The sequence below is a fragment of the Ptychodera flava genome, chromosome 9 (genome assembly GCF_041260155.1).
Source record: "Ptychodera flava strain L36383 chromosome 9, AS_Pfla_20210202, whole genome shotgun sequence".
NCBI classification, from domain to species: Eukaryota; Metazoa; Hemichordata; class Enteropneusta; family Ptychoderidae; genus Ptychodera; species Ptychodera flava.
The window spans coordinates 36406599-36528494 of NC_091936.1; the positions used below are offsets into that span (position 1 = coordinate 36406599).

Sequence of the window (121896 nt, forward strand, 5' to 3'; positions counted from 1 at the left end):
TCCAGGTGTTTCAGTCGAGATTCAAGGGGACAGGTGAATTTGAGCGCGAACGGACAGAACAAAATCCGACGGGTCAGTTCGAATTGCTGAAGGTATTGACGCCATGATAATCTCTGATTTTTGATTCGCATTGTCGCATCGAATCCCTGACCTTATGCTAATTTACAATTTTTTTTCTACAACGTTTTATTAGTTTGATATGTGAAGCAGGAGCAAAGGATTTTTCTCCCAACTTTTGTCATGATAGACAGTCGCCTACGTAACAAAACAAAACCCTATTATTGGTCCGGATGCGGGATCCTTCATGCGCATGTGCAGGCCCACTCATAGATACCGGAGACACCGCGAAATTCGACTCTTTTTCGACGATTGATCGGGATAAGACGTGTGCGACTCTGGGTCATTCTGAGCACGAAGACATATGGCCGTACCTGCGGTTTTCTCAAATCCGTGACGAGCAGAACGTGCGAAAGCTCTGCATATCTCGATTAAGGGAAAGAGATCTACGTGGATATATACTGGAGCCTGCCCTGGTCTCTACGACTCACAGCGAGTATAAATTGCCGATCGAGTCGCTGCAATTTTGACGTGAAAGCCATCACAGAGTGACTTACACCGACAAATCAATGGTAAGTATACCAGCTCTCTAAAACTTCAAATATGTGAATATCTGGACATGCGAGAGTTCTTGCAGACGCAACTGATATATATGTCACAAGGGGAAAATGGTAATTTATCATCTTGACACATGACATTTCAGTTACCTTTTAGGAGGAGTAAGGTATATGGAGCTTGTTGTCCCTGTGTGCCGGACAATTTATATATTATCGATTTTGTTCGTGACGTACGGTGCTACATGACAGAATTGACGCTGTGCTCGTTCTATGCGTCCATGATGTGCTAGGTAAACACTTCTTGGCGCACAGGTGACATCAACCGTGATGGAAAAAACAAGGCAACATTCAGCGAAGTTACCGGAAAATTATAGCAAAAAAGATGAAAGGAACACGCCTTACGATACGATACTGTAGATCGATGGGTATGAATTTGATCGTAAAAGACAAACATACTGGTCGAGCGAAAGAGGTATCTTTCGTAACCAGTATTTGCGTATTCGTGATTTAAATTTATTAGTGGATTTTTCCCCTGATCTAATCCAATTAAATATTATGATTGAACTACAGCGTGGTATTGCAAAACCCACACGCACGGAGGCACTCAAACAGCGAAATGCACTCGAGGCTCTTCCAGTTGTGCGTGGGCGTAAGTTACCGTTAAAGCGGTATTATTGTCCCCGGGTCCTCCTCTCGCCACCAGTCACAACTTTCGAAACGGTTGTGTTCTCGTCGTAATGGCAAAACGATCGATGTTTAATGTCATCGCCTTGTGACCTTTGAAAAGTGTTATCTTTTCTGGCTGTTTCGTGATGTCTGCAAAACCGGGGCCACGACTTGCGAAGGAGTCGTGAATTTGCATGTTCACGGAGAGGGGCGTCCATGCTACTACTTCGGTTTCAAGGGAACATACGGAGAGCTCAGCTAAAGTGTCGCTACAAAACAAGTGCTGTAACAGTCTAATGATACTGAAACCTATTCCGCAGAAACGAACTACTTTGTGTATTGCAACCAGAGAGAGAGAGAGAGAGAGAGAGAGAGAGAGAGAGAGAGAGAGAGAGAGAGAGAGAGAGAGAGAGAGAGAGAGAGAAATCACTTCACGATTTGACTTTGACCACCGTCGTGAACGAGTGATCTATTTTGAATAATACAAACAAATAAAACATTAACAAGTAAAACAATAGGTCAATTAACGTGCCAAAGTAGACGGAAGTCCCGAGACTGCGAAAGTATATCAGAGCTCTTTACTGTGATGTAATCAAAAGTGTTGGGAAATTAATATCTGTTTGAAATTACAAAACATGACGTAAACTTCTTGCAGGAGTCGTCTACCAACGTTCGGCATTCGAAAACTGATCAACTGCAGCAACACTGGTTTTTTCGTATTTCTGAAAAAGATTATCCCTTTAAAAATGTGAAACACGCTGCAAGTGCGTTGGCGTTGACTTTTAAAACGAGTTTTTTTTTTCTTTAACTTTTAAAACGAGTTTACCTGTTTTTTCGATGCGTGCGCATTCACGGGAAATATGTAAATAATCTTTGACCACTATAGCACGCAGCGAAAGAGGCGAATGAGTTTGTGGTGTGTGCATGAACGGTCGCCACGGCTGCTGCTTCTGATTGTTGTTGTTGCTGTTATTGTTGTTGTCGTTGTTGTTGTTGTTGTTACTATTGTTATTATTATCGTCACTTTCACTATCACCACGATCACCATCCTTATCATCATTATCAACAACATCATCATCATCACAGTTGTTGCTTTTTTAGACATCTTCCCTTATACCCCATTCCCTCCACCCATGGGTTTATAGCAACCACGTCATGATGTTTGGACAAACGAAGCGCAATGCGTATGCATACGTTTTGTGTGCTTGTTCGGCCGCTGTCGGTAAATGCTTCTGTACACACGGTCAAAATTCCATCAGCTACAACTTTTGATAATTTTTTCAACTATTTTTATTTTAAATGTCAAATATAATTTATCGTTTTACTCCCCAACGTTGATTTACACAGTATTCAGCTCATCGTGTTCATCTTGTACGCGTGCAGACTGCACTGTTATTGTTGACAAATGAATTCTGGTCCGGACAATAACAGTGTGTTTTACTCGTGAAGACTCTTTGTTGACAAGTGAAAAGTGGTTGTTTCAACATGCTATGGAAGTGGAATATGAATTTACACTTGACAAATAAAAGAACGATAATAAAAGAAAAACATCATCAAAAGTTGCAGCTATAGTATACTGGCCTTTTAAAGGTCCATCAGCCGTTACTTTTCGATGTATTTTCCAGTTTGTTCTGTTTTGTAAGGCACGATATCTTGTCCGTCTCTCAATTCAAATAAGGTCGAAATACCTTACGTTTAACCAGACGACACTGCCTGTACACGTGTAAAGTTAGACGTTATCATTGAAAGACAAATTACAGTTCAGACATTTTCCAACAGTAGTTGCATGCATGACATGCACACCGTGGATTATGTTTGTGAGATCAAATCGTTGTGTTTCAGCATCCTAAGGAAGGAGAAGTTGAGAAATATGAACGTTATTTTCTAGAACAAAAAACCCCAAAGAAAATGCTGTCAAAAGTTGCAGGTAGTGCGCCTTAAATGGTCGTCAAGCATTGTTGAGTCCATCATCGCGTGTCAAATGAGCTTTTCTGTTTTGTTTGACGATCACGCGTGGAATCTTTAATATCGCTGAGTGCTGTCTTTCCAATACATCGTAAAGTTTCTCTAATTTTAAAAGAGGTTTTCATAAAATGACAGCGCGTGATCTTCATAATCGTTGTTATGGATACCATTGCATGTCATTCGGAAAGACACGGAGAAAAACGAAATATTTGGCCTTAGCCCCAATTATTGAAATGACACGTCTCAGAATAGAAAGCTATATATTATAATCGTTGCATACGACACGACACTCTTACCTGAGAACAAAGATGCGTGATCGCTCAACATGTATTTCTTTTGTCTTCAAAAATTGCCAACGCTCGTCAACCTATATATCTCACAAACACGATCGAATATCGTGTTCTTTTTTGCGGCTTAATGTTGATAACTTTTTGCAGTGATTAAGGTACACACCATTTTCACACAGAAAGCCGAGTCATTTTACGCCTTTTCCCATTTAAAAAGTGTGAATGCTTTTCGCATGTATTCACAGTAAACTTATGGTTGACCAATTCTGATCAATGTTAACACCACAAGCTTCATACTTAACAGTATACCTGTTGTTCCTTTAACCGGCTCGCTGCAATTTCCTGTAAACAGGGACAAAATCACCATACATAACAATGGATTTGGAGGCCAAACCATAGCGGTGAAAGGGTTATACGCTCCGTTACCGATATCTTTTGACATACATCCTCTGTTCTGTTCGTGAAATACCGTTTCTGGCGACACTCAAAAATCGTACCGGAATGCATGGAGTTCAGTTTTCAACGTAAACCTGCATGAGTGTAACATTCGACATTATTGCAGTCGTTTGACTCGTAGCCCGAACTTGACTTCATGTATCAACAATAACATCACACACCTTGTCTCGGTTTGGCAAGGCTAAACACTTTGTATGTCAACATATTTTCGTAGAAGAATAGTTACAGCAATTAATTTCCCTCTTACAGAAAGCAACAAGTCCAGCTTAAAGTCCTAATTATTCTGGTTCTCGCATTAGTGTTTGATTTACATTGACTATTGATGTGATCCACGGTCCCTCTATCACTAGGGACCGTGTGTGTGATCTAAACAATTTGTTCTCCTTTGATCATTTTTGTTCAGAGATAACGCTGATACCCCCTCCCTTTAAGTTCCCTATACACTGAAACCGGGACCCGTTACAACATTTCTTCATTATTCATACTCCGGTGATAGATCATACAGATATTCGCTCGGGCGAACACTTACAAGTGCAGTCGTCTAGGTTCAAACTATCGAACGCAGTGGCGCGTTGATCATGTTTTCGGCATCTTCGCACGGGTGTAACATAGTTTCTTGTTTAATCTTCCTGTGTAAGTATGCCAAGTGGCATCGTTTGTTCTGCATTTCTTACAAGTTAAGCACAATTACCACCTAGAGTACGAAATTGCTCTGGAAAATGACAAGTTAGAGACACATTGTTGTAAATGGATTAAAATACCACCAACGATAAATGATAAATGAGAACTGTAGTGTTACACCTTTCCGACAAGCACTATAAACCCCTCTATACTGTCACCGATTAAACATATTAAAACGTGACAAAAGTATTCGAAACATGTAGACAAGACTCTAGACCATTCAGTGCTCTCAATGCACAAATATGCATTTTTCTCCCAACCGTTTTGGCTGATTAATATTAAAGCCCACTTAGGTATATCTTACTTGCGTATTTTTGTTATATTCGATAAGAGATATGGTTTGAAATGAAAAGCAGCTTGTGTGAAGTGTTACCACAGAACGTTTTTCAAACATTAGTGACGAACGTTCAAGTTAGATCTTAATAACTAAATACTTTTCGACTTGGAAGTCTCTCAAAACGGGTACAAAAAAGTGTGGCCGAACCCATCGCTGGGGATTGGAATAATCACATCGACAAAAAGGCCTACTATAAATAGCGGGAATCACAAATGTCACACCGAAGATTTGATTTTTTGTAAGCAAAAAGGCAAAAAAGATACAGCTCAGTAACGGAGCTTTAAACTTATACTACCAGTTCGGTTTGCCGTGTTCAATCACAAAGAAGGATGGTTTAGCTCTTAGTAATAAAAATAATATACAAGAAAAAGAGTTAGAAATGGTGCCCCTTACATTAGTTCCACCAGCGCGTGACAAATAGCACACAAACAGCGTAGCGTCGTGCTAGACGGAGGAGAAAAGAAAATTTTCCTGGAAATCGCCAGCGGTTTACCTGCAGTTGAGATTTGTTTAGTTCGGCGGGGCGTCTACCGTATGTGACTTCTCCCGGCGTCGAATCACGTGTCGCGACGGGCTGTGGAACGCCGGAATCAACATAATCGATGAAACCAGCTTCAAAACTTCATCGATGACGCTTTGATCGACATGCCTCCCGTCTTGGGGGGTTGCTATCGTTCCTTGAAGGCCTCTGCAGCGCCAGGGGGTAGCATGCTGCGCGAAACTGGCATCTTGATTGTCCTGTTCAACCCTTTGAGATTGTCGATGCGCTGCGCTTGGTAATGACGCCGTTTAGTTGTCCATGGTTACCGCAGGTCTACGGTAAAGTTAGTTGATTTGCCTAAATAATGCATCGCATTGCACAAATTGGCATCTGAAACCTATCTAATTCGATATGTCACAGTGATGGAGGCACTGGAGTGTCAAGTGTGATGTTGTGCTTGACTTTTTCATTTGAATTTTATTTAGTTATATGTAACTTCGGACAAGACTGTAATTTGTCCCTCAACATAATATTTCATTTTGCTCATAATGAGTTCAGTGTAATTAAAGGAGACGAATAGGAAATGTATATGCTAAGCAAGAAGAAATATGATAAAATTATTATCAAAATTTGCGATTATTGACCATACAATAGGTCCATCTGTCTTTGTATCATCAAAGGGACTTACTACGAAGAGTCATTGATTCCGAGAAAAAAATACAAGATGTCCATCTATGGGAGAAAATTAATAAAATTACATTTTCTGCCGTATAAGATATAGGAAAGAAAAGCTTGCAAAGTGTTTTATGTCGTTGTCAGTTGAAATATCATATATATACATATATACATATATATATATATATATATAATATATATATATATATATATATATATATATATATATATATATATATATATATATATATGTATGTATGTATGTATGTATGTATGTATTTGCCATTGTCATGTCATAAAATACGAATCAGCACTTCCAGAATGGGCATTGGGTCAATCGTGCAATTGCAGGTGAGAAACTTCCCCAGAGCAAGCCGGGCTTCCTTTGATTTCATCATTTTTTTCAGTTGTAAAGTAGTCTCGAGTATTTTCTGTTGTAACATTAACGTGTAATTTACAATTAGGCCCCTGACCTCCCATGAAAACCTATGGATTACGCGCAGTAGTGATTCCTGTGCATTGTTGCTTACAGTGCGTCACTGTCGTAGAAAGTAAGTCATGAAACATTGCAAAAACGTACGTCATGAAGTCTATATGCTACATCGGAAATGAGCAACGGACTCTTTGTCAAACAGGCAAAAATCATTTCAGGAGGTCTCGGGGAACATAAACAGGGTGTAACAGAAGTGGCAGGGTGTTCCTTGGCTTTTATGGCGGCCAAAGTGTGGGGAGGGGTGCGTGGTGTGCCTTGCCCACACGGTTCACATTCACATGGCAATATCTATTTGCTATTATACACAGCCTCCACTGTTTTGTATTGATAATGTTTTTATTCGAGAAGGAAAAATTACTCTACTGTCAAAAAGGTGGAACTGCATGAAGTGGTGAACCAGTTACTTCTGTCCTAAATAAAAATAATGTTCCTATTGGCCAACTATTTGCAAGTATTTTCCCCATTTCTTTATGTGTATGTCAATTTTTTTCTGTTTGCAAAAAAAACCCAAAAAACAAAAACCTTTTTTGTATATTTTGCACAAAGTCTGTAAAGTTTATGAAGTACCAGCCTCCACTTTTACCTGAAGAATCGATAGAAATTATGACCAAATCGCAGGGGCATAAACGATCAGTCGCCGCTGACTTTGCGAAAAGTTTGCCTGCACAATCTCTCACCCCGAACAAATTTGGGAACGCCTAATGGCTTGATCTTGCCTTGATTGTTGCCTCTCAATAACTTTGAATAACTCATTCAATTGCGAATTGAAGATGAAGGTATCATAATGTTACACATCATTGTATACTGAAGCTATAAGCTTATTCTACGAGCAGTTCCTTCGAATATGATTGTACTGCGCATATATACAACATCACAACACGTTCACAGCCCAAAACATACATTCTTACCGGGAAGACTCGTGTGTTCAGCAACTTGCGCGATGTCGGTCAAATATCTGTATGACACCGTAAAGTTATGTATTGTTCACAAAGGTCGAAGAAAATAAAACCCGTAGTACGAAATGCCGTGCGTCGGGCTGTCAAGGTGATCGTCAGGGCAGGCGAAATGTTAGTTTCGATTGTATAGTTTTCACTTCCGGCAAGTAGCTCGGGGGCAAAACAATCAAACAAACGATCCAGCCATTGCGCTTAGGTTTATTTTGGTGATAAAGTATGCATCCCAAAAGTGTAGGGCAAATCTTCGTCGTCATTTGCTCAAATTATTCTAAACTAAGATGGACAACGGTCGCTATGCACACCTTCTTTGGATATTCAATTATTTTCCGATACTTGAAGCGAACAAAGCGGTTTCAACCCGATTTCAAATAAATGACCAAAAGCATCCATACTAGCAGAACAGAAGATATTTGAAGGATTCTCATTTTTCATAGCATCGACAACTGTCCAGGCGGTGCATTTTACCTTCGATAATTTGAATGCGATCAGATTTATTTTGAGGAAATCGAAAGAACGTGAAAAGCTACAGAAACCTTGAAATTTACCGTTCCTTCTTTACCTAGTCTGTCGTATTTACTCGAAAATGGTAATTAAATGTCAATTATAATCTGCTCTATTCTTTAGGTAGTACAATTATATCAAACTCAACTGATACCATTTATAGTTTTTATTTATTTATTGAGATTTATCCAAAGTAAACAATAGTAAGAGTCTACGTGGGATTGGGCGACTGAAACAAGTGCAAATCACCTGTACATAGTCAACCCCCCCCCCCCACCCACCACCACCACCACCACCAAACACAGTACACAACGAGCAGAAGGAAAAGTTGGCGTAAAATGTACAACAATTTCAAGTAAAAATACAACATTGAAAGACAAATATCATGAAGGTTTACATATACTACAAAAGCAGTGGATTGTCCATGTACAAGTTTTTTATCATATGAACTATAATATTTGTCCCAATACTAATGTTTTAATGCCTGGTTAAATGCGAGTACTGAATTGTTAGACCACAATACCATGGGTAAATTGTTCCATAAATCGGCTACGCGATTAAAAAGGGGGTGGCGGTAAGAAAGAGAGATCGATCGATTTAGTCGCAGTGTATTTGAATCAGCAATGAGACGGGTGTGAATGTTGAATGATGAAAACTCGACAAATTTACTGATGTTTGCAGAATACAGTCCAGTAATACATTTATGACAGAGTTTCAAATCAAGCACCTCTCTGCGTCACGTGACAGGGGTAAAAGTAAGGCACTGCCACGATACTTCTCTATTTACAATTGCCTGCAGTGGGATACTGAAACATGTATGTAGTCGATGACGCCCGGATTCTTTCTAATTTGACTTGATTTCGTATAGAATATGCTGTAAAACCACATTCCCATACTCCACGTGGCAAAGAATTAGTGAATAATAACGAGCTCAGAAAGATTTTTGTGTCACGCCTATAACAGCAAGTACGTGATGCTTAACCATACCGAGCAATCTGTTAGACTGCATGAAAATACGATCGATATGGGTGTTCCAGTTTAGGTCACATGTAAGATCAACACCAGGACAACAGTATCTCTTAAAAGATTGCAAACATTTGCTCCACGTTTCCATTTTCCCCAAAATGTTCCAAACACGTTGTTGGTATCTTCAGAGTTCGGAGACGTACAAGTTTACAATGCAATTAGGAAAAAAAATTAACCATGCAGACTCACAGACAAGTGCGTAACACCTTATGACAGTTTCATGTCTTGTCTAGGGTTTTGTCTCCGGTTTTCATTTACTTTACTTGACGTTTGCAAAGGGTAAAGAGGCAAGTATTTTTGTGAAAATTCCATCCATGCATTATGGAAGTACCTGGAGGTAAAGGAAGTGCTCTTTGGTATTGACGGTTACTCTGACATTCATAATCACTTGCTACTGTTAGCCAAAAGACACATCTATTCCATGAAAATGAAACAGAGTAATTAAATCACACTTTGCAAGTGAAATTCAACTACCATCTTTCTTGAGTACGAAATAGCTCTGGAAAAGGACATATTAGAGAGACAACACTGCAGCAATTGAATTTCAATTTTACACACAATGGTAGATAACTAAGCACTGTACTTCATTTTAACTCAAGTTACTGTTAGTAAAGAAAATGTTACCAATAAAACTACTTAAACACAACAACAACAACAAAATACCTGGAGGTACTATTCGGAATCTCAGGGATCGATGCTGTAAGTCAAAGGATCAATATCGTTTTCGTGTGGTAGTGGACTGCATTCAACTTCATTAACTAGATAAAATTGTAAAACGCCTCATCCATAATCTATGTCGCAATGCGGTCACGTGGTATGTGTCATTTTGGCACTGATGTATGCAAGGAGGTGGTTACCGGTTAACAGTTCAGCCTGGAAGTTTGAAAAGCATCGTCTACGCATTTTCGCTCATTAAATGTGGCAAACATAAATGAAGCATATAGTGCGACCGAAAACGAGTGATGCTCTGGTGAGAGCAGAGGAAGTTCAGTGGAAAAATTGGATGAGGTGTGCTACAAAAACAAATTTACTGGCCTTGAGGGTAACAGTACGTCTATCTTACAGTCTTGAAACAAACTGTTAACGTTTTGGGGCATCTCTGAATGCTCGCGGGCGAACAAATGTATGCTCGTAGGCTGCATTCACAAATACGGGTGGGGGAGGCTGGAGGAAGGGGTATTTGAAAAGTCTGGGGGTAGTAGAGGGGAGGGACTTGAAAGTTTTGCTCAGCGTATGAAGGGGACCTGGAAATATTTTGGTTCGCTATTATTGTTAACATTTTCAGATTCCTTAGTTTGGTACGTAATTCAATGACAAATTAATAACATTTAAATGTCATCCAATGGTTCCAATGTTAGTATTAATTAACCGAATTCTAGAACCCTTTAATCGCATTTCATGACTTTCTCGTATATTTCGAAAATATCTAAAAATGAATGAATGCCATTGAATTTTCAAGAGAAAAACAACAAGCAGAACAAAAATGTCAAAATTATCAACGTTAATACAGCTAATGGCCCGCCACTGCCTACGGGCAGTGTCACTGTCACTGCATATCGGCAGCGACAGAGATAGCTCTGACTCTGATAGTTGAAGGAGAGTTTGGGTCAAATGATGCTCATGACAGTGAAACATACTTGTACACAGGATCAGACCGTGAGCAACACATGGAAGACCAGTTGACTCGACAATCATTAATAAATTTTGTAAAACTTTTGTAAACAGCATCTACATCATATATGTCTTGTCCTTTTACAATTTTTTCGGTGGGTCAGCGTGCTCAGTTATGGCAACGTGTAGACAAGAATTCACAATTTGCATACTCTCTCATAATCGTTATTTTGGATGCTCTTCAGCGGGTTCCATTAACCCGGCCAGATTTGGATTAACTCAGGTCGGCTTAGATTGATAAATCCAAAAAGTCTACTGATACTGATGCACTTAAAATGAGTCAATTTAAGAACTTGCCTTAGGAATATGGCTCTATCTACAAAGTGCTGACAACATTTCTATACCCACAACAGAATATTTATGGCTGCGTCAAAAAGAGGTAGTATTATATAAAATCTGTGAGCAGAACTGCTATAGATGTGAAATTTTTCTGCCCGTACATCCGTAATAAATTTGCAGCTGCATGATGGTTTGGAGGACTTTAAAAATATTATCAAATAGATGGGAAAATTTGAATAGTTTTTTGGGGTATTGAGGAGGGGGATATGAAGAAAATAAGATTTCAATCGCGATTCCTCCTGCCCCCCAATCATTATTTGTAAATCCAGCCTTACCTACATAGCAGGTCAGTATGCATAATGATAACCAGATATGGACTGAAATTACTCCCGTGTTTTAGTATATAAGTTTCGTCAACTTTGACCATTCAGATATATCTCTATTTAGGAAAGTTCATTAAATATACAAATTAGTTATTAGTTGAAGTAAAAATGCTATACCATAGTATAGAAAACAGTATCTTCAAAGTACATGGCAAGTTTCGTGAAATTTGGATCAAGTAAATTCAGATATATATCCATAATTAGGAAAGTTCATTAAATATGCAAATTAGTAATTAGCTAAAGTAAAAACGCTTAACAACATTCATTATGTTATATCACAGTATTTCCAATGTACATAGGAAGTTTCGTCAACTTTAAACAAGTCAATCCAGATATTAATTAAGGATTAATTAGGAAAGTTCGTTAAATAAGCAAATTAGTAATTAGCTTGAGCAAACCTGCTAAATGACTTTCAATAATGTTATATCACAATGTTTCCAATGTACGTAGGAAGTTTCGTCAACTTTAATTGGGTCAATTCAGATATACATGCTTAATTAGGAAAGTTCGTTAAAATTAGTGAGAAGCTGATGTGAAATGCTAAATGGCTTTCAATAATGTTAGATCATAGTATGTTCTATATACATTACAAGTGTCGTAAACTTTAAGCAAGTCAATCCAGATATAGCTTCTTTAACTACGAAACTTCGTTAAATATGCAAATTAGAAATTTGCTAAAGTAAAAATGCTGAACAACTTTCGTAATGCTAGATCATAGTATCTTTGATGTATATAGCAAGCTTTGCCACCTTGGTTAATCAATCCAGATATGTATCCCTAATAAGGAAAATTCATCAAATATGCAAATTAGCAATTATCTCTCATGTCATCGCTGACATATCCTTGTGTGATCAACATTTGTAGCAAATCTCATCGAATTGTGTGCAGTCGTTCTCAATGTATATCCGTTTTTTTTAATCATTAATTATGTAAATGAGCAAAAATATGCAAGCCACGCCCACCAAAAACTAATTAGTTCTTGCCATGTGCAAACTGCATCTCTGTACCAGATTTGATTCCGATCTGATAGGCCGTTTTTGAGATATCGGGCCAAAAGACAAACAGACAGACAGACAGACAGACCGACCGACCGACCGACGACAGACAGACAAACAGACAGACAGACAGACAGACAGACAGACAGACAGACAGACAGACATCGCTGCGACATTAGCTCACGTGTGTGAATACGTGAGCTAATAAGTCGAAACCATCTGAGCGCATTCACAAACAATTCTTAAGTTAAAGAAAGCATGTTGAAAACTGTAAATTGTTGAAAACTATCATACGTTAAGGAACCATATGGGACCACCTGAAGGATGACACAAAAGAAATTTTTCAGAAAGTCTTTGCGATTTTAATTGAAGTATTTATTTCCTGTTTTAAAAGCCTCCAAACAAGATGTCGTGTTCACGGTCTCTTTTTTGTGCAAAATCGACATATGAGTTTTTCCACGAACGGACAAACAGCGGAAACCTTAATTCTATTTTAATGGTGGTAAATGTTGGTTAATTTCTTCTCCAATGAAGTAATTTCACTGTAACAATCAATTATTGCTTTTCATTTTAAATCTGGGCTTGCTCCTTATAAGCTTCTTTTCAAAGAAAAAGATGACCTTCATTTTCGAAGAGCATACAGTATTATAGTCAAGACCGTAATCTTCACGAAACACCTGCTGTTTCAAAAAGGCGCGCCCTTAAGGAGATATGTGATCGGGACTCCTGGGCAATGGTGAATTGGCATCTGTACATCTGCACATCATACATCGGTCGTGAGTATCAAGGAGCTAAATTTAGACTCCTTAATTGTCTGCAATGACTCTGACTCACGAAGGAAATAGAAAATTAGAACAACCCTGCTCCCCCCCCCCCCCGAAATGATCAGGGACCCACGCATACACACACATCAAACGACTGTAATGTCGGCTGCATTGTATGAGATAGAATATAGACTTCACTGTCTACGCTCTGTGTGTAAAGTCAGATTCTGGGGTGTAGCTCCGTGTATTACTTGACCATATATATTACATATTTTTCATTTAAAAGTTTGTTCAGATTTACAAGCGTAACTTTTCGATTACATTTCCTGCTATTATATTCAATTCACATGCCATCAGAACCGCAAGAAATTATCCACAGTCATTTTTTGTGGCCTTATTATTGAACTAATTGATATCCTGCCGGTTTGATTGATTCTGGAGAACAAAACAATCACTGTTGATTGAATTCATTTAACAATAACCATTCTCAAAAACCGCAGGCTTTTCAAGAGAAAGGGTTATAGGATCTGCAGCACAGAATTAATCTGCCAAGCCCTGGGGTATCAGATGGTTCACTTTTCACTACTTATATTCACCATGACGTCAAACCTTTAACGGCCAGGACAGACTTACACATTTAGTTTGGATTTTCAAAGATTCAAATGGCATTCTGGTAACCGTATTTCCGTGTATGCAAATGATGCCATAGCTATATGTAAAGACGAAGGGATACCAGTATCTTTCTTCTTGTTTGCATCGAATTTTGAATGTGTGTGGTGTATTTACTTTCATGATAGTCAGTCTGTCTCCCTGTCTGTCAAAGTGTGAATGAAATTTTCTACCTGCCTTTGGACACACGTGCAAATAAGTGAACACAAGACCGACATATAGAATCCCAAATACCCACATGTGTAAATATAACTGTAAATACATGTAAAACATCACATCCGTGCACACGTATAGGGTACCATTGGAACTAGGTAGTCTGTAGGTTGCTAGTAGTGCATTCATTTATGCATGGACGTATGCAAATCAGATGTGTAGTTATCTCTTCCACAGTTATCAATGAACGTATCCTCTACATTTGTTAGGTGTGTGTAATCATTTATTTATAGATGTTGTCATACGCATGTCTATTATTTGCCCGTCTGTATACGTATATGAGTTTTCGCAACCTGAATCAATTGACTCCGGTTGGTAGGTATGAAAGGTCGGATATAAATACAGGGGAAAAACCATCTTGAACATGAAACTACTGTGGAAAGAGATAAACTAGAAACGCACCGTTGTAAATGGGTTAAAGTTACTGTAGTGCCAAGCGCGTTACTGAAAAATCACAAGTTTACACCTATGAAGCAGACCTTTCTTTGTTATTACCGATCAAAGTATAAACCTCTTTAAATATAACAAAATGCAAAAGTAGACAGGTGTGAAACATCAGTGGCTAAACCCTTCAAGCCTTGTAATTTTCGACTCATGTGTGGGTGTAGGTCAGTTACATACGTCATAGGTCTAGATGATGATAAACCTTGAGCATCACCACGTCTGTTTGTCTGTCTGTCTCTCTGTGTGCGTATTCCTGACTGGATTTTGTTTTCCTTATGTGTCTTGACCATTCAAGTTCATTGTTTATCGTTGCAATCGGGTTGCTGCATCGTTACACTGTTTTTGTTTGTGTTTTTAATATCTTCAACTAGTGTCAGAAAGGAACCCCATAACCTGTGGAATTATCAAGAAAATAAATGGATTGTGAGAGTGACTGAGTGAGTTGGTATATCCAACGAATGTCTGCAATTAGGTTCTTTAACTCAAGAGGTAATGTAGAACAATTTTTCGCACATGATGTTCAAGCTATTGGAATATGACTATAAGTTTGTAGGTTTGACTAACATAATTTGTATGATTATGCATATTTATAGAATTTTCTCGATGTTGGGTACTTTTTAAGACCAAATGATGTAATCCACTGGCTATATATGTTCATCGAACACATATACGCTGGTACTATATAGTATTGGGTATAGCAATCTTCTATTCTAATTTGCATATTTACGACACTCTGAAAGGAAGTAAATATCCGAAATTAATGCAATTCTACAAACAAGGTCAGTAATCTATGAATGCGACATCAAAGACTGTCGAGGGGTATAGCTTGCATATTAATATTAATTTACAGAATCATTGTTCACAAGAAACTATCGTACAGATTACAAATTCTGAAATTCTCATCGTACTGTGTCGAAGCCTGATACACATTTTGATCATCCTATGATGGTGCAGTGTTGGAACACATGTAAAACCCAATCAGCCGTAACTCTTCCTGATATTTTTCTTGTATCTGTAAGAAACCAATCAACCAACCAACAACCAACAAGCTTCATGTCGTTCTCTCAAATCCTGTTAGAGCAACTCGTGTTCAACTCGTCAGCGCAGTCTGTGAGTGGAACGCACAGTGTCACCTTTGGCAGCCGAATTTTAGTCCTGACTCGAATTTATTCGTCATCAAATAACATTGCTTTAAATACACATTGAATTCTAATATGGCAAGACTTATTACAGTTTATATTTAAGCATACCCTGGAGAGAAGGAGAAATCGTTTTCTGAAGAAAAATTGGTCACACAGATAGCTCGTGTTTCTTATTATAGTAATCACTGTCTTTCTGAGGGGACATTTTATTATGAATAAATACAAACATACTCCCTAGCTCACCATGGGCCGTGGTTCTCAAGTCTTGCCAAAACATGGCGAAAGTACTGTCAATGCCACAGCTCTTGTCCCTTTTAGAGTACAATGCTATCGTAAAAAAATGTTTCAATACATGCTGGCACTGTTTTGAGGTAAATAGGCAACTCACACGCGCACTGCTCTCTAATAAAGGCGCGATGGTTCTCATCCTATATGCCCATACCTCAAAGATTTCTCTTCGCCGACAGGACTCCAGTCGAAGCAGAATTTTCATGACTTGTATGGTATTCGACTGCAAAAGTATAACAGGAATTTGGTACACATTATAATGGATACGCTGGGATGTGTATTTTGATGTTTTATAACCATTCATAGTTCATTAAAAAGGTGCTTCTGGTGTAAATATCCTTGTCATGTTGTCGAAAGATGGTTTATTTTTGATGCATATACACGTAACAATTTTACCCTGCATTGATATCAGAAATCTGGCAATACAAATCGAGACACAAACAAATCCTGAAGGTATACTTTTGCTCGATCTGACGATTGATTAACCCTGTCACCACCACGGTTCGGCACACTAACCATTGGTAACCTATTGGTATCAATGATAACCATTGATAACCCATTGTTATCAATGGTCAGTGTGGACACGTTATACAGGCAAATTGCGGTGAACAGGTTCAACAACAGGAAAAGATTTCCGTCCGTTAGAGCACCTACAGGGATCGAAAACATGAACTGCGTCATAAAAATCACTCGGTATCCAACATAGAATATCTGAATATAGCTCACCGATAAAACGAACCTCTAGTCCTCACTATTGAACAAAAATTCATCAATTCGTACCACATCAATGTTCAATTACAGAAAAGTATATTCCAGGTCACACCGTATTGAAACAACCGTATTGAAACAAATGTTGTATATATATATATATATATATATATATATATATATATATATATAATAACACAAATTACTGCAAGTACAAAGTAATGAAATCTGTTACTTAAGTTTCATGCATCCTGCAATCTTCAGACAGAAGTGAAAGGATTCCTAGCTGATTCCTAAAGGATTCTGTCTGAAGATTGCAGGATGCATGACTCTTACGTAACAGATTTCATTACTTTGTACTTGAAGTATATATATATATATATATATATATATATATATATATATATATATATATATATATATATATGAGTGTGTGTGTGTGTGTGTGTGTGTGTGTGTGTATAAGCTTATATTGTATAAGCTTATATACACATAGGCCTAAGCTTATATACACATATCCTGAATTACTACAAAGCATAAAACCATATAACTGAGAGAAAAGTGAAAAAAGAGAAAAGCTACATCTTTCTTAAGATTACAAGGTGCAAGGGATACCATTATTTGTACTTCAAGTAATTTGTTGTTTTTACGTTATTATTAATTTGTTATAGCATGCCGATGAAACGATCGGTACTGGGCCACAGCACAGGTGATACTGGTGTTGCGAACATGAAAATGTCTCAATTTTGTGAGTTCTATCTAAAATCACATGTCCATTTAAAAATAATCATTCACAATCTGTAATCACATGCATAAACCTGATTGAATTCGACAATATGGAATGATGGAGTTATCCGTATGGATGATGAACTAGGCCCCCGATCGGATGATTTGGAAAGGGTTCTCTAGGAAAAGTACAAATTTGGACTCGCAAATGGTGGTATAACAAAGGCGGAAATGGCCTTTCTACAACTTCGTTTCCGTTCCAAATGATTTCACTCGTGAAACATATGTTACAATGTGCGTCATGTTTCGCCACAATATAGTTGAACCTCCTCTGTCGCCACGGGCCGTATGCACACACATCAAATGTCAGGATTTTGTTTACGAGCGAATTTCTTGCCCCAAATTCATAATCTAGTTTGTTTGTTGCTTTCTCGCAAGAGCGGAATCCAATCCGTCTTTTTGGCTGATACAAATCGAATCGAAGGACATTCATCGCCATATTGCATATGCTCTGGACAAAAATACATCGCGTGCCTATGTGTGTCCTTGTGGCAAAAAAAGTGTTGCTAAAAATAGAGCAAATTGCATACGCTTGTCTACATTCCCTATGGCCAAAAATAACGATTCTTCGAAAAATAGCATTTACACAGTTATCTATTACAGTTATATTTTATGAGACACCATAAATGCGCGATGTGTCTTCGATGGGCATGGATTACTAGTATAAGCAATATGGCAGTCGCTCCTTTTTTTCAAAAATAGGTCTACACAGCTCATTATAATTGCAGGATTCCACTATGATGCTATCGCAGTGTTCGCAACATCAATCATGTTATTGTGTGCTTATCTAAAAATAGCAGACAGCTTCTCGACGGTCATTGGCTCATTACTATCACGTGGTACAACGTAATGGCGAAGCTCAGTCGAGCTGGGCTTATTTTTAGCTATCATCATGGCGGTTGGCTCTGAAAATTTCTTGTTTTAACGGCCTCCTACGAGGAATTTAGCCACGACTTCAGCATATCAGGTAGGTATATGGCTAACTTGTGAAGTAATGCAGCCTTGTTGATTTTTTTAGAGGTTATTAGAGTTGAACAGGGGTGAAACACGGCAACCGTGCTTGGGTTCGTCTCTCGAGGTATCTGTGGCTTTACAGTGAAAAATCTACGGGCTTTCCGTCACGTTGCCTGGGGTTGGTAACCGAGATTTTATCGCCTTTTTGGGGGCCATATTTCCAACGGAAACCCCTTGTACTGCCACGCACTTTTGGTCCGCATTTCCAGGTACAGTGAAGTTGCTGTCTTGGCAATTTCGTTGTAGGCGGGTGTAGTAGTTTGTTTAGGCACGTACGGCCCAGCATATATGTGTTAACGTAGCGACTCCGGTTTACGCTATATAAATGCTATATCGGCAGACCCACCGTCATCACAACCACAACCGTCGCCCAATACACTGAAATGTAAACGACAATGCCACATTCTAATGTTCCATGCATAGTTGTAACTGTTCGAAGATTTTGTTGGTCAGTTTTAATGAGATATGGTTACGAGACATCAAATATATCAATATTCAATCTCTTCATATGGAATTTGAAAAATCACTCAAGACTAGGTTGTGACTCTCTGAGTCCTGGAGAGTGTATTTTCTGTCGTTAAAGCGTCGTTTAGTGTGGAGAAGCTAGCATTACTTTGTGTAAAGTCGTCATTTGTTTGTATATCATTTTTTCATCGTCAAATATTTACAACACGAAGTTTTATTCTGTGCCGCCCGTACCGAATGCATTTGGTTGGAGCGGAATGTGTCTGAATTTTCGCGACCGAATATGTCGGCTGTTTGTTTATGGAGGATAAAAATAGCACACAGCTTCTTTTCATAATAAAGGCACAGTGTTCCGTGTGAATAATAAATGCAAAGTGGGCTGGATATAGAACACGTTAGCAGTATATCATCCAATATTTGTTGTGGAGAGTTTTATTTCACTTTTCCCCAGTTTTAGTATTTTGATAATGTTGTATCGTTTGCTGTTTGCGTTGTAGATATCGACGAACACTTTACAGTAAGTTTCACATCCTGCGATATTTCGAGCTGTGACCGAAAATCAGCTAGGATAGACGTAGAGGAGTTTTGATTAAGTTCAAATTTGTAGCAATTTGAAGAGGACAGTGTATTATCGAGTAAGCTTTTCGAGATCTGAGGAGAAGACAAGCGAATCAACTTCTGGAAATCTCGTTAAAATGACCTCCCAACCCCAAGGTAAATTTTTTGTTCAGGATGCATGTGCACATTGTGCAATAGTCAGTCACTGCCCTGACTGCTGTAATATATATATATATATATATATATATATATATATATATATATATATATATATATATTATATATATATTATATATATATATATATATATATATATATTATATGCATGTGTGTGTTGCCAGAATGAATAGCCACTTTCATGTTTAATTGTGCAGGTTTATCTTCTGTCAGTGCTAAGTTTGTGCCGTGTCTTCAGCACATATATATATATATATATATATATATATATATATATATATATCTGTGGTGTGTGTGTGTGTGTGTGTGTGTGTTGTTTGTGTGTAGGTGTAGGTGTTGTCAGGTAGAATGAACGGTCACTTTGTGCAGGTTCATCTACTGTCAATGATAAGTTTGTGCATTGTCTTCAGCAAATTGCAATTATAATATTTTTGCATTGTGCATGGTATTTTTCTGGTAACTTTACGTCAAGTGATATTTACTGATATTCTACCTTCCTCATTGATGTTTTCAACCGTATTCAGTGATGCTGATCCTGGGAGTAGCTAACAAAAGTTTACAGTAACTCAGTAACTGTCCATAATTCAGCTCTCAAAGACTGCCAGTCCATCAGGTTGGGTGATATGTCACAAAACACTGTATTTCTCCCCTCTGCCACACATATGACGGGTATATTGAATGGTTTGCCCCCCAGGGGTCATGACCCAACATTTGCATGGATACCCATCCACACCCGTCGCATTTTGGAGGATATCATGTATGTTATATTTCCATACTGCAACGTGTGCATTACTGTCCTATACATTTTGCCATTGTTAGCTTTACTCAGGTCAGTGTCAATATGCAAGGTGGAATCCATTCATCCAATATGAAAACAAAGAGCTGATTCCTGTGTTCTGAAATGTTAGACTGAGCACACGTCCATGTCAAGAGAAGGCTGACAGAGGGCACTTGTCAATTTATCAGGGACATGAAGTCACCCCAGCCCCATTTTGACTTGTTCTAAATTCACCTCATGGGCTTAAGGATTGTTGAATGCAGCAAAGAGGCTTTCATATCTGTGTACCCATGCAGAATTCATCTTCAACTCATGACATATGAACAAGGTGTGCATCATTCACTGGACTGAAGTTTGAGTTTAACATTTTAGTGCATATGTGAAGAAAACAGTGAGAAAAAGAAGTCTTTTGGTAATTTATAAGCTACCCAGAAACATCAACTCAGCCTATGAGTGTATAACCATTCGTTATGATAGAGTTTGTATTTCTTTAAAAACATTGTTAGCCATAGATCGTTCTGTTACTGTGTTCAAGTTATTCATTACATCCCATAGACCGGTAATTTTGATTTTTACCATAAACACTCAGTGATGATTAACCCTTTGAGCGCCAAAAGTCTCTTTTTGTCATCTTTGTAAAATATATCCTTGTCAAGTTTTTTCAGATTTTTGCCAAAACTTTGATAAAAAAAACTTTAGCCAATAAAATTGTTGTCCATTTGGTCCAAAATTATCCCAAAAATTACAGAAAAATTCATAAAAATTGGTAAAATGTTGCACTAAAATTTTGGTGGGAAAAAATTACAGCACACAAAGGGTTAACTGAGCAAAACAGCAAACTTGTGAGCATGGTGCCAAAGCCAGTGGGTATAAATAATTGTGAAGAAATTTGTAAATTTGTAAGCTTTTACCTGTACCTTGAATTACTACTCCTGTCTTCTCAGACATCTTGCAGAACGATTACCTGCCGTATAACATCAAATCATACCATACTCTTTTGAGAAAGGAATCTGAAGACTCACCAGACTTTATTGGGCCACATTAGTGCTAATCCTGCCTGACAGTTCACTTCCTAGTCACTGCCTAGTTGGCTCAAAGTGGTATTGAGTCAAAATCTATATGTATTTTCACCTACCTGGCATCATGTGCTCCTTATAGCAGGTTTGGTCGCTACAAAATCATATTTACAGTAGCTAGGTGTTGAGAGGGCCTTCCATTCAAGTTTCTGTTCAAATGCAATGTGTATGACATATTTTGTCACCCTAGTTTTAACAAACATGACCAGATGGTGAGATATGAACTTGGCAGGATGAGGTGAAGTTATGAAGGGTTGTTGGTCAACATTTTCATCCACTTTTCCTTGTCGTGTCTATTTATAGACAGAGAAGGTATTAGAGTTGAAAACCAGTATGCTGGTGTCAACTACTTCCGTCTGTCAATACTTCCGTCTGTCAAGATCCGTTGACGTCATGCTATTGTGATGGGTCATATCATAAACTGGTGGGGGTGTTCATGGTTCAGGTTGAGGTGCAGGAGAACGATTTTGAGCTGTGACAAAAATCAAAAGGGACTTAGCGGCATAGCCACAGTGTTAAGCCTTTCTCCAAGGTTCTTAGTTGACTACGATCTATTACAGACTACTGAGCTGACGTTAGGGGTACTCACTTTGTGTTTGCTCACTCTGTGTGCGCTAGTGTTTGGTACTGAGTTGCGTGGATATCTCCTCATGGCCTCACGTGATATGGGCCTGTTGCATAATCTGCAGATGATCATATGCCTCTGAGTCTGAAAACGGTTATTGTGTAAGCCTGTCGGCGTTTTCCTTGCATTTTTTCTCATTAAATTTTGCAAAATATCGGCGAGTACCTCAATATTTCAAGATAACTCTTTCTTCCCAATCGTTTCCTGGAGTTTCAGAGTCATATGAACGAAAATGAGTGAAAGTTTTAGACAGGAAAATAATACGGACGTCGGCCATGTTCAATGTTTACAGTACAATCAGAAGTTTATGTGGAGGAAATAACTAACAAACACTGTTCATGATGCCCGCCCTCTAGAGGCAGACCTTCCTATATGAAGTACCACATTTGATGCTTTTGGAAAGCTTGACCACACAAAGGAGCATTTTAACTTTTAGAAAATGACAAATTGAATAAGAGGGTATTCTGAAAATGTCAAATACTGAGGAAAAATGCGCAAATATTCAAAATAAACAGGTTAACTGACTGGTCAGCTATAAAAAACAATGAAAATGTTTATGATCAAAAGTTTTTGAGATGCGCACATTTTAACAAATACAGAAATTATTAATATTATAAATATAAGACCAAACTATTTTTTCAGGGATGGGACAGGTTGGAAATGAGGGGTGAGAGACAAAGGCACTCCTATTGCTGCATGTGGATGCAGCCACACCATTTCATTTACAGCATACTTAATCACTGTGTTGTGTTCAAGTTCCATATTGTACCGACTGTCATACAAGGATAACATAAGCAAAGCAAATCAAATTAGAAAAGGATCAATGTTGTTGTGTGGATTTTGCTTAACATGGCTGATTTTAATATTTCGCCCTGTATATTTGGTATCCGGCAAAGGCATATTTTGATGTAAAGTCAAAATTAACACTACATTGCGGACAATATATGTTACCGTTTCTGCATGAACTTTTCTTTTTTAAATTATAGTATAGTAGTACTTTGAACAGATTAACAATTATCGTGATGTCAACCCATAATTTTACATCACAAAGACTGTAATTCTGTCAATTTTTTTTATTTTTCAGTCATTTTATAAATTTTGCACTGAACAAGATGATTGAACAAATTGCAATGTTTGAATTTGTAAACTCAAAGAATAAAAATCCTTTGGTCACAGATTAAATTATTTTTTGAAAAGAAATTTACTCTTAAACACTTTTAGCATATATTCTTTACACGGTCATGTATTTCAAGGAAAATATGCCTATTAAAAACAGTAATTTCTTCACTTTCAATTTTTTTTCAATACTATGACAATTATCAGCCATGAGGTTTTACAAACACAAGACCAGATAAGCGTTTTCATCATTTCCACAGGACTCTTTGGAAAATCCATTAAAAACAGTTAAAAGTAACTTAAAATGATCACTTGGTATACATTTAATTTACAGATGCCAGGTTGTGTATTTCACATGCACTCAGGTCAGTAGGGAAGTGCGTCATTACTATTTTGGACTGTTAATTCTTATTTCTGAATTATTTAACTTTTTTTCCACATTGAACTATCTTTAGGCAGTTTATACTGTAGCTTAGAATTTTTTTGATTGATGTATTTAATCATCTTTTGGGTTCTTTGGGTCCATATCCCACCTCATGCCCCTACATCATCAACTATTTACCAACAACTCCATGCCAACAACCAATTACCTGACCTGGCCACACATTAGAGAAGGTACAGCGTCATTGACGGTATTTTTTCCTTGTAAGCTGTCCAAATGATATGGCGATATGAAATTAGGGCTTGAACACAATATTGTTCCTTCCAAGATATTTACTCAGGATCTGCCTGCTGATGTACTATTGGGGGGGGGAGGGGGGGGTCTGTCCGTGGTGGTATACAAGGACATACAGAAACACTTAAACTGTAACAGTGACATCAGACATCAATCATTTTACAAGTATGCTTGATTTATTTTTCTGTGTTCCGTTTTCATTTTGCTAATTGCATTAATGTCAGTAAGAATGGTGGCTTTATTTTGATATCAGGAGACATTTGGCCGAGGTTGTTGTCGGTCTGTGCAGCACAAATGGTGACCTTTTCAGCCAGGCTCATTCACCACCCACTTTTTGCTCAACTTTTTCACAGAGGATTGGCAATGATATTTATTTTCTTTCTTCATGAAATCATTCAGAACAGGATCAAGAGTGTCAAGATGGACATGATAAAAACAAAACTATTTGTACATGTCAAGTAAACATTGAGGGAAGATGATGAGAATCACATTGCTTTCCATAGACCACAAGTGCTGAAGCTATACATGTATGCAATATGTGCATGTCTATAGTCATTCATAAGATTTTGTCTCTGGGCCATGTGATGTGGTGACCTCCTTTCATGGTTTCAACTGTGAGGCTTGTTTGTTGTTCTTGGAAAGAGTATGTATGTTTTTGTGCCCGGATGAATCGAGGTAGTGTGCACATCTGCCAATGGCTGTTCCTGTTTTCCAATGTGGAGATGTCTTCCAAATGTCGATCCACAGAAACCATCTCTGTGTTTTCCAAGAGATAGAACAGCCAGTAAGAAACATAGTTACTGAGGCTGGTCAGTTTGACTTACATAGGTCCGGATTTTTACCTTTCTTTTTCTGCGCCCTGTTTATGGATCCAGGGTTTCAAAGTTTCTCAAACCCTAGAAGGTCATTTTTATAATTAGTTTTTTTTAATGTTTACTACTGTTTAAACGCCCACTCAAAATAACACAAAATATGTTTTATTGATTAACAGTCAGGCGGTCTTTCAATGATGAAGTGTTTTTTAAAGCAATTGAATATTCAATCAGATATGACATTTTTTACTTTCAAATTGTAACTATGTTTTGTTAGAGTGTTCTGTTTTTACTAGTTCATTTTTAATGCAACATGCGTGTATTTGGTTAGCCCAGGCATTGAAGCAGGAGAGAGTAGATTGATCTTGTGCAGGCACGCTTTTTTTTTGTATTTCCAGAAAGGGTAATTTCATTGCGGAGGGTAATTGCCTGTCACGGAAATGTCAGAGTGCATAGAACTTCTGCCGTGATGAAAGGTGCAGCGAGCTATAAATAGCCATATGCCAAGCATTTGTTGGAAATGAAAGAAAAACGAATCAGTGGCTGTTCTGGATCAAGTTCACTAAACATTACAAGCGAAGGTCAATTAATTAATGTGTATGGATGTGCACTTGTGCACAAGTATACATGTACATATACCTGCTGGCTTTGTTATTCTGCATAACTGTTTTTTTAGGTTGCTTCGAAATTCCAAGAAAAAATTTATCAGAGTGCAGGCCACATCTATACTCTATTCTATATATATTCTATAGATGTCCATGTTCATCTGTATTGATATTTGCAGGTAATATTAACATGTATGGTGTTTGTTGTGAACGTAATATATTGCTTTTGTGTGTATCTGCGCATTTCATTCTCTGTGGCTAATGCATGTCAAGCTTACGACCCTTTTGCTGTCATGCTAACGCTCGTGTATGGCCACTAGAATTTAGAAAACAGTCTAATTGATCCATGGAGTGTGTGAGTGCTCTAGGCTATTATTAACATATATTTTTGTTTTTCTACATCTCACAATGTTTATAATGATATATTTATAAATACATGATTATCAAGTAGTAAACTAACTTTAGCTGTTTTTGTGGCCTTTGCAGTTTCACAATTAGCAACAGGTGGCGACAAATATCACGTCCGTGTGCATGTAAATTAGATTGTAGCTGTTCATTTTGATGTGACATTTGGGCTTGTTTGTGGAATTCATTCTGCCAGTGGTACAGAAGCGAAGCTGGTCAACAACTCCACCTTGCCTACTGTTAGCACCTCCCAGGAATTATATATGACACAGAAACTTCATAGAATTCCTGTACGATAACTACCATACTTATTTTGCCATGTGCATATTTAGCAATATCAAGGATCACATACACACCCTGTTTCACATCAATGCCTTGGATTGAAGTTTTACTAGGTACATGTATAAGGTTGGGGACAGAGTGTATGCACACAGCGTGAGAATCCAGGAAAACCCTCTTATCTTAGTGCATACCCCTTTGCTTTGTGGTCCCTGTCTTATGTTTTGCAATTCAGTAACAATATCCACTGTGTCTTTCTATGTTAAGTTATGTGGGCATACTTTAATCTGTAATGCACCAGAAGAAAGCTTGTTGCACAACAAAGTCTATACTTCTGCCAATCAAGTGATGTTATGTAAGGATAGAATCTCATCGATTGCATCTTATTAGATGGAGGGAAGACAGGAGACTGCCTTTAATTAATATCACACAGAGTTCAATATAGATCAAGGGTACAGTAGTTTTACCATGCGATGTGGTGCACAGCGGTTGTTGGTGAAATTTAAACACTCCCCCCTCCCCCCCCCCCCCCCCCCAGTACCGGTTTTCATGATTATATGAAATCAGAAAATGTTAACAGAAAGACAGTCAGTGTTAGCTGGAAAAAGCAAGGCTGATTCAAGGAATGGCTACATGTATCTAAATTATATCTTTAATTTTTTTCAGATTCAAATTCAAAAATGTACTATATTAATGAGTTATGTATAAAATAACAAATTTGAATTTGAGCCTTTTCACTTGATAAGGATTATGGTTACAGTAGCTTTCTGTTTATCACAGAGGGTAACTGTCACTTAACTGCACAGCCTCATGTCCTGATGCAATTTAATGGAAAATTTATTTTGAGTAAGCATTTGCCGAAGGCAGTCACGATGAATGTCTTCTTTCAACCAAGAACCGCAAGTGCTCCGAGAGAGAAAGCCCCGTGTTTTCATCAAAATATTAAAAATGTCCTCAGTTTCAAATATGTGAGCGTCCTCAAGTTTGACATTAAAACACGTCTCAGCAAGCATCTCAATTTTAAGGTAGCGTTCGCCTTGAAAGTGAAAGACATAAAACTTTTGCTCAAAATTTCCTTTGAATGAAACTTTCAACCATTCAAGAATAAAAATCAGGGGTTACCATGCAGAGCGTGGTACTAGAGAAAAAAATTATATGATAATACTGATATTTTAGATTCAAGATGGCGGCCATCCCTGCGTTAACTCCCAAGGAGAAAAATAAAATTTTTGATTTTCAAACAGTGAAGACAGTGAAAATTTGTCTTACTCCCAGAGCTTTAAAATGAGTCCCCAAAATATGGCAGATCAGAAAAGAGTTGTAACAAAATGATTCCGAATATATCTGTCCCCAAGACCCATTCTATCTTAAAATGAGGATATTGACACTATTGTCACCACACCAGTAGAACTCATACCCGGTATACTGTGTATTTGTATATCATATGATGTGTTACGTCATAATCTGGGCTGCAACTTGAAGGACAGTTTACAAGGAAAATGAACATTGATTTATTACCAGTTTGTGTATTTTTGGTACTTCCTGTATAATATTGTTGTCACTGGCTTTGACCAGAAGAGAATCATTTAAACATCATATCATCACTTATCCTTTTGTCAACTTATATCATACTGCGTGTATTGCCAGAGCCATATATATGTTGCATGTGACTTTCTGATGAAGTTTACCAAAGGCAAATTTATTCCATTTCAACTTGTTTCTGTTTGTTAGTGAAATGTGGTGTGAACAAAACTGCAAAATATTTCCAACTGCATTGAGTGAACTATTCTATGATTAGTCCTCATTACATCGAGTGAAATGATATCAGGGATATAAATATTTTTTTGGCCACATACACCATTTCCTGGTAATTTTGAGCAACTAAAGTCTCGTAAAAACAGCCTGTTGCATCGCATGAATCCGTTACAGTACACCATCAGTTTGTGCTTCCTTCAGTGAACAATATCAGTTTTAGGTCATTGGCCACCTTATTTGTTCTCTGAAAAATACATGAAGTTGCATATTGATACAATTTCATGCATTGATCTTTAATGGATTGATATCATCCATCGCGTCGAAATTTTTCTGTACGCAAAATTTCAGAAATCAATCACTCAAGACAGATTGATGGAATATCCAGGTTTTAGAAATACAGGAGAAATTCATATCCATGGCAACCGTTGCTAGGCGATGACAGTATCGTATGTGATAATATGTTATTGGTTTTGTTTCAATCCATTGTGATGTCTTTTGTGATGTTTCCAGGAAAGTAATCTTTCACAGAGAATTAAATAATAATATTGAGGGCTGCAGTGCCCAGGTGTCTGGTACTGACGATCAAAACTTCAAGCAAAGCCTACCTGCTGAGGTAAGCCTGCTGTAGGTATTAGTTGTGAGACTTGTCCACCTTACCCTTTCATTCATATTTTCCCATAAATGTACATAGGTCCACCCATCCCACTGAAAACGACATACTAGTAGTTTGACTGAAGTCATGTGGTCCAAGGGGTTTTGCTCTTCTCAATCCCTAGTTGATGTATCTCAATCCCTGGTTCTCTTGTTAGTTGATGTGTGAAGTGCTTGTTCATGAACAGTTGATCAATCTTTTGTTCTCCATTGAAATTTTTGCCAGCTACAGAAAATGTCCCTTTTGGTTGAGATAGAAAATGGGGCCTTTATAGTAAGAATGGTCAGGATGTAAGTGTGAACTGATCGCAGTGTGTTGTTGTCCACTGCTTTGTGCCAGTTCTTCCTCAGGAACCTTAATTGATTATGTCTGTGATTGAACATGTTTGCAAATATTGGTTTGCCACTGGAGTCTCCTTCAGGAAGGACATAGCTAGGACAAAAACTAACAGAAAAAGTGTATGGCAGAAACAGAGGACATACCAATTTTGCAATCACTGGCTCATCAGATGCTTTCCAGACACACTGATGTATACACCTAGAATGATGGTGTTCTCGTTGTATTGAGAATCTTTGCTCATCTCAAGCCGTCTTTCATAGTGTGTAAATAAATCCGCCACTGTCTTTTGTCCGACTTGTGTGGTTATTTTAGAAGTTTAACTTGGAAAGAGGGTCATACTACAAATAGAGTTCCTGTTTCAGGGAATGGGATTTGTCATACTGTCCATGTTCATCCTGTAATGTACAGGTTGTTCACCCCAGACTTTGTTACTCTATATTTTAACTTTACGCTCAAATGGGAAGTTGAGTTCAGAGGTCGCGTGAGGGTCCCTTTGACGATCATCCTGCAAGCATGGCAGCTTTTCATTGCAGTTTCACTCTCCATAGCAAAAAAAAACGAAACAAAGTCATGATCAATCAACAGACTCACTGAGTTCAAATCATAAAATGGAGAAGAAGAATGTCTGGGTAAAGATGATATTGCTGCTGTGAAAATTTCCAGTGAACCGGGAAACAATCTGACCCACATGTCTGGTCCATGAGCTTTACAATGGTCACTTTACCCCACGCTAATAAACACACCGGAAGAATCTCATCGTACAAGACACTCAATAATGCTGCATGTCCTAAAAAATAGATAAAATAGATAAAAAAGCATCTTGTTTCTGGGCTAGCTGTAAATCTAGTTCATATTAAAGATTCGCTGTTGTTTGGAATGGCAGCCATATTAATAAAATATTAGACTCCATTTTCTGCTGTAATTTTTCACGTCCTGGTGTTGTCAGTAATGACACACACACACACATTTAGCAATGGAAATAGTGATAGTTTGATGTAAACATAGCCAGCACATTGCATTTGCCCCAAGGAAAGAACTGCCCAGCAACATTTCCAGCTCGCAGGTTATGGAAGAGCTCCCTCTATCATTGCTATAGGGCAGGATGTCCAGTAATTGTACCATGTCAGACCGTAGAGAGAATCCTACTGCCTATGGTCTGACTATCGAGGTGTGCTTGCATAGAAGTGTTTCTGCCTCCGCGATCTGACTGAAAGAAGACCCCATGTTATTGTTCTAAACCTTGATGGTACCCTATTATCATGACAATGTCATTAGCCCACTGATTATCAACTATAATACAAATTAGCATAGATAATAACGTGTAATCTAGTGGCAGCTGATTATATGTTGGTGTGAGATCTATTTTAAGAATAATTAACCGCAAATTCATTAACAAGGGACGTTAGATGCTGCTAGTGAGACATAAATAGAAGCATTTATCATTGTTACTTGACATTGTTATTGTAAAGCAGCCCACAATGTGCAGTAGGAATTTCGCTTGGGACGTGTATGATGTAAGAGTACATGTAGATGCAGCCACTACGCTAGCTTTGCGGGCGTATCAGGGATAAGAAGACACCATAGACAAAGTGGACTCAATAAATGTGAAGAGAGTCTCTCTATACTTAATGCCGCTGGAGATTCAAAGGAAAAGGCAAGCAAGATTTTTCCGGTTAGCATTTTGAAAGCTTTCTGGAGTTGATCATGATTCCACCGTGATCTTTCACATGTGATTCATTTCCCTGCATGGACATTTCAGTTGCATAAGACTTGTTCTCTTGCGGAATGCTATACCCCAGTGTCCCGACAGGCGTCCTTGGATGTAGATTGTACAGGCATTGGTGCAATGACAGGTAAACAACAGTTGAAAGCTGCAGAAGAGATTGAGTTAAAGCGAGGCAGTTTTCACTAATCAAGGCGGTAATTCAGAATCTAGCATACATGTCCTTTTCTGTCCTCGTCTGTAAACCACAGAGCTTTCTAGTTTATAAACTGTCAAAGTGGTAGTGAGGCTGACTGTCATATGGACCAGAAATGCAAGTTCTCCTGACCCCAAAATATGTTGTTTTGATTAATTTGATCTCTCACAAATTGACTCTCATTCACCGTGTGACCAGCGGTGAAATGATAGCTTCTCGTACACAGTATGCCAGCTAGGCAAGTATGCTAAACATCAACAGTTATTTGCTCCACATTCTTGCTGTCTTAGTAACTCCATAAAACTATATGATTTAGTAAGACATTTTCTCCCAGTGGCCATTGGATGGCGCATTAACTCTCCTGACAAGTACGGCAAGCTGGTATTCCAGTTCTAGGGTGGAGTTTCTCTGAGTTCTATCCAGGGTGCAGTTCACAAGATGTTGACTTTGGCAGTCTAGAAATAGTGTTTCAACAAGAATAAGGACACCATTTTCAAAATGATTAAAATTCCTCTCCCCAGGGTGGCGCTTTATTTTGGGACAAGGTCAGTGAGGCCTTTTAGGCATACCAGGCCCCCGATTTTTTATAGCCTGCCTTTTTTTTTTCACTCAGCTCAGAATATCTTAGTATCAAATTTCCAATTGGATCATGATGCTGTGTTTACATATGTGGGACACTTGACAGCTTGAGGTGGTCAAAGGTTGTAGTCTGGTGTAATTTTACAATTGTAACTCTGCCCTATTTTTGCCTTGCTTGTACCGTTGAGGTAGTGTGCTATCTCCATGCTGGTACAGTCCAGTGTATAGTGGCTGGGCTCAACTCTGTTACCTATGGTGTGTTCTATAGTTAGGTCTATTGTCAGTGGCCAGTCTGCTTGCAACAAAGGGTGTTTACTGTCTCTTTTCTAAAATCCTGTGCAGTAAATTCTGAATCATTCATTCCAGTGCCTCAGAGGTCAATGACTCCTTGTTCACACCTGGAATTGTAGCTGGTGTGTGCCACATGTGTTAACCATAGGTTGTGGGTTATGGAATCTGTCAAAACAGCTGCGACTCCTATGTCAGTGTATATGAAAGACATCCACATGTTTTACTTGTAATTATCCTCTAAAACCATTTTCTTTCAAGTATCAGTTACCGGTCACCAATCTAGTAATTCTACAACACCCATGGCATACAGATTGATGTATCATACATACATGTAGCATGGAGGGACGCACACTTAGTGCTTGTCTGTCCATGATGTGCCCTCTTCAAAAGCCTTACCTTTTCCAGCATTTGATGATGTTCCATGTGGACAAACTCACAGATCCTAAGCCATGATGCAAGGCTGTGAGGTTGAACTTCAGCTCAACTAACAGAAGGCTAAAATAATATATTCCATAATTTTTTTTAATGTATGTATTGAAGAAGAAACAGCCACAGCATACAAAGGGTGGGAGTGTATGTACAGCCTATTATTGGCCATGGCTGTTCCTGGCTGTGATATCACTTTGATAAGTTCAGTAAAATGATATTCCTAGGCAAGCAGTTTTCCACTCAAAAGGTTCTACATCTTCTCAGTCCCCATCTTAATTGAATGTTAAGTGACAGTTCACGTAATGTGACCACTAAATGAAGCATTTTGACTATTGAGATAAAAGACTGTGAACAGCTGTTGGCCAGTTGTGATGAAATATGGCAACTGCACTTTCTGAGCTATGAAAAATGCATATTATAAGCTAATGGTTACATATATTCTGTCCATTAGGAATGATTCCTCATCACCGTATTTGCATACACAAAGTTTAAACAATACCCAATAATGCGCTGTGTATAAAATGAATGCTTAAATGTCGCTTCTTTAGCAGAGGATGTTTTGTCATGGAAAGTCTGTACATGAAGAAATATTATGTCTGTCTGTCCCCTCTGTTTCAAAAGACAGTTTGTATTTATAATCAATGGCATTTGGTTAAAAGACCATGTAACCATTGGAACAAATCATTATTGATATCAATTTGAAACCTTCAAGATTACGTAAAAAGACATGTCATTGAAAATTTAGTATTTGAAAATATGATTAGCACTGATGTTCTGGATGTCAGAATTGCAACATGGAGTTTTTATACACTGCATGATGGGGGCTTATGAATGAATCCCTGTTGCTCGAGACAAGGTAGGTATGTTTGTCATAAGTGCCCTACTTGTACTGAGGTGTGTCAGCAAAATCCAGTCATTGTGCTTATCGATCATAGCAAAATTGACCTGTACAAGATGTAGATTTGTGTGAAAAGGAGGGCAGTTTAGTGTACTATCAACTGGGTTCAAATCAAGTCACTCCCCATTTACTTGTGGATAAGCTATGCATATTTGTGTGCGACTGTCAACTCTGACCTGTTTGTTTGTTTGTTATCAACTTATCTAGGGTTTCACGAGTAAAGCTTGCTTTGGTCATTTCCTAGTTCACACTGATCCCACAGCAAGAATCCAAATCAAGTGTCAGTCAGGTGTCTCCCTGTTTTAGATTTCAGGGTAAAAAAATAAGCATTTATTTTTGACGCATTTGGATATTACATCATATCTGTGGAACTGTTTCCTAGTCAGGTGCTGTTTCCTAGTTTTCCTATTTGGAGATGATTGAGAGAACTCTCTACCAGTCAGTTCAAAAGTGCCTGCTGTACAGTGCCCTAACCTACACGACTGCAAAACTAAGAGACTTAATAAGATATTGTCGGGTGATGTGTGTGCAGGACAACAGAACAAATGGCGCATCATCTGCTTTGTTTTGGAGTGCGCCAAAATCACCAATTTTGGTTACAACATCTGTGAGGAATGGCAATCTCGTTGCCAGACAAGCTTTTTACTTGTTTTTCAAGACAGGGAGGGGACTGGAATATTTTTTGATACCTGCAAGATCAGGTATATCTTCCAAGACATTACATTTGATGGAAAGCTGTCAAATCTTGTGAAATGACATTCTGTTGTTTCTTCAAATTAAATTCAACAATACCAGGACATTTGATGTACAATGTATTCACAAACATATGATTTTTGAAATCGTGGAGTTTGGTCAGCAGTTATGTACAGTCTTTGTCACATAATCTCAGCGAAATGTTTAAACCCTGGCTCAAAAAGACCCAGGATCGCGATTAACAAAAGTGTTAAAAAGATTATAAGGTGTTTCTTTCTTTTGTAAATTGCAAAAATTATATGAATGTGTTGCTAGACTTTTATATTAAGTCAGAACAGGGGTGGGGATGGGGGTTTAAATATTTGAATATGTGAAGGCATGAATGATATCCGGTGGTAATTTAATTAATACAGTACATGCTGGTATTATGTACAATGCCTCAAGTTTCTATAATGTGAACATTTTACAATAGGCTTTGTTGATATCATTATGCTTTTTAAAGTCAGTGTTTGTTACTGAGCACTGAACATGTCAGTACAGAAGTGGGGAAATTCCTGCACGGCCGCTGTACCTGAAATCATGTTGCAGTATCAGGATAACATCTCTTTGTGGGAAACAAACAAAGATGTAATGGTTAGAAAGTGTCAGGCTGGGTTTTATTAGGGTATGGGTCTTGAAAACTGGCAAGGTTCTCCTCATTTACTGGTTTGGATGGCCCTTGAAATAAATCAGTCCACCAGGTGCATTACCTATAGTCACACAAGTACAGTACATGTGCTCTTGGTGACACAGACTAGTTTAACCCCAATTTTCATGATGTTGTGGAAAGGACGATCACTATAGCAGGAGAAGTAAATGTATGGGTGACAGTGATGGAGCACAGTGAGTTGCTTTCCACACTGAACATAGTCTATACTATTGTGGTAATCCGCTAAATTGAATTAGGTCAAAGTATATGGAATACTCTTTGTCAGAAAGAATAATGCATATTTTCATTATTTCTCCTTGTGTCGACATCATAAAAGATGGCTGAAATTGTGTGTGCTTCTACATGAATTATCGGAGTGCTTTGTTTTTGAACATGTTTTGAAGTGATTGTAGGCGTTGAGTTCTTTCTATGATCAATTGGTACCTGTTGATGCAACTTTGTATGTGACTGATGATATTCTTTGTTCAGATTCTCTGAGGAAATGGCTAGACTCCTGGCTTCACTATGAAACTCCTATAGTATAAACCTTCTGTGATTTCTTACCTAGACTGTTGCTTTCTAAGCAAACACCAGCTCGCTGAGCCTGACTGCACAACGCTCAAAATTAAGGCAGGAACGGCATCACTGAGTAGTCAACTATAGAGGCTGTAGCTAGAGAGTTTCAAGAAATTGCAACCATTACAATTTAGCTTACTGAAACCTATTCAATATCTATTCATTTGGTGTCAGATTTTATATCAGATCGTTATGATTGTTGTAACATGTAATTTAATTTCTTGATAACGGTTCTGTATATGTTGGAAAAACATTACACTTCATAGAGGGATGAATTAATTTCTCATGCTTGATATCAGCGATATATTGTTTTTTCCTGTATCTGTCAAAGAAGGTTATTTTTAGGTCAGTTGTCGTATTTGGAGAAGTGTACAGGTCCATCAGCTGTGTCTGTCTTGCATGGGAGAATTGTAACCTCTATTTAACAGGGACATGTACATTTACATGTACATTTGTAACACTCAGGTGTAGATATTGATAAACACATTTGTTGTTTTCCTACACACGTCACATCCACCTACACAGTCAATATTTACCTCGGCAAGTGACCTGTGTAATATAATTGCTTTTCCGGCTTTTCCTTCAGAGCAGACCGAGTAATACATGGGAAAAATATCCATAAAATTAACGCAGTATTGTGAGACACGTGTTGACATGAGTAAGCCTGAGATTGTACAATTTTCATAGTATAACAAGCTCATATGTCCCAGAGAGCCATAGGAGAGTTTTCAGTAAGTGGAACAGCCTAGTCCGTCATGACGCAAATGCAGGCTGTTGAGAGCACTCTTCACAACCCTGTTTACTTTTGCCTGGCGATGTCTGTTATTAGCACTGAGCAAGTACGTGGGTAGTTGTAGGGGCTTGCATTCATATCGTCTGCTTGCGTGCAGGACTCATTCAGGTGAACAACCGACAGCATCATGCAACTCTGTAGCCGTACTTGAACTCGCAAGGACTTACCTTTCAACAGTTAGAAACACCAGCTCGGCATCCAGTCTGTCCAGAGCCTCTGAGAATGGAAAGTTTTCAGGAGAGGCGACCTTGTCCAGCCAGACAGTATTGGTTTGACCAGTATGCGTACAGGCCCGGTAGGTCCATAGCATAAGATGTTGTCTTCCGTTGCAAAAAAATGATCAGTATTTTGATGGTTTACACATGGGGAACAATGGTTTGACATTGCAAGGAGTTTTTATGCGTGTCACTGCACTGTTCTTTACTCAAATTCTCCAGTGTTGAATGCCTCCTTGAGGGAACGTACACCTATGTAGTCTTTCTTGTTATGATTATTTTTGTTATGGGAACAAGCGATACGTTGTGCCATATCATAGGATTTAGATAGAAATGGAAACCATATCGTAGGACTTAGATAGAAATGGAAACCAGGATTTCAGTTATTGTACTTGGGAGTGTGTTGTAGCACAATCAGAGCACGGTCACCATGGCAAACTGGGTGTACATGCTATGAAGTCAAACAAGTAGGTTTGTAAATGTAATGCCATTCCAAAGCAATGGCTGTAACTTCATGTTGGTATTTGAAAAAAATATATTGGGCTCTATTTTATGTTTGAACTCGTGAAACATACCTTTATGAAATGGATAGAAGGAACAGGAACACCATGTTGAACACAGCAATGGGGTAAAGATAAAGGTATCCAAAACACATGGAAATAAAATCATCTGAAAAGAAGACTGCCCCTCTTCCAGGAAATACATGTTATGACATAGTTTGTGGTAAAGTGCTTATTGAGGAGAGAGTCTAAGTCAAACTGTGTACCATCCTGCCAAGTCAGTAAAATGTTGTCACCAGTCAAAAAGTATTTTCAACAACCTGGTGTGTTTAATATTCAAGAATCTTCTCGTTCTTGGCTTGACTGTTTGCACCACCCCTAACCCCCCCCTCCCCAATCTAGGTATCCCAGGACTTTGCTGGCTATCATACATAGCAATTACTGCATTTTCCTCACATGGCAGGGTAGTGGTCCCTGAATGCCAGCTCCTTGGCAGTCTGAGGGTCAATGCCATTTCCGACAACTTGGCAGGAATCAAGGGTACATGTATACAAAGTCATTATGAAGGTGATCTGGTAGAGGCTGTTCAAAATTGTAGGATGGTATGTGACGTCAAGCTGCAGTGATCTTGGAAAAATATGGGAAAACGAAACTTGGCAATTTTCAATGCAGTATTTTCACCAGACCAATTTACCAGTGACAGTTGTCTAAATAGCCAAGCTTATACACTGTAGACATAGATATCCCTGAGAAGTCTCTTGTGAGTCACCAGATCTCAAATGACACCCACTTAGCAAGATTAACAGAATGAAAAAAAAAAGTAAAAATTAACACACGCTTGTGGAAAATCAATTTAAAAAGAAAACATGTACCGTAATTAATTGATGAATTTGTGTGACTATATAATTAGAACTGTGCCAATAGCACGTACATCTCACTGATCATCAAAGCAGATGGTTAAGTAAAGCGTAAAGAAATGTGTACAGTGACTGTAAATACCAGGTCAGAAAAAGGAAAAACTGAAAAACTACTAAATTTAATGAAATCAAGTACACATGTGACATTACTTGATGCGAAGTGTGGGATACAAGGCAGTGGCAGCATGCTTACCTTTTAATGTCACGTCGGAACTCATAAATGGTAGTTTAGACATTGTGGAAAGTGAGTATTTGGCGTTCTTTCAATTAGATATGACCTGACATCTGTGAACTTTGACCCCAAGTGGAGAGAGAATCAATTCAGCTTAAGTTGTAGTACATGCATATAAGTCATAAAAGGGAGTGGTGAATTCTCAGTCAAAGCATACCGCTGGACATTCTCCAAAATTTTTTTACGGCTAGATTTGGTTGAAACTAAAGGTGTCGAGTGTTTGAATTTGCTCATGAAATATTGCTATCTTGGATGGAATGCCCAGTGAGTTGAAAGTTTCAAACAATGGAAATTACAACTGTGTGGAGGTATTAGATCACGGCATTGCACACTCACCCACTACATGTATCTTTTCTTCCATACTATAACGTTTAGTTTATCTTACAACACTGGTTATAAGAAAGCTGTGGCTAGTTTCTTGATGTCTGCAGGAGGCATGATAATCTGGAAATTAACAACCTGTACAGTAACATTTTCCAACTGCTGACAAAAGGGCATACGTGTAGAGTCATTTAGTACTCATTGCTGGGGATCTTCAGTTTTCATAGTATCCGACATGTACTAAAAATAAAAAGTACATGTCATATTGAATTAAAGGAAAGTTGTAACATTTCTTATCAAGTATTATGATCCAAAGAAGTGATTGAATTATGGAGAATGACAGCTCTTTTATAGAGCTTTTCCCTTCATTATTAAACTCCTTGTGACTGCCATTGCTGATGTTATCCTGTGTACCAAACACATCTTGAAGAAGTACAGAATCTGGCAGGAATTTTTCTAGCACTTTGGGTACATGATAATTGATTATGCCGCCAGAAATTTCTGGCATTCAAAGTAGGCAAGGGGTAAACAAGGCTTGTTGCTTCAGTTTTCTGTATGATCATGAGGGCTGAAGTTGGTGTGGTATTGTTTTGTGATATGGTTTGAACAAAATTGATGTTACTCCTATGAAGACTCATTGAGAATGGACCAATTAGATAGCTTGTGTGGCACCTCTGTTGGCCACCTGACTGACCTGAGGGTTGTCATTGGCTGATCACTTTCCTGTATAGATTTATGGGCAATGTGTTACTCCTCATGGGGAATGCTCTGATGGAATGCCAGTGGTAATATTTGCACTACATATTCACAAAGTGGTCCAACAAAGAAATCTAGAAGAAGTGGCCCAATCACATCATCCGTACCAAATAACTTGTCAATTCTTCATAGGGTGTGCACCAGGTGCACACCTGCTTGCATGACAAATTTTACAAAAAAAAAATACCGACCAATCACACGCAACATTGCCAGACTGCTGTGCATCAGCATCAAGCCTAATCTTCCTGTGTTTTTACACCATGCAAATATGAAAAGCTAACTTCCTGAAATTGATTAACTTTACATCATGTCCTGTTGTTGATGTTATCTCACACTTAATAAAAGAACTTTCAAGACCACCTACAGCTATTCTTCTCCTGGAGTCAATCAACCAATCTTAGTCTGAAAAAATGAACAATTAAAAAAATAACCAATATATTGTAGCCTGGTTAATATCGTGTCTGGGAATAGTAGGTACGTTGTACATGTGGAGTAACCCACTTGATTAAATATTTGGATATACCATTTACTGTAGGTATTTCTCACTCTCACAAATGAATGACCTCTGATCCAATCGACCTTTGACCCTAGGCCCCAGTGAAACATGACATCCTTAAATTTTATAAAAAGAAAAAGCTACATCTAGGGATTTAATGTACTAATGAGAAATCTTCAATTCTTGTGATAATTTATGACTCACATCTGATGGTCTGCTAGTTTGTATTTATGTGTAGTCTGCGTGGAGATTATGCCATTCCACACTGCCCTGCCATGGAATGCTGCATGGTGTTGGTCCAAAACAAAAAAAAATAAGCGGAGGAAAATTGCAATAATTACATCAACAATGATGTTACCTGTTACAATGAGTATGCTAATGACCTCATGAATACTTTGCCCTGGCAACTAGTTTCTCTTTGAAGTACAAGGGGGGGGGGGAAACAGAGATGGTGATTCTCCTCGGGAATGACACTTGCTGTGCCAGCACTCTCAGTTAGGTGTGTATGCAGAGCGATGATGTCTTTTGTCTTGTGTCAATAAAATTACGAGACAAACTCACGAGTTCCAAACAGTGTTAATCTAAATCTCACAAACTTTTCTGCTGACTGAAATTTTACTCTCGTTTTCAAGGGGAACTGAATATCCACAGTTGCAGTGAGTTACATCAGGGAGTATTTTACTGCAGGGCTACCATTGCATGAAGAGACAGTACTGTATATTAATGGCAGCGTGGTCAGAACAACACATATTTGTACTTTGACCCTTGCTTTCAGTTACGTGAGTTGCATATTTCTATGAAACTAACGCAGTGGGGTCCTGTTTCTCTCCTCCTGACTCGGTGCACCTAGATATGCTGAGTATTTTGACCCCCCGCGGCATTTCCATGTTTTGTCACATAAATCAGTCTGAGGGCCAAACACAAACGGTAGGCTGCGGTGCCCTCTTGAGCTTAGCCAGCGGTGTCCCCTTATGCTCGTCAAGCTATTCTCACTTGTAATAATGGGATGAGTGGTGTCAACGTATGTTTTGGGGGAGAGAGAGGGTGGTAACAAGAAACAAGAAAAAAAATGACATTCTTTCAGGAAATTGCTTTGTGGCTAAACCTTCAAATATCAGTGATGGCGTCCCATAGTCGCTTAGATATGATTTGTGGATATGCCGGGTAGTCGTAAAAATTGTTTATTGTTTATTGTTAATGTCTATTTATTTCACATTTCCTAGAATCTAACTTCTGCAGGGTGTACAAGGTGACCGCATAACAATAACGCGACTGGATGATTTTCATATGGTAACTTATTATATTGCATATTTGCTATTTAATATTCCTATCTTTCAAGTTGGCAGGTAAACAGTACGAAAACAGGACTTTGGCTCAGTACCTGTTTTTACCACAGAACCACATTCCATGTGTGAAGAGCATGCGAAGTTATTCTTGCATTCATACTGTTTTGCAGAAGTGATCGGCCACTTGTGGCAAAATGTCACAATCAGCCAAAGTTTCGTATCCAAAGATGGCAAAATATGATACCTTGTGGTGGTAACATTTCATGATAGCAAAATTAAGAAATGATGGATCAATAGCTCACGCAGCGGGCCGCTGAAGGCAGCCACTGCTAGTGGCTAACTGATACACATGCATCACTACAGGACAATATTCAATAAGAATTTTTATCCATTACCACATTTTCGCTACCATTGCAGTCCCAGTATTCTTGTAGGTGTGTGTTCACATGTCACATCAATTTTTGTACCTTGATCAAGATTTAAAGGGAGTAAAAGCTAAAAAGTTGAAACTATTTGTCAAAAATTTAAAATGAAATGGAAAGGTATCAATATTTTTGTTTTGGATGAAATATTATATCATTGTTTGTTAGCCTCCGTGGTTGAAACAAGTTGTGTCATGGGTCTCCATCTTTACGTAAAGTACGCTGGATTGCTTGGCTCGGTTAGCTGCAATACGTGTTGCCAGTTAAGCCATCAACACCTGTTAGGAAGAAGGGTATCTTGAAATATATCTTTATCAAAAAATACCCTATTTGCTATGAATGCCGCTTTCAATTGAAATGACATTTCCAAATCGTACTGTGTGCCAGCTTATGGGCTCAGCCCTATTGTGATATTATTGCATCATGTGCATGCACTGATGCAGTAGTAAAACCTTCATGTATAATGTACGCATATTGATATCGTAGATCCTCTGTCTCACTTGGTTTCTTGTCGGACACAGCGTTGGAATGAACAGATTTTAGCGTAAAATATCTGACTGTGGTGTTAGCCATGATGTTATTCTCTTGCGTATGCATGAAAAGTCCACACTAATGCTTTAAAATTTATTACCACCATCACTTCACATTGCCCTCAGAAAGCATGCCACATATTAAAAGTATTTGACACATGATTTAGTGGGAGGAAATGGTGATTTTCCAGCATATGTCTCTTCTAGGAAGCACTTTATCTTCTGTTGAACTGTTTGTTCTCCATGGGGCTTATTCAACTAGAGTGACAATGACAGTAGACTGACTGTCTGATCTCCAAATCTATGGTAGGCAAGATATTGGACAGTCTTGTCCAAAATTTCAGCTGCTTTCCTTTGGCATTGAGAGTGTGTTCAGAGTATTGTGTGATGTGGACAGCCTTTGTTGCAGTGATGTTTTCACAAGATTAGTGGCCGCATGAGGACACACTAGTGAAAGTACATGTACATTGTGTTAATTATCGTCATTCATGATACTGTTAATCCATTCCCTGTCGGACGCTATCACTTCCCCATCTGTCAAGTCAGTAAAAAGCGGAGTCATTGCAAAAACCATACATATTTTCACCCACTCGGCATGGTATGTTATAGCAGTGTTAGTTCGTAAAATTTCATCTTACAGTATCTCTGTTTTCATGGGCCTTCAAAATGTTCAATTTTTTGTGAAAATTCACCATATTGAGGCATGTTGTGCTTGTCTAGTTTTAACCAACTTGACCTGATGATGAAATATGGACTTGGCAGGATATGGGTTAAAGAACCAACTTAGGTAGAAGCTGATTTTCACTCACTATTTTTGGTTTTAATTTCAACAACAGTTGCATGTACACAAAGCATGTTGAGGTATATAGTATTCAGCTTGTCAGCTCAGCCTATGTGCCTACAGACTGCATTGTTTTTGTTGACAAGGGAATTCTGATCCAGACTAGAATTTAAATGTAAACAATAACACTACATTTTACATGTATAGATGCTATGTTGACAAGCTAAACAGTTGGTGTTACACATATGCTTTGGGGAGCAGAACAAGAACTTGAAAATGACACGCAAAACAAACATGTAAAAATCATCAAAAGGTATAGCTACTAGCCCTTGAGAAGGGATCCTATTACTGGTAGTTTCTTCAAGCAACTGTTAATCCATCCAAGCCATCAAACGTACCAGATGCTGTATCAAGTTATTAACAGCTGAAAGACTTAAAGTGACCCGTCATACATTCCTAAAGCTCCACCTTTCGTCATCAATTCACATGTTTTTGCATTCCCTCATCTGCATAAATTAGCACGCAACATTGAAAGTGATCACTTTTGCTGAAAAAACTCTCAACAATGAGGTATTGGCATAGACTAAACAGAATCGGCCGATATGGAACAATATTTTTCCAAAAATAAATACATGTACTGGTAGTGTTAGGGCTGATACCGATAAAGTTGCTGGGAATATCACTTCTGTGTGTGAATGTCATTTAAATAAATGGAATGCTATTTATCCGCAGAATAGGGAAAAAATGGCCGGGTAGCCCGACTTTCATGTCTTTGGTGTCAGTGCGCACCCAGTTGTACAGTATGACTGTGGGGAGTTCACTTTGTCTTTCAATTTGAACAACTTTGGTTATTTATGGAAGTCAGTCAGTCAACGACAATGCATACTGAGGTTTTTTTAGGAGCATAGCATTCTAGCCAAATGCCATATGTTTGGCTTTCTCCAACATTTCCATATGGTTATGGGAATTTTCAGTTTGGCTGTGAAAGGCCAAGATTGGCTGTAATATCATAGGACAAGGTGATGGTGACACAAAGCTGACCAAGCAACACTTTACAACAGGTATGCATTCCAAACATTGGTGCATAATGGCCTTCAGTATAGTTTTATACCTTGTAAATTTAAAATACTTTCCTCAGCAAGATATCCTAAACTTCTGATACTAACAATAAATGATCAATCAACTTGACTTTGAAAAGTCAAAGTTTCATTATCGTGGAAGAAAATAATTATGCTCAATCATTTAGTTATAGATCGACAAGCTCTGAACAGTTCTGAAAGGTCTTGTGAATATTGTTTAATAAATACCAGCATTTGTAAAGTTGAATATCTATATAAATTTTCACCAAAAGAAACTTTCGGGAAGGATTTGTGAAAATAAAGCCAGTGTGTACTGGTATATATGGCTAGGGAAACCTTATTCTCTACTTGTCATGACCAAAGTTATCAATAATGTGAACAAAATTATTTTTGATGGCACATGAAATGTTGGAACCAGATTCGCAGAAAAAATTAATAAATTAATAAATTTTGTTCAAATATTTCTTTACAATTTACCAGAGATGAGTATGAAAGCAACACACTAAAATCCAACACAGACTTAGTACCCTCGCCAAGATTTCCTACCATATCAAAGTACACTTGAGTACGGTCATCCTTGGGAGCTTTCAGAGCCTGTGCTCTTACACCCCAGAGATGGAAATCTGATGTTTAATGTCTGCATCTGAGAAGTAACTGCATTAATTACACCTAAGATCAGATGAACTTTAAGATTTTCATAGCCCGTCTGCGCTTTTCCTTGTTGATATCAACTTGGCATATGGCTCTTCTGAAAGTGACCAGTTGTAACTTCAGATTGGATTTTCATGATTATTATTCAGGAGTATACCAGGTATGTACATTTTCTAATTCTGCTCCCTAAGTATTTTGAATAACCAAATATCAGCCTTTCTAACACACTTTGTTGTGTGAAATATGCAATGTTATTGTTGACAAATGAAATCTAGTCAGAAATCTAACAGTAACATTGGACATGGCACCTGTCCAGGCTTTGTTGACAAGTTTAAAACAAGGCATTTTGACATGATTTTACAATTGGAACAAGAAATTGTTTTGATCGAAGAGAGCTCAATACTGAATATATGTGAAATCATAAAGCCTAATTGAGCTTGAAATGCTGTGCCTGTTTGGAGTTCCCTTCAGAGGTACAAAAAGTAATGGAGGTCTCTGGTATGCAGAAATAATTATTCTTGCCTGCTGTTGATAAACAATGTAGTGCTACGTGACTGAGCACTCTAGATCTGGTCAATGTATGTACATGTACACATCATCTAAATCCATACTGTTGTAATGGGTTTTTTTTTTGAGCACTTTTAGTTTCTCTTTACTAATATTTATTGGGTTCATCAAATACTTGAACATGTCAGCACAATGGACATTGTCAATTCTCCTGTATTCAGATAACCTGCTGTCTGAAGCCTGAGACCTGCATTAAAACTCACTATAAATAGCGAACGTGGGATGTGGGAATGAAGTGACAGCTTGCATCGGAGGTTACATGTATGTGTACCGTGACCCCCATGAGAAATTGATGCCAGATATTTGTGTATATTTTTGGTTGTTTTCACATTCTCTCATCGCGATTCCATTTGCTTTTAACGCATCAGTCATGCTATTTTGAGGTGTTGTCTGTCAGGCCAGTACCGTTACTTTTACAGTGTCTTCCATATGGTGCGTGTAACAGTGCAAAGTGTTGTGATGTTTGCCAGGGGGGTTGTGTTTTGCGGGTATGCCACTGCCCACACGTACGTCTAAGAGCAACTGTAACCAAGCATTTTTACTCATGCCACTCCCCTCCCCTCCCCTCCTGGACACATGGACTGCTCCAACCACACGATACAAATGTATGGAACAATGGGAGTGTACCAATTTGTGTGTGAGGGGTGGTTCTGTGGCTTTGTATTCACTCTTGTCCTACTTTGCTGCACATGTATCTACCATAGGGACATGGCCTTCAATTTTCTGGGTTTTTTCCCTTTTGCCTTAATATTCCGTTATTTGTGTAATCTGAATGGCTGATCACCAAAGGCATAACAATAAAATTATGATGTAAGTTTTTTAACTAAAATGAAAAAGAAAATTTCGTAGAACACATTTCAACTGTGCTCTGTAGCTCCATACTGATTTTACAGTTTCGTCTTGATGCAAGCAATGATACCATAGCTTTCATTTTGTTCCACGGACGTGTGATAAATTTACAACTTGTACGGTAGCATTTTCCCACTTTGCAAGCCCTTTTCCCAAATTTTACCGTTTGCCAGGTCCAGCTGCTCATTAAAAAGGATGGCGAAATAATTAAATGTTTGTTCTGTACTGAAAACAGATACGTGATGAAAGCTGTGTGAGGAAGTGGATATGACAACGTCCAATCAGATGTAGAATTGTTAGATGCGCAGATTGCATGTATGATATAGAAGTTAGAGATTTACCAATGATTGAGTCTGAAGATAGACCAAAACTGAGGCCTGTCAAGGGGAACATGTAAAACGCATAATTTGAGTTTATTGTCGCTCAAAGAAAAAAAAGTCATCATAAATAACTACAGGTATCCGCTGCAAACCAGATGTAATCAGTGAAAGACGCATTTAATAATTGTAAGATATTTGACATTTAATTGATCTGATTAAAGGGTTTGGTGTATGTGAAACAGGTATCACGTGTTCAACTTTGGCATTTCTAGGTTTTAGCTCCTTCCCCATATATTTTGATTTGCTTCAATTTTATGGCACAATAGTACATGCTCTTACAAGGCACAGTTCTCTCCGTAGCCCTGGACATAAAATAATGTTTTCCCAGCGTCTGTCGACTTTGTTATGAAATAAACATGCGGAAAGAATGCCAAGTATTCAATGGTTGAATGCTCTTCTAGAGCCTGGCAGTCTCCACTACAGCGTACCTTTCCTAACAATGTCACTGTTTTCAGATATTTTGTGAAGGGAGTTTATGTTGTCTGCCACATTCATCACTCTTCTGTCTCCACCAGGGCAGGCATCTTGGAGAGTGTATCATGATGTATAGATATCCACAGTGATGGGGTCAAGTGTTCCTGATCTAATAGCTGGAATGCATTGAATTTCTCACCGGTTCCGTTGCTGGCTGGCTTTCCCGAAATGCCCATTTCAGTTGACTGTGAATAATTGGTGCCCCTACACAGCGTTCTACATTGACTTCTATCGGACATCCATTACAAGTCTGTGTAGGTGTACGTGTACATGAAACTGTCCTATTTTCAATTTTCACTCATCATGCGCTAAAATTAGCATCATGTGCAAACAATGGTCTACTTCCTGTATAATGTTTACCATTAAAATTTACCCGTAGATATTTAAAGAGCTTTTATAATTGATATTACCATGAATGTTTGGCGATGATATCCATTTTCAGAGCATAGATGTGAGGGTAGGGAATTTGGGAACACATACTAGGTAATGTGGCAAGGTCCTTCTATATGTATTTCACTCCACCTAGAATGTCAACATGGTTGTATTAAAAAAAAAAGAGGCTTACAATATGGTGTATGCTCAGTTTTTTTTTAACGACATTAAAAGTGCTCTCAACATGTGTCCATTTTTTTCTTTTCTTGAATACATATTGTGTTGTATGAACAGGATGACCCCAAATATACATTATATTTCTAACTTTAACAGCTGTATTTTGTGTTTAAGTTGTGGTTTTTGTTTCGAGAGGACAAAACTGGCTTGTTGAAAAATGGAGCTGAAGGGTTTTTGTCCGTCATTCTTATGTGTTCAATGAATATAGGTTTGTTCCTTTGTTCTTTTAGCTTTTAAAAATGCATATACATTTTATGTTTGTGTGTGTTTGTTTGTTTCAAGTTGATATTGTTACAGCAAGTTTGAGCACATATTTAACAATGAGATGCATGTAGCAAAATTCTTGCCAAGGTCCAGAGTCACATCTAAGCCTTTTGAAAGTTTGTAAGAAGATACTTTACAGTTGTGTTTACGCGCACTTTGGTTTGAAATTGCCCGCCTGGGCACATGCAATCGATAACACCTTCTGACCTTTGACCTCAGCTCAGTTGAAATAGTTGACATCAACAAGACAACTATGTTGATTCGTTTTTTGCCCTTCTTGCATTTTCTAGGCACTGTACAGAAAAATAATACTTCCCTGGCCCTCCGTGAAAAATGCAAAAAGAGTTGAAGGGCTATTTTGCAGTGTGGAGAGGGGAGAAATTCCTTATCATCAGCCGTATGCCCGTCTTTGGCAATCACAATTGCAAATGTTGTATTACTCAACACAGTATATCTAACAGTATGGTCATGCAATTTTACATGTAAAAAAGTAACTGGTGATAAGTCCCTCTGAAGAATTTTGAAAGACGTGAATGAATACTGTTGCCAACTTTGACCAAAGCCGAATAAAATGTGTGAACGTACACGTTTATAACCTGACTAGAATTTGTTGGTCATACTCAGACCCTCCTCCTCCATCCATTGTCTTAGTGTGACCACGCACAGTATGTGCACAATGATTAATCTATCAGTTAGATAAGACAAGAGTCTGGACACTGTAGCACTGATGGTGATTTTACGTTTGTTACTAAATATAGCAATGTGACATTTTGCTGCTACTGAAAGAAATTTTGACAAATTCTGTAGTGGCAGGCACGTTGTTTATTACTGCAGCATGTGGTTGAAATATTTGATATGAAACAATCAGTTTCATTCAGAACACCAGTATATTTAGGCCCAATTGTCACAATCTCTGTAGGAGTATTTTCAGAATGTCTTATCAAAATTTTTGGACAAATATTTATTTTTGCATATTGATGATGGAATCGGCCCTAGTGGTAGAAGCCCGTCCAATGATTCCACTGTTAATACCTTAGCATTCTGTGTATCACTAATCTGAGTGACTTGCTTCCAACCAGTGTATCTTCAGAGACACAGGAATCGCAAACGCTGTATCAAAATGTTTACATAACAAAATATCATTTTCCTTTCTGTTGTTCTTGTGCAGTTATCTTATCAGCAGCACTCAGAAATTCCATCGATAATAATATATGGGGAATCGTTACAGTAACAAACAGGAACTGGTACAAGGTGCAGGCCATATATGTCTGTAGTAGGCAATACTTAAAATACACTTAGAGTAGTACAGGATACAGATATTATTCTGCTGAACTTTTTGTTGAGTCTGTTGGTAGATATCTCTCAATATGATTTAACTTGACACCTTTGTACATGTACATGGTCTAGATTATTGTGTCCACTTGGTATTTTCAATTTTGGACCATGCAGATTAAATTTCCCAGCAGTAATCTGAAGACTTTCCAATGTTTTGTACAAATTGGAAGATACCAATGGACACAATAATCTAGACCATGTACATGTACAAAGAAATCAAGTTAAAATGATATTGCGAGATATCTACCAACATGTAGCAGTTACACAATGGTGTTCATATTAATGGATGACATCGGGCAATGTAATATTAATATATACTGTTAGAGTTATGATGGAGCTGTTGGTAGTGTGTGTGGTACCTACAAATGGCAAAACAAGTTCCATTTGGTTTGATATCTAGTCTGAATCATAAACAGTAGAGGGGGGAACCCCTCTACTGTTTATGGTCCAATGCTCATCAGCAGTTTGAATATGAAATTTTGTATTTTTTTTAGGTTTTCATGTTACATAAACTAGCCATTTTATACATGGATTTTATGGTACATTAACCCTTTCAGCACCATGGTTACAATAGTGAGTATGGACCTGTTTACATGGAATTAAGGGTGAACAAATAAAGAAATGGCAGGAAAGCAAAGGAGACTTTCCATGAAATGTAACTAGGTCAAAAAAATGACGGATTGGGCTTCTACCGGTTGGTACCAGGCGACTTTCAAAGGAATCCATCCTGTGTAAAGAGAAAACTTTTAAATTAGATCTAATCAGAATTTAGTTATTCAAAAATATAGTGGTAACACGTATTATGAACCGGGGACATATTTCCTCTACACAAAGGGTTTTTATATCAACATTTTTCTTTATGAGATGCACCATATTTGGCATATATCAACATGTATTCGCCAATAAAAATGTATGTAACCGGTACATGCATTGCCACACCTTCATTTGACATTGGCGTAAAAGGACACAGCGATTTAAATATCGATACACAAATTCCATAGTGCGGTGTACTCAGACAGTTGATTGTGTATTTACACATTTCAAACAGTGTACCGATTATACATTTTGTTCAAACACCCTGGGCAACCTTATCATGTCCCAACAGGCACAACAACAGAGGACTGTTACTGTAGGAGAAAAAAATTATATTTGTTCTATATGATCTATGGCAAGTATTAATATCAATAGCAAATGATACTGTTATATGCTGTACTGAATGCATGTCAGTTATTCAAGTAATAAAATTTAAACCTAATATTGCTGGATAGTATCAGCCCCATCTTCCAAGTCCATAAAAAGTGGTATTTAGCTAAGTCTTTACGTATTTTCAACTACTTGGCATACCGTAGTATGTTACAGCAGGTTTAGTCTGTATAAACATATTTACAGTACACTGTATCTAGACATTTAGGGGCCTTCAAATATTCAAGTTTTTGCTAGAATGCGGCATATGGGACCTGTTATGCCTTGTCGTCTTGCAAAAACTAGCGAATTGAAGATTTTGTGAGATTTTATCTTCTCCTTCCTCAAAAGTTTCTTGGAGGTTCACTACAGTATTACAAGATTCAGGCTTTCTTGCAAATGTTATCCCATGTACATTGTGATGTTTTGGAAAGATCAAATGTATCAGGATTATGGTTAGCATGATATTTACCATTGGGGACATTTCTCATCTACCGGTTTGGTTTAAGGTAGTGTGCGCCTCGAAAGTGAACGACTTAAACTTTTGCTCAAACTTTCCTCAATGAAACTTTTAGCCAAACTTTTGCCAAATCAAGAATAAAGTCAGGGGTCACTGTTGAAATTTTGCTACAAGAGAAACAAATTACCTGACATTTACTGATATTTGAAATTCAAAATGGCTGCCATCCCTTTATTAACTCCATGGGAAAAAAGTGAAATTTTGGATTTTTGAAAAACTAAGACTGTGAAAAGTTTTCTTTCTCCAAGAGCTTTAAAATGAGCCCCCACATGTGGTAGATCAGAAAAGAATTGTAGAAATTTGAGAGTCCAAATATCTATCTCATAGGCGCGGGAGGGTTAAAGTAACTTGTAGGTACTGTACCTTGTGGGTAAATATGCAGAAGGTTACTGTACAAGAACTGGATGGAACTTCAAAGAACAGTGCTGACTTGACATGTGTAACGTTATTATAGGGAAGGATGCAAACAGTGATGTTTTGTGAAGAGATAACAAAACCCAGCGGGTATTACAACATATGACTCAATATCACTATTCACTGGTTATCACAGTGTGTGAAAGACCAGCAGACTTACAACAGCAGTTTGTTTGATTCTGAACGATGTCACCAAATGCAAAATGTTTAGAAATAGGGGAAAGTTCTTGGGCGTAACTGGAGATTAGAGCTGTACAGTCAAGCTGCACATCACATTATACAGCCACTTTGTTGTGTGATAAAAATGCTGCACTCAATGGACTCTAAGAAGTGAATTCCTTCGGACAGTGTCTGTTACGTGGTGTTATCTCAGTCAATGTATGTGTTTTATGAGAGTTACATAAGTACTTATGCAATCGCAAATGTTTTCTGGCGTCTTTGTATTGAGTATTGAAGAAGATCAGCAAAACAGAAATTCCCCAGATACCTACTAGTTACATACTGATGGTTGTAGTTGATGGTTTAAAGGAAAAAGTCACAATCATACAAAGTTTATTTAGACATGAAAACTCATCAAGCATACAGAATATCCACTGCTTTATTTTTATGTACTTTGCGATCTCTGGTTAGATATTGATCTGAAAAATCGCAAGGATATGGAACTCTAGTATTATGGACATATGTACTTTCTGTGGTTCTAGTTCTTTTCAGATACTGCTGTGCTGTACTGCATTCAGCATTGCACTCCCATAGAGGACACAGACACTAACGCATGCAGACAGACAGACAGACAGACATACACACACATACATAATTATATATATATATATATATATATATATATATATATATTACTGTTGATTAGTAGATGTGCAAGTGCTCGTGTATATTGTGTACTAGATAATCTCTGAACTGTTGTACTACTACTTTGTAGATTTCTTGACAAAAAATAATGCCTACATCTCATAGATTATGGCGACAGGTAGCAAGATAACATTACCGAATGACGTCAAACTCCTGGTGCTTTTGTGAAGCAACAACAATGACAACAAAGTAAGGAATGTGACAGGGCGGTCAGACGAGGGGACCTAAATAGAAACCACACGTTTGGATCTCTGCACCAGAGGCCGTAGATGGACACTTGAAAGCACGCAAAAGCAGGAATTGTAGTTAGGCATAATGTTCCGTGTACCTTGGTTTTGTGATGGCATTTCAGTTAAATATCTAGAGAGTTTTGTCATCTCACCTGGTTTCATAATAAAAAATGTTGTGTTTATCACAGTTTTTGGTGTGTAAAAGTTGGTTATTTGATCTGGTTTTGTGATGCACATGTGAAACTGCCCCCAAAGACAAGTGACTAACTAGTAGGAGTACAGTATTTTCAAATTTAATGCAGCCCTCAGCAACCAGATAGATTTAAGTCAAAACTGTAAAAAAACTGCCAAACATGAGAGGAAGAAGCTTCCCATTAAATATTTTGTTATCAGGATTTTAAGTTCACTCTGAAAAACGAAGAAAACAGTACCGCCACTCTAGGGTTCAATATTGTTTACATGTTTAAAATTTCTCAAATCGGTGTGAACTAAAGGGATCTTTGTGAATGAAATTGTCAAGTCAGAAGATTTACATACTTGGTAGCATAGTTCTAGGTCCTCTGAACATTGTGAAGATCCAAAATGTTTTCAAATATATTGTTTTTTATTGCTAAGCAGCCAAGGGGTCATTTCACCGAAGAGAAAATCTTCATTGGTAAATAGTAATGTCAGTACGTACAAGTACCTGATCATTTATGCCGATGTCCAATGACATGAAGTGAGCATGCAGATTGCAAAAGTGAAATTGATGTACAATCCTACCTTGTTTTGCAGTATGCAGTTTACATGTGCCTATAGCATACTGTAGGAACAGCACTAACTTTAACTCATAAGTCAGCAGGTTCTATGATTGGACTAAAACTCCCACTCCAACGAGTGTTTGAGTGTGAATATATTTTGCCAGTAATGTAAATAGTATCGGGAAACTTCCATTCTTTGCATCATCTAGTAGCTCTCAAAAAAATGGGGAGAAATATAAGGAAAAATATTAAATGGTAAATTTTGTTGATTTAACGTTTACCAACCTGATACAGGTCAGGCGACCTCTCCTGATCATGCGTCCCTTTCCATTCAATGACAAAGCAATTGTGATAAAACTTTTAAAGAGAAGTATGAAAAATGAATGTCTAGCTATGTCAAAATGTATGACAATGTGCTCATTCAGCATTGAAAATTGGAAGGTATTTGCAAAAATGAACTAGTTAACTGTCATCCAGTAAACTACTACAGGGGGTGTGCGCATCCTTCAGTATGAGTACAAGTCAAGAATAGATAATAATGAATTGATGAGTAAGTAAACATGTTTGATATGATAGTTGTGAGAAGAAAAGAAGAAACGTTCTGTTGTTTGTCTGGAAAATCTTGTGAAAGTGAATAGCATTTTGTTCAGTGAGTGAAGCATTCATGTGTTGCTGATGTACAGCAGAGAATATTTGTATCCTTCATTTGTGTGTTGAACTTGACTGTGGACAGCAAAATGTGAAAACACATTAAGGATTTTATTTTTGACCAACTCTAATTAGTTTGTGTTCAATGTTCTAATCTGTATTTATAAAGCCAATTACATATGCTTGTACAATGTCAATATGGTATACTGGACCAAATTCTGCTCTGTGCTAGGTGGCCTTGATAGAGCAAAACTTTGTGCCATCCTAGGAGGTCCACTGGTACATTTAATAATCATATGGCCGCCCATTCCAGCCTAGCCCTGCCACCACAATCAATATGGTTTATGTGAATTTTCACTCCAGACATTCTGCTGTTCTATGTGATTATTAGACTGTATAAAAAACCCATAGCATATTCAGGACCTGTCCTTCACAGCTGAGAGGCTGAGAGCAGTAAAAGTTCGTAAGATGTCCACTTCTGTGTCATAATATATACAGTGTATTGAGTAGTAGGTAGTCATGGATCAAACATAAACAGATGACTGATACATAAATGTCCAGTTAAAAATTTATTTTCTCTTAGAATTTTAATACAATAGAAAATAAATAATAAGCATCATTTGATAGCTACAGCTGACCCAAAATGACAGCAGAAAATATTGAGACAATAACATACTCATAAAACATTGATACTAAAATTACCGTAGTCATCTCCATCATGTTATGTTTGTAATAGAGTACCCTTCTCCCAGTGTCTGTTCTTATTGATTTGATGAAAATAGTTTTCTAAAGAGAGAACCTCAAGGCTCGCATACCCGCACTTTGTATGGGTCATATGTTTCAAACAGGATGTACGTGTGTTGTCTTGAAGCAAAGAAACTACGTGATGCAACAGTACAATAAAATTCCCTGCAAGTCTCCTTGATTTTTTGTATCTGAGGGTTTTACCATTGTAATAACAACTATTCTTGATAACTTTTTGTTTCCATATTATCATCAGGCAAAGTTTAACAAAAGTGCCCTCATTGGATACAGATGATAGTATGAACTTGATTGAATGTCAGTGTGACTCTAGTATGGTCTGCATTCAGAACTTACAGCACAGCTCTGCAGCCCAAGCGGTTTCACAAGATTTGTTTGATGTACATGCAGATACAAGTTTTTATGGTGATGCAATCAAGTCCAGGCATGGATAAGTTGTCTGCTCCTGCAGTAGGATCAACCAAGGACCATGTCTGAAGCAGGGTAGCCTGCTAGTGGCTCGTCACTTATTTAGAACTTTGCTCGGGTGCACACATGGTTACTGGCATTCATAGCGTTGGTTTTGCAACCACTTCACCATCAGTGAGCCAGTCTGCTGCAGTTTATTCCTCCAATTTCCCGATTACATATATTGTTTGTAGTTTATTCCTTCAAGTTACTCAGTTGTGATAATAATAAGACCGCAGACTTAGGGCCAATCTACACAAGAAGTGAATTCATATAGTTTAGAAGGCTTACAACAGGGCTCAGTTTTTCATGCCATGCACAGAGTGGTGGTACATGCAAGTGTGCGGGCAGTTGTTGCGGGTTTATCAAGGGTGGCGATTAAATATTTTACCCAAACTTCCCTGAACGAACAGAAACTGTGCGTTAGTTACTGATATTTGACCAACATATCCTACAACCTGAAAAAAAAGTCGATGGCTGAATGTGGGACACAGTACAGTTACAGTGAGGTGAGACTGAGGATATGATTTGAATGCTCTGAATTACATTTCAAAGCCAAACCACCGCAGAATGAAAACCCACAAGCGTCAAGATATTTCTGTCTCAGAAAGTAAGCTTTGAAGACATTGTTCCTATAAATATTTGATATTTCCTGAAATAGATGCATTGGGGCTTCTGTTGGCGAGCTCAATCGCTTTACTTGCTTTTGATCCAGTCTTTTAATAGATGAAATCAGATGAAATACAGCCGTCCATGTCATCATATAAAGTATACCTCAAGCTACAACAAAATTGATGCAGCCTGCATTTGTCTCGTTCCTCATAAATGGGGTTTGACCCAGCAGTAGTGTTTGAAAGATGCCGCTGCTGGTGCTGCAGGCATTTATATATCATTTACCGGTAGTTTCTATCTATAGTAGTTAGAAAAAGATTCGTAGTTTATCTGGATGAAACCTTTGCGTTTCTCCTTTTGTAGGGCTTTTTTCTTCTTGCCATAATGGAAATTTATTTTTAGCAAGCTGTACCGATAGCATAAGAGAAAACGTAAAAATAAGTATTGTGTGTTTTGAAGGCATAAACGTAAAGGGATACACCAAGACCTTACTTCACAGTGCATACATGTAAGTTCATTGTCCAACGATGTACTGGAAAGCATTTCCAAGTCAGGATGTAGACTTGAGTTACCAAGCATATTGGGACGCATGATGTTACAAATTGTAGTACTTCCAGGCCACAGACTTCGTCCATGTGTTTAGCAGGTTGTCCAGGCCGCAAGTGTCGGCAGCTATTTTAGCTTTTTCAGCTTCAGCTTAAATACCACGTGCTGGAGCTAATATTTGATCAATGAAAGTCAATCAATGAATGTTGGCCAGGCTGGGTTGATGCTGTAGGACTGTGCCAAGATTGAGAAAGTTTACCACCCATTCAGTTTCCATTCTTTTGAGAAGTTTGTTGAACCTATTCACTACCAATTTCCTGTGAACAGGTCAACACTTGCAAACGGTAACAATGGGTTTTGCTGATGTAAGGGTTTAAAGGGATAAATGGCTATAACTTTTGTTGTACTGTATTTCTATTATTTTTTTGTTCTGTAACACCAACATTATCTTAATGTGCTCCCTAAGGTGTGTCAAAATGCGGAAGTGTTAGCCCTGCGTACAATATATAATGTTGTGGTTTCATAACAAATGAATTCTTGTCTGGATAAGAATTCAGCTGTCAACAGTAACATTGGACATTTCAAACGTACAGGCTTTATTGAATTCAATGCATTTTGGCAGCATTTCGGCGTAGAACAAGAACAATCGCACCTTACCAACAGTACAGAAATATTGGAAAGTACATTGAAAGTCGTAGCTAAAGGAAGCTGTAAAGATGGTTTTCATATTGTGTATCTCCAATGGATGATAACTGAAATGTAGCGCTGTCATTTATAATTCATCAGTGAGACTGACAGTCTTTTAAACACTGCAAGTCAATTCATCATTCATGTGGAATTAACCCTTTGAGTGCTTTAATTTTTCCCACCAAAATTTCAGTGCAACATTTTACCAATTTTTATGAATTTTTCTGTAAGTTTTTTGATAATTTTGAACCAAATGGACATGACATTTCATAGGCTGCAGTTTTTAGCTCCGCTGTCAGCGACGCGGAGCTTATCAAATAGGTTGATTTTCCGTCGTCGTCCGTCGTCGTCCGTCGTCGTCGTCGTCCGTCGTCGTCCGTCGTCGTCCGTCAACAATTGCCTTCTCCTCTGAAACTGCAAGTCCAATTGCTTTGAAATTTTATATGCACTTCACTTGGGGTAACCTCACTTCAGCTTGTTCAAATCATGGTGAAATTTGCATATTTGTATTTTTGGGGCATTTTTTGGTGTTTTTGGTAAAAAAATCTTCTTCTCTGAAACCGCTTGTCCGATTGCTTTGAAATTTGATATGCAGTTTACTTAGGGTGACTTCAGTCAGATTTGTTCAAATCGTGGTGAAATTTGCATATTTGTATTTTTAAGGCAATTTTTGTCTTTTTTGTAAAAAAATCTTTAAAAATCTTCTTCTTCAAAACTACGAGTCAGATAGCTTTGATATTTGGTACATATTTCCCTAGGGATGATCTATTTCAGATTTGTTCAAATTATGCAGAAATATGCAAATTTGCATTTTTAAGGCAATTTTTGCCATTTTTGGTCAAAAAATGTATTTCTCATAACGTACTGATCTGATAGTTTTGAAATCCGGTATACAGGTTTCTATAGATGAACTAAGTAATATATATGGAATTTCTGATGAAATCTGTAATTTTGTATTTTTGGGGCAATTTTTGCCATTTTTGGGCAAAAAATGTGTATTTCCAAAACTACTCATCTGATAGCTTTGCAATTTTGTATACAGGTTCCTACAGATCACCTTAATGATATTTATTGAAATTATGATGAAATCTGCAATTTTGTAATTTTGGGCAATTTTTGCCATTTTTGGTCAAAAAATGTGTTTCTCAAAAAGTACTGGTCTGAAAGCTTTGAAATTTGGTATACAGGTTCCTACAGATGAGCTAAGTAATATATATTGAATTTCTGATGAAATCTGTAATTTTGTATTTTGGGGCAACTTTAGCCATTTTTGGTCAAAAAATGTGTTTCTCAAAAAGTACTCATCTGATAGCTTTGAAATTTGGCATACAGGTTTCTATAGATGAACTAAATGATATTTATTGGAATTATGATGAAATCTGCAATTTTGAATTTTTTGGGCAATTTTAGCCATTTTTGGTCAAAACATATATTTCTCAAAAAGTACTGGTCTAACAGCTTTGAAATTTCGTATACAGGTTTCCATAGATGAACCTAAATTTGATCTTTTGAAATTATGATGAAATCTGCATTTTTTTTTGGGGGGGGGGGGCAATTGTTGCCATTTTTGGTCAGAAAAATTTATTCTCAAAAAACTACTCATCAGATAGCTTTGGTTGACATGTTCTTAGGGATGATCCGATGTGATATATTCAAAGTATGATGAAATCTTCAATTGTGTATTTTTGCAGCTATTTTAGCCACTTTTTTCTGGCCACTGCATTGAGCTATCAAAGATTTCCACCTTCTTCATCAACATGTGTCAAAAATAGTTATTCTCTACATAAACACAGCGGAGCTATATCGGCCGCTAGGTCGCTTGTTTATCAAAATTTTGGCAAAATTCTGAAAACAAATTGACTGGGGTATTTTTGTAAAGATGACAAAAATTGACCTTGGTACTCAAAGGGTTTGTATTGTAGCTGGTTCCGCTCAAACTGACATCTTCCACTGACAGAGTACTGCAGAGTCTGTCTGTCTAAATCTATCTTTGTTTCGGACAGTAGTTCCGCTAGGATCCATTTAAATTTCTATGATGTTTGTCTTTAGTCAAAAAATAGATATTCATGATAATTGTGGCATGGTGCAGGCAGGACTTTGGAGTACTGTGTTTCCCAGGCACCTCGTTTCCAAATGTCTGTTCGTCTGTGTAGTCAACAAAATAACTCGGTGAGTTTAAAGTACACGTATGCATGAATGGACCAGAGCTCTTTAACATGCATGGCTGTTGACTTACGTATGTCACACTGTCGTGCCGGCATAAAACCATTTATAGGTTTTGTAATCAATTTTTGTTGATGTTTGGTGAAGAGCTGGTCATTTTATTGTGATTGTTGCATTTTATCTGTCGTGGTTATGTTTCAAAAGTGTTGTAAATGTTGATGGTTTTTGGTTCATGTGGAAATATTTGCTCATCTTTGATTTCAGAAACTAAGATACCTTCTACAGAGTGAAGTATGATCGGGGAAAACAGCAGTGGTGTTGACTACATTTCCTAAATTTAAAATTTCATAAAATATCCAAAATCTGAAGCAGGCTACAACAAACACGGCTTGACTGTAGAAGAGGTTTTGGTTTCAGTCGTGAATATGTTGATTTATAACAGGATATTGAGAGAAAAAAGTTCGGCGGTAATTATCATATTTCGTGTCAGACTGGCTAAGTCCCGGTAAATTCAAACAAGCGGGACCTGGGGATGTGTTCAAAAGCATAACTATAAATCATACACGGTTGTCCTGGTACTTATTTCCGCTGCTCCATAAAAGTTTTCACAAATTTATAATAGCTCCTTTTGTTGAGCAAGCGGGTATTGTGGTGATTCTGCCCATTTTCAGGTCGACAACATGAAACTTTCATTGATGTGAGAACAAATGGCGTATCGCTTTGGCTGCAAATGGGCTCGTAACTCTTCAGCTGTCATTGAACAGGTTGTCTGGCCCATGCGTGTATTGTGTAACCCGCTGAAAAGAGGGATAAGAAAAAACAATAAATGAAAATAAGTCAAAATTTATGCTCCCAATCAAACTGTGATGAAAACAGTCAGAAATTTGTACTTGATGTCAAGGGTCAAGATCAGCATGAATATGTGAACGTTCAGAGTTAGCCTACAAAAAACTGACTTGCCCTCTTGGTGGGTTGTGGGACATGCTATCAGCCAAATTTGCATTCCAGCAAACATAGACATATAATTTCACTGTATCCTGCCAGATAGGATTTCCAGGCAAAGGGTTGAAAAGTCATTCTGACCGGTTGAGATCAGCAGAATTTGGGCTTGATATCCTAATTTTTTGTGAAGTTTCATTTGTGCATTAATACTTAGTTCAAATCCTAGGTTGACCCCATGTCAAACATAGTTTTAACCTATTCACCCCATTTCCCTGTAAGCATGTCTGCAGTCCCTGGTGATCAGTATTGATAACAGGGTTGGGTGGGGTGGGGGGCAAACCATGGTTGTGCAAGGGTGAAGGCCAATCAATGGATGCACTTCTCCAGAAGTTGTCTTGTCCTGCGAGACAATATCACTTCCCTATGCCAATTCAGTGAAAAGCAGCATTGAGCCAAATCTATATGTACTTTCAATCTCTTGGTAAGGTATGTTGTAGCAGCACTAATGAAAACATACATGTGTACAGTTTACAGTTCAAATGTACATGCACAAGTCTGTGTTGAAATGCAACATATGGGACATGTTATGCCTCACTTGTGTTATTAAATAACTTGACCTGATGGTGCCGGTGACCGATGAACCTGGTAGGATAAGGGTCTTAATGAATATGGCAGATCGTCCATGTAGCCGACACAAACACAAAGTGTCACACTAAGATCGCAAGTTGCATCTCTAGAAGGAACAGCTCTCGAGTGACCAGACACACGGAGAAAGACTGACAAACTTTCACTAATTCTCTACCATAGGCCAAGATGTCAGCTTGTGTTATATTCAAGCAATCCCCCCTCACGCAGTCTACCTGCACAATTCCCCCCCCTGCCAAAAGCCACCGTATGGGAGAGAATTTATGACAAGTGACATTTAGAGTTCCAGGTCATAACATGTGACAATTCAGGCAGATTGTCAAAGTTGTCAGTGTTGCCCTTCTGTTTTGTATCTTAAACATTGCAGCATAGTAAATGGGCAGTGTTTTACTACATACTTCACAAAAATTTGAATGGTCCTACGTTTTACGGAGAAGAAGAAATCCTATGAGATGACATAATAATATCAGATGGACTTCTGTATATATGGTAATGTTTCTCTGTCTGGTTTGTACATGGCAATGTATATTGTGATTTCTTTTATGAGAATACTTATCATGGAAAGTAATCGTTTGGAATGTAGAGACACCAATTAACTAAAACATTTGATATAGTAGGGGCAGAAAAAGTGCAATAAACCCCTTTAGGTCTGTATTTAGGTTATCTCAAAGCACGCATACATATAAGATTATTGCATGTGTGGAATTTACTAAGGCAAAGACTTTCCAGTGTGACACTGCATCAGCTTTACCTCCACTCGTCTTTGTCTTCGTGTGTTTTCTTCTACCTCTTACACCTCCTTTGTTCACCGTAATGTTACCCAAAAATAGCAGAATTAGATCTGTTGAGTAATAAGGTACAGTAAATCTTGTATTCTTAACCACGTTCTCTGTGGGCCAAGCCGTAGCCAGCAGTGATGATTCCATCTTTCCCAGCATGCTCTGCCACATGTTTTGGAAAGTGCTTGAAGGCTTGAAGAGCACAGTAGGAACTATTCATGTTGGCAAGTCCTTAGATACAGAATGATATTTGGAGACATACTGCAGCTATTTTGAAGGCTCAGCTGGCACTGGCAGTAGTCTTGATTAGTGCTGATGATGTGTTTTATTATGAATAACATAAATAATCAACAGACTCATCAAGCTTGAATTGTAATGTTACACCATGGTTCCACATGCGGTATGAATGTTACGTCACGGTTACATCATGGTCACTGGACAATGGGAAAATGTGGTTCATTCTGGTGTCAGTATATGTGTTTCCGGTTCCATTGGATTGTTTTGTGGTAAAGTAGGGGTAATCCAATAGCTTATATAAAACAAAGCTGCTGATGGAAATCATAAGTTGTACACCATTTAATCTTCAGAGGGGTGAACAATGTGATCATTTTGCTCAAACAGAGAGGCTGAAAGATTTTCTGTTGATAATTTTTTTGTCTGATTTGGACCACTTCTCCCAAAACCTGGTAGTTTGTCCCTTATGGTTATTAATAAAATCCTCAGTCAAGTTGTATTATTTTTTGTACCCCCTTCCTGACCAATCACACCTATTGAAACAATGGTTCAGTCCCAGCTCTTGATTGATTATTTGAATATATTTGTATTGGTACCTGAGTGCTAAATTAAGCAACAGACTTCAACCAGCAAGGCTAACACTGGGAACTAGCTTATCACAAGGCATAGATTGGGCATTGACAATCCCCTTGTGGTGTAACTCCAGACACCTGTATGTGTGTGTGTTGAACATAAACCTGGTAGTGCTGGGACTAGGACTGTTGATGGTGTTTGTCTTGGCTAGAAGTGGAAGTTAAACCTATCTGCCGTCTGTGCCTGGCACCCAGACAACGGACACAAAGTATCTGTTGTACACCAATTTCAACAAGGAAGTTTGTATGTAGTGGAGAGCAAGATGATGATGACATGGAATTTTACAGGTACATAGTGGATGAGTTGTTTGCATGCCCAATGCTGATCTCTATCTGGGATCACACTCTTTAAATTCATACACATTGTACGGGAGTTGTGTGCAGCTGTTATAAATTCTCATCTCGTCTGACAGTGCCCATGTGTTCCCCATGCATGGCTGCACTCGTACAGAGAATTCATATTTCATGGCTCATTGAAATTGATAGTGAAATGTTTACGCAGTCATGTTGGCCATATCTCCAGTTTATCACAGACCCCATTAAATGCGGATGTTTTCATGGAGATGGCAAGTGTGACCATCCAAACGGTGGATGCTCAAAGTTTCTTTTTTGTACAACTGTTTCTGTTGTTAAACAGGAGGGAGGAGGGGCAGCATCCATTAGCATTCCTACATTCTGCACTCGTCATATCCGACTACACTTCTGCATAACATGTTTGATACACATGAAGATGTGCCTTGACACTTTCTATTGGTCACATCAGTTCTTCTGTTCCATTCAACATGACGTGGATCAAGTTTCCTCCGGCCAAGCCTTTCATTGTATCATCGCAATGTTTCGATAGTTCATTGCCCGGAGATCTCTTCAAAAATTGGAAAAATTCTGGAGACGTGTGTATTGCCATGTTTGTAGTTGAAGCCCCAGGGTGTATTTACCTGTCCTGGTGGTAGAGCTAGCAAACAGGTGTTGTGTCACCATATGGTAATCTGACACTCTGTGGCCCATTAGTAGCAATTTAGATACCATTCTTCTGACATACTTATGAAGTGAAAGTGAGGCTGTTTGGGACAACCTTCTCATGGCCTTGTCCCCAGAAAGCTAAAAAGTCAGCTCTGCCTACAGATGAAAGAAATGAAAGATAAATGGAAAAAAAATGTGAATGTTTTCTGCCTTTGAAACAACAAGTTCCCCCTTTTATTCCGCAAGTTGGCATTTAACCTGAAGTTTTTTGTCTGTGGTCATTTCATGGAAAAACTATCATCAGTTCACAGGAAGTGGGCACGCAATTGCAGAAAAGTATGTCTGGAATGCATAATTTTCAGTTTTAGCGTGGTCATGTGATATTACGGACATGTTGCCCTTGTAGTTTCAACTGCATCTTGCCCATTGCACCTAGATTATACCATGTGACTAGGTGCAGCTAATACGAACAACAAATGGTTGACGGCAGATCGTCTATGTAGCCGACATGAACATGAACTGTGTGATACCGGCTATCAAATACTATGAAAAATAGTGAAGAATGAGCTACAAAATCGTGATTAGTTTTAAGTTGCAGGTAGAATAAGTCTGTGACTTTGTGTAAGTACTATAAAAATAGTAGAAAGTGAGCAACCAGCTGAAAGTTAGTCAAGGAGACCTTAAACTTGTACACTACGCATATCATTAGCATCTCATTGTCGGCTACATGGACTGTGTGCCTGGTTGACTGTTGTACATTCCTGTGTTATTTCTTGCTTGTGATAGCATTGCCAAAATTGTAGTCTGAAATATGCATAATTTTTCTTAAACAAACACAGGAATACTATTACTAATTAACAGGTGTTTCTGGAAAACACCTTTCTGGAAAACACCTCTACAAAAGCTCCACTAACTGTACTGTTTGATGGTATTTCCAAGTTTTCATCTGTATGTGAAATACGGTTTGTTTTGATTCTCCCAAAAAAGTGTTGATTCAGAAATACTGTGTGTTCAAATTGTAAACACATTCCGTAGGGGAGCTGTGTCCAATATTAGTGTTGGCAAGTGGGTTTTTATCAAGACTAGAATTCATTTGCAATAATGGCAGACTGGACAAATTCAATATGATGGTAGCAAATTTATTCTTTGTATTTCAGTGTAGACTGAGTGAGAAAAACAACAAATCGTACGTATTTTATAGAGCAAATTAATTACATGCTATCAACAGTTACAGCTGTCGTGTATTTACTGTGAATTTTGTCATTTATCTACTGGTATGAAAATTAGGTCAGTCTTCAAATGTGTTGTTATTTAGCTGTCTCTGTATATGTTTTCATTGAGGTAAACAGTCCACTCCATAAACATCATTTAAGGTATCAAAAATTGTTTCTGATCAGCAAATTTTTTTTTTATAGATGCGTGATCATAATTGTCTGGCTGAACCATAGAGCTGATTATGCAAATTTCATGGAAATTACCGCGACAGGTAGTCATATTACATGATGCTATTTATAGAATCAAATTATAAGTCTGACATTTTGTGGCAAGCGATATTCAAAGTATTGGTGTATTTCCATATTTGTTAAGTCCTTTACCGAGATTATGTTTTCAAAAGCTTGCAAGTGTGAATTTTTAAGTGGCCTTCTAGAAAACAGCAAACATATGGCAACACTTGAATGTTAACTGCTTTCACAGTATTTATCATCAACAGTCTGGAATTACATGCAGCTGATGGGGTATTTCACACCAGCCTATTGTACTTTGTTAATTAGGTTCATTGTTGTCTATCATCAGCTGATTATTGATCACTTCATTTAGTCACAGACCTTTTTATTCTCATCAAGGAAATCTCAGTGTTGGCCTGTGGCCCCTTTGCATTGTAATTAGCACATTTTCCCCCTGTAGTGGTACTGTATAAGAGATCCACTTTGATACTGGCAACAATAGGTTTGCAATAAAATTTGTGAGGAGACGATTGACTATACCCTTTTCGGGCAGACGTTGGTTCATTTCATGTTGTTTCCAATCAGAAAAGTGGACCAATATAGGGGAAAACAGAAATGTAGAAGTTTAATACACCAAAAAAGCATCTAGTAGGTTCACGTACATGTAGCTGTTTTAATTATAAGTATGTGAAAAAGCGTGTACCATTGGTTTGCCTTTCCCTTATTCAGTGACATGCCAGTGTCGAGAAACTTGTAGAACGTTACGGAACATGTCATCACTCATTAAATATAAGCGGGTGTTTGTCCCTACCTGTTGTTGGCTCTTTGTCAACTTATATACAAAGAAGGGGGAGGGATGTCTGGATGAATGGCTTAATGCAATACCCCTACCCCACCCCCACTGGAACAAAGATCTTATTCCTCAAGCAAAAGTAGTGAAGAAGTTGATAGCTATTATCTCAGTGGGTAATTTTATTGGTGTGTTACATGAAAGGTACCGCTCTGTCAATATTCTGTCTAGACTGCACCTTTTCCAACAGAAGGTCAATTTGGATTCATAAACCACAGCATAGGGGTGAGTACATAGCTTTCGAACCGCCTTATAACATTATGTGACCAGGCTGATGATGTAATTTATTGTATCACATCAGTCTTTCACTCTTACAGAAGTCTGAATATGCTTTCCTTGCAAATACAAAAAAAGAAGAACATTTATTAGCTATTCAGTGGTAGCGCCACCTCTAACCAGTGTGTTACTTGTGTTTGTATCTGAGTCTAGAAATGACAAAATTTGTCAACATTGAACATCAATTTTAAATCATGGTGATGCCTGTATTACACTGACATGTGCAGGACAACTGAAAAGACCAGTGTTTGTCTGAATGGTGTCTCTGAGTTTCTGGCTTCGTAACTCTACATGTACATGTATAAGGACTAGAAGTCATTGTGTTACACTTTTCCCAGCTTTTCAAATTCCACCAGTTTTCTCTTTATCTTCATTTAAGTAAATTATTTCTGCACCTGAACTCAAAAAAGACTTGATTTGTAATATGATATAGAAGTATATGATTTCCCACAGTCAGTCAGAGTGACTGCTTCAATCACCTCTCCAACTTGTCAATATAATACACCTCCTACAACCTGCCGAAATGTATCATGGGTTTGGGAAAACACTATCTAAAGGTCACTGGATCAAAGTTGTACGTTTAAGAATGTTCCTTTTATTTTGGCAAACAAATGCCAGTGTGTGCGTGTGAATGGTAGACAAGCATCTATTTTTGGAAACAGGCAACTTATTCACACAGAGTAGAGTGGTACCCTAGTCTTCATGCGTGATGCTCTGTGCCTGATGCATTATGGGTCACTCTACCAGATGAATGGTTTGGATTCACAGTGCACCTGAAGAGCACTTGGCCAGATCCTTCAAGTGGTTGAAATCAGTGCTTGTCTAGGGGTGCCTGCGTCAGTGAATAATTACAAGTGTACCCCTAAGATTGTACTAGAGTGTAGGATGTGTCTTTCATTCTTCAGTCTCACTAGATGAATTTTATAATTTTATACTGGGAGAAATGTCAACATCATTTGCATAATATGTTATGCGTAATCAGATTCATCATACGTAAACTTACAAGCGAAAATTAAGTTATGGCATTGTTTATGCATTGGTTTGTCTTGTAAATCCCTTAACAGTTCATGAGAAAACTGCGCAAACAGTTGAGTTCATTAATATTTTGGGGGATATTAGCATATCAGGTACATCTGAAACCAGCCCAATAATACAAACAAGCAAAATTACAGCACTAAATCAAAATATGCAGGTACAAGTGAGATCAGCCTTGAAAAATTTTCTACAGAAACATGTAGCAATAGCGATTAATGCCGTTATTAGAACATGCCATCCACAACATGCAAAGTTTGGGGTTAGAAAAATAAATTATACCAATATTTGAAATTCAAAATGGAGGCTTCACCCTGTGTTAACTCCCTTGGGGGAAATTTAACTTTGAACCTCAACAACAACAAGGTGGAGAAGACTTTCTTCACTTAACTGGCTTCAAGATGAATCTGCATTTGTATCCCTGTAGCAGAGAAGCAATGTGCTGTAAAAATTGAAGAGTGTGAAAATCTGTTCCCGAGGCTCATTCTACCATGAACGTGTGTATGTTGAATGTCTCATATTGAATGGCCTAATCGGAGCAGTGATGAAATAATTGTTTGTTAACTGCTTCTGACCAGCAGAAAAATTCCAGTGTATTTGCCCTGACAGGTCCCGAATGATTTTCAAGACCGTGTGTACTTGTACCTTAATGTTTACAAGGTGGGAACTCCGGACCAAATTTGAGTTCAGGAATGTTGTCGTACGCTGGCTGTCACACATTTTATAAAATTCAAACTGGGTATAATAGACTTTTATTTCAGAATTACTAATAAAGGTGAAGGCAGCAGACTGTTTGTGTGTATCTTTTGTGACATGTTTTGCAAAACTATTTAGATTTGGCCGAGGCCCAGTGTCGCAATTTTGTCAGTGCAAAATTAAACCATTCAGCCATGAACATTCATTTGCTGTGTTATCCCATTCAGAAAAGGACACATCATAAATATCGATTCTCTGCTTTCAAGACTCTGCCAAGATAATTACAGGCAAGTCTTTGAATTGTCTATGTCACTGTTACAATTGACAGCATCTTCTGAATGGAGGTCATTGCGAACCTTCAAGGAGTCTATGACCCCTCTTTGAACCATCACATGATGGCATCAAGGTATCCTTCTCATAACATGCACAAGTGTACAGTGTGTTGATATTATATAAGACAAGGTAAAACAACGCTAGATTAAATTTTGTTTACCCACAATCCCATGAAGAAGAGCTTGGTGAGGCATGATAATCTGTCTTCTTTTCGATATGCTGAGGAAATCAAACATTACTCCAAACAGTGCAACCCTATGTAAATTTAAATTTGCCTTTCTCTCAAATTTTCTTTCACAGAAGCTAGTGTTCATGGAGATTTACTTTGAGAATTCAATGTTTGTCATGGAACACTATCGTAACCCATGTAGTAGATTTATGTTTGTATCATCTCCACTCTATAGATCTAAACCAACACTTGTCTTCAGAAAGAAAAATGTGTTTAAAAACATCTGATGAGTGTGGTTTCTTCAGAAATCTGTCAACATCTCTAGGTGTCACAGCTGCCTTGGTTTAACTCACCTAAGAGTTGATATTTAGATCTAACAACTGATGTATTGATTTTTGGGAAATTTTGTCCAAGTCTGCACCATGTGGCTCTATGTGTTCAACCGCAGCTTCCAACAAGGAGGCCTGTACTACCAAAGCCACACAAGGTTTGTACAGCGGTGATTGGATTTGCCAGACTCACAGAAGAGGTGGCTAATTCTGTTTAGGTCACCATTCAGTGATAATGTGTAGCTCAGGATGGGCGAAGTATAAATCAAAGACCTGGCCTATGATCCCCAGGGCAAGAAATACAACATTAACGGTCATGGTGGAACTCCAAGAATGCTGTACAACAAGATAAATTTAAAAATGTTTGATCAGGACATCTTGGATTTGTACCAACCCACAAAAACTGTGAACACAGACCTCCAGCATGGCAGCTTTCTGCTAAGGCGGTATGGAGTAAATATTTTAGTGGTTGCCATGATTTATCTTAAAAATATTTAGTGATGTAATACAGGTAACTCTGGCATTTGTTAGACGGTGGCTGCAATTAGAACAGTTGTAATCCGCTTTGGAGCAAACAGTGATTGCATTGACTGTGTCAGAGGGAGCTCGCAGTATCTTTGTAAGGTTATGTTGTTTGACCTGGCAACTTGGCGTAAACTGGACATTTTTATACTCCACCTGTTCGAGTTTTGGTGACCCCCTCGTCGTCCACAGTTGTCTGTCAGACAGTACTTTGAAAGCCTATCACGTGCACCCCTATAATAGAGTAATTGGTTGTTATTGTTTGAGTCCAGATAACAAGCCATGGCTTAGCCACATCACACAATGTGTTGACGTCACTTGTGCGTCAATTGAGGTTTTTTGAACAATAGGTCATTATATCTCGGTTCAGGCAAAATTGTGGTCGTCGCTCCTGTAATATATCAGGTAACCAACGAAGGACATCCGTCTCATCATCATTCGGAATTTGAGAGGGGGGAATTGCACTGGGAACACGTCCCATTTGTGCTGTGGGAAGTTTCAGTTTGATTGGGTTTCCGGCTGGTCCTTTGTATTTGACTACAGGTTGATAATGAAAACACACAGTGCTGTGGTCTATCCACTGTCCTGGTGGGTAGATCATATGAATTTGTCCCTTTACTGTGTCTGTTGTTTTGTACCATTGTAGGCAGTTTTTGTCAGTCCCAAATATAGTACCTGTTTACCTGAGAATGTGTACAAAAGATAGTGAAGCCATAAACAAAAAACACAAACAAACCATACCACTACAATAATATGATTCTCTCTGTCTTTGGAAGCAGTACATAGGTATATAGAATCTGATCAATGAAGTATTTTGGTATTTTTATCATCGGAATATTAAGATTCCTAGATTTAAAGTCCCGTATTGTGTTTTTCAGGGTATACCCCGGTAGTGAACATTTAACTGACAAAAAATTCAAGGGGTAAAACTCCCTGCTCGTAGAGGATAAGTTCAATAACTGAATTTTGTCTTCACTGTCAATCAAATAAATTTTACGAAGGAAAGGAAACTACAGTACATGTACTTTAGAATGTTGGAGAACCAGATTGAGATTTGCTCTCTTTTACCTTGATATGGTTAAGCTGGAAATGGCCCAAACTTCTGTTCTGTGCTAAATTTAACTACGTGACATTTAGGATTTTATGGCATTCACCTTTTAAAACACTTACTGAGAGGAGGGGGTAATGAGGATGCAAACTCTAGTTGCCAAGCAACAGTCCGCAAAGGGATCTAACTGGAGCCGGGGCGATTGACTGTTATTCCTTGCCGTAAAATGTAATCTAGGACACAATCTTTGTAGAATTTTCGAGCAGAATTTACTTAGTGTTCTTGTATAGGTTTGTCTTTATCGTGGATTGTGTTTTATTTGCTGTACGGGAATCTGTCGTGACTGAGCTGCACTATGTTGAATGTCTCATTTCCAAAGATAGGACACATTCAGGTTCAACATACCGGTACATACATAATCTGTGCCATAGGCTCTAAACAAATGACGTATTATAAATTAAATGGAACTCGTAATTAAGTTCATTGAAAATATTGTCGCATATTACCAACTAACTTCAGTCTAATAATCATATACTGTAACAGTTTGGAGTGAATTAAAATTTGCTTGTGTATGATGAACCAAATTAAAACTGGCCTGTACATAAATCATTTTTATTCGCTCGATTGTTTATTCTCATCTAGAACTCTGTTTCATAATCTATCTATTTATCTATTTTTTTTGTAGTTTCCAACATTAAAAAGTAAAAACGAGAGATATTCACTTTATATTTACATGCTTTTACTTGAATACTGCATTTGTAATTGTCACTTGGATCTAACGATGCCAACATTCAACAGAAGATCCTATTTTTCATTTTTCGTAGAAAAATATACAGAAACATACCACATGGCAACATGTAGAGTCATCGTCATAAATGTAAAGTACCTAGTTGCTTTGGGCAAAGATAGAGGAAATGCCTAGTTTGTTGAAAGTTAATTCTAAGGAAAAAGAGATACATATACTTTGATGATCTTTTATAAAACTGCTTGCTATTTCTGACATGCTGAAGGAGGAAATTTAATGAATTTGCTGTGTTTGTTTGTTTTTAGGTGTGAATATAATTTATTTTTTGGTATTTCAGAAATATGCTAATCAGGTGTTGCTTTAATTTGTCTCCATGAGCCGGTGATTCTATGAATTACAAAGCCAGCATAAAGTTGGACTTGTTCATAAAAAAAACCCAAAAAAAACCAAAACAAAACTTTGGCAGGATTGTCTGTTTCACTTCTCCCTGCATGGTTGACAGGAACTGTTTTGACCCCCAGCAGTACAAGGGTTTTCATTCATACTCGTTATAATGTCTGTCAATTTTGGGCAGTTTGCCAGTGGATTTTATCAGGGACTTTTGACAACTTTTGAAGGAGTGGTCACTGTTGTTCGGATGTCACCTCTAAAGCCTGTGACTACTAATCAAGCAAAAAATACCATGCCGTGTCATTACTAGTCACAAAACTGGTTAAATGCGGGTGTCACTTGACTTCCTGTGGACATTTTCAGACATTACATGGTGGCGGCCAGTGTTAATCAATGATAATCGAGGTGGCCTTCATTTCAGATTGATACATAAAACGATAATGTTTAACCGATAAAAAGAGATAAATTATACTTTGCAGAAGGGGGTGAAACACAAAGTTTAAGTGCTTTGGCCTTAGAGGTCAGGCTGTACATGACTGACGTCTCTAATTATACACCTCTATAGAGCAGCATTTGTGATGCTATCAGTGGCTATTTTAAGCGCAGCTCTTTAAAGAAAGGTTATTGACATTGCTGAAGTGATATCAAAAGCATGTGAGTCACCACTCAAATTTGGTCCAGTGCGGTGGCAGTATGCATTTCAGCCTTCAGTCACAACGGCATGCTGTTTGAGTGAGTCCCTGTTCATCTAAAAACTGTCAAAGTTTGAGAGTTCGGTGGTGAGTATCCTGGTACTGGTGCTGCCGATGTTTAGTGTTGTCCCTGCCCAGATGCCGAAGTGTTTCTTTTCGCCCATGAAACGTACACTGTATGCATTTATTTTGGGCAAGCAGGACCTTCAGAAAGAGAGGTCGTAACATTGATTGAAGTTTCCTCAATTGCACTAGCAAACAGGATAAGAAGACGTGAGGGCTTTTTCTGTTACTCATTGAGGAGCCTATTATAGGATCTTGATCACGCTGGATATCAGTTTTCTTGAGCGGCTCTACAAAATTCAAATAGAGGTAGAGTTCGTTGTTTTTAAAACTGTCAGTCTTCGTGGAATTACCATGGTCAATCAAGGAAATGATGAGCTGAAGGCAGAAGAAGTCACCAAGATGTCAAGGAGAGATTCCCCGGCAGAAAATGAATCTTGCCGTGGAAATGCCTGTACTTGCACCTCCCCTTTGGCCCAACATTCCATGGAAAAGGAGCTTGTCAGCAGTGTCTTGCTCCAAGCCCTAGAGCAGGGAACTCCCATAACTCTGACAGAGCTGCTTCACTCCAGAGGTCAAAAGTGTATCATGGATATGCAGTGTGTTGTTTACAACGTGGCAAAGAAGTATATACTGGAGAACAGGACCAGAGAGGGTGCCCAGAAAGTCATTCAGGCTTTGCCGGAGCTGAGCATCGGACGGATCAACGCCATCGCCAAAATGGTGGGCATCGAGCCGTTCAGACTGAGCTCAAGGCAGAATATGCTGACAGAGGATATCGTGGCAAAATGGATTCACCAGAAATTATGTGAAAGGAAGTTGTTGACACTGGACATCCTGCAGGTTACGTTCCCCCAGTACTATCGGAGAGTTCTTCGTAGAATTCTCTATACAGAGGTGTGGAATTTCGTACTGTCTGGCGAAGGGGGTAGAGTGGGTGTCAGCAAGCAGGAACTGCAGGAAATGTTGCCTGATATCCCGGAGGAGGTGATCTGGTCGTTTACCAAGGAGAATCAGAAGAAGAATCTTAGGGTGAAATGTGTTGGTGATGCACTTGTCGCATGTGAGCTGAAGCGGTTTGAAGCTGCCGCTCAAACGGAAAGTGTTCACAAGTCAATTTTAGATGCTGTTAAACCAGGTAACAAAAATTCTTTATCAGTCTTCGAGGGATTCAGGGACGGGAAGGGTTCACCAAAGGTCGATCAAGGAATTGCATCGTGAAATTCTGACATTGAGATTGCCTGTTAATCGTATCTTTGAAGTGTTCAGTGTACAGATGTACGTGATTTTTGTTGCATCTCCTTTCACATGTCTTCAAATAGCCACAAGGTTGGAAGTAAAAGAAAAATGCTTCTGTTTATTTGTGTAGTTGGAAAGTCAGTGAAATTTCAGTGCAGGAAAGTGAATGATGACATAGAATGTGAAAGTCAGACAGTCCAGATCATGTCTCAAGAAGCTTAGACTAATCTTGAAATGTTAGAGCAATTGATTTCCTATAAAAAAAAAAGCAGCAGCAAAATATGGCTTCATTGGAATGCCATTTGAAAAGTGTTCAATTTTCTTTCATGTCCAAGATCTTTTACTCCAGTTTACCATCTAATATAAATTCTGAATGTTCAAGCTTCAATGACGAAGTTGTGTAGCCCAACAAACAAAGAGATGCTCAGGCTGATTAACTGGTATAAGAGAAAGAAGTGTGGTGTATGCTTACAGTGTACGAAACCATATCATGTATATGATATGTATCAGAGGAAAGTGTGTACCAGGGCTTGACTTCCTGAGTAGTTCACAAAGTTTACATCAGATTCTATGCATTCACCAATCATCACGCCCACTCTGAACATAATGTGTTCTCTCAGTGATGTTTACCTACAGTCCCCGAGTTGACACTCCCATAATGCAGTGCTCAGGTCAATCTTCGCCATCAATCTGTCTCTGTGTGTAGGTGCAGATGGGTTGCAATGTGTTGAGCTCTTTCATCAAGTGTAATTGCCTCTCTAAAAGTAGGACTCAATTACCTCTGTTGCTTCTGTGACTCGCTTTCACACCTTATGGCATTGTACAGTGTGATCCATAGGTTCAGCAGTCATATCCAAAGGTTGTTGCACTTTAATAGAATATGCAAATTGCATAATGTATGCAGGAACTTAATTCTGTCTCAACCCTATCATTTGATTTGGCGTAATAGAAATGAAGATAGATGTACATAGACTTGTCTCCAAGTTCATTTGAATCTCCTACTCGACTTGCAAAGACCAGCTGGTAGTGGATGTGCAATGCTTTATTGTGTTCATTGACAGGATTCCAGCAGGTATTTTTCTACACATTGCACTGGAGCAAGGAAAGTGGCCATGTTGCCAAAGCCCTCGCAGGATGAAAGTAGAAACGTAACCCCACATATTTTCTCCGGAGCTGTTTTCACAAGTTTCATTGAAAAGGTACCCTGTGCCTTTCATCAGTTGTTCTTCTTGATCAAATTGTTGTCAGTATTAAACTCGAATCGTGCCATGGTATATCCAGTTGCCATTCCCCCATGACTAACTTACAGATAACCCAACTCAGACCCAGCTACAAAACGTCCTGTTCATCAGCATGATATTGTATATTACCTCAGAGAGAAACCTGGAGGTCCACATGCTCATTATTAATGCAGAAGAGTTTTTGATGAGCCCAAGCTTTTTTTAGTGCCAAAAAACCCCTCCTGCATGATATTAAAATGATGTCGGATTTCCTTTCAATATCTTGATATCAGGATGTGAAACTTTCATTAAAATCACTGCTTTGTATATAGTTTATGTCTTGAACTAAAGACCCTATATGCTACTTTCTTGACTGAGTAATGGTGTAAGTTCTCTCTTATAGCCACTGACTCATGCCTGCCCTTCCTGACCCAAGAAGATTTTACATGTATACAGGAGTGACTTGGGAGTGGGTTGGATTCAAGAAATTTCCAAATTGACTGGTAGAGTTCAGAAATCTTGAAAGTTAAGAGGGCACAAGCTCTGACATACTTTTAGTGACACTTGATGATATTAAGCAAATTGATTCACACCTGCCACCGTTACATTTCATATTTGTTTGTTTCGTTAGGTTTGTTCAATAGCATGCACAACTAGATTGGTTTTTGCTGTGAAGCCAAAATTTAGCATACATTTGATAGTTGATACCAAATAGACTGCTTTTTGTCCATGCTCTGTACAAACCATGAACAAACTGCGTTGTCTGGTGGTTTGGAAAGTATATTGTTACAACTCCTTTGAATAGCAACATAAAATGTCTAATTATGGCACATAAGCAGTTTGATCTTATATGGTTAATAGAGCTTCCTTGTAGCCTAAGTATTTTTCGACCAAATTCAAATTAGATCTGTGACAATGCGCATTTATAAAAATAGGATGCTGACTCCCTGTGATGGTAACACATTTCAGCAAAATTAGAATGCAAAGAAGATAAATCAGTGAGAAAAAAATACCGCATGTGTAAAAGTGTATTTTTAGTGCACAGATTGCAGCTTGGAGCAAATAAAAACCTTTCGTCCGCATGTTGGCAGAGTAACAGCTTGCTGGGTGTCTAGTATATTTGTGTCATACGACATACACAGCTCCATTTTGTGAGTGCCTCTTACAAAGAGTGCAGAAGTGGTGCGATATTCCAGAGCTATTTTCAGAAAGACCGCTGAAATCACTGCTAATAATAGACCACGTCCATCATCTCTGTGCTGTGTTTCGCTTCTATTTGTTGCCCATGTCCACAAAGCCCCTGCTGGGGCTTCACCAAAGCTGTTCTGAAATCGTCAATTACCTCCTATAAATAGACTCAATAGTTCCGAACTGAAATGTCAGAGTTCTGAGGTATTAAATATTAATGGGCATCACAGATCTGCAGAAGGATATATTTAGGTATTTCCAACGTGTAAGGATGTTGGAAAATTCAGTCACGAGGTTGCCACTGGTGGAAGCTCAACACCTTAGGATTTTTAGCTGCCAATGATGCTATACAGCAGTGAATTTCCAATCTGAGGTAATGGTTTCTGTTCACTGCACAACTGATGCTTCTACAACAGTTATATTCCATTGTACCAATACAAGGTTTCTTTAATACTTTGGTTGAACTTCAGTTGCAAAATTGATACATGCATGAAGATATGGATATATTTTGCTGTGTTTTGCTTGTATGTGATAAATGTGCAGCCATGACATTCTCTGTTCGTCACTTATGCATGGATCCTCTTGATCAAAGTGTAGCGTGTTCTTTCTTGTAGTGCATTCTCACTGTAGTACATCATATTTAAAGGGGAAGTCCTCAATCCCTGGTTCTTGCATTAGTCCTTGTTGACATTTGGTGCATACATGGTGTCAACCAGATGATCTGCCCCTTTAACAGGAAATGTATCTCCCAGACAATTATAACAGTAAAGATTGTCACACCTAAATGCATAAGTTCCCAATAGTGATCTTGTCACTGTTTGTGTTACCCATCAAAAGCAATATAACAAAAAGCTAATAATTTTGTAGAAAGTCGAGGAACATCTTTGATGAAAAGGGGACATCAGTCACTGTTTTGTCAAGTTTAGCACTCTTAAGATACTTCAGACAGATAGACAAGCAGTCAAGTTTAATACAAAAAAATGCAACTTCTACGATGCCTCAAGCCTTGCCTCATAAAATTTGCCTCATATTTTATGTGTTCTAGTTGAACATTTCCAAAATCATGACGCAAAAATGGAATGTATTTGTATTAAAGTTTTGAAAAATTATGTATCTGTTTTTTTCCATTCAGATACCGCCAACTAAATCCTTATAATAGAATATGCGGGTCTTCACGTCTGAAAGCAGTGAAACAATATGCCATGTTTTTAAGAATGAATGAGAAAAGCCATAGAATGGATGAGAATGGATTAATTAGAAAGTAAAGTTCATGATCACTGTCTGACGCATAATAGATGTTTTTATTCAAGCATGCATTATTTTAGAAGATTTATGTTCCTGCTAAAAAACTCCTTGATGTCTCGAATTTTTGGGGAAAGTTTTTCATACTGATAATATGGCATGAACACTCTCTGTTGTACTTTGGCTTCTATTAGGCCTTTTGTTCCTTGAAATATCACAAATGATATTCTAAAGCGTCATCAGCTGTATGTTTTCACATTTTACGTACCACAAAAATATCATTTCATCTTCAGGGAGTGTTTTTGATTCCCGTTACTAAGCCATATTGTCTTTGACAATGTCATCATTTCAATCCATGGTGATGGATTTGATTGATTAAAATCAGATGCTCATGCATGTATTTGCGGTGGCCATATTTGAGTTGCAATCTCAAAAAAAAATTATGTAGTTGTGAAAATCTTAGTTGTGCATTTATCGCAAATGTGAGAAAAACCTGTGCTGACACTTTGATAAGCTTTTTTCACAAATTTGCATTTGATTTCAAACATCTTATTGAGAAAAAAAATGCAAAAATATACTGTAGCCAATGGGACTTTAACTGTTTACATCTGTTGAATTGGCAAAGTCAGGCAGACTGCATGCTACAACTAGACTGCGTCATACATTTGCAGGCACATGATATTCATGCTCATAAAATACAGGCCTTTGACTAGATTTTAATTATGAATAACAATAACTCACTCTTGGTGATATTTTATTATCTTCTCTATTCATGTTCACACGCACGTATCCCCAAATTTCCCTTATGCGTCATGAAATGCCCATGATGTAATTTTAATTAATTTTCTGTACAATGTGTTGGTATTTAACGAGCCTGGAATTGTCAACTGTGACTAATAAACAATATTGTTGGTTGTTTCACAGAGCTTAACACCACTTTTACCATGATATTTGTGGAAAACGTGTTGGCTGTTACACACCCCCCATTCTGTCACTAGTGTTTGGCTGTATTATAAATGGTATCTTTTTGTGGAAAGCGTTGTACAAAAGTGTTGCATGGGAAAAAAGATGAGCAGGAAGAGACTAGAAATTGGTTGATGATAAGGATGGGTGCTTTTTTTGTTTTGCCTCATACAATAACAATGTTTACCATCCAACAACATGTTTTTACTACCACCATGGGAATTTCAAATAAGGCAGACAATTTCCTGCCATGTATATCTCATTACTCTTTTAATTTTCCAGAAGTAGGTTTTGATGCAGAAACTTTGTTTCATTGATTGTGGGTTATTGTTTTCATCTGTTCAAGCATAGCAAGCTGAGCCACTAACAATGGAAAAAACCAATCAATCATAATATTCTCTTATCTCCTGAATGTAAAGAAATAGAAATTAAATAAAAAAAACATCATCTGTCACCACTTACTGCGCACCACAAGGTTGTCATTTGTGTCTGTTCACGTGACATGTTGTCTATGTCATTTGCATTGTGCCTTTTACATTCAATACCTTTGCTTTTCAAGTTAATGCCATTTACAAATCAATTTTAATGTGGTTATGTGATGCTGGTAGCAGTGGTGTGGGTTTTTACATGTAGCTGATGAGGTATTTCACACCAGCCTAAACGCGAACAACACTTGACAATCCTTATCCTGCAAGGCCTATCACTGACTTGTCCATTTGCGAAGTCAGTAACAGGTGACATTTAGCCAAAACATATTCACCCTTCACAAACTTGGCATGGTATGCTATGGCAGCTTTAGAATAAAATCATGTGTACATTGTCTAAGTATATTTTCAGGGGCCTTCAAATGTTCAAGTCTTTGTTCAAATGCAACAAACGGGACACGGTGTGCCTCACTGATTTTTAATGAACTTGACCTGATTGTGAAATGTGAACTTGGCAGGATAAAGGGCCATGGACCCCAGGTGTTCTTGTATTTACAGAAACTCCACTATCAGTAAAATAAACTGCCAAAATTATGAGTGGCCGTTTTGCTAGTCAACTAGTCATTTAGCTATATGGCTGCCCCTTGGTACTCTTGCAAACGTTGTAATACCATCATCTTGCTTTATTCAAAGGCAAGATAAGATGCCAGACTGTCTTTTAGCCAAAGTTTTAGTACATTGGCAAATAGTTGTGTAACTGCTGTACTATTTCTAATTTCTCCTATTATACAGAGGATTGCGTTGATATAAGCTACCTGGGTAACCTGTTTAACATGACCTGTACATCGGTACCGGTTCAGGTGCGTCTGAAAGAGGAGATTGTCAGTGTTGTCAGGGAATGCAACTGTTCAAATATGTAGAGTGAACCACAAGTGAACACGTATTGTGGTGCGTAGAATTCTTTGGATGGAAACTTTCCACTTGAAAAATTTTGACTGCCATGATGCAAAAAGTTAACAGGTTAGACCAAAGTCGTGATGTCATTGGTGACATCACCAACTGGTGTGGTAAATTCCCCCTGATAGCCAAGCTTCTGTGTCAAAAAAGAGGAAGTGGACAAAGTGAATTTTTACGTTTAATGATCTGTTTGGATGTCAAAAACTACATGATGAAGCTAAGTCCATCTATGTGCTGTCTAGAGACCTGGGCAATGAACTCACTCCTCCCACATTGTCCGAATCACAGAATTATACGAGGGAACAACCTTGTTGTCTACAGGTTTCCAGTATCCGAACAATGTAAATAATGAACTTATCTGTCCGTTCACAGGCTTTGTGTATCTAGTATGCAAGCAGAAGATGTGTTAATTCAAATGAACCTTAGAGCCAATAAAGCAGGTTAATAACCCTCCTGCCCTCCCCACAAAGCTAGCTACTCCCAGAAAGCAAAATGAAACAACCACACCCTCAGTAACTTTTTGAGGCACCACAATGTCGCACGCATCAACACGGACAAATCATATACAGAGATGGTTTATTATTTCCATTGTTGTATGCTTTTTCCCATGATGCAGCTCTTCTTTGTTTAAATCCAAATGTACTGCACACAGAGAGATTCCAAATCGAGCGTCAGTTCATGGTGATCAAGTTGATGTTGCAATATCATTGAAGCTTCTTTTCAGTGACAATCCTGTAAATTTATTTTGTTATTTTTGGCATCTGATACATACCTCTATCTTTAATAATGGACATGTATTTTTAGCGCATCATATCCCGCTATTACTGACATCGAGGACTGCTCTTCACACTTATTCTCCCATAAACAAAGCTTGACCACGCCCCCTTGGGCCTCATGTTGTATTTTTAAAACTCATATAGTCACCTGCCAGCAACATTCGAAAACACATTTCTAGTGCCATTTACTGACAAAAAATATGACCCAATCCCTCTGTGAGGAAATTTATTGTTTATGGCTACCTTGGGTTTTATGTAAAATGACAACGGGACGGATGTTCCTGCTTGCAAGAACTTAAGCAATGTCCAAAATTACACATTGGTCGCTGTCTAGTTTGAGATTCATAACATTCAACCCAGTACTTTAGCTTTGAAGCCGTCATTCCAATCCATTAACTGTTGGGTTTAATACCAAAACTATGGAGAGATTTTAGACTACAGTAGTTGAAAATTAATATTCGTGTTTGGTATGGATGACCACAGTTAAAGTACATTTTAATCTCGCCAATTTTTGATGTACCTTTATACTGTACGTATTCCTTGCTCTCAAAAACCCGTCTATCCATAGCCTTAGCTATTTCCAAGAAGAAGAACAGCTTTGTGTGTACGTGACTTCCTCTTCTTTGTTTCTGAAGTGAAGCACACTTCACTTGGAATGGGCTGTACTTGTGTATTCATCAACAACTGTTTTCATTTTCCCATCCCTTTCCATTACGTACTCCCAAGGTCTTTATCGACAGTTGCGGCTGCCTTACATACTGTGTAAGTGTGAGTGAAACAATACCACTCTTGTTGGATGTGTATGTAATTTGCATAGAAGGTACAGAAATTTACATGTTTGCAAATTTTTCATCTCAGAGACACATTCTTCCAAAGTGAAAAAGAGTCATAGGCCTTATTAGATAAAGCAGAAAGCAAAATATTTTGGTTTATAATTCAACAGAAAACAAAGCATCGCAAAGTATGAAAGACATATTAAGCCATTTTAGGTACAGAGAACAAAACGTGTATTGCCCTCTACCAGAACAGATTTATAAACAAGCTTGATATTTTAGTGAAAGGAATAGTTAGTTAATTTAATTAATTGGAGGAAATTGGTCCATGTGCTTTGTTAGGAAGATGTATGGTTTCCCGATGTTGCCGTTTGGAAAAAGTGATTACACACCTGTCTTGGTTGTTCTCTATAACTTATTACAAATTGATGTATTTTTTCCTTCCGATCGATGGTTGTTCACTGCATTTTATGTGTATGCTTGCCCCAGAAAGTTATGTTATCAATTTCATCATTCGATGAAACAAAGTGAGTGAAAACATTTCCTAGTGGCAAACGGTTAAACTGTAAATAACAGACATCTACTTTGAAATTGCATTGAGTGGGGCTATGATTTATAATTAAAATGATATCTTGGAATACTGGTTATGACGTTTCGCATTCTGTTGTGAAAGCTCTTTCATTACCCATTTATCCGGTATGTACGCGGCAGTATCATATGCTGGGTTGTTCCAGTGGGTTTTCAATCTTGATCATACACGGCTTTCAGGTTGATCTGAGTGATGTGTGTGTCAAGGTGTTGGACAGAGCGTGTGAATTCAGCATCCAAGGTTGAAATGCAGGTGGCATCCACCCTGCGTCTGCAGGATGTGAAGTCTGCATGTCTGAACATTCTGACCTGAAAACAAAGACATTTATGTTTATTGCTAATATCTGTTGGGACACAAAGCTGTGTAAGTGTGCGTTGAACTGTGTGTCAAACATGTACTTAATTCTGTACCTGGACTTATCGTAGATCAGCACGTCTTATTTATATGATATTGTGATGGAGTGTTGTGTTCCATAAAGTGTGGAAGTTGGTCCAACATTTATGACTATCCTATTGGACTACCTGATTATATTACCAGTTTATTGCAATAAGTCATACCCTTCCATCAGGGGTTAGAGAGTTATGCTGATTTATAAAACTGCTTTTTTTGTTACCTCACATTTGGTATATGTATATATACCAAAGAGAGGTTATCTTGTGAGGTGAATCAGTTCATTTGTTGTGTTTTGTTTTGATTTGTCTATTCAACAACGGATCGCTGCATTATGTTTATTTCTGATGTGCTAATAATGTTTGTTTGTTGTTTGCTTCTTTCATTGCAGAACCATCTTTGGGAGGGAGAAGGGACCTAGACGTCAACTCACACTATTCAAACCACATGCAGCCCAAAGGTAAGCCCTGCATTGTAAGACCTTCATCCTTGCACACATGGTGATGAAAACATTTGGACCACTGATATTTACTGGACACTCCTTTGTTAGCTGGCGTTTTGCAGAACTTGTATCATATTTATGATCTAGAAAAAAGGGGTACAATTTCAATGAAGGCCCTCTATGACTATTTCTATCACAAAGATAATTAGCGTCAGTGGAAATTGTATTCTGTTAATATCAAACCAAGCATGTAACCATAGAAACTGATATTGTTGCCATGGAAGTCGTCATTTAAGATAAAACACCAGGCAGCAGTGATTAAACCTCTTTTTTAACTCCAAAGAGATTATATGAATAACTGTAAATTAGAGGCTGTGTAGTATTTGTGTTATTTTAATACTGGGGAAACAAACCAGCTCTCACTGCAGCTGATGTATACAAGTTATGCCAGGGGCAATTTGCAGAATGTTTGTGGAATCTATTTTTACCACATCCTACAAGAATGCCCCGCGACTTCCTGCTTTACTGTTGATTTATTTTGTCGTTTTACATCGATCTTAATAATAGTATTCAACTGAGAGTTTGTTTTCCTGAACGGAAGACTAACAGAGACAAAAAAATCGAACAAGACTTGGTCTACAAACAGCGATGATAATTTTGTCAAGGTTGATTTTAGCATCTTCCAAATCATTGCCAATAACTTTATCAGCATGGCGTCCAATATGTACACTGGCTCTAAAGCCAAAAAGTGTGCAAAACTGGTTTGTTGGAAGCTAGCAGTGGGTTCTACCATTCTGCCCACTCAAAGGATGGTCAATCATCGCACAACTTTTGATTCTCAAAGTGGCCATCACAACGGCATTGGCATGGATCGTGCCATCTACCAACACATTGGAGGGAGTTCCTACTAGGATAGAGTTTGTATAAGTTACCAACAAATTGGAGAGAGTTTGGCTCCTCAAACAGGATAACCACCATACCGATTGCCTATCCAGCTTCCCCTATCGTGGTAGGGCTAGGGAGTCCTTGGGCTTCACAGAATCTAAGTGACAAAGGACAAGAAAAAGGAAACATAGAATCAGTCCATAATATAGGGAAACTGCTTTTGAATATGATAATATGATAATTTGTGCTGTTCATAAATGAATGCTTTCAATAATTTTGGCATACCATGGAGGTATAGGGAGCTCCAGTTTTACCTTCGTGATAGGCGTACCAAGAGGAACCCCACAGTAACATTTAAAGGCTTGTCTGCTTGAAAACACTAGCTTAGTACATTTTTACTAAGGTTGAATTCTGTGAAAGACTCATTTGAGCTCAAGTTATCTCAGAAATATGAGAAATCCAAGTTCCAAATGACTAACACCCTGTGGAATTTTGTTACTATAACGGTAAACATCCATTTTCAGAGTTGATTGGCGGTGAACAGATGTCATACTAATGAAACTTGTTGAAGATGAGACAGTTTGATCTGCAAGTTTGTAAAAAGAAAATTTTGTGAAAAATTCAGTGTGGTAATTACGAACTTTGACTACCCTGGGCAAAAGATGATTTACAAAAGCACTTTATACCTTACACTTTTGTCTACAGAGCTATTTTAATTTGTTGTTTGGCGATTCATTTGTGTTTCAATGCTGTACTGGATATCAGGCTGCGTACCTGAAAATAGCTGGTTCATTTGTGGCTTTAATTACACCCCAGGGTCTTACTGCTCATTGGCATACTCAGCTGCAATGGTATCATCATATTTGTATGTAGCTTTTGTTGTGATAAACCGGATGATTTATTTATGGAACACTGCTTGGTAGGAAAATATTTTGCATGCTGATTATGTTTTAATTGGTAGCTGCAAGCTCTATTATCACTCGGACACAGTCTGTAAAAATATAGATTACCCATAATGCAATGGAATTTTTTTCTCGCCTGTGTACTGATGGTGTCATTAAATTTGGCAAAAGTTCCCCGATCGTTTCATTGATTTTGAGAATACTGTATTGGGCTCACGTCCAATGTCATATAATAGTTTTGTAGGTATTAGAAAATGGTGATGATTTTGGGACGGTTTCACTTGGGTTTGTAAACAACCATTCAAAATGGTAAACAAAACCCCCAGAAACCAGTTGTATGTGTTTTAGCAATGTATTGGCCACAGTACTGTTTTTTTTTTAAATGAATATACCAAGGAGAGTTAAAGATTAGCTCTTCATGAGAAACATCCCATTAAGTTAGTCATAAACTTTAACTTTGTTCATATAGAATAACAATTGTATTATTCAGCGTAATGTCTACTTGTCAACAAATTTTATTTTTAAATTGCAAACTTGACGGTTATTTCAGGTATAGCTGACACACCATGTTTTACAAATATTATAGCATGGAGGTATCCACACGTTGTGTCTACAAGAAGTTTTAGGGTACATATCTTGTGAACAACCAGTTGTTCATCATTTACAAGCATACAGGATGACATAAATACACAACAAAAATGTCATCTCTAAAGATAGCAAACTTGTATATTTAATTTTGTTCAGAAAAAAAAGGTGCTTAGATTGATTTGAAATTTGGTTGGCAGGGTCTTTGTTAGTTTTTCATTATGATATTGTATTTTTTATGGAATTGCTTATTACAGTGTAAATTACAAAAGTGCAACTACTTTCACCATTGCTATTTGTTGTGTCAATGCAAATCGTTATATGAGTGCCATAAATAATATTTACACTCAATCGTCAATACATCAAGTTGTTAATTTCTAACATCACATTACAAGTGTTCTCACCAGAAAAAAAAAATATTGTGGGACATATTGCCCCATTGACCAAGAAAAATACAAGACAACAGATATTTTTTGTGAGACAAGATAAATATGTTAAAAGAGTCAAAATGGAAATACGGACCTTATTCTGATAATTGGAGAAAGGAATTTCACCAATTTAGAAAGCTGCCATGAAACCGATCAAAGTGGGCGTCTTAAACAAAAAAACGGATCGTGTACATATAGAGTCCATCAAAAATGATTGGTCCTATCACTAACAAATCTGGGCGACTGATGAAGGGATGTTATACTGAAATCCCAAAACACTGTTAGGACGAATCAAAAACATAAAACCGTTTGTTTCTGCGAGCCTGGACCCAGGTCATATGACCACAATCAAAGCACTATTGATTCACAGATGTGTCACCTTGCAAATATTGGAGCACTAACAACGGTAGATAGATCCGATGTGTGAAGATGCCGTCATTTCCTTTGAATCTTCAATGTACCCTTCCATGAGTCCACTCATAGCTTCGTCTTCATCAGAACAGCCTTGCTTTGTTGATACAGCCACCCTGGGCGGACTCTTTGGACAAACTGCAAAACTTGGGAGAGTCCTTTGACGTTTTCTGCATTCTCTGGCACTGCCATATTTAAAGCTTGATCAGCCCTGATTTTCTGGCATCAACGTGTACACGGGTCCTTCCAGGGACAGTTCTAATTTCAGGACCAAACCTCTAGCAATAATTAAGTGTTGCTGCAATCATGGTAATATCTTGTCATATTTGAGAAGTATTGGCAGTATTTCACGGCCAGCTCCCTGGAGGTTTTTAATTTGAAAATGTATGCCAATATTGACGCGCACGACTCGGAAATCCGCAACAAAGCAAAAGTATATGGGAGAATGTTACGGCATTGCCGCTTGGTGAGAACTTGGCTTTACTTAAAACAATGAAGCCTATATACATACAATTGCAGATATAGTATACAGGCTACATTGTGAAATTACTGTGCAAACAATGATTTCATCACACGAATTACAATCAGAACAGAACTCATAAGTAAATGGATATCAAAAGACAGGTGGTTTAGAAAACTGTGATGACAATAAGGATGTGTATGTTACTAATGATAGACGTTTAAGATGCACAATAAATAGTGTTGTACAAGCTAGCATCCACAAAGGCAGTAACGTCTTCAGCATAGAATGATGAGGTAAACAGTGCAAACATAATACCCATGCTAACATTTGTATGTCTGAAAATAGAGAGAACACATTAACATCTGAAGACTAAGATTGTATTTTACATGTTGGTGGTGATTTGGACAGTACATTTGACACCACATCTGATCAAATGTGAGCACAGTGTCCTTGAAGCTATTTTCATTTTTTGTCCCACAGAATATTAAACGAACTTTTCCAGAACATGTCTCCTTCTGTCCATATATTTCTGTGATCAATACCTTAGTCATTCCTTTTTAGAGCATTTTTTTTACTTCTAGTAAAGGAAAGAGTTATTAGGCAGCCATAAGGCCCAGTGGCTCACAAAGGGCCAGTCTTCAAATAACAGATCATGTGGCTCAGCTACGTAGCTTGACTGGACAATTTGGGGTCTTTGTATTAAGTGTTCTATATACAGTGACAAATATACAGTTTTATGACGATTTTGTCAGAAATTCTCTTTTGCAACATGCCGTGCAGAAATATTGATTCACAGAGAAGGTTTAACTTTCTCCACCCTGCCATTATGAATGTTATCGATGTATGAAGTTGAAAGACTTTGAATAAATAATTAATAACTCCAGAATTTATGTGTTTGTTCTATTTTCACACAGGATGGGCCATATAACTACCAACTGATATTTCAGCACATTTCACAAAACAGAGCAACATTTGCAAAATTCAGTCATAAAAATAATTATATTAAAAGGACTTTGAAAATGTCATTGAAAATGGTCGGTGTCAGACTCACTCAGTTACATGACTACGTCCCATATGGCTGTATGACTGATGTATTTTGGTGCTTTGAAATCAGCAGAAACAAAACATACCAGTCATTCTTTCTGAATGAAGTCTGGATAAATGAAAAAGTGAAGTATTTTTAAGCAGGCTGTGCCATCTTTTGCCAAGAATATGTCTCTTCATCCAACCATGATATATATAATACACTGAACCATAATTTTCAGGTTCCAGCCGTAATATAAATTGCTGCTTCTGGCATGAACCTAGGATTAATTTGGATTTGAGTAATACCATGGATTCCTCAATGCGTAACATCCACAAAATCTCTGAAATACAAGGCAAAATAGTTCTTTTCAGGGGGAAATTGCAGGACATGGAAACCAAATGATCAAGTTTTCATGCTCTACATTTGTTCCCACACCTTCAGATTTTCAGTTTTGAAGTTCTATTATTTTTACAGTGCTGTTGAAAGAGTGACAAATGTTTGACCAAAGCCAGTCCTGGTAATTGATAAACAGCAAGCCAGCCGAGCAGAGGAGGTGTCCGGATGTTTTATGTCCCAGCCTGCATCATTGATGGCCTTGACAAAATTGAATGCAAATGATCACTGATGTACATGTAGTAAATGTAATTTTTTTCCCAGAGTAAGGCAATCAACAGTTTTATCTGACCCCCTTTGGTCCGCAGTCATTGCGATTGGAAACTCTGTGTGAATAGTAACAATTTTATGATTTACTGACTCTCTCCAGCCGCAACCTTTTCCTGATTTTTTTCTTCCATTTTTCTCATATAATATATGTATCATTGTTTGTGTCTTATAGAGAGCAATGGCTCAGCTCACATACAGTCCCCAGAACTAGTTCCCCGGGAGATTGTCTTGGACTCCAACGAGCTCAACATGCAGTCACAGCAACTACATGAGGACCTGCTGCGACTCAAGCAGCAACAGCAGCTGCAGAAACAGATGCTGATAGAGCAGTTCAAGCAGCAGCAAGAAGAACTGGCCAAGCAACACGAGAAACAACTACATGACCATTTACAGGTCAGTAACTTTACAGTAAGTACAAGACTTTTATCAAAACTAGTCGGGTGAGAATTTTTTGGTGGCCTTTGGTATAATTAGTGTCTGTGGTAGAGAGTGTCAAGTTGTTGTGCTTAGACATAATTAAGTGGAAAAAAATGATGATGTACCGAGTGTGGTCAAATGTCGTGGATTTGTCGTAGAGTTTTATCATAATGTAGTAACCATGGAAACAAGCTTTCCTCTTTTCATGGTGCCAAAGTGTTGTTTTGCTAGAAAACACAGCGTCATTTTTCATCAGGGTTCAGTTTTTAGGGTCAGAGTGTCAACTGCGTTTGTGTGACCTGTCAGAATGTCAGAGATTATCTCATAGAAAGTGCCTGAAATTTGAGGACAAATTTGATTCATGTCGTTGAAAATCCCTGCTGGCTCTTCAAGGTGAAGAGTGTCACGTACGCAAAAATTTCAAAATTTTGCACAATCATAATGTGATTCTTTGGCGCTTGATGTTAAATCATGCATTCCTGTTTTGAAGAACATCTGATGATAAATAAAGAGAGCTTGTTTTCCACTCTGCTAATTCGATAGCACTTCAAAGGAAATCATTGTGCATCTTAATCATTAATGGGCCAAATGACAAAAACTGAGCTGGTGAGAGTAGTTGCAGTAACACTTATTGAAACTGCATTGCGATTGAAAGTAGAGCATGAACTCCATGCAGAACTAGTTTCGTCCATACTGTCCCATATTCTCTGAACAATTTTGAAAACAATATCCGATGTAACAGATGTACGCCACACTGAAATTTAGATGTCTGCAATGCCACAGACTACAGCTTGTCAACGTGCAAATCTCCTGGCATCATAACTTATACTGACAGCTGCCAACGTTGGTCTCTCCGTGACTTTTCCTCCGAGAGTGAAACCAATATTTCAATCCGTCTGCAGTCCTGAAATCAACCGATATGCTGTGACCATGTTTGTACACTTGATAGCACAACACACTCAAGAAATGAATGTTCACACATGGAAATGTACTTAAAGTGTATGTTTTATTGCCCTTTGATGTCATCATGCATGCTTTGATTTTGTACTGCGTGCCCTCTGGCTTAAATCTGAATTTACTATTTTCTTTTCTCACTGCTATACCAATGATAAACAGTGAATAAGCTTGATATCAGTACACGTATAAGTATAGGAAATCTTGCAGCAAAGAGAACACTTTGATTCAGTAGCGCATCAAACCAGCTCAGGGGGCACATACACGAATTCTGAATGTGTTTTTCTTTGTTTGAACGTGAACATGTTTGTAATTTACATTGATACCACGGAAAATGAAGGGAATGATTTGGCTGCTTTGAGATCAGAGAGTGTCTAACCTTTTTCTGCAATTGGCTCGACCAGACTCAAAGGATACTGCAGCTTCAAAAAGAGAAAGAACTGTTGGAACAGCAGGCCAGGCTTCAAGAACAACAGAGGAGAGAGCAGGAGAGACAGAGGCAGGAACTTCTGATGAAGAAGAAAGACAAGCCAGAAGGACACGGCAGTGAGTCCTGTCACACCTCTTACCATCACACTTTGGTGAAATCTCATTGTTTCAGTTGGGTGATCGGACCTGTAGACTGGAAAGGAGGGGTGACAGAGTTGTTATTTAGGGTTTAAAAGTTGTTGGTTGTACAGACACCTTGCCTAGGCTTGCTCATACAAACAGTATAAAATCTGAAAATTTTTCATGAATTATATGTGCTCAAAGAAATGTACCAACATTTCCATTTCACATGAGAGAGAAATAATTGAGTTGTAAATTTCTATGTAAGAGAGGAAAGTGCCAAAGGTTTGAAAATAAAATTAAAATGTGTGTAAAAATCTATACCCCGAAGCTCGACTGATCAGAGTCAATATACAGTGTTCTCATCCATGTAGATATAGTTGTCCCATCGTTAAACAGTGCCCCAGTTTCACTTTCATGATATCTCAGAAAAGATGAAAAAGTTTAGCTAGTTTCACGAACAAACACAACTTTTTGCCATAGCTAGCAATTACAGTATGTGTAAAAAGTACTTATGAGATCACTATCTCAGACTCTTGCTCTGGTGAGAAGTCGATATTTTACCCGCAGTGCACTTCAATATGCTGTTTGCTCTCCTTGCACAAGACAAAAGCTATTTACGGTACATGGAATTACTTGTTTAAGTTATTGGTTTCTTCGACTGCAGAGATTTGCAATCGAGTGTGTACTGTCGGAACCTGCCTCGGTTGAAATGAGTCTTTTTCTGTCGTAGGTGCAAATGCCTCAAGTGAGGTGAAGCAGAGGTTACAGGAGTTTGTTTTGAACAAAAAACACCGTGAGGCTGCAGCAAGTAGTATTAACCATTCCCCTCCACATCATTTCAGGCAATGGTAAGACAGTTTGCTAATGTTAAAGGGCCAGTAACTGTAACTTTTAATGATTTCTTTCGCTAGTTTGGTTTTCAATGTCAAGTAAAGTATCTTGTTCCACTCCCAGAAGCATTCAGCTTGTCATGGATAGAGACTGCATTACATTTGTTGGCAGAGTGAATTCTGATCTACAGACTAGAATTCAGATGTAAACAATAACAGTGCATTTTACACTTATAGATGCTTTGTTTATATGCTAAATACACTGTGAAAAGACCATGAAGTAGGTGTTTTGAGTGTAGAACAAGAACTTGCAATACTGAGCAAAATTAGTGGAAACACGGTCAAAGTTACTAATACTAGCCCTTTAATGTGTTACAGTTCATAACAGTTTGGTGAAGTTTTATTACAGTCAGCACAGTACTTGATGAACACGCAGGTCAAAGTGTCTCCTACAAGTACTGTTGGATTTGATGTATCCATGGTCAATACCCAGCAGTATTCTGAAATTGTTGCCATTTGGAAATACGAAAATTACACTTATTATTATATGTTATTTCCAATTTAATTTGTTATGTTTTCTTAGACATCATAAGCAGAAAACTATGTTCAACAAGAATCCACTGGCTTAAAAAAGTACCAGACTCTATTGAAACTTAAAAAGAAACATGCCTTTGCAGTGTGTTTCTTGTCTTCAGATTAATGTAAGCTAACATTTATGCAAAGCATGAAGGCAAAATGTTGAAAGGAAGCACTGTTTTGAATGATGGTACAAGACCAATTTCATTGGATACAATGCTCATCAAAATAGCATAAATCTTCATGAAAAATGTTCATCACATCTTTTGGTGATCAATTTTGTGCTTTCAAGTTTTCTCAAAGTAGCCATTGTATTCTCTTCAGTTTTGTACCTGGCAGTACTGTCAAAGCTGCATTGCTGTTTTATTTTTACTTTTTCCACCCTTTCTGTTGTAGGGCTGCTCACCATAGTTCATTGGAACATCATTCCCCTCCACACAGTGGCGTCTCACCTCCATATCAGCATCCAGTACTCGGTCAGTATGATCATGCGTTCCCGCTGAGAAAAACAGGTAAGATATGCACTGGCCTGCATACAAACAGGCAGATACATGCAGACAGACACACTCTCATATGTACACACATATGCAAACAAATACAGAAACACGTACGTATAAACTACTCAAAAAACTGGAAGCTTCCCGAGAAATCACGATTTCTCAATGTTTACATAAGCCATGTTAATTGTATCAAAGAACAAAGAACAAAGTGACGATTGAAAATGTTCTTTCTTCAACTATTCATGATGATCTGCTCAGTCTATGATCTTGGAAGAGTGGGCGTGCACACAACTTCACTAATTTAACGAGAAGTAAAGTATAAAAGTAGCGTTATCCGTCTAGATTTAAAACAGGGTTATTTGCTTTATCACTTCATCTGTGTGTGGATATCCATCTATCATTGTTCTCTCAAAATGTCAAATTTTTGGAGTCTTTGCCAGTCATGTACCACATGTAATCCAACCAATTTTCAGAAATGAAGCTTGAATTCCAGCATGCTGAGTCATAAACTGCATCTTTCCATGAAATCCAAACATGACAGTTCGTTCATTCCTGGTTCAAATGATGTTAATCATCAAATTTTTATGACCCATACATTGCTTGCATGATGCAAAATTTTTCGGTTTTACCAGAATCCATCCGTGAAGTCTGTCTTTGCTTTCGAAAGCAGTGTTCTTGTGTTTTGTGTCTTGTAATACAATAAAACTGCAAGTATTTGCGTTGTGCAGCTGTGTGAGTCTTGTTTAACCCTTTCACCACCATGGTTTATCCCAAACCCATTGTAATCAATGGTGAGTGTGGACCTGTTTACAGGATATTGGGGGTGAACAGGTTAAGGCCTCTGTAGATGTAGATGTATGTTATGTGATGTGATGTGTGTTAAAAAAAAAATGAGTATGTCGGTGACAACAGTGTTGAATTCTAGAGTCATGGAGGTGACAGTCAATACTGATATTTTAAGATGCAACACACATGCCACTGAAGCTGTCTCCTGCAAAACAAGAAACAAATAACAAAACAAGTCAACAGGTCATATGTTTTGCTGTTTACCATAAGATGCCAACAAGAATGCGAAAATGTAATGAACTTACAGTGTGCTCAGATAGGATTAATCTTGGATGATGTACTCTGAAAGTGTTTTGAAGCATTCTCGCATCAATTATCTTAGACTGAGAGTGTCACCACCTCCAGTGTAGCCCATTTGGTAAAAACGTCTTTCTGTCAGTTGAGATTTTTGCCAATTTTACAGCACATTTTAAAAGCGAATTTCAAATTGGGGCTGACACTATCCATGGTTTCTTGAGAAAGTTTTTTCTCTTTTCTGTTTCGTTTTGGAATACCAAAATTTCTAAACTTTAATTTGTGGGGAAAGGGGTACCACTCTGTGTACAGGTGTATCTCTGCTAATAGTTAATATCAAGAACACAGTACATGTGATTACCCATAATTCAATATGTTTTGTACAAATGGGTATTACTTCATGAAGTGAAAGTCTGGTATTAAACTTTTCCTTGTAAACAGAAAGCTCCTATTTATTATCATGGACAGTTTCAAGGTACTTGAAAATGATGATTGTTTGTGGGAGGAGCTGGCAATTTAGTAGTGAGAGTTTAAAGGCATTGTAGACAGACTTGTCTGAATGAAAATACGGCAACCAGTTGCACCTGTTCTGCAAACGTATAGTACAGTGGCACTCTTGGATTTATGTAACCCAAGAAATGTGCAGGGGCACTGTCCATGTACAATGAATATCAGTTTTTTTATCGAAGCTTGCATGAAATTTAAGTGCAGTATTTTTGATATCTGTAAATCTTTACAGTCAATTTACATTTCTCTCAAAGAAGTTCCAACACAATCACATTTACAAGATCACAGTTTTGTTGAACATTATTTCATGGTGATTTTAAGGTGGAAATGTGACTTAAAATTCAGTACAACAGAAACTATTTAAATTCAAATATGTTGGTTCAAATCAAGGGTATTTGTTACCCATTTATACCACTGCGTGCAACATTACCCATGGTTAGAAAAATTGGCAGCTCCATTGATTGTCAAAAGCCTTGAAATGTTATTGATTATCCTTTATTAATGATCTCTGCCATTCGACAGAAAAGAAGAGAGAAAAATAAAATTAATTCATTGTTCATAAGTAATTTGGTAAAGTGAACAGGCAAACAAGTGGAGCTCCTGCCCTGGGGTAATTTGATACAAGTCAAATGCTGACTTCTAAACGTTTAACAGCAATCATCATTTGCTGCCCAATGAGGCAAAAACTCACAGTAGTTCCGTCCATTGACTAGCTTTTCAAGGACGGGACTGTCCGCAATTAGTTCCCATATTTACAGTAATCCATCGGGTACAAAGACCCAGGCAATAAAAATAGAAAGCTGTTAAGCATGATTAATTCCAAACATTAATATTCATACCATCTTAGTCATTAAAGAGATTAGTTGCAATTTGGAATTCGTCTGTAGATCCCCCATATGTTGTTCTCTCATCCGTGTTGTCGTGCTGTCAACCTTTTGATTTTGTCCACTGTAGTGTTGTTGCAGTCATTCTCGGTCGATGAATGTGATAATTCCACCATCTCCCAATATTTGCCCAGTAAAACCTAACATACAGTATCCTCTCCTTTGTCAAGTTTTATAAACCCCCCCACCCACCAGCAACATAGACGTACACTTGGGAAATGTTGTCTCTCTATTCACCTCTGCCCTATCCTGCCCCAGAGCAGACACATGTCCGTCGTCTGTGAGAGTTTTAATGACACACCTGTGGCACAGCTAACTCTGTCCCTGTTTTAGAACACGATGGTACAATTGCCACATTTGCATGTCTGCCTCAGAAAGCACTACGCTGAATGTACATCTGTTGCATGGGAGAAAAAGTTACCTTGAACGCTTGCATGGCATGTTGAACTTTGATCGGGAACATTGCTTGTGTATTGATGAACAACAACTTGCTAATATGTCATGTTTCGTGTCATGTACACTTTTATTTTAATTTGGTGTGGAATTTTCAATTTTAAGTTGTCATGATTTTCACTTTGGTTTTGAATTGGTATATATGGTTTTTTTGTTTTCGTTTGTTCGACTGAACTACTATCTGCTCTATCTCTCTCTCTCTTGCCTTTTTTTTTTAGCCTCTGACTCCAACTTGAAGGTGCGTTCCAGGTTAAAAGAGAAAGTCACGGAGCGCAGGAGTAGCCCACTGCTTCGAAGAAGGGATGGATCAAGCAGCCTTAAGCGCAAACCCCTGTCAAGTGAGTTCCTGGGAATAATGAAACACCCCCTTCCCCTTTCCCTGGTAAAAAACACACGCCAGGTCACCATCTTCTATCACCACCCACTTTCGTTTCTACTGCAGCTGAACTCTGATTGCATGTATGCCTGCGTTTAGAGCATAATTTTGTCATACGGTGACATTTTTCCCCGCCGTTATTACAATGCGGACAAGGGAGTTGGTATGGGTATGTTGCAAAAGGTATATGCATTGAAAGTAAAGCACCATGTCTGAAGTCAAAATGAGGATGAATGCATGGTAATATGAATGACTTCTTTGAAGAATAATTTTACAACCAACAATTATTGTTAACAGTACCCCTTATAAGATATTAACACAGTCCAAAGGAAAACTCTTTAAAGTCTCATTTGGTACTGTTTTTTTTTCAAACCAGTCTGTTTAATGGTCATAAGTTGTAATGCATTTGTGACGAAAGCATAACAGGTGGTGTTTCATAACACTGCTGTATCTATGACCATTGGGGGGGGACTGGGGGGTTAGAAATGGTAATGATACTGTTTTGTGAGAAAGTATACAAGGACGAAACAATCTTGCGCAAAGGAAAAATTGAATTCAATGGCAAACCTGTCGCGGATTAACTTGGATAATGTGAGAACACATCTTTCAGTACCCAATACATCATGAACCCTAGATAAATTGCAGATAGACTTGATACACACAAATGTGAAGTTGTTGGGAGACTCTTTTGTCTCTCTTTGTCTCACAGAATGAAGAGTGAAAAAGACTTACGTTGTCTTTATTGAAATGTGAACCACGTTTCTCCTTATGATAAAAAAAAACAGGTCCCTCCATGAAACTATTTTGATGCATAAACAATTTTTTGAAACAGATTATTACAAGCCCTAGTTTTTATATTGAAAATTTGCATCTGCATGCAAATGCTCTTGTTGATGGAACTCTGGGTTGTAGGAATTTCAGAATTTTTCATGCCCTGCAGCTTCGATATCTTGGAATTGCAAAATTGGCATGAATTTATCATGGATGCACATCTGCTATACTTGCAATTCACCTCTAACATTTCAACTTGGATTATAATAATGAATGTGAGATGTTATCCCTCGACCCTTCACTCCATCTACGTCAATAATAGCATTGCCTTTGACATTGAGAAAAAGAAAAAAATCGGTAAAACTAATAATATGAATCCCACGGTCAGCTCATCGTTACTTTTTCCCATATGCCAGTTTATTTCACAAGATCAATATCAGTCTGAGATAAAATTCCGACCTCATCTCGTAGCCTCTTCTACATCAACCATAGTGTGCCACTCACCATGATTATGAACATAAAAAAAAAGATTATTAATAATGTAAATTGAATTTGACATTCTAGGGTTAGAGTGTTCAAATTTTTTTTAACATGCTGTTTTAATAAAGATATTGAAAATTAATAAATTCCACCCAGGGCGACATGCCCAAATTTAATTATCTAAATTGATCTGTGTCAGGTTGACCTTTTACGTAACTATTTGTTTGCTGGTTATTTTGAAATAATACTCATGGCCGTAGCTTCTGTGTTGCTTTGTCTGCTACCAAATTTCCCACCTGTTGGTGAAGGGCATCCCTCGTGTATGGACAAATGGCGGTACAAAACACAAATTGTAGTAAGTTCTGTCAACTTTTCATGTGATGATCAGGTTGACTACAGCTTCAGTGTTGAATAAAATCATTTTGTATTTCATCATTGTCAGATATCACAGGTTAAATTGATTGACTAAAGCAAATTGACTTCATTTAGTGTCTAATGAAATTGTGTAATAAACGGTTTTGTTTTGTTTGATGGATTGCTGCAGTATTAATTGATGGTTACACACAAACATTCTTCAAACAATGAATGGTTACAAGGCACAACAACACATAGTATAAATACTGGATTTTGAATTAGAAATATCCACTGTATGTGATGAAATTATTGCATCAGTTTGAAAAGGGGCCATATTCGTTGGTTATGTACAAGCCATGTGGGACCCCTATAACTAAACTGTATTGTCAATTTTGTCTAATATTGATACGTGCTTCATGTAACAATTACACTCCATTGACCTGCTGTGTATTGAGGTCCAGACATCTCGCACCAAAACCAGGTTGCCCCACACAACTTTGTCTCAAAACCAATTCATACCAAAACCACCTTGTCCCAAGTTCTATACTTCCTTGTTCCATGTCCCTTTGCCCCAAGTACCACCTCGTACTAAAACCACTTCACCCCCAAGTATAGTACCATCATACCGCCAATCCTTCACAAAACCACCATGTATCACAGTATTGTTTTTACATGCAACTTGGAAGCATTTTTGTGTCAAGACATTTTGGCTTCTAGTTTCAGGATGATTGATAGCTGATGAAAACTTCGAGGCCAGTGGTTGGTTATTTTCAGCTTTACAAGTTGCCGATAGTTTAGGGCAAAGTAGCGTTGTTTTGGGGGCGAAATGGTTTGGTGCAGTGTGACTCTCAGGGCAAAGAGGTTTTGGTACGAAATGAATTTGGTGTGAAGTGTCTGGGAACTTAATTTTTTTAAAGCTGTACAAACAAGGATAAACTGCTTGACTTGGTGCGAGTGCAGCTTTCCTCTCATTAGAGTTTAAAGCCATTCAGACTTCCTACCACATTTTCAGATGGATCAGTCAAAATGCATTATGGGATAGAAAATGAGTTGTTCATGGCCAAATGCAGAGGCTCTTCACATAAAACATCAATTATACGTCTACTTTCCTTTATTTGCCCAAATTTTCTTTTGTCTTGTGTTCTTGGAAAAGATGGAACAGAATGATTGTCAAGTTTCAGAAAGCAACTCTCCAATACAGTACGCAATTCATTGCTACACACCCAAAGAGTGACTCTGGCCTGTGTAACAAAATCAGCCCACTGCCTAGAAAGCTACAGAACATTCAGATATAGCTCACCAGTTGTCACCTGTGTGTACTGTGGAATCCAAGTGATGCGGAAAATGTCAAGCACACTGTGACTGACTCGTTATGTTTTCTTTGCAGAATGACTGTTAACCTAGCCACCATGCAAATATTGTTTTAATATTGAAGTCATACTTCATTTGAGTATTTTATCATGATCCATGCATCCCATAATTTGGGTCGGTGTTTCTCAATTGTTTGTTTGCCGGTCACTCATATTACAATTAAATAGTAATAGTGTGTAGGAGTAAAATGATCAATTGTTTCTTGTAGGGGGGGATTAAAAACCATAGTATCATTGCAGAGATGATCAATCAATGTTTGCATACCACTTGCGTAAATAATGCATTTTGATAAATTATGGTTTCAATAATGCAGTAAAGATTGCAACGAAAAGAAACTCATTGAGTGGTGCCCCCTTCTTATGATCGCCACTGATGAAATTTTTACGTTGGAAAGATTTAAACTTGAGGTTGAACTTTTCCATGAGGAAACTTCGAACCATTCCCTTTCAGAACCAACAATAAAAATCGAGGGTCACTGCACGAAATTTGGTACCAGGGAAAAAAATAACCCATCGTTTGCTGACTCTTGAAATTCAAAATGAATGCCATCCTTGTGATAAGCCTATGGGAAAAAATGGAAATTTTGATTGTCACAAAAATAGGTTGATGAAAACTTTATTTACTCCCTGAGCTTCATAACGAGCCCCCACAAGTGGTAGATTATTCATTTTAGGCTGACTCGCAGCGTGTTTGCAAGGTTTTATCTGATTGGTTGATTGTCCCTATTCACAGCAAGCTAGGGAGTTTATTCAATTATAACAGTAAGATTCTGCCAACCAATTGGATGATAGCTTCCAAATCGCTGCAAGTCGGCCCTGCATTTTAAGGTTTGAGAGTCTGAATATCTGTCCCCCTGAGGGGCGTTCTACTGTAATTTATTTAGCTGCATGCAACAGAGCTCAGGCATTTTTCACTTGAGAGAAATATGGGTACCTGCATTTTGAATCATGTCATTCAGCTCACTATGTACATGGCAACCTTTCATGCAATATGAATAAGCAACCTAAAGCTAGCCACAAAAGAATTGAGACAGAGACAGAGAGAGACAGAGACAGAGACAGACAGACAGACAGAGTGAATGAAGGATATCTGATAGAGACTGTCACTTAAGGTGGAATTAGGTTCATTTCAAAACATGTCCCTTACCAACAGATGCTATAGCGTTTCATGGTAACAACATAGGACACAACTGATAATATCAGACACTTGTAAGTTTAGAGTCCATCTCGTTTCCATCGGTATGATGATGCATTTACTTCCCGTTAGATTCATTTTCTGATTGCCTATTTTATCCGCAGTTGATACAACACTGTGTAACAGTGCGCCCGGATCGGGTCCTAGCTCCCCACAGAGTGGAGGTATTCCAGCTACGGACAATGGCAATGGTAGCACTTCTATCATTGGAGCTGAGGTAATGTACTATATTAATAGCTCACGTATCACATGCTTGAAGTATATTGCACATCAATTGTGGTATTCCCCTTGGCAAACTGAATTGATAATAACTACTTCTCAGTATGCAGGCCCAGTAATAGCAACCCAATATCAACAGTTTGTATTCACAGATCCCGCGTTGTTCTTTCTGCAAAATGCCAAACACCAATACTACCAACTTTTTAGCATCAACTCGTTAGCCTTACATGTGAATGTAAAAATAAAACCTTCAGCCGTGCTGAGTACTTTTACTATTTGAATTTTGAAGTGTTTCTGCCTTTTGTATGTCTCAAAAGTCCCTTTGTGTAAGTGTGTGAGATGAAAAAGCATAACACTTCAAACTCACTGAATAGTTGCCCTGTAATATTCAGAGGTATGTCAATAGTCCATTATCTTTACAAGTTTGCATAAAATTTATGAGCACAATACTTACCTCGACACCTGTGATGCTATTTGTGTCATGAACTCTCTGTGTTGACAGATTTTACGAGAGTGTTTATCAATGAAATATTTATAAACTTGAGGATATTTTTGGTTCAGTTCAAGTGAGCTCTTTCTGGTGTGTAGGTTCACCATCTCACTCAACGTGGCTCGTATCTTTCCTCCACCTGTTGAAGAATTTGCATCGCAAAGTCTGAGGCTGCAAGGTGCAAGTTGTGTATGGCCCAAATTCTTTGAATAGTTCTGTGTGGTTCAGGTTCTTTAGAGCCCTTGTCAGGATTTCTGTGACCAGAGTATTGAATGCATATGAATGAATAGAAGCTTAATGCTATGTGTCGTAGATTGAATTCCCCAATAAACAAAATCTTTATTTTTTTTCTTCCGGCAAAATCGATAGGCTGAAGTTGGTGGATACCCTCTGATGATGAAACGGATGTTGGGAACCAACGATGTCAACTTGTATACGTCTCCGTCACTGCCTAACATATCATTAGGATTGCCAGCATCAGCAACATCCACACCTGCCCAACAGCCAGTAAGTGTCTGTTTGTCCTTGTTTTACCATAAGAGGACAAATCAAGGGATGTTCTAATGCATCACATGAAGGACCTGATTCGCTGCTGCTTTGTCAAACAAGCTGAAAGCTAACTGTCATTCTCCCTGAAGGGTTTTATGGTCTACAATAACCAGGTTGAATTTAGCTGAAAATACACTAAATGTTTAATTCACTGATAGCCCACACCATCTTTCACAAGATCCAGGGGATCTTTACAATTCATCCATTCAAAACCTTCCAGTAGCTGGAATATGGTTGTTAATTTTTGAAATTGCAGACTCACCCATACCATTCTTTGATGTTTTAAGCTCTAATTTCTAGTAGAAAACAAATACCCATCAAAATTTGCGGAAAAGAGGATTTTGTCTTGTATTTAACCCTTTTGCCACCATGGTTCAGGCCCAAACCCATTGTTATTAATGGTGAGGTTAGACCTGTCCAAAGGGCATTGGGGAGGAACAGGTTGACAACAGTTGTTTTAAGTAGTAAGATTAATTGAAAGTCCATATTCCAGATGTGTATCTGCATCATCTGCTGTTTTTATTGGAGTGACCTACAAGGCTAATTTTGCATGTGTTGGAGTAAATCTGTGTCATCAACATGATCTGCTGTAGACTGTAGTAATTTCGTGTCGTTCCATCATTTCTGGTCATGTAATTTGTTCATTTATGTATGTGTCCACACCCTATCCTTCCATCATGTTGAATTTTTTTCCTTCAAAATTAATAGTCTCTGTATTTTTTGTAATTGAGAGATAACGTATTCCTGTGACAGTGATATTATTTATGAAAGATATTTAAGCAACACCCAGCGATTGTATCCCACAAGATTTTGACCAGTTCACGACATATATGCATGAGCGATAGCGAGTGCTTATATGAAGTGAACTGGTCAAAACTGAGTGGTATACCATCGCTGGGTGTGATTAATGCGTGTATCATACCAGTGTATTGAAATTCTGGCATGGAATGTCAAAAAAGTATTTTTGCTTGAGCTGAGAGCTCGCGCGTGTATCAGCCATGGTATATCACGAATAAACCACGGGTCTTTTCATGTCTCGACCAATCAGATCGCTGTATTTGCACCATCAATAATATACTGGTATGATATAATCTAAAATAACAAAGTGGGGCAACAGCTCTGCATCATCTTTGATGACGTGTTCGGAGTTCTTCTCATTTGCATGTTGCACCCATACTCACTAGAGCGACCAATTGGGCACTGATGTCACGTAGCCCTCTTTAACAAAACGGCACGTGTGCTGGCCTGAATGGGGAGATAAGTGAGGTGGCATGTCAAAACAAGGACTGTGCTATAAAAAGGAAAAATTCCATATTGAGTTGTCATGGCCTCGAGGGAAAAAAGTGAAATAAACATGTCGAGAATGACCAGTAAAAACCATCTGCTGCATGCCTATTTTGGTGCACACATGTGATGTGTAATGAAAATAGGTCGTGCTAACCAGTAGAGTGCAGTATGGGAAAAACAAATTTAGAATTGGTAATATGAAACAACCTGACGAACAATATCAAGTTTACTGAATTGAAAATTTTGTAAGTGGACACAAAATACACATCATGAATTAAAAAAAATCAGTCAACCTATACGAGAAAGAGGTCATATGGATTTTTACGTATTTGTTTCAGGGATCAAGTACAATAAGTGCTGCACAGGCAGGTCTCACTACTGAGGCTCTGTTGAAATCAAGGATTGGGCACCACTTTGCAGCAGGCCACTTGTTGCCGCCGGCTTACTTTGTACCCCTGCCACAAGGTATGTAGCCTACTTTCATTATTGTTCTCAAAAGCCGTTGAACCACACCCAAAGTTCTCTGTGGTGTACTTGTAAAGCTAAATGCAATGTTAAAGCCAATAATTGTGGTCTTAGTACCCATGCATTATAATTCAAAAAGATCTCTCAAGTCCAAATCTCCCTGACCTAATTTTTAGCTCCCATAGCCATATGTATATATGGCAATGAGCTATTCTTATAGGCTAGGGAAATGTCTGTATGTATGTATGTCTGTATGTCTGTATGTCTGTATGTCTGTCCGTCAACATCAAAAACTCCAAAACCGCTGCACATTTCATCTTGATATTTGGTGTGTACATGGATGATGGGCTGTAGATGAGATTTTGTTCAAATGAAGTTGTCATTGCCAAAAATATGCAAATTAAGTGAAAAAATGTAAAAACAGTCAAAATTGAAAATCTCAATAACCACTGAGGAGATTACATGAAAAATTAGCATGTAAGTACTTTGGGCTGACCTGAAATAATTGTGCTTTTTTTTATTTTTTGATATTGTTGAAAATATACAAATTAGTGCCAAAAAAGGCGTTTTTGGTAAAAAATCTTCTTCTTCATGAACCGCTGGTCAGACAGCTTTGATATTTGGTATACAGGTCCCTAGGGATAACCCAAATTGGATTTGTTCAAATTGTGATGAAATATGCAAATCTGTATTTTTAAGGAATTTTTTTGGTCATTTTTGGTCAAAAATTTATTTCATCAAAACCGCTCGTCTGACAGCTTTGATATTTGGTATACAGGTCCCTAGGGATAACCCAATTTGGATTTGTTCAAATTGTGATGAAATATGCAAATCTGTATTTTTAAGGAATTTTTTTGTCATTTTTGGTCAAAAATTTATTTCATCAAAACCGCTCGTCTGACAGTTTTGATATTTGGTATACAGGTTCCTACAGATAAACTAAATGTGATATATAGAATATATGATGAAATCTGCAATTTTGTATTTTTGGTGCAATTTTTGACATTTTTGGTCAAAAAATGTGTTTCTCTAAAACTACTTGTCTGATGCCTTTGATATTTCGTATACAGGTTCCTGGGGGTTCTCCTAGTGTGATATAGTGAAATTTGATGAAATCTTCAATTTTTGTATTTTTGAGTCAATTTTTGCCATTTTTGGTCAAAATATTTGTTTCTCAAAAGTTACTCATGTGATAGCTTTGATATTTTGTATACATTTTTATACATAATTATGATGAAATCATCAATTTTGTATTTTTGCAGCTAATGTTGCCATTTTAGGTCAGGCCATCCTGAAATGAGCTATCAAAGATCTCAACCATCTTCATCAATACATATGTCACAAAAAGTTGCTCTCTACATATCTACATAACCTAGTTTTGGAGAGCGGGTTTCATAGACACTGAGTGAATTCCCTTTTGCCATGCGGCAGAGGAAAGGTTTGCACGGCGCAAGCTCTGTCGACTATTGGGTCGCTTGTTTTTTTCAAAACCGCTGGTCAGACAGCTTTAATATTTGGTTAACAGGTCCCTAGGATGACCTTAGTGAGATGATTTCATACAGTCAGGAAATACTTAATTTTGTATCCATGTCTATAGTAGCTTCAGGGACATTGGCCCTATGTTTAAGATAATGTTGTGATTCAGTAAGCATTTGAAATGGTAAACTGTATTTGGTGTTGAAATGCGGTAAAAAATAATGAGAAAACATAGCTGAGGTGATTTCAGCAGGTTTGGTTTCCAAAAAATATATTCAAAGTTTTTTTCAATGTTAAAGAGTGATGGAGGGGGGGGGATCCTGGCAGATTTTGAAAAAATCCAAACAAATGTCAATAAAAAAATCAGCCACAGAAGGTTTGTCAAAAAGAAAAGGTGGGATAGTGGGAAAAAAAGAATGTACAGTGTATTGGATAAAAAAATGTTCCTCATCAATCTTCCAGACAACCCCCTTTTATCAAATGGTACACCCCTGATGTATTTTTGTGTGCCATTAAACATGCAGTGTATTTTAGTTTAAGATGTCAATCAAGTTAGGTAAGGATTTGAAAGGAATAGTCAAGTTTAACTTTATCTCTTGTGTCATCATCCTTGTGTAATTGGTTAAGTTTGTAAGTTGCTCCAGATGTGGATATACCAGCTGTTCTGGAAGAAAACAATGTTTACTTTTCCCTATAGGGTTTCTGAGTTAATGATTGCATGTTGAAATCTCTCCATGTATCTGGTGCATGGGCAAAATGTAAATATTGGTTGCATGTTATGTATTTCAGTCTATGTCAAATATTGTAAATGAAAAATCAAGAACAGTTTGCTGTGTGCTTGTAAAAGATAACATGTATGTCAATTAAATAATATAAAATAATTAAATATTAAATATTAAATTAAATTATGTCAATTAAATATTAAAACTGCCTTGCAGTTTGATTGTCTTAAAAATTATCACAGAAGTAGAAAATGAAAAGAAACTAATCAAATTGCTGTAACATATTCACCCTCAGTGTCTGTAGGCCTATACTTAACTATTTTATCATTACATTCAGCTTTTTGTTATATCTGTATCACTCTCCATGGGCCAAGGCACACTTGGGGTCAATGTCATCACTCTATGCCAGTCTGTGAATGTCAGTCTGTCTGTATTTAGGCCCATGTTTCATACAATTGGTGGTTTGTTTTGATAACTATATTTGGTATATAGGGATAACCTAGCAATACAATTTTTTTGACAAAATGTGACATGACTTCGGTGACCTTTGACCTCAAATATACATATTTGTCCATAACTCAGTAACCACAAGTGCTACACCCTTCATGTATAGTATGATGGGACACCTTATGATGCCACATATTGTACCTCATTAATTATGCACATATCTAATTTTGAGCAAGCCAATAGAGCCAGAGGTCTGATTTTTGATATATAGGGATAACTATAGGAGAGAATTTTTTTTGAAAAATGTAATGTGACCTCGGTGACCTTTGACCTCAAATATACATATTTGTCCATAACTCAGTAACCACAAGTGCTACACCCTTCATATCTGGTATGATTGGACACCTTATGATGCCACATACCGTATTGTAGCTCATTAATTATGCACATATCTCATTCTGAGCAAGCCAATAGAGCTGGATGTCTGATTTTTGGTATATAGGGATAACTATAGGAGAGAAATTTTTTGACCAAATGTCATGTGACCTTGATGACCTTTTACCTAAAATATATGTTTATGTCAATAAATAAGTAACTACAAGTGCTATGTCCTTTGTATTTAGTAGGATGGGAGACCTTATGACAACACATGCTTTACCTCATTAATTTTGCACACATCTAATTCTGGGCAAGTGAATAGAGCTAGAGGTCTGATTTTTTGGCATATAGGGATTAATTAGCAATATAATTTTTTTTTCAAAATGTCATGTAACCTCAATGACCTTTGACCTTGATTATACATATATATGCATATCTCAGTAACCACAAGTTCTATACCCTCCAATTTTGATAGGATATTAGACCTTAAGATGTCACATCTTGTACCTCATTTATTATGCGCATATGTATTTCTTGGCTGGCCAATACTGCTAGAGGTCTGATCTTTTTTCCCGATTTAGAACCATAACTTAGACATGCCTCATGTGTTTCAAATTGGGAACAACGACATAGACCTATTTGCCCATAGATCTCAACATATACACTCCAGTGATACTTCTTAATGACCACATTTCCCTGCCCCATCAAGACTAATACTCCTATTACAAGTGGGGACTGTCATTGTCAATGACTTGTTTAGTTAATGGTTGTATCACAGTATACAATATTTCTAATTCTGTATTTTTTCCATTTTATATTCTGAATTAATACATTAAACATATTTCACTGTCTCCAGTACATTACATTTAAGTATTTTCACTTCATGCACTTTATCCCTTTCACACATGTTCAAATATCTGACCAGAGAACAAACACTAATTAGTCCAGGATGGGAGCTACAGTGTCATTGACGCTATTTTTAAACCAATATGACCTTCATCAAGGCCACCTATGTCTAATACTAATGCAGATAATATGAAACATTATTTCTGCAATGTGTGCTCCTTCGTTTTTTTTCCCTGAATGAATAATTCTCTCTACTTCTTCATACTAGTATAGTCAGCCCAATGTCCCCTAAACAACTTAAGTTGGGTAATAATACTATTTTCAGTGGTATAGGTGGATTCAAACACAAAGAACTTGAAAAGATCGACACGTAGATCACTCAGTCTTTGTATGAAGGAAGGGGGGTTAGGAGTATGTGCAATTTGACCAGTGCATGGAAGATGACTGTATTCTGGATGCTCTTTTTTCAGTCTCACATCCATGGCATCGATCAAATGAGATCTCTGACCGTTGTGTAAATCTAACATTTACTGTTTCAGGTGGTAGTGCCGACTTGAACAATTCTTTTCCCCCAACCAACCCTGCCTATGTGCAAGCACAGATGAAAGCTCTGGAGCAAGCAGGTATGGCCCCTGGGCCCATCAATCCACTATTAGCCAGTAAGTATGACTCTGGGACATCCTTGAATAGGTCTGTCCTCAACCATCCCCATCGGGCTGACTTGCAGCAATCTGGAAACTGTTATCCAATTGGTTGGCAGTAATAGAAATAAACTACCTAAGTTGCTGTGAATAGTGACAATTGACCAATCAGATACAACCTTGCAAACATGCCATCTACTACTGTCCAGCAATAGTGGTGACTGTCTGCTTTTGCCGTGGTTTCACTGTCCAGTTGATTATACTGGATGAACTTCCGGGATAGATTTTCAGAAAATGTAAAATGTACAACCTGGCCGCCATTAAGCGTTGATTTTGTCTATTTTGAAGTATTTGAAGATTTATTAGGAGTGTCAGAACCTTGACACAGACTGAAAGACACATCTCCAACCCCACCTACCGTTAACGCTTGAACAAATTATGGAACTGTGACGTCATTTTACAGTACACATCACAAATGTATACTAGACTAGTGCACAAATGGCAACCACGGCAAACGTCCATGCATGATACAGCACAGTTTTACTCGATGTTACTCGGTGATGTCATACACAATCTGTGTAATTTTATTCATGACTGATTTTGATAAAATTTTCATGATGTAAAGAAAATCACCACATAGAAAGCCACCGAAACTGATAACTTCATCCCTGTCAAAATAAAGTCTTAATCATATGGCTGTTGGTCTTTCTCAACTTCCAGGTGGCCTTGCTACTGCCGTCCATCCCCACGCAATACAAGGCATCCCAGTTTCAGCTGACAACAACTCCACCAGCCCTCTGAGCAGTGGGTTAGTAGCCCATGCTAGACTAATACGGTAAGATCACACAAGCGTGAAGAAAAGCCTTCCAAATCGTGCAAGAGCTGGGAAAATTTTTTTCATGTCTTTGTGGTCGGAACCTATCATTTTTTTTGCCTTTTAATATGTGTTTTGACGAGTCAATGTTTTTTACAGTGGCATCCTGGGAAGTGCTTTACATTGTGGTCTCAGAGGTGACTGTTTCATTTGCTTGTTTGTTTGCCCTCACTCTTAGTTCAGTTTTCGGTTTTGAATACCATATAATGGATGTGTGTCATGATTTCTTCTTAGGCCGCCCATACTGACATTCCCCGTTTGTGACAGACCTGTGAAAAAACGTCAGTGTATCTAAATCAGAGTGGCCCATGTATGCCATTGTGAATGTAAGGATGTAGGTACTTCAACTCAACAACCGATAGTTTTCAGGCTCACAGTTTCGTTTGGCAGTAAAATCAATCAAAAGTGAACAAATACACACTAGTGCTGACAGTCTCAATTGCCCACTGGGCAAGAAAATACATGCTCTCACTAAAACCTTGGTATTTTTCTCCTATTTCATAATTCAGAATTCAAGGTCTTGAAATTCATATAAACACACTGCTGTTACACCCGTCAAAAAAAGTCTTGGTGTGTTTCAACCATAATACGTTATGTCATACAAGGTACATTTCCAACCAGACTTCCACTTCTTTTAACATATCTCTCATGTCATCCAAAGACCTTGAATAAAAAAGTTTCACAGTATTCAACATCAGTAAACAGGGTTTTAGAGAGCATGTCACAGTGATAGCAGACTGGATGTTTGAAAACTTAGTTTACATACAACTGTGACATCCTTACACTGTGTTGTTGACAACAACTATAAATCAAGTGCAGCACATTTCAGTTGCCTCCCAAAAGAGTCGTAAAGAAAGACGAAAATTGTGGTCACAAGAGACCTGTACACACTCCATCATTTGGTATCCAAATATAGCATTGTCAAAACCCTGACACGCTTCACTCAGGCGTAAACAAAGCTGTTGAGTGTTAGAGTATGGTAAGGTTAAAAACGCACAGGCAATCCTTCTTGTGACCGATTACCTTGGGAAACCAGCCAATGTTGGTAGCTTAGCTTATGGTCCAAATATAGTAGCTTCTTTTTTTTAACATCCCGGCACTCAGTTGTGTGTGGCATTGGATGTGATTGCTTCACACACAACCATTCCCCTTTATAGAATCAATCACGATAAAGCAACTGTTCCACAGTGTGTAGTTCTTTTTTTTTCTATGTGCGTGTCCAGTGAATACCTGCACTGTATTTTGTTTGTTCATGTTTTGTTTCAACATGGTGATTGTCAAAATGTCTCAGCATATGTACACAGTATTGTCGCAAGTCTTCCCGGTGGTATCGTTGTTTTACCAATATTTCTGTATTCCGATAGACTAGAGAGTTGGATGGAGTAATTTTATCACAAAATTATCTGTTGCTCATATAGTGCAAAAACTCCCCAAATGTAAAGAGGTAAATTGCTTCTAGAATTTGCTGATTCTTCACAGACAGTGAAAAACGTGCAGTATTTCTGCCCCCCCCCCTCCACACTGTTCCCCGTCCTCCAGTTCTACCTCCCTTTTCACACACCCCCACCACCTCCTTGCCTTACCCCCTTGTGGTGTTATGTTGGTGTTGAGTAATAGTACCATGTCTTGTCTTTCTCTCTCCTCTTCCTGGATATGGCTAACCATTCCAGATCCCACCACAGGCCCCTCGGGAGAACGCAGTCGGCTCCCCTGCCAACCAGCCAGCACATTCAGCAGTTCCAGCAGCAGCAGCAGATGCTACTGCAGCAGCAACACCAGCAGTTCCTGCAGGAGAAACAGCAAAAGTACATGCAGATGCAGCAACAAACGCTACTGAAGCAGGTACGTACACACACATAGGTGCTGAACGCTTGCATGTCACATATGGACGGGGATAGTGCTAGCCGTCATTGCAGGCTAGTACCTGATAGAAAAATTCCAACGTTTTCATTTACATGAGAGATGGGACCTATCTTTGCAGAAAGATAAGATTCCTGTCAAAAGTATGGGATCTTGGAAGCAAAGTATGGAATTGTATTGTTTTGCAACAAGCCTATATAATCATTGATCCATCCATTCAGAGATTCTACCAGTAATCGCAATAAGTCAGTCACTGTGATAAAGGATGTAAGCGTAATCCTTGCCAGGCGGTATCACTTCCCCATTTGCCAAGTCAGTAAAAAGTGGTATTGAGCGGAATCTATCAGTACTTTCACCTATTTGGCAAAGTATGTTACACCAGGTTTAGTTAGTGTAGGGCCTTTAGGAATTCAAGTTTTTGTTAACGTAAGAGATGGGGACGTGTTGTGCCTTGCTTATTTTAACGAACTCGACATGATGGTGGCATGTCAGCTTGGCTGGATCAGGCATAATGTGATGGATTAGACCTCTCCAAGTCAAAAAGTAAAACATCCCATGAAAAATTAAAAGAGACAAGAAGTTTAAGTTTGTAGCTGACACAATCTATCGTTGTTTATAATTGCTAATTAGTCCCCACGGACAACGTCCAGGGGGACTTATAGGTTTGGTCATGTCCGTGCGTGCGTCCGTGCGTCCGTGCGTGCGTGTGTGCGTCCGTCCGTTCACACAGATATCTCAGAGATGCAACAAGCGATTTCATTCAAACCTGGTACAAGGATTACTTCATATGTCATACAGATGCACGTCGATTTGTTTTGGGATACGATCCAATATGGCCGCCAGGCGGCCATTTTATTACGATTTTTTCATGTACAGAGCCATAACTCAGACATGTTTCTACCAATTTTATTCAAAGTTGGTACAAGGACATTGACCAATGTCATAGATATGCACGTCAATTTGTTTTGTGATACGATCCAATATGGCCGCCAGGCGGCCATTTTATTACGATTTTTTCATGTACAGAGCCATAACTCAGACATGTTTCAACCAATTTTATTCAAAGTTGGTACAAGGACATTGACCAATGTCATAGATATGCACGTCAATTTGTTTTGTGATACGATCCAATATGGCCGCCAGGCGGCCATTTTATTACGATTTTTTCATGTACAGAGCCACAACTCAGACATGTTTCAACCGATTTTATTCAACGTTGGTACAAGGACATTGACCAATTTCATAGATATGCATGTCGATTTGTTTTGTGATACAATCCAATATGGTCGCTAGGCGGCCATTTTATTACAATTTTTTCATATGCAGAGGCATAACTCAGGCATATCTCAACCGATTTTATTCAAAGTTGGTACAAGGACATTGACCAATGTCATAGATGTGCACGTCAATTGGTTTTGTGATATTATCCAATATGGCTGCTGTGTGGCCATTTTGTTACGATTTTTTCATATACAGAGGCATAACTCAGGCATATCTCAACCGATTTTATTCAAAGTTGGTACAAGGACATTGACCTATGTCATACATATGTACGTCGATTTTTTATGTGATACGATCCAATATGGTCTCTAGGCAGCCATTTTATTACGATGTTTTCATGTACAGAGCCATAACTCAGACATATTTCCACCAGTATCATTCAAAGTTGACATTGACCTATTTCATACATATGCTCGTCAATTTGTTTCACGTCATGTAGCAGTAACATGTCAATTATTGAAGTTTCGTAAGTAGGCTGATATGTCAAGAATATGTACTGCATCAAATTCATGAAACTTTATACAGATGTTAACCGATGTTAAGCTCACATTGCTTTAACATTGAAAAAGACATTTATCAGTGTCATTTTAATTAATTTGTAATTGCATAAGTAATGAACTTTCCTAATTAGGGTGATATAGCCACAAATTAATACAATGTCAAATGTGATGAAACTTGATACAGATGTTGATCTCATAGTGTTGTAAATACTGCATCAAACTTTATGAAATATGGTACCAGTGATAATCTGTTAAGTGTTAGAATTGTATGCAAAAATGTTTTGCAACATCCTGTTGATTAATTCCTAGTTGACTCATTTATGAACTTTAGGATGGTAGCCTACATTGGTTTTATGTTTTCATCACCATGGAACTCATTCTTGGCCATTGAGCGCCATCTGTATCAAAGTATTTTTATCACAGACCTAACTAATGAAGAGGACTCTATCCTCTCTGAGGACATGTAATCAAAGTACCCATTATTAACAAGTGGGGACTGTGTCATCAACGATGACTTGTTAATGCTAGGTTCATATTCTGAAATAGAGGACCCAGACCCTGAATTGTGAAAAACAGAGTAAAACTGAAAATTTGAAGCTTTTCATTGGCTCTTGCATCACAAAAATTGTCATCTGCATTCCATCTGTAAACTTGCGCTCATTGCAATATTGCGAGAGTTCAACATTTGCAGGCTCTGGTCAATTTCAGTTTTACTACAGTCCACCAGATTAGTGAACCTACTGATAATGAGCTTGTCTAAGTAGTGATATTCTGAATCTGACAAAGCAACAGCCAGCATCGCTCTCAGTGTGCAGAAAGCAAGAGTGCTCGCAAGAGAAATGACACCTCTGACTGACATTTTCTTGTACACAGGCCCCCGAACTTGCATGATGTATACCCTCTCCTAATATTGCACTCAAAATAGCAAGTGTATCCAACTTGTATCATATTTGCCATGTTATATTGAGGTTATATATCAGGCTTTGATGTGTGTCCGCTAATAGAATTCAGAAGATTTGTATGAGGATAATGTGCTTCTTAATGCAAATGATCCCCTTGCTATGATACCAAATACTCCTTGTTTGCTGTTATGACTGTAAAGTGAAATTCCTGTAGAAACTCTGGATACTTTCATCGTCATTGATGCCAAACAAGAGAAAGACCTGTTCATCTTCCTCATTTACAGCAAATGCGCAAACAGCTGCGCCGGGAGAATCACGTGGAGGAGAGCCCCGAGGAAGCGGAAGAAGATGCAGCTGCAGCAGCTGCTGCATCATCGCTGCAGGATGCCGAGATGAAGGAAACGCCACCGCCGAAAAGTGGACCGGGAGACAGTGGCTCAGTGGTGAGTCCGACTGCCACACCGTCACCGCCGCCTTCAAGTGTGACTGCCATCGAAGTGAAACAAGAGCCGATAGACAGTGACGATGATAGTCATAAGATAACAAAGGTAAATATCCTGATTTCAGGATTGTTTGCAAAACTTTGCATCTGAGGTAACAATAACCAGCTTAGATACTACCATTACAAGATGGTTCTTGTAAGTTTAAGGTTGTCATCCACAGCATATAGCTATTTTCCGTATCAAGATTTGTTCAAATCATGACAAAATATACTCAATTTCTACTGTATGAATTATTAAGCTAACAGATGGCCTTGTTTGTGTTCGTTGAACCAGCATGAAAACATATATACTGTATATACAAATACAAGTTTATATGTCTCTCACACATGCGTGAATTTCAATCAAGCAGGGGTTATCTACTCTGTTTCTTTTCTTTTCCTAAAGGAGCAAGAGGAATTGGAGAAACAGCAACATGTTGGCCAGATGCGCCAACCTCCTATCAAAGCTGCCACAGTATCAGGATCCATACCAGGTTAGTGTCAAAAGAACACTTCTCAGCATGGCCACTGGAAGCGTTTTTGGATTCCCATTCTCTTTCAAATTCACTAACTGGGTCGTACAAATGTATTTGAACTAACAATCACCCATACTTATTTCAGAGGCATGTATATCTAACAATCACCGATACATGGTTCACAGGAATGTATCTTTAACTTAATCAATACTGTAACATGTCTTTATAGGCTCATTCTACAAAACATTTGTTAGTGCTTGCCCGCCACTTTTACTCAGGGAGTATTAGGGAGCAACATTCTTTTGTAATTGCAGTTTAAGGTGTCCAACATGGTTTAACTTTAGATTTGAGTTGCTGCTGTAGTCTTGGGACATCTCAAGGCTGGTGTTTTCTTATCCTGTCCATGGAAAGTCACATACATACATACATACTTAATTGTGGATCGAAAAAACATAGCCGGGAGCTAGGCTAAATGTTACCTAAATTAGTCACTTTTGCTCCTGCTTCAACACTGCATGTTGTATCCCAATTGTCCTGTGGTAGGAGACTTATTTCTACAAGCATTGTCTGGCAAAATCCTCATGCAGCACAGGAAAAAATGAGAATTTCTTGTTATGAATTATGACTACAAACCTTACAGTCAGGGTAGTAAATCTGTCAGTTTTTGAAGGACAGTTTTTTTTTGTCCCTGGAATCCCAGAATAGATTTCTCTGAACACAGCAATTTATAACCAAGCATAGTGTCATTTTACCCTAGAATATTTTTGCCATGTCCTTCACAAAGGTAGAGTGAAACTAAATCCTAATGATGAAAGGGTTAAACTGTTCTTTTTTTATCTGTGAACATTCCTTTGTAATACAATTCCACTTGCAAGAGTCAGTTCAAAAGTATCAATTTCCAGCTAGGGTTCATTCTGTGGTGACCATAGTCACCTTTCAGAGATTCATGCGAACTCGTAAAAATCATTTGCTTGTCCCAACTTTGGTGTCCCAACTTTGGTGTTCAGAAATAATTCGACATTCTCACAAGGTTCCAGCTGACCTGCGATGGTCTCTCAGAGCTGTCCGTTTTGAAATATTGCTTCGTTAGACCTTTCTGTGCATTTGTACAAGTGCTTAAATTGTACAACCAATGAGAGAATGTCTTCAAGGTAGGGAACACCCCCCCCCTCACCCTCCGGGGGTTAAAATGCACTTACGATCTATTTTTGGTCAATGACCTGTAAGTGTGCCATTCAGTCATGTTAGCATAATCCTACTGAAAAAAATCGATTGCAACTCCATCAGTGTTACTGACAGTGAAACTGTGGATTGCTTTGCAGTGAACCCCCTGACCAGGCTATCACACTGTCACAGACCACTGTCCAGGGCCCAAAGTTCCCCGGCCGCTCCATTCCAAATAGGGTCAGAATCAGGCCAGTTCAGTCCTGGTGACCAACCGGTCAAACACATGTTCACCACAGGTGAGTGTACATCAAAATATGAGAAAAATCTTGTTCTCTCTGTTCCTTGCTTATGTGGCATTCAGACATTTTGCCCTTAGGATTGCATAGTGTTAATCAGTTGGTTAGAAACCTCTCCAGGGATTAGAGAGAAAGGAAGGGGTCACTTTGTAGACATCTCTTTGAAAAAGTTTGGGAGGGAGGACCTTCTGTTAGAAGATAGAGGGTGCGGAGCAAAGAGACAGACAGACTGACATAAGTATATGATAGAACACAAACATACTGTATGGCAGACAGTGCATGACTGTCACTTTCTGATTTTTAATCTCATCTGTTGACCAATATCACTTCACCATCATTTCTGTAAATGGTTTCCAAATTCCAAATTAACCAAGTGGGACTATGTCATTTACAATGACTTGTGTTCCTTAATTCCACCTCTACTATCTCTTTATCAATATTATAAAATATTACACAGTCTGAAAACCAGGAAGGCCTGAAATGAAAGACAGGCTTCTACAACTTTAAAAAATCATAACCCACATATACTAAAACTTTCTTTTTAATTAATAGTCACGGATTAATAAAGTATGACTTTTGCCATCCCTAATATATCGCAGTCGTGCCATTATACATGTGAGTGTTTATGTTGTGATCTGCAGGGCTTGCGTATGACAGTTTGATGCAGAAGCACCAGTGCACCTGTGGGAATAACTCCTTGCATCCGGAGCATGCCGGAAGACTGCAGAGTATCTGGGCAAGGTTCCAGGAAACGGGAATAATATCACGTTGTGAGGTGAGAGTGTTTGTCAAGCAACGGGTTGAAATGGTTGACCCAAGGGGAAAGTTTTATTTGTGTAGCAGATATTCTGTGGTGTTGTAGTGGTTATTATTATCAGTAGTTTCAATAAAACACTTCTGCAATGTCCATGCTTTCATAGACTTTACATACGGATACATATGTACATCAGTCGATGAAAGCGCTGTAATAAAAAAAGATAACAACTAGTAATGATATAGACTTTCATAAGAACAAAATTTGTGCAAATACTAATAGGTAGTAGTACTATAGTAGTAGTGGTAGTGGTAATATTGGTAGAAGTGGTAACAGTAATAGTAGTTAGTAGTAGTGGTAGTGGTAATATTGGTAGAAGTGGTAACAGTAATAGTAGTTAGTAGTAGTGGTAGTGGTAATATTGGTAGAAGTGGTAACAGTAATAGTAGTTAGTAGTAGTGGTAATGGTATATTGGTAGAAATGGTAACAGTAATAGTAGTTAGTAGCAGTGGTAATGGTAATATTGGTAGAAGTGGTAACAGTAATAGTAGTTAGTAGTAGTGGTAATGGTAATATTGGTAGAAGTGGTAACAGTAATAGTAGTTAGTAGTAGTGGTAGTGGTAATATTGGTAGAAGTGGTAACAGTAATAGTAGTTAGTAGTAGTGGTAATGGTAATATTGGTAGAAGTGGTAACAGTAATAGTAGTTAGTAGTAGTGGTAGTGGTAATATTGGTAGAAGTGGTAACAGTAATAGTAGTTAGTAGTAGTGGTAATGGTAATATTGGTAGAAGTGGTAACAGTAATAGTAGTTAGTAGTAGTGGTAATGGTAATATTGGTAGAAGTGGTAACAGTAATAGTAGTTAGTAGTAGTGGTAATGGTAATATTGGTAGAAGTGGTAACAGTAATAGTAGTTAGTAGTAGTGGTGGTAATATTGGTAGAAGTGGTAACAGTAATAGTAGTTAGTAGTAGTGGTAATATTGGTAGAATTGGAAGTAGTTAGTAGTAATAGTTGGATCATTGGTAGAAGTGGTAGTAGTCAGTAGTAGTGTTGTAGTAATTAGTATTATGGCTTACAGGGGACAAGCTTATTCCTAGCTCTATTTAGGAGTTATGCATGATCTGTTTGTCCTCTGATACATCTCTGACTCTGTATTGTTCTTGGTGAGGCCAGAAAATTGAACATGTAGCTTACAGCAAAGACATTTCTCAGAGGAATTCCTCAGTTGACTCTTAAAATTCAGAAATGTTATCACTTGGAATAGCCATCAGGGTTTGTTCTCATTATTGAAGGACTGCATCCAGACGAGTCGGTTGAATTGTTTTGATAATGGCGAGTTGACATTTATAACCGATTGCATTTGCTATTTTCTCTACATCCATACAGCGCATCAAGTCTAGGAAGGCAACCTTGGATGAAATCCAGTCATGTCATAGGTAAGCCATGGTCTAATATAATCAACATGTCAAACCTGTATTTTATACTAGAGCAGACCCTGTATGTAGATTGGCCTATGTTGTAATAGTTGTCAGTTGCTTTCTTTATTTTTCATGTTGTGAACAATCAACCACAGGGAGTAATAAATTTCAGTGAGCTTGTGATTGACATCTCCACTGGTGAAAAATTTTGGTCTCCTTTACCTCAAATACAAATCGACAGAAGCAGTCAGTTTATTTTGTGTCTTGTTCCTTCTTGTTTACAGAGAGGGCTATACCTTATTTTACGGAACAAATCCGCTAAACAGGCAAAAGATAGACAGTAAAAAGCTTGGTAAGTTGTCCCTTTTATCTTAAATACATCGTTGATTGCTGTCACCTTATGTGTGTGTACAATTTCAGTCCTCAAGTACAATTGTGGCGTGGGTAAAATTTTGAAGGACTCACTTATTCTTTTTGTTATGGAAGTGAGAACGGTGTTATATGATGGTCAATCAGTGCTGTTCTTTCATTTATTATGCCTGTTTCTTTACATTTTTAATGTCTTCATCTATACTGTCACAGCTGGTATGCCGAAGATCAGTTTTACAGTTTTGCCGTGTGGGGGCTTTGGACTTGACTCTGACACCGTGTGGAATGATCTTCACACGTCAAGTGCTGCAAGAATGGTAAGTTATCATCTTTGCAAGACATACCGGTACTCCCTTCATAACAATACTTGCGAGTGATGAGACTTTAAAAATGTACAGTACTATGAAGGCGTTAGGGCTTGTATTTTCATTTCTGTGTCCAATAATCTACAATGTCACGAAAAACTCTTTTGTTGTGGAATTTTTTCCGTACAGGCAGCAGGATGTGTGATAGAGCTAGCCTTCAAAGTGGCGGCTGGAGAGCTGAAAAATGGCTTTGCTGTGGTGCGCCCGCCGGGCCATCATGCTGAACCCAACCAAGCCATGGGCTTCTGCTTCTTCAACTCTGTTGCCATAGCAGCCAAACAGCTCCGGCAGAAACTGAAGTTGGAAAAGATCTTGATTCTAGATTGGGTAAGAAAGAAAATATTCAGTCTTAATGAATAGCACTGTTGTGGGCTCATTTGCTGTTAGAATTTCCCAGTTGTGTAGAGACAAATCCAAAAAACATCAGCCTGAGCCCTTTAAGAGGCTGTGGATAATTAAAACATGCGCACGGTAAATGCAACTAATTGTGTTTGGCTTCAAATACATGAAAATGTGTGTGCGATTTTTGCGCAAGGTAATCGAATACAGCCAAACCCCCCTGCCCCCTAAACACAGAAATCGCATTACTGTGCGATTTTTTTAATTATCCACGGTCCCTAACTTTTCCTATTAAATATTAAGTGCAACATCCACCAATTTTTATGAATTTTTCTGTAATTCTTTTGATAATTTTAGACCGCATTGATATCACTTTTCATGGGCTACTGTTTTTGATGAAAATTGTTTGGAAAATCTGAAAGAAAATTGGCTTGGTTGTATTTTATAAAGGGGACAAAAATTTACTTTGGCATTCAAGGGGAAGTGAATTCTATCATCACAGACAGGTACTCTCTGAAATAAAGTGAAATTTGGTGTCCCTTGGCTGACATGGTCACGCCATTACATACAAGGTCTCTTTGCCATTGTCTTAACAACAAGAAAGGAAACACGGTTATATCTCTGTCTGTTTCAGTGACATAAGAACTTCCTCAATGCAAGGCCTTCCTCAAAGCTTTGTTTCATTCTTTGTATGTTTCTGATGAATTTATTTTTGATGTCTAACAGGATGTACATCATGGCAACTCAACTCAGAAGATTTTTTATGAGGATCCTCACGTCCTATACATATCAATGCACCGCCACGATGATGGCAATTTTTTCCCAGGTACAGGAGCCCCGGATGAGGTGAGTGCCATGTATCGTCAGAATGTACAAATACAAATGGAAGTTTGTCAGTTTGACCATGTCATAGTCAAGAAACGTGTAAGGAAATTAGAAGTGGAGCAACTACCTGAATACTGACTGCTAAGGCATTGTATCAGAATGTTAAGTTCGTGACTTTTTTCAATTTTGTGGCGCGCATTTTCAGAAAAAAATAGCTCAGAGCTTAAGATTATATTTATCACAAAACACAATTCCCCATGCATTAACTGAGGCTTGATCTGTTGTGTGATGAGACTTTCAAATATGTAACTTTCCTCTCGTCACAAGTAACCTTGAACTATATCATTCCTAAGACCATAACTTCATCAGTTGACTGGTAAGAGTTCTGCCTTGGCTCATACTCTGTTGTGTTTTTTTTTCCATTTTCACAGTGTGGTAGTGGTCCTGGTCTGGGATACAATGTCAATATAGCATTCCACGGTGGAGTAGAACCACCAATGGGTGATGCTGATTACATAGCTGCCTTCAGGTAAGCCATTAATCCCTCAACACTTCTCACCAAAAGAATATCATTTTCAGCCTTGTCTCATCTTGTCATATATGATATCTTCATCATTTGCCATATACCTCTGGTCTTGAACTCAACACCTGGCAAAAGGGTACGTAATGTGTACAGGCATTGTTGTGATACCAGATTCGGCTTCTTGTCCAAGATGATAATGAAAAGATATTGGAGGAAGCTTATCTACAATGTTGTGAGGTGCAGTATTTTGTTATTGACAACTCTTCCTTTTCCTAAATCCATTTTCAGGACAATTGTGATGCCCATAGCACGGGAATTCTCTCCAGATATAGTACTAGTATCTGCAGGCTTTGATGCCGCAATGGGACACCCGGCACCCCTCGGAGGTTACCAAGTTACTCCTGCTTGTAAGTGTTATTTTGATGGCCTGGTCTTACCTGACCTGACCTCTGTATGATAATTTTAAGTTTTGGTTGCCCTTAGAGAGATTTTTGTACAACAAGTATCCACTGAAGATTGTATGTCATTATGAGCACAGTTGATGGATTTATATCAGGTTTCACTTCTCATCGTACTGACCAGTTTGGGTTAGAAAGTATCAGCTTGTGTAATCAGTAATCAAAGTATGTTCAGGGCCTTTGTCAACATCGGGCCATTCAGAAAATATATATTTTAATGGTTACGAGCTTGAAGAAAATTCATTGTTTTACAGGGCCAAATACTTGTCTGGTAGCCTTTAAGACTGGGCAATCTTCAGAAAGGCTGAAAAAATCAACTTGTCAAACTGTTAGAACATGCCAATTTCACCCATTCAATTGTCGATTATCCACCCATCAAGTGCAATACGTGACCGGAAAAATGAACGTATTGGTTCAAAGGGACACTCGAAATATTCTAATGTTAGGGTACAACTACTTGTGTGCAAGTACTACTTTTAGGTTTGGAATAAATTACATAACTAGGAGTTTTTAAGGTTTGGAATAAATTACATAGCTAGAGGTTCCCAGTATTACCTTTGTAGTTGGTATCCAAGGTCACATACAAGTTCATATTCTCTTTGCCAGGCTTTGGATGGATGACAAAGAAGCTAATGACACTTGCTGGTGGCAGGGTAGTGTTGGCCCTTGAAGGGGGCTATGATTTAGCAGCAATCTGTGACTGCTCAGAAGTGTGTTCATTGAGTCTGCTCGGCGATGATGTGGCATTGCTCAGTGAAGAGGCCATGCACAAGCCACCGTGTGGAAATGCCATCGCCTCCATTGAAAGATGTGTGAAAATCCAGTGTAAGTATGGCTGTTCTGAGCTCAGTTCTCACACACACACACACACAAATGATAACACACGTTGATAAATTTTGCAAGAACTGAGTTAGATAGCATGCAATTCACATAACTCAAAATTATGTCGAATCTTTTTTTCGGTCCACTCTTCCAAAGCTAAAATAACATGAGGCTGAAATGCAACTGGGCAAACATGATCCTCCTGTTTTGAAACGCCAACTATACCAGCTTACTGAACTTCAAACTCCAGCCCTTTCATAAGGCTAAGTATATTGTTTTATCATCACCACAGCTGAATTCTGGCCCAGTGTTAGAAGATGGAGCAACACCGTGTCCTATTCCATGGTGGAAGCATCAAAGCGGGAAAAGGAAGAGGCTGATACGGTGACAGCCCTTGCATCATTATCTATGGGTGTCCAATCAACAGATACGGATGGGTAAGTGGCTCAGGGTATTTTGAAGAACAGTCAATGCTGTTTGCATGGCCATCACAACAGAGTGAATTGAAAGGAGACAACATGTTAGTGTTCAGCAATGGAATTCAAGCAGTAGCAAGATTAACAGACGTGTGCCTCGGAATGTGGCAAGGAAGTGTTAGAAACATTTCAATAATTTGAATGCACAGCCTTTGCATGTGTGTGGCTTGCCCGTATGACAATGCACTTTGAGACGCTGGCTTCAAATACATCAATTGCCATTTACTTAAACCCTTGACATGAAAACCGGTTTCATTGTATTCTGTTTCCAGGTCAGAGCCAATGGAAGAGGAAGAGACGTCTCCGTCGTAACTATTCCATCAGGAGCCAAGCAACAGGACTTGTGTGAACTTGACCCACTTGATGTCAAATACCAGTGCATGTGTATAAAACTGAAAATGTACACAATGTAAAGCAACCATGTGTTGATGAAATATTACCTAACGACCAGTAGAATTGGGACAGTCATTTCTCCCCATATCGTCAAAGGGGCTTGGACTACTGCAATTTCTGAACCGACTTCTCTTTAAAGCGCTCACCAACTGGCTAGTTGGCACCCTTCTTTCTGAGTGGGCTGAACTCTGCTCTTTGTTTGAGGACGTCTGCTTGAGACGGAAAGAGAAGTGAAGGATGTGGAAAAAAGGAAAAGGGGGAATAATGATGACTGGTGGTAAATTGTGGCCATGGAAATTGTCGCCGTGGTAACCGCATCCCAGCATCCAATATGGTGTGACTTTGACCCGCTGACTGTTTTGTGGCACTGTGCTGGCTGATCATCGTGGTACTGTCCATTGATGTGTTCCATCCACTGTTTTGAAGACTCCGGACACTTGTCGCAGTTCGTCACTCCTCTACAAAATATGAAACGATGACACCTATACCGTCAACAACCCCCATCCAGCTCTTGTCAGGAGTGTGTAAAAAAAATAAACATGAAAATGACCCGATGGTGACTTGTGAACGTGTGTTTTACATGGACTTGTGAGAAATCTTGTTACATCGTGTGATTTCCCTGTCATTCAGTCGACAAGCAAAACTCTAGTCACTGTACAACTTTCCAATTTTTGTCTTCTCCATTATCATAGAGCCTATACTGGTCAATCTAGTTTCTTGTGTTCATTATGTCTGTATGTCCTGTATTTTTATCGTTTTTGTACAAAATTTGTAAGTTGATGGTTATTTCAAAAAAGAAAAGCTATTATTGAAGCTCTATTTATCTTTTTAGATTCAACTTTTTTTTCATTCCGCATTTCTCATATTTGTTTTTTTTTCCTTTTGTTCAGATGAGATTGTATTTGTTATTTTTTTGGTCAGACACCGTTGTTTACAGGTTCAATTTCTCAAAGGAAAAGATGTTGTGTGTCAGATTACTTGAAAACTTTCATCAAAACTATAAGTATTTCCCAATTTTAGATTGTATAGTTTGTACTCAATTGTGTTGTTTTCTGTGTAGACAACCAGACTCAAACTTTCTAACTTCTGAGAGAAGGAGAGAACAAGAAAGAGAAAAAAGAAATACGGAGAGAGAGAGAGAGAGAGAGAGAGAGAGAGAGAGAGAGTGAGCAAGGGAGCACATACTAGGAATTGGCATTCCAAACACTGGCAGCTGAGTGCTTCATTCTCACCTCCAAATATAATAGTATGATCCACCCGCGATCACTAGACATATGCAGGGGCACTGTCTACTTCAAATACTCCCTGCTCACAGGGGTGTTTTTTGTTCAAACATATGAAGAAAAACATCAAGAGTAGCACCACAGTTTGTTGTCAACTGTATTAACCCTGTGCAATCAGATTAACCGAAAATAATCGTATTTAACCGTCAGAACACAAGTTTTGTTTTCCTGTAAACAAAAACTAAAAAAAATATCTGAAATCTGCAATGTGTGTAGGTTTTTTCAATGTTATAATGTCATAGAAAATTTGAAAATGTATCATTTTTCAAGAAAAAAAAGAACATTCACCATAACTCTTATTGAAATGTGTGAATTTCTTGTAAATTAAAAGGAAGGAAAAATAAGTTTAGGGTTCTCTTCATCACTAAAAGATGAGTATATCTTTAAAAGTACATTGAGAGGGTTTCCCACTTTTAACAGTAGATTGGTTTATTTGTGTGGAGTCTTTAAGGTGAACAAACTTTGTAAAAATTATTTAAGAAACAACAAAAAAGACAACTGAGGGTAGGCAGGGAGGGTGCCAAGTTCGTGTCGAGCATGTAGGCAATGGGAATCACTCATAGCAGCCATGTACTGGCTACTGGAAACATTCTTTGAGTCACGAAGGATTTGGCTATCTGAAGGGCGCCCTCTAGAGATGACCTGCTCTTCTCTCAAGGTCAGTTGACCCAGGAGCATTTCACTGTGCCACATTGAAGGAGGAA

The 121896-nt window shown here is 38.1% G+C and overlaps 1 protein-coding gene across 18 annotated transcripts; it reads left to right on the top strand.

Moving 5' to 3' along the window:
- Positions 1–18314: 18314 nt before the first annotated feature.
- LOC139140856 (histone deacetylase 4-like) lies at positions 18315–121244 on the top strand. 18 transcript variants are annotated; one of them, XM_070710322.1, is made up of 28 exons: positions 18315–18447; positions 19457–19673; positions 81093–81161; positions 86680–86915; positions 88283–88424; positions 89161–89278; positions 90233–90348; positions 93479–93598; positions 97911–98023; positions 98885–99022; positions 100690–100816; positions 105225–105344; positions 106047–106161; positions 107871–108042; positions 111028–111291; positions 111631–111718; positions 113023–113163; positions 113805–113938; positions 115308–115357; positions 115624–115691; positions 115922–116025; positions 116203–116400; positions 117139–117258; positions 117669–117766; positions 118049–118167; positions 118825–119043; positions 119333–119477; positions 119789–121244. In XM_070710322.1, the coding sequence occupies exons 2-28, from the start codon at positions 19655–19657 to the stop codon at positions 119826–119828; spliced, it is 3393 nt and encodes a 1130-aa protein (XP_070566423.1). In that variant the 5' UTR covers positions 18315–18447; positions 19457–19654; the 3' UTR covers positions 119829–121244. The 18 variants fall into 18 exon arrangements, with proteins under 18 accessions (XP_070566423.1, XP_070566426.1, XP_070566424.1 ...); XM_070710325.1 differs by having other exon boundaries at positions 18318–18447; positions 106047–106134; XM_070710323.1 differs by having other exon boundaries at positions 18322–18447; positions 107883–108042.
- Positions 121245–121896: the final 652 nt, after the last annotated feature.

Excerpts from the sequence above, each read along its gene's own strand:
- LOC139140856 (XM_070710308.1), top strand. The coding sequence starts at position 71,294 with ATGGTCAATCAAGGAAATGATGAGCTGAAGGCAGAAGAAGTCACCAAG. Across the intron at positions 86,916-88,282 it reads TACAGGTCAGTAACTTTACA|ACTCAAAGGATACTGCAGCT; the intron begins GTAAGTACAAGA and ends TGGCTCGACCAG. Across the intron at positions 105,345-106,046 it reads CATCAATCCACTATTAGCCA|GTGGCCTTGCTACTGCCGTC; the intron begins GTAAGTATGACT and ends CTCAACTTCCAG.